At 37.4% G+C, this 107983-nt stretch overlaps 1 protein-coding gene and 1 long non-coding RNA gene across 2 annotated transcripts; both read right to left on the reverse strand.

Moving 5' to 3' along the window:
• Positions 1-2174: 2174 nt before the first annotated feature.
• FANCC (FA complementation group C) lies at positions 2175-77181 on the reverse strand. The gene is given in 16 exon segments (XM_084503875.1): positions 2175-3673; positions 3675-3797; positions 5659-5859; positions 8681-8849; positions 12983-13064; positions 13980-14055; positions 18639-18738; positions 20871-20923; positions 25815-25971; positions 29385-29549; positions 32282-32346; positions 33120-33239; positions 65845-65939; positions 71785-71869; positions 73457-73630; positions 77117-77181. Coding segments are annotated over 15 exon segments (1677 nt in total). The 5' UTR covers positions 73622-73630; positions 77117-77181; the 3' UTR covers positions 2175-3652.
• A 20952-nt stretch (positions 77182-98133) lies between these two features.
• LOC311427637 lies at positions 98134-106180 on the reverse strand. Its single transcript, XR_014687457.1, has 3 exons — positions 105589-106180; positions 99885-99997; positions 98134-99082 (listed from the first exon to the last, which is right to left on the reverse strand). It is a non-coding gene; the product is annotated as an uncharacterized lncRNA (long non-coding RNA).
• Positions 106181-107983: the final 1803 nt, after the last annotated feature.

Below are 107983 nucleotides of genomic sequence, written 5' to 3' on the forward strand. Positions count from 1 at the left end.
AGAAGAACTTGCCAGAGAGGTAGGTGGACTTAAACAGCCCCACATGTGAATACTGCTGTGAATTAAGTGCTAGAGGGGCACCTCTCACACCAGATAATTTAGCTACAGTGGTATAAATATTTTTGTCTGCCTCACAAAACATGCATTGACTATAGGAAAGACTACAGGAAAAGACTTTGAAGACTATAGGAAAATTAAAAAAAAAAAAAAAAAAAGATTAAAAACACAGTATTGTGGTGAAGTTCCCCTTGTATAACTTCGTAGGTTTTGACTTCTCAAACTTGGGTCTAGGAGCTGCAGTTCGGTGTCAATTTCCCACCTTTCTTCACTCATCTTACATCACAATAAAAATTACGTTTTAATTAGCACAACATTATTCACTCTCACACAACATTGGCATCTTATTCTGCCACTGGATAATACAGGAAATACATGTGTTAAATTTTGGTAGTGGTGGTGGTGTTTTGTTTTTTGTTTTTTAGTGTTTGGTTTAATAGGCTAGTTATTTTTGCTAGACTTTTCATAATAAACTTGCACAATACTTCAGGTTTTTTTTTTGGATTATATTCCCCAAAACCAGAATAAGCCAAACACACAATATCACGTCATGGACTCTAACTTACCAAAACTACATGTAATATTCACTCACTTGCATCTTCAATCTGACCTTCTGCAACACCTCTTTGCACTTAAAATGTCACAGGTACAGAAACCAGATTACAAATCCCAGTAATAACAGACAAACATGTTACTGTTGGTCAGCTAAATTGCAACACCTGGTATGCTTGTTCCTAGCATACGTCACAAAATAAAATGTATTGTGCTTTGTACATGGACTGTGCTAAGATCCTGGTTGAAGAGAACCACAGCAACATCTTTTTTTTTGAAGAAAATACACAGAAACCCACCAGTCCCATGCTGGGTGGACAGCTTGCAGTATACCAAAGGCTGTAAGTTATCAGTCTTAGACTGGAAATAAAGATCATCAACAAAAATGTCAAATTTACTGACTGTATTCTTATTCAATGCAGAAACATCTTGAAAAGCTCTCTGTTCAGTGTAATATCAAGGATTAGGGTGTGTGGTGACATGGAGATTGGAAGGAAGGGAACAAGCTACTTCAGGCCCTGATTTCAGGGCTTCCTGGCTGGTTCTGCATAAAAGTACAGCCCCGGAGGCTCCAAAGAACTTTTCCAGAAAGCAGGGATTACAGAGGAGAAGATGCATATTAGGCAGATGGAGCCACCATACAAGAAATCTTTCATTACTCAGACCTACCAAATACATACTTTTTTGACTTCCACTGGCAAACTAACAGAAGTGGCTTCGACATCCCACAAAATCATGGCTTATATCAATGTTAGATCATAATTCAAGCACTGTGAAAGTGCAAGGAAAAAGAAACACCGAAGTTTTATAACAGCTATGCTAAATTAAGCAAAAAGAACACCAGTACAGATGTCTCTTTTTAAAGTCACAGATAGCATCAAATGGCTGTTTTTCTATAAAGTCTCCTGAAACCAGCAAATCCTCCTTGTAATATTTAAATCATGCAGTACTTCTTCCTAAGTGAAACACTGTAAAACAAGAATATACCTTTTCAGTGCTCATTTTGTTCTTTCTGCACATTTCCTTCCTGCTTGAATTGACTTCTCACTATTTAACAGGATATTGATTTTGTTTAAGAAAGTTAACAAGAATTGCCATATATTTTGCTAGTAGTAAAATAATAATAAAAAAATAATACTGCACTGTGAAAAGATGGTAAAAAATTCGTATCCAGCAAATGAAATCACCAGGTAACTATGATACCCATAGTATTACGCTTCACAAATCTTCAAGAATCACGCATTGCAACTCTCTGCTAATTCTTCTTTTAAGTAGGTTAAATTGCATGTAGTTTTAATATGGATAGAATTTAAGAAAAAACAAAGAATCTCACATCTGAGAATGTGGTTCTTCCCTTGGAAACCAATTTTAGAGTATTTGTAATCCTACAAAGAGTACTGCATACATCCATTTCCACTGGATAGATACTTCGGTTTCTGGTCAACAAACAAACAGTTTAGTTTAATTATATCTCTTAGTTATGCAGTTCAAGGAATAGAAAACTCAGTTGCTTGATTTTGCTTTTGTAGATATGTGTACCAACAACCAAAAAACTGCAACACACCTCTTTTTTATTTTTTTTATTCAGAAATATTTGTAATCCAAAAAGAGAAAGAGCAGTGTTCTTCACAGACATGTATTAAATATTTATTATTTCTTCATATGCTGGAGTCAAATATTACAACCATATTAATAAATTCACCCAGAAGACACGTCACTTCTGTAATTTAGTCTGATATGACTCACTGGGAACAAAATTGTAAGAACAGTTACAGAATATTCTTCCACTTCTTGCAGCCAAGGGATACTAAGAACTTTGTTTTTCTTCTCCCTTGCTCAAAACAAATGCTACACCCATAACGCTGTAGTAATTTAAGATATGTAGCTCCAATTTTATATGCAAGAATAATTTTCCAATGCGTATCTTTGAACACAGCATAAGTGTTGACATTAAAGCTAGATAGGTAATATATGAGAAGAAATGACTGAAATGTTTTAAGGTGCTCTACCATTACTTCTCCATTCTTACTTGTCTAGATAAGCTAGAAACATGTTCATTACACTTCTTGGGATAAGTACTTTCCTAAGTGTAAAACGCTAAAGCATTGTTCCCTGTCGACATTCTCCTCATCGGACAAATGACACAAAGATAGAAGTAAGCAAACTAACTGTACCTCTGGACACAAAAAAGGAAGGAGATGAGGTGTGACCATATGCTTTCTTTAGGAAATTTGGCCTTCAAACTATAAAGTTTCCTTACACTTATGTTGTGCTTGCCCTATTTTGTCTCTATGAAAAAAATATATATATATATATTTCTTAAATAAACAATAGCACAATAGCATCAGTCTCCACACACTGAAAATAGGCTTTACTGAGCAAAACTTTCTATCTGCAGCATTTGTTGACAGAGACCAGCTCTTGGTATAGCACATTGGAGAGAACACTGTCCTGTGAAAGCTGCAGTACTGTTAATTAATCACTTACCAGATCTGAGAGGAGTTTTATTTTGGAAATGTTTTCAAAAAGAATTAAAGAGTTCAGGAAACACTGTTGATTTCCTGAGAACATGGAGTGCATTCACCATGAATCATTAACTCTCACTTGAGATCATCACTAGTCTTATAAAAGCAGAATTGTAGAACAAAACGTTTTAGGAACAACTTACCAACCAAACAATTGGATACAATTTGCTTATAAAACCATGAGTAATTTGGGAGAAAAATTGATCCACAGCCAGATAAACAACAAGATGAGTAAGCTGCTTTAAATGACATTGGGCTCTTGTAAAACAAGGAGAGATGAGAACAAAGTTTTCAACCATCTTTCACACTTCCTCTTATGTTCTAATAGGCTACATTTCAAAACAAATACATTTTCAAATATATGAGGGAAGAAGAAGTTATGGGCTATCCTTAAGTCAGAATGCTAAGACTGATTTTTCTTCTAACCTTGCTAACTAGCAATGCAGGATGTTCATGGAAGCCTGACACCTGATTAAAAACCTGATTTGTTGGCTTGATAAGGAGATGACATTAAAAACCTAAACTTTAAATGTTAAGTTTTTGAAGAAGTTCATTCACCAGCTTCACAGTCTTTTGGTTTTCTTCTCCATTTTGGTTAATTCTGTATGCAGTACGGATAAGAAGGCTACGAACTTCCTTGCTTCTATCAGTTGTCTCAGTAATCTGAAGGAAAATAGGGAAGATGGGAAATAATGCAATTAAGTTATTAGGTGCAAGCTATTCTCTATTAGATATTAGCAACATAACCACAGATCTGTCCCTCTGATACCTGAACGTGTGAGATGCTCTGATAATAAACGCTGAATTCAAAGAAACTTCCCTTCTGCTTAACCAGCCTGTTTTCACACACCTTGGGTGAACTGATCATCTTTGAGATTTCTACTGTTCTCTCAAATTTAAGTGAAAAAAATAGAGGCCAAAAAGTTTTTAAAGGAAACGCAAAAAGACAGAAAGTACAACAATTTGGAAGTTATCTTCTTAGAAACTAATTGAAACTATATTAATGGACTTGGGGAGGCAATTCAATTCTTTAATGTTTCAAAACATAAAAAGAAATCCCTTCCCCAAAGACTAAGTGCCAGGAAAAGACTCTAAGGAGGAATTTCAGCAGACCAGGACAGACTTTCTGCCACCTATCTGTTGTGCTAATCCCAAAATTTACTATGCTAGCCAAAACAACTGCCATGCATCCCAGTTTGGTTCTGTACCATTTTGCCTTCCATATATTGTTTCAGACCTTTTCAAATCACTTGGAAAGCCTAGTTATAAATCAATGATTACACAGATGCAATCAAAACAAATCAGACCGACATGCTCTGGCGTATAACAGCTCATGACCTCCCTGCACTGGAAATTGAATACTCGGAGTTTTAAAAGTCGTTTTATGTTACTTTCTATGAAGAAATAAGAAGTCCCTTTCAGTCAGTTTCACAGCAGCATGTTGGCCTACTACAGCACCACTGCTCAACAGTCCTCAAAAGAGAAAAGCTGAAGGCAGCAGATTGTAAATCTACAAACAATCCCCTTTGTTTTCCATGTATAATATTACGGTCCTATGCTGGGCAGTTGTTCATTTCTGAACCTATATCTAAAATGTTAGAAATATCTCAGCTCTCCTTAAACAGATAAATGTTATGTCTCTTTAGCCATTCAAAAGGAATAACCGCCAAAATAGTTTTCCAGTTCCTCCTGTCACAGAATCACAGTGATCATATAAAACATATAACCTATACAGAATGGAAGGGCACACTGCAGCTGGAAGGAAAAATTTTCAAAGTGCTAAAACCACACAATACCTGCTTGTACAGGAAGCTTGTACTTTTTAAGAAAAATCTTGAGAGACACAAACACATTTTACAGTTCACACCACTATCACTGAAAGCTCTCAACAAAATTAGCAAGATATTGTAGCAAACATGCAACATTTCACTCCATTTTTTTCCATCTTTTTTTCACACGCTAAGTGGCACTCTCTTGGGACTTCATTCTTTTTTTTTTTCTCTCTCAGTTCTTAAACCATTTTCTTTCTCTGGATTTGTTAAAGTACCAAGCATCTGCCTTATCAATGCTGACACTTAGTACTTGTTTCACTTACAGGAAAACAAAGAGAAGACAATTCCAGCACCTCTGCAGCAGCTGGATAATTAAAGTAGTGATTTGCAGCTGGGGAAAGCAAACAGCAAAATTTACAGCAACATGTTTACACAATATGCCGGCTGTAAATTAACTGTAGGTATCCCTTAGTTGCAAGCTACTACTTGGAGTGCTTCTGCAGTCAATACAGCAATTTTTTCAGTGGGATTTTATCAAGATGTATCAAGAAGGAGAATACTTTGACTTCAGTTTAAATAGATAAATAGCAGGTTAGCTATAGTTGTTGTAGTCACAATCTCCTTTAATTCTCTGTTACATAGCTTCTTTCTTAAGTGGATCTAACGTAAATCCAAATAGTAAGAAAAATATATTTTGCTTAAACTGGAAAAAAAAAAGGGGGGGTGTGGTACAAAAACAAAACAAAACTTACATGGGAAATAAATTCCTGGGCAATCATATGTCCACCAGAAGAAAATAGTAAAAAGTTGGTAAGAAGGTGTGTTGTAAGATGCTGGGTATAACATTGCTCTGTATCTGTTATACTGTTTACAGTTGCCTGCAGATCTCTGACAGAAAGTGTAGTAGCGTTGAAGAGCATTATTAGACGGTTGTAGACTGCTCGAGCTTCTGCCTGTAAGGAACAATTCCAAAGGATGCAGGATCAAAGGAGAGTAAAGGTCACCTATGGTATTTTTCCTATGGATTTATTCACTAACAGGACACGGAATACTTGGCAGAAACTACCCAAACATGAAAAAAGTCAGCATTTAGGCAGGGAGAACAGGAAAGGAAGGGCAGTACACATTTCTTTTATACTGATTCACGCACACAAAGGAGAGCAGAAAGGATTTGTTAACTTTCTTTAATCTTGCAAACTAAGCGGGCAGGGCATCAAGCCAGGATTTGACCTTTTTAATAATAAAAGGAAATAGAGAAAGTCCCTCAGTAGAACATGGTCAGGTTATTGCATTGTGGGAAAAAGAATAGAGACTCCTCAAGGGCTTATTTCAGTATTGCTGGTACAAATCAGTCAAATCCCCATGCAACCTGACCTCAACTGATAAAATGTTCTGGTAAGAATGCAGTTCTTTCCTTCTTCCTGTGTTGTTTGCAATTTATGTTTTTACCTTTAGAGTTAGCCAATAAAAACTCATTTTTTACTGGGTGTAGAAAACAGAAGACTTTGGCTCCTACACAATTGAAAACGAACTACAAGCAACTATTGCAAAAAATAAAAATCATAACTAATTCTGTCCACCCTATTAAAAACAAACCAAACAAATGTGTGTTTAAAAAATAATAAAGGAAAAGAAAAGAAAAAAACTCCACAACAGCAAACAAGTGCAGGGACAATGGAAAAATGTAACAACTGCAAATCCAATGGAAAAGGACATCCATTTCTCAACCATGTTCATTAGGATAATTTATGTCAATCATTTACCTGACCTCATTTTTCTCATCCCTCCCCCATAAAACAGCTTCTATGTTTGAAAACGATTATGTTCACAATTACTTGTAATGCAACAAATGAAACCAGAGTTTAAGGAAAGGGAACTGGAATTCTCCCACATCCTTTCTGCATCCCATTCATGGTGTGCCTCCATCCCATGTGCCAGAGCAGGGAGACTGATAGTTAACGGGACCTGCTCCATGAGCTCGTGCACCCTAGGACATCTAGGAAAACCTCCAAATTTTGTTCCTTCAATGTTTCACAGTGTAAAGGTAAGAAAGAGGAGATGAATAAATAAGTGAAGAACAGAATATTCTGTCCTGCATGTACAAGTGAACTCTAGTGAACAGTAAAAGCACTGCTGCCTTCTTTAAATCATTTTAACAGTATGAATTCCACTCTTTCTGATATCTAAGCTGCCACCTAAATTCAGTTGCAGGAATACAATCTTAAGTCATGAGTGTGCACCTTTCCGTACAAAAATATACTGAATTAAAAGGTCCCTAGCTTGCAAACCTGGCAAGGAACTACTACTACTACTACTACTACTACTACTACTACTACTACTACTACTAAAATAAATCAAACATCTAAATAAAGGCAGAAGCTTAGCATGAACTGTGGGAATACCTTTCAAGTAGCCTAACCTGTGCAAAAAGTCTTTTTCACTCTAAGTAACTGAAGAAAAGAATCATACTGAAATATGAGACCTCTGGGAACAGATGAGTAACTGTGTGGGCTCTAAATGGAAAACATTTTTTTCATTGAAGTTTATCATACACTGACTGAGAATAACAAACTGATAGCACAAGGGACACATGGGAAGGCGACTTTATATGTGTGACAATACGACTTCATTCTGTGGTGCTGGAGGTGGACAATGCTCCATATACATAGACATCAGCACCTACAGTCATTTGGTTTCATTCACTCGTGTTTGTTGTTTGGGTATTGCCTTCTTTCCCAAAACTGCACTCTAAAACCCTTGTTTCTTTGTCCCACTGTAGCTCTAACCTAACTCTACTTGATCAATATTCCACTCCAGCTCCTGGAGTATAAGAAATTTAACAGAAAGAAAGTAAAAAGTGATTGGCATGTGAGTTTGCATATGTAGTAGTGGGATGGGAAGGAAAGGAAACAAAATATTGCAAAACATACTGGAGATGTGAAAAACACACTGGAGATGCAAAATGAAAACATGATGTTAGTGTGGTGTATTGAGCTGCATCTTTTTCTTTTTTCTTTTTTTTTTTTTTAATTAAGAAAAATTAGATACTGCAGCCGGATTTTGAATCTGGGCTTTGTGGAGCAGATAGCTTGGGCTAGTCCAAACTTGTGAATAGATCTAAATGTATTTAGTAGACTTTCACGCATTTGATAGACTTTCATGCACTTGCAGGCACACAAAGACATGCACCAGACCACTCGGTTACAGAGAGCAAAGTTAGAACACTGCTTCATTCTGTTAGAAATTTAGCATGTGAGAATATAACATACTTTTTACAGCCTCATACATGTCAAGAATTAATACAGAGATTTGAGATGAATCAGAATAGATGGGTGAGGTTGGGATTCAGTGCTGTGTGTGATGAATGTCTTTACTGCTTCGACTGCTGTTGTGATTTCTCTTGTGTTTCATTCTCAGAAGATGCTATAACACAGGACTGCTGAATTCTGCCACACAGAGATTTCAAAAATACCATTCCCAGCATAGTTTTATGTCTAATGAAAAACACATGAGTTATTTCAAGAAAGCTAAAATGATGCTAATATATATAGCTGTCTTTAAAAGGGAAAAAAAATTCTAATTGTCAACAGGAAAATTCACAAAAATTAGCTTCCAACTTCACTGCAACATGGTTCCCAGGAGACCTTGTAAAACCAATACCTTCTCCAGTGCAGACCTTTCATTTTTTCTGGTGCACACAATTTGTTTTATAGCAATAAAATATAAGCAGACTATTAACTGCTTATCGCTGATTACTACTGTTACATCACTCACCATTGTTTGAATCCTTTGTAGGTTTTTAGTCTGAGGACAGTAATAAAATGCCAACAGCCACAGCAAAGCATCTGGTTCTACAGCTGCCTTCAGCAATTGTTCTGCAGCAATATCCAGCCACTCTCCAAAACAAGCAACCAAAAACCAGACTTCTAAAAGGTCAGAGGAACTGGAATATGACAAAGATGCAATTAAGTATTTCTTCTTATTAAACACTTATAAATTTCTTACATTAACTGCAAAGGGTGTTAGCATGAAAATAAAGACCACTAAGCTGTTCTTCAACAGATAATGTCTTACCTGTTAAGCAGAGCCACGTACTCTGTTATCTGCAATAAGGTCAATAGGGGCACTGCCCAGTGCTATTAACAGATTAATCTTATCAGCAAAACAGAATATCCATGACACCAGTTTCCAATAAATAGCAGTGACAAAATATTATGTATTAAAATATACATCATAAAAGTATTCACAGTTTATGGTCTTCAGTCTAAGGATTTTCAAAACGTTAAGTTGTATATTATGTACTGTATTCTAAAATGCTGTTGCCTTATATTGGTTTTCTATTTCTCTGTTTTGCTTTTCTCAGTTATTTTCTGTTAAAAGCACATGTTTTTGGTAATTAATGAGGAAGTACATTTAGGTGGGATAAATATAAAGTTTTTAAGGGTATTTATCTCCTGACTTGTAAAATTTGGATCCTCTTTAATGAATATTTGGAAGATACTACAATCTGGGCTACTGCATTAAGGAAAAGAAGGATCAGAATGGACCACAGGTCATCTCTACACTCTCACATTAGTTCGCATGGGGAGATGCAAACTAATGATGGGTTTCCCATAAGTATAAAGACAAACAGAGTGAGGAAGGAAGAAAGGACATCTGGAAGGAAAGCAAGAAGCAGGAACTCATATTACTATTAAGTGTGGCAATGGGTTTGAAGAATCAGAGGTTTTCCTTAAGTTTTATTCATGGGGATTCCAAGAGCTGCTGTACCACCCCTTCCAGGAAACTCCAAAATATTTCATAAATTTCAAAGGTTAATGCAGTTGTTTGATTATTGCAGTTGTATTATCAAGGCAGAAGAGGTGAAAAGCCAAGGGCTAGGTAACAAAAGCAGAAAGACATGCTTCTGTTATTGTAACACATTAAGATGGATGTTATTTTTTTGTTCAAAGCCTGAGTTATTTTTCTTTAAGAAATCATGGTCAGCTACTGGTCCCACATCACCTGGAGAATATCTCGAGATGAGAGTTGGAATAAACTGCTTTATCCTTAAGACTTCCTGAAGGAGGGATGTTCTGTTTTATGATGGAAAATGTAATACACACAGATAATATTCTATGTCTAGAGTATACTGTTGACTCACATTGTCTATGAGTACCTCAGAAACGGCTGACCCTGTAAATCATACTTTCATACCACAGAATCCCAGGATCTCAAAATTCTATTTATGTCCTATTCCTAGGACATAAATCCACCAAACAAGCTTATCCTTATTTTTGGATAAGCTTGGTCACTGACATCAGACATAAGAGGTTGATATAGGATGGGCTGGAAAATAGTGTGCTGAGGAAACTGCTACAGAAGTCACTGCTGTTGATATTCCACAGCTTTTGGAGAGGTAACAGCATGTCTCTGACTGCAGAGAACTAGAGATGTATGACAAAATGTGAGACAAAGTTTCCTTAGATAAAGGAACAGGATCAGCACAATCTGAAGTTATTAGAATCCAGAAATGCAACATTTAAAACCTTAAAAAAAAAACACACAACAACAACAACAACAAAAGCAAACAAAAAACAAACAAACAAACAAACAAACAACAACAACAACAACAACAACAAAAAAAAAAAAAAAAAAAAAAAAAAAAACAGAAAACAGCAACAACAAACAAATGTGACAGTGATCTGGAACAACAGCCTTCCCTTCAGCAAAATAACCTACTTATCTGACCATAATTCGATGTTGTGACAATGTAAGTGGATAGGCTAGCTCTGAAACACAGTGATTTACAATCAAACAAAGAAACAAAACAAAAAAAAACCACACTAATTAAAACTTAATTACAGAGAACAGATAACTAAGGGTAACACTGACAATATTTATGACTGGAAGCATTCATAGCTCAAAGGGTAAATACATGTCCTTAAACTTGAGCATTAAACTGATTTTAACAAGTATTAAGTAGAATAGAGTCCAACTCTTGCCTCGGCAGTTGAGGCACCAGTGAAATTACAACTCACCACGACTTTCCATCAAACTGCCTGGTTTGGAATCACATAACCTCCACTTGTTACCCCATTAAAGTTTATGCCCACTCTGTACTGACAGCTACACTACTGCCATTGCCAAAAGTAGCCTTTCACTTCTTCTGGGAATTTTTTTTCTCCTAAACTTATGTGAGTTGATTTAAAATGTCACATGATAGTTACCATTTACTGAGATGACTGCATGTCAATAAGTAATCAGAATCAGGAATAACACAATGAAAAAGCAAATTAAATACAGTTACTCATTGATATTAGTACTGAAGAAGACAAGTCAGATCCTTTTTCTTCACAACTGAGAGGGATTTGGTGGAAAAAATAATTGTTGTGTGAGTCCCAAAGAAAGTAAGAAGATATTCTGACAAGTACAGTGCTATTCAAACTAGTGTATTATCAAGGCAGAAGAGGTGAAAAGCCAAGGGCTAGGTAACAAAAGCAGAAAGACATGCTTCTATTATTGTAACACATTAAGATGGATGGTTTTTGTTTGTTCAAAGCCTGAGTTATTTTTCTTTAAGAAATCATGGTCAGCTACTGGTCCCACTTTAAGGGCAAAAACGTTTGAAATCACAGCAGACCAGGCACTGACAGACATTGCACTGAACTGCAGCTCATACAGAAAATAAGAAACAAGCTGCAGACAGCCAGGTCTCAGGAGGAACAGCAAAAAGCGTTTTTATGCTACGCAACAACAAAAATAAAAGCTTTCATGTGTTAACTGAAACCAAGTGCGGATTTAAGGATCTGCCTTCCAGGATGCTGTGAACAGGGGGACTGTTGGGTATCTTACTTTGCAAATCTATCTGGCCTAGGCATTCTATATTTCTATTTAAATATTTCAGTTTTAAAAGCAAAAATAACTTGGTTCCTTGGAATTTAAAAGCAGTTCAATATTCTTTGGAAAGCTCATTCTTGGAGCAGATCTATGCAGACTAATATCAAAACTCTAGCCAAGTCAAGTCTCATCAGAGACCCAAGACCCGAAAGGAAAGAATTACAGTGCAACAACAGATAGGGATGTATTTTTTGTCCCTATAGTCCTGGAACATATACTTCCAAAGCAGAATTCATATAGATGAACATTATCTTTCATTACAGTAGCTATTTTGGAAAACAAAGCAAAACAAACAAAAATCACAAACAAAACACTTAGGGCAACAGGTCAGAAGCACTGTGTGTCAGCTCAAGGAGCAATATAGCAAACAATGCAATAGTCTAGCAGACATATCTTTATGAAAACAAGAACAACAACAAAACAAAATAAAAAAATACGTGAAGTTTGAAGTTTGAATGTTCATACAAGCCTGCAGAAACCCAATACGATCTCGTACATGAAAGAGAAAAACTCACAACAGACTCTTTCCAATACAAGCTGTTTTGTTTTGGTTGAAAGAGTTCTCCTGTTACAATAATAAAATGGAGAAATGTCAGATCAACTTTCCAATAAGTATCCTCAGCTCCCCCTCCTCCAGCTCATAGCCTGGGCTCTGTTTTTCCCCTGACAATCCTTCCCATGTATTTTCTCACACTGCTCTTCAGGACTTTACTCCTGATGAAAGGAGCCAAAAGGGCTCCTTTTAAGCGTGCACCGTGACTCTGCATCCTACAGGCAATGGCAATGCCCAAGGACAACTTGTAGGCAAGTTGCATTGGACCCTCTCTGGATATCACATTATTGCCCCAAGAACTTTTGAAAGTTCTGGCTAAACAGAATTAGAAATTCAATCCAGAATCAGTTTTAAAAGTTTAATGGGACAAATGGCAAAGTAGGAAAGTGAGTATTTCTGTTGCAGTTAGCTCTTTGCTGAAACAAAAGCAAGAAGAGAAGACTTTGTTTACACAGGAGCTTATTGGACAGGTCTGTAAGTGCTACAAAGTTCTGGTTCAGTAAGTAGTCTAAGTCTTTAAACCAAAGCTATAATTAGAGAAGAAAATTAGACTTAATGAAATGTAGCCACTAAAGAGTTCGAATGGCATGACTTTTCACGAAGTAACACATTCAAAGGACAAAAAGTTAAGAAATACTGCTTACCTAATGTTTGTGTCTTCTACTAAGGCTTTGACCATATTGGAAATGTGTGTCAAGTGTTGAGACCAGCATGTAGCTGGCGATTCTGAGGAGGAAGGATGAAATCAAATTCTTAAAATATGATTTTTCAAATTCAAAAGATGACTTTTTTTTTTTTTTCAAATTAAAACTTTCTGTCCAAATGGAACAGAACAATGAAATTAACCACATTAAGCGAGCATTAAAACTTGTTCAGGATTCAGTTATTACAAAGCATGTAGAATTTCCCAATTTTCAACAATAACTGCCCCTATGCTTCTTAGAACAATTCATTGACAGAGACATGTAAGGAATTACAGCTAGGAATATTATTCAAATTAGGCCTTGTGTAAATTCTGCCTCAATGTTAGCATCTAATCACTGGAGTAACATTCTCAAAGGCTCTTGTATTGAGCAGAGCAGAAATTACTGCTCATGAAAACCTGTATGGTATTGAGCAGTAATTTCTTGATCTATGTAAATGGGAAATCTTAAAAAAAAAAAAAAAAAAAAAAAAAAAGTTCCTACAGAACCTAAAAGAACAGCAGAATTCAAGCTTCAGAGACAAACAACAAAGCAACACAGTATTTCTTGTCAAATACATGAATTTTCATAATGACATAATGACAATTACTGGTGTAAGAAAAGTGTTTGTGTGTGTGTATATATGCATAAACATATATATATACACAGACCTCAGCAACCTGTTTTAATTCCTAATATCACAGTTTTCATAAAAATATAATGCACTCTTTGTTATTTGTCTTTTAGTTTTTCTTGAAGTTAATATGTGTTACAGTTACATAATAATTAGATGTTCCTACAAAAAATACACTAAAAGAAAATTATTAAAACTGCTAAATCAAAACATCCAATCCAGAAAATGGCAAAATTTAGTCTTAGTCCCTTTTAAAGTTATTTTAAAACATACGAAGACAATGCAAGTTGGCTAATGCTGCAAATATGTCATTTAGAAACTTACCAAAAGGACGTCTCAGTAAAGCTACTACAAGGGGCTGGTAATGGTGAGGGAAGTAGGCCTTCAGTGGAAATTTATGCTAAAATAATTTTTAAAAAAAAGTTATTTTAAGAGCTTTCTGGTCAGTTTTCAAAACAAACCCACAGCAAACAATCTCATCTAACATACTAACTAGCAACACAGTCTGAAGCAAAAGAACACAAAAATAACTCTAAACTTAATTTTAAGATTTAGTACACAGAAGGGAGATAGTTGTGAAAAAAAAAAAATCATTATAAGTAATTATTTATGGATTTTTAAAAAAATACCTGCATTAAAAAAGATTCAGAGTATAAAAAAAAATACATCTTAATATTCTTAGTCTTTTTTTCCTGTAATCAAAAGAGTCTTGACTCTTAATTCATAAAGGCTAACAAATACTAATTAGTTTAATTTCATTTTCCACTGTAAACAGGCTCACGGATCATAACAAAACAAGAAATAATAATATCCACAAAATCTGAGGGCATGATGTGGATTATTGCATTATGTTCAATTAACAGAAAACTAAAATTCTTTGGATCTGATTCAGCACAACGTAAGGTTTTCATAGATAACAAACCTGTCGTCTATTTATCTGGGTGTGTGAAATTTGCATGATGTGAACATCGCTGCTTGTGTAAATGTGAGACTAACAGCATAACATCCTTTAATCTTGTTGCTCTGCAAGCATCTACAACAGGAATGTCCAACGTATACTATGAACTCCATCTGAAGTGAATTGAAAACAGGCTGACACCCAGGCCCAGAGGGTGCTGATGAGTGGCACAATGCCAAGCTGGAGGCCATAATCAGCAGAGTACCCATGGGGTCACTACTGGGCTCAGTCCAGTTTAATAGCTTTATTAACGATCTGGATGATGGGGCAGTGTGCACCCTCCGCAAGTTTACTGATGACACAAAACTGGGAGGAGTGGTGAATATATCAGAAGGTTGTGCTGCCATCCGGAGGCACCTCGTCAGGCTGGAGAAATGGTCTGATGGGAGCCTCGTGAAGTTCAGCAAGAAGTGCAAAGTCCTGCAACTGGGGAGGAACAATCCCAGGCAGCAGTGCATGCTGGGGGCCACTCAGCTACTCAAGCAGCTTTGCAAAAAAAGGCCCTGGGGTTCTGGTGGACACCGAGTTGGCCATGAGCTGTCTACGTATCATTGCCACTAAGGAGGCTAACAGTATTCTTGGCTGCATTAGGCAAAGTGCTGGTCAAGAGATGTAGTCCTTCAACTCTGCTCAGCACTGGTGAGGTGGCATCCGGAGTTGTGTGTGCAGTTCTGGGCTCCCCAGTAAAAGAGAGACCTGGACATACTGGAAAGAGTCCAATGTAGGGCCACCAAGGTGATGAAGGGACTGAAGCACCTCTCTTACGAGGAAAGGCTGAGAAAACTGGGACTGTTCAGGCTGGAGAAGAGAAGGTTTGGAGGGATCTCATTTATAAACACCTGAATGGAGGGTGCAAGGATGACAGAGCCAGGCTCTTTAAAGTGGTGCCCAGTGATGGGATAAGAGGCAACAGGCATAAACTGAAACACCAGAGGGTCCCCCTGAACATCAGGAAACACTTTTTTACCATGCAGGTGACTGATCAGGCTGGGCTGACACAGTTTGCCCAGACAGGTGGTGGAGTTTCTGTCCTTGGAGATACTCAAAAGCTGTCTGGACATGGTGCTGTGCAAACCTGCTTTAAATGACCCTGCCTGAAAAGAAGGTTTAGACCAGATGATCAACAGAAGTCCATTCCAGCCTCAGCCATTCTGTGATTCAAGTCTCCATACCAACAACCTTAGAAGTCTTCTGGCTTCTTCCTTTAGGAATAAGAGTCAGCAAATAGATCACCTCTTGAAATGCAGACCAGGAATACAGACTATAGAATGTGACAAATCTCTAAACCCAATGAAGACCACATTCAGTCTAAGAAAAAACTTACTTAATTTGTGAAATTCATCTATGCACCTTATAAATAAATGGGGTGACACATTCTCTCTCTATTTTTGTTGTTATTGTTCTGTAAACAACAGTTAATTTTAATTACAGCACAGTAATATGTGCGGTATTCTTAGGCAGTCAATGTATCACTGGTATGGTAAGACTCTAAGAGCGTACTTGTCAAATGGAATTAGGCTAATTAAAAATTAATAATCCCTGTACTAAAGTATGTGTGTAGCCAATTAGCTTGCATCAAGAATCCCCAGGAAAAAGCAGCTCTTGACACAGTCAGTAGAGGCCAAGACAAACCACAGCGTGAGTTACGTATCAAAACGGTATTGTAAAGCATGTAAAAACCAGTTTTCAGCATATGGTTTAAGTAAAGTAAAAAAAAATAAATAAGTAAAAATCGTCTTGTACCATACACACAGTATTTTAAGCAGTTCTTTCCTGACATAGACCATCACGAACAGCAAAACAAGGTACCAAGAGATAGAACTACTTTGGATGTAGCTGATTATAATAATTACCATGATATCAAATGGGAAATAAAAGTTGATGACTGGCTTAAAATATTTATGCAGCTATTTAAAACAACATTCCCAGGTGAAAAACACTGACAGTCCTAAGGGAAAACAATCCTGGAGAAAATTATAATTTCCATCAAATAAAAACAAGAGCTTTCAGTTCATGAATTCACAACTAACTTTTCACAACTAACTTGACCTTATCCTCAAGTCAGCTCTCACTGCTATCACAAACTGGAATGAAATTTGCTTCTACACAAGACAGAGAAGGTCATCCCAACATCTCAACCCAGTACAGCCTACAAAGTTATCAGAAAAAACAGCACACACTGCAATAGGGAATCATTCTCCTCCTACCTACCTTGCAAACCTGTGCAGCTGCCAGACATGACCTGGTTCTTCAAAACATGTTTGGGACACATCTGTTTGCATAGTCTTTTTTCAGTCAACTGTACTCTAAATTCCTATGGCCTCAGATGATCCAGCCATAACCTTCTTCAGCTTCTATCATTACTGGTAAAACCATTAATTTGCTCCAGTAACATTTCTTATGGTAAACATTAATGGTAAAACCAAGAAATGTTATTGGAGCAAATTAAATCCCCTATCAAGGACATCCAGATACTACAAAAATGGTTGCCCTATGAATATATGTAATACTGGTAGACCACAAAAAAAAAAAAAAAAAATCACAGTGATTTAAACAATATTTAGGAAGTAGTCTGTGCCTGCATATTTTTATGTCAACTGTTAGTTAATATTACAGTTGATTCATAAACTGTGAAACAAGGGATTTTAAATTCTAAGAATGAAGATAGTATCTAAATTAAAAACCCATGAATTAAACTGTATAAAAGTCAAATACAGGAAACTTAACATTTAAAACCACTTTCAAAGAATTGGGCAATAGTCCATGTTGCGATGTCAGCAGATGAAGAACTTTCACCATGAATCAAACATCACCTGCACAACAGGATTAGCCCTTAGGTGTCTGATGGGTGTGGGATCTTTACTTGTGTTCTCCACCCAGTCACCCACACCTGGGGCTACACAACATGCTGCTGCCATGAAACCAGGGTGGCATAAAATTAACACGCAAGGCACCTAAATATTAAGCAACACAGCTGCAGTTTCATCCTTAAATCATATTGCCTGAAGCTAGAAGACAGATTCAATCACAATGCTAATTAAAGGTCAGTACAGCACAAGTTCCCAGATGAAGTCCCCACATTTTCTTAACTACCATTTCCCCAAATGGATGCAAAAATCAAACGAATGAAAAATGTATTTGAGTCTAAACCAAAAACTATTAAATGATAGGATAATTTCCAAACTTACATCATATGCATTGGAGTTAAAAACAAGCAAAACTGTCAGGATGTGAAGTGACAGTGATCCTGTAATCTAAAAAATGTTTGTAACCTATAAACAAAACTTATTCATATCTCCCATTGTAAAAATGTAAAGTAAGAAGCTGATCTTGCTGATGGTTAAAGTAGTACATACAAAAGTAAATCTACTTAATTCAGTTCAGTAAGAACAGTGTAAACTTCTGTGCAGAAGAAGAGATGTTAAGCTGGGAAATTTGAAGCTTTAAACTGAGGAAAAACTCCCGAGGCATTAATGACCAGAAACTGAAACTGTTTTGCATGCTGCGTGTTCTACCTTTTGGTATTTGGTATCCTACTTACTGTTATTTGTGGAGGGATTGAGTGTGGGGGACACAGACAGGGAATGGGAACGAGGCTGGGGTTATGACCTCTGTTTCATGTATTATAAAGAACCCTACAACTGCAAAAGAAAAACTAATCTGAAGTTCTTCATCCTGTCTGTCAAAGGTGCATGACGATAATGATGCTCATTGTACAGACAGAAACTTCAGCACCATGACAACTGCCCTCGACAAAAACAACAGCTTGTATGTTCTCAACAGGTTGTAGGATTATTTCAGGATAAACTCAGGTAAATTGCTCTGGTATATTGGTTTCACGCTGCATTTTTATTGACGGTTGAAAATGTCTGAACTAAACTTTGGCGTGCATGTACAGCCATAGAGTTGCTACCGTTTCACTCATTATATTCAGTCACCATTCCTATCAGCAGAATTGTTATTTTCTTGCAAAATTATGTATGTTCTCATTGAAAGGAAACATTAAGAAGTAGGTCTTGACCAACCTGCTTGTTTTCATTCTGGAGAACCTGAACGAAGAGCTGTGTAAACACCTGTATTATGGTCATAACTTCTGGAGTTCCATCAGTTTCCAGCAGTGCATTCCTAAGCATAAATATTGAAGTTAGATTATGACAGATTAGATAATTATTCCCCCAAACACACCACTGTTATTGAAAGGAAGGAAAAAAAGGTACATTCCTCCTAGGCTGTAGCTTCAAGCTGTGTTTGAGCTCATCACACTAATTATGCCAGTGTGGAAACTGATAGAATACCAATTTCACGTTTTTGTTTCCTTTTGTTTTTAAGAAAACATATACAACCCCTACAGATACTTTGGATTTATGTGCATAGAGTATACACACAGAAATGTAGAATTTTCCTTACCAATACGGGAAAACTGATAAAAATAAAAATCGGACTATCAGACTATCAGACTTTACTAGGCAAATTTGGTTTTAGAACAGTCTCATTGGGTTCAAGGCAAGTATTCCTATGCCTACAGTTAGGCATATTTCATTGCTTTGTTGGAAGGCATCCATGGGCCATCTCAAATTAGAAAGAAATTACAATCTCCTGGGGCATGGTACCTGGAGGAAAAATATGAGAGAGAAAGAGGGACTTTAGGAGAGACTTAAATTGTTAAGTACTGCACTCCTAGTGTAGTCAGAAGAAATGAAAAAAAAAAAAAAAAAGTTGTCAATCAAATTTAAAAGTTCCATCTATAGCAAACTAGACAAGAAGACCAAACTTAAATATTAAATAATACAGCTGCAGTTCAATCACTGTCTCTCCTTACTGATCATCAAGCAGCACAAACAGAAATTAGTATACACCAAATGCATACTTTGGATCAGTAATTACTGCAGATTTAATTAGAGACTGATTCCAAAGTCCTTTCATTGGTGAAATCATAAAATCCATTCTGGAGGTTCAGGAATGTGAACCCTTTAACTGACTTTCCATAGGGCATAATGAAAACTTGAGCAAATGGAGCACAAAAGTACGTGGACAGCCAAGAGTAATTTTCATTCCCATCCTTAAAAGATGTGTAATGGTCAGGAGAAAATTGTTCAAAGTAAGCTGACACTGGGATTTAATATACTTTTTTTATTAGAGACTTATTTTTTTTCCATAACAATCAAGAAGACGAGAACAACGAACACATTACTGTAATTCAGAAATTTCATAAAGCTGCAGGCAAATATAATCTCTAGTTTAAACACAAGAAATAGTACACAAACTCAGGCCAGGCTTATGGACTTTATAGCTGCACAGAGCAACAAAGTAAGCTTCTACTTTGTAGAAAAAAAAATCATTAATATCTTGTATCTGCATCTCCCTGTGAAGAAACAATTTAGCACATTAAAGCTCAATAACAATCATGCAAATAGTAGGAAAAGTTATTCCTGAAAGAGACAAAGTTTAGATGTGTGCTTCTAAGAGTGTACTGCCTCTGCCCTGCACTACAGTTTCTGCAGTAGAGGCTCCTCTGTCAGTACCTGAACATATGCACCTGGAAGGCTTTTTTTTTTTTTTTTTTATTTTTCCCTTCTTATAAAGGAAAACACTTGATGAACAAAGATCATCAGCTTCTTCTTAGCATTACTGTTGTATCAAATCTGATTACCACAGCAATAGACCATCTCAAAAAGAATGATAAAATAAGAAGAAAGACAAGCAAAGAGAAAAAAACATTGAAACTACAAAGGACTGGAAGCCCCCATGTGGTGAACAATATACATAGCTTCAAAATAATGCATTCGAACAGAAACTCATTAATAACAGGCAGATCAATAGCTTAGTGCAAATAAGAGCATATCTGATGTTAATCCTGAAGATAATTAACATAATGTCAAAGATGCCACATTGGTAAATGCAAATATTATAGCTACATTCCACCTTCATGCTGGCATGGGCCAAGCCATTACAGAGTATTTACAGTTTTCACATCAAAATAATATTTCAACAACAAATCTCTACTATAGAATAAAATAAATTTCAATTTCTAAAGGCTAAAATACAATGTAGTCAATTATAATCGACAGTTATAACGTAACTTTCAATAAAGTACTCGGGATTTTTAACATTTGCTATTATTTGCAGTATATTACACAAAGGGGTATACTGAGGCATTCTGCTAAGAGTATATTCTATTAAAACATATCTCATGAAGGAAAATCTCAGTGTTTAGACTGGTAATTTCACACACTTTCCACTATAATTTCAAAACTTACTTGAAGATTTCATTAACAATTCTGAAAATGGCAGGATGGCTTGCTGCTTGTGGCTGTTTGTAAAGAAATGAAAGGAAATTAGTCATTAAGAAGCAACTCAAACAACTGTATAATCTATGGCTTAATTAATGGATACTATTATGCTGCAATTATTAAACTGTAAATCTTACCTCAACTCTTACTAAACACTCAGATTTTCTCAGGGTTATATTCTCCAAAATAACTACATTAAAATCATGAAGGGACAGCCACAGCAATACCAAGCAGGCTAACAGCTGATAAATGCAAACACCTGGGATACCAAACTGTTTATGACAACAATCACTAAAAATACTAAAACTGGCAGATAAAACAGGTTGTTGCATGCAATTGCTGGAGGCGAAAGACATGGAGAAGATTTTAAAAAGCTTTTTTCTTGCCTTTAAAGATGATTCTTTTTGGATGTGCTTAGAGATTCTTGATACATCTTCAAAATGAAATTCCAGAAATTATATTTACTTCCTTTGTCTTTAGTACTACCACATGCATTTTGGTCCAAGACATATTTTCACAGTATTATGTTCTGTTAATTTCAGGGTTGCTAATATGAGCTAAATATCTCAGTGCATCAACTATTTTATTTTTTTTTTAATTAGTGAAGCTTTTTATATTTTTGATTCTACCACATAAAAGACTATTTTAAGAAAATTATATTAAACATGCATGGGTAAACACACTACTTGCTAATCCCATGTTCTTAAATTCTAAGATTTATGTAGGCTTTTATAAAGCAGTAATATTATACTCCTATTTACATGTTCTCCAAAGTGCATTAGCTTAAGTAAAAGTAAAACAAACATAAAGCAAACTCGTGTTTTTTTGTTGTTGTTGTTGTTTGTTTGTTTTTGTTGGTGGTGTTGTTTTGTCCTGAAATTAGCACCTGAAGATTTGATGAGAATATAATTACTCAGGAATCTGGAACGATGCATGTCTGGTTAATTGCATATTACATACTTCAAGATGCATGGAAGGAGTACACATGGCATTTATTGTAACAGCTCTAAGTGTCTGAAGCACCATTCCAAAGAAAACTTTTTTGCATTTGTTTCAAGCTAAAAAGTATCTAGTAAATGCGATTTTTCTTTTTGCTTTTTAATTACACACAGGCAGAAGGAGGACTTTACCCTATATGACAACCTCAGAAAACAAAAAGACAACCTTTAAGACAAACTGCCTAGAAAAGCTCTTAAAAGGACAGTTTTTGTTTTGTTTTGCTTTGTTTTGTTTTGTTTTCCCTCACAGTTATCTTTGCATATTGGAAATACTAGGTAGAACCTTATTTTTATGTTTCACCACACTGTCACATGGCTGTAGCTAGGTTTGTCCTATTGAACGTATGCCATCTAGCGTTCATGAATATTTACAGTTGGTTGCTTTGATGTATGAAAAACAGCATTCAGGTTGTTGCAGGGCTGGTCTCCAAAATTCCACAGTTAGAGGGAGGAAAAAGAAAAAAGAAAAAACAAACAAACAAACAAACAAACAAACAAAAAAAAAAAAAAAAAAAAAAAAAAAAAAACAACCAACTGGCTGGATGTGACAAACAAGCAAACAAGACTTATTTTTTCTTTTAAAGAAAACCTGGACTAGACAACCTCCAGACATCCTTTCCAATCTCAGCCACTGTATGGAAACAGTGGAGAGTTAAAGCTATGTTTACCAGTCCTGTGGGTTAAATGGTTGAATTCAGCAATTTCTCTGATGCCTTCAGATACTCTACCCACCTTTAACATACAAACCCCCTTTTGCCTAAGATATGTTGGGTGCAAACTAACAGGGTCCACCAGTACGTTCCCCCACATATAAAGATCAAACCATGGCTCTTTTGCAAAAGACCAAAATAAATTTTCAATTCTGAAAGTCTACTCATTAAGGAAAAAAAAAAAAAAAGTTACCTAATTTCACAAGATTTTGATAATAGACTGTATCCATTAATTTGAAAATACTCAAAATAAGAATAGTATCCATAGCACCAAAGTTTTCAAGGCTATCTGAAGATGGATAATGTGCCTTTGGTGTAGCATGGCATACTAGAGCAATTCTGGAGCTTGGGAGGGATTCTCAAGTTTGGGAGGGTTTCTCACAGGGTTTCTGGGTTTTAACATTATTCTCTTTTTTTCTTTTTTCTTCCCTCCACCCCCAAATGAGAGATTTTTGTATTTGAATAATCTTGTCTGCAATTACATGATATTTTTTAGAGAAAGCTCAGAAAATCTAACATCTTGTCTACCGGCAGCTTGTTCAATCACTTTTCAAACATGCACATTCCATATAGCACAACACGTGCTAAGCTGAAAAGATCCAAATGCAGGGAAATGTAATTGCATGTGTAATATCATGATTACATATTTTCAAGAGTGTGAGATGTGGAGCTTCAAAAACAAAACAAAACAAAACAAAAATCAAACAAAAACAGAGCCATTTGCCATTTTTAAAAGGAGCAAAATAGGAAAAATACTTTTTCCCTTTTTTCATTCACCAGTGACTTTGCCTGACTGCCATGCCTTTTCAAATATGAGGGAGAGTGGTTTGGCAAGCACATCAGAAGATGACAAATATTAAGCCTTCTCAACCTATTGCAATATAGTAGGGTTTTCTTATATCTTTGAATGAAATAAAACTTCTTTGGAAAGCTATCTAAGAACAGAATACAAATCATAATCGACATTGATTTGTTTGCATACTTCTTTACAAAAATGGGCTTAAAATTAGTGTATATATATGCATATATCTCTAGTAAAGTATAACATTCTGATGTGTTTTTACTTAAATTTTAGTTGTTTATTCACACACAAAATATTCAACATTACTTCAGCAAGGAAGACATCTATCCACCCACCAAATTCTGAAGAAGCCAAAAAACAATTTGTGATGGTCACTTCACTTGTTTTTGTTACTTTTCAATAACCATAGAATTTCCAATATTAATTCCAGTTTAGACCAAAAACCCACAAACCTAATAGCATACCACATAAGACTACAAGTTAGTGGACCATCACACTATAATTACACTTGGAATTCAAATATGAGTATTTCATATCAAATTGCTATTACAATAGAAGTATAGTATTTTATAACCACAGGGGTACTGTAGGTCACTATGAGGCTTATGTACAGTTTGGTTGCTGTTTCAAAATATTTTGTTTAGATAAATGGCCTTGATAATGCAATTACAAAATAGCTTAATGATTTTTCTTTCTTATCATATACTATAATCAAAACACCAACATATACCTGCCTATTTGTACTCTGTAGGTCTTCTTTCAAATAGAAGAAATGTCTAAACCTATCAATTGGCGACTCACATTTCCACTTTTTTATTACTATACCCATAAAGCAAAGAGGTCACATCCAATAAATGCCTTCATCCAACTGTCAAAACATGCATACCCATACTCCCAAATAAATATTCAAATGTCTTTCAGGCAGGCTGTTGGATTCAAGGTGCTGACAGATCTAACACCACACAACTATCCTTACAGTACCAGGTACAAGCTGTATATCATTAGATATTGTAGACCACAGTTTCTAGATCCAATCTTTTCCCTCTATAATTCTGAAGATTGTAATCCCATTGTTTTTAATTCCTAAACCATCTCCCTTTTATACATCCTCTCTCTTCTGTCAACTGCTACCAATAAACTACATGCATCTTCCAAATGCTCTCATCTTTATGCCTGCCTTCATTCCACTCCTTGTCCACAGGATGTCCTCTCTAAACCAGCATTCAAAGCTGCTGCTCTGGTCCTTCCCCTTCGTGAATGTCTTTTTTTGAACGTATCAAGTCTTTGGAGCTGAGACAAAGAAGAATAATTTAAGTGTGCTAGCACAGTAAGGTTCCGTTATTTTGAGATATCAGGATGTGATAAAACAATGTAGGCATGAAAGTCATTAACAAACACCTATAAACCAATAATTAAAACAAACATTTTACTTCCTGCTACATCCTAACTTAGACTTTTCTTCTCAGCCATGTGTGGTACCATGTACTGCATTCAATGCATAGTGTATCTGATACATAAAACTATGTACAGGCCTTGTGTATAAGCTTTGCTTTCTGGGATACTAGAATCCCAGATGATGCACAATATGCTGTTGATGCCAAGCATTTATGAGATTTGCAAGTACTATAAAGACCCCCTAAAATAGAAATTTGCAGATTCAATTAAAACAGAAGAATTTTTAAAACTTTAGACTTCCTATCTAAAATACTTAATCTTTCATAGGTGGAAAATAAGACGTGATGTACCATTTTTGAGTGCTATCTATCTTAAGAAATACGTAATTTAAGTGTGTAGTACTTATGTTTTCTCACACTCTAAGTAACCAGTTTGCATATAGCATTGCTAACTAGCTCATTATTTTGTAAGAGGTACAGCGTCACTATGTTTTCTAACAGGAAAGAGTTTTGGTGCATTTTAAAATAGATCATAATCACAGTTTAAGAAATGTTATGTATTAAGAATTTTATTCAAGTTTTCAAACAAAACCAAGTAACTAAGCAGTCCATAATAATAGTAAACTACAAGGCATTTCAACTTCAGCAGTCTAAACTGCTAAACTTCAATGGGCACAGAGACTGAGGTAAAAACAGATTCAAATCCTCCCTGGCAAAAGGGGATAATTTTTAAAGACAGAGGCAGGTATGCAGTACTCCTACCAACAGGATTCTCAATTTCTTCATCTGTTTTTCATCACAGGATGAAACTTCTTTTTTGCCTTCAGTCAATTAATTATAAAAAAATAAAAAATTAGTGAAATTTATGACTTGAGATTTGCTTTCAGCAATGCCAAAGTTATTGCCACATGACAGCCCCGTTCCCTCAAAGATGCTGACATATTTGAAAACCATCACTTCCTAAGCCTGAAAGAGCAGTATCAAATGTACTACAACATTGTACATACCAGAAATGAGTCTTTTATGACAGAAGCCACTTCTTCCAGTGAATTCATCTGAATGGAAACCAGCTGGTCTAAAACATGTAACGTAGCATTTTCAAGGCTTGGTAAGTGACGAAGCCAGAGACTGAGGACAGCTGATTCTGAAAGGGAGATTTTCTTCCTGGGTTAGAGGAAAAAAATAGTGTTTTTTCCTTGAAAAAATGGAAGACATGCAAAAATGTAACTTTTACTTTTTCTTTTTTGCTGCAGGTTGATCTCCTGCAGCAAAAGAGAAAATCTTGTTTGCAGTACTCTATTCAGTATAAAAAAAAATAGTGGTAAAGAGTAATAAGGAATCGTCATCACCTAAAAATGATACTTTCCTACACATCTTTAAAATCTAAAAACCTGGTTATATCAGACCCCAGCAAATGTAACTAGAGGGTTTGAGACTGGTATTTGCTTAACCCCAGAGAAAGGTTAGACTCTATACCCACTCATTTTCATGCCCAGACAGTTTCCTGTAGATCTGTCTGCTCAGAGAGTATCAGCAGCTGGCAGGTAAGCACGAAGGTCCTATACAATTTTACTACTGGCTGCGTCAAAGCATTACCTGTCTTCGCACAGTAATAAGGAAAAAATCAAAAAGAACTAGGCAGAGGTAGATAATTCTTGACCCTACCAACACTAACAGGAGCCAATGCTCCTGTCAGATAAATGCTTCAGAAGAGAAATCTCTCTTCACCTAAAGCTTTCAGCTATAGCTCAGCTGAAGTATAGTGTTATATCACTAGGAAACAGAAGGCATAGTTTATTTTGAGACAGCACCACAATGTGCTGGCACACATCAAAACCTTTTACAGTAACCACCCAAGAAGAACAGGTACTGCAGTACAAAACATCCCGGAACATTTTTGCAGCAATTATTATTATTTCAGATCAAAAACTTAAAAACAAAACAAAACCTAAATAACAAGAAATACATGTCTTGCAGTTAAGATTAAAAATAATTAGACAGAAGAGTACACGCAGACTGAAGCTACTGATAAAAAATAAAAGAATACTAGCAGGAAGATTTAACGCCATTTTAGGTTCTGATTTTTTAATGTTTTTTATCATGCCCTTGCTTAAGTATCAGCCTTCAAAATTTTTATTTCTATTGAAAAGCTGTTTTTTCATTCAAGTCTATTAAATAGCTTACTTTAAAATTGTACTTCTGTAGACAGGAAGAAACATATCCTTAGAATTTCAAATTTTTTAAGTATTGCCCAGTTTTGGGATGCTGTATAATTAATATGGTATCACTATTAAAGCACATATGCACATCAGAATAAATTATGAATGATGAGAGATATTTTTCCACAATCCTCTTATTTTCTTTATTTTTGCAGTAGCACGGTAGGTATTGTGAACATTATGCCAAGAAAAGAAATCTAAGAAGGTGTTCTTAGATGTATTCGAGCTCCAAGAGTTAAAAACCATATATGAAGAAAACTGTAGTCATTATCTTTCTGTGACTGAAATTTCAGTCTCAGTGGGACACCACTAAGTTCTGGGAGCACCATGAGCCACAGTTTTCTTCCTAGTATTTACTGACCCTGTTTCTTGGAGCAGGCTTCACCCGTGTTCAGAAAGAAAACTGTGACCAGAATGCAATGACAGAGTTAGGGAACAGAATTAAATTATTAAAGTGGAAAAAAATACAAGTACATTCATCTTAAGATAACAAGATCTTCAGTAGCAAGCCAAGAGTGTACCATGCAAATGACTTGTGAGCCTACATCTTCTCTCAGTGAAACCAAATATTTTTTGTCAAGGGGCCTGTATGAGTCACTTTGTCAAAAAGACACATGAACTGAATTATTTTTGCTCACTGTGATAAACAAGTAGCTCAAAGATTAAGCAATGTTTATTTTAATCAGAAGGACCTCTTACAACCATCTAAAGGGTTTAGACTCACTTTATGAAGTGGCAAAAGCATGTCACGATCGACTGCCTATTGGCTCACTGTCATTAGTATAAATTATCCATGCTGAAACTGCATACTTGCTCTGCATTACTGCTTGTAGACCACATTCATTCTGAAGCCATGCAAAAAGGATGACTAAAAGGCAGCTCACCCTTCTTTGAGACTCACCTTTCACTACAGACTTTGCACCTTTCACTACAGACCTTCACATTCCTTTTCTTCCTGTTTTCCTCGACTTTCAGGAGCACGTGCACAAACTAGTACCTGCGCTTTTTCTATGGATTACTGATTTTTGCTGGAATGCTCAGAGGAGCAATGATGTATATAATGCTAAAAAATCTCAGAAATAATGCTCTTGGCTAAGGGGAAGCAATTAAAACTTTGATTAAAAAAGAAGAGAAATGGGTAATTGTAGTAAAGGATTCACAAAGGATCCTTTCTAGTATCCAAAAAAAAAAAAAAAAAAATCTGTAATACATAATTGCAACTTGATTACTGTTTTTTGTTGTTGTTGTTTGTGTTTTACATTTTTATTTACCTTTTTATTTTTAAAGCTTTGATTTATATTTGTCTAGCATTAGGTGATCTTTTATTTGTCCCACACTAAGATCACCAAATCCTCTGAAAATAATGACAGTCCTAGAGTAAGTCAAGAGAAATGAGCAGTGCACAGATCTGATATTCTTGCAACTGCATCCTATGTTATCTCATAAATATGTTGTAACATCCTGCTACTTCAAGTCTGGCAGCTTCAGAAGGAGTTCAGAGAAAGTCATGTCACATGCGATTCAAACACGAGATGCCAGAGACTCCTAAATCAAAGATAAGCTGTCATCTGTCAGGATTGAGTGGAATTTCCTAGCTGGCCAAAGGTGACCGAAATTGTCTGGTGACACAGGTACACAACAACTTTGTCACAAAACAGAATTAGGAACCATCTTTCTCAGTTACAACTTGAATAAATCAAACTGTCTTTTCTTCCCTGGCACAGCCAATCTTGCTGATGTTCAGATTCTCTCAGCTGGCTTTCATCCATAGATTGATTTTATCAAAACAGTGGCTTTAGTGGCAGCAAAACAAGCAAAACTGTATTTCACAAATTGCTTCTATAAGCCTCATTAAAAATAATCTGCTGAAAATCAGCAGAACTGAAAATCTTGAGAATCATTTTCACAGAAAAAAAAAAAAGAGAGAAATATGGAACCACTTAAACAAGAATTTATCTCATGCATTGAAAAGTAAAGATGGCTCTGAAAATGTCAAGTTACGCATGCTGATACACCTAGATGAAAAGTAGATAACATTTCTATTAAAAGCAATCATATCGTTCACCAGCTTCCTAAAATCCTAAAACTTTTACCTTTGTTTTAGAGAAAAGGTGGGATAAAGGCATAGTATTTAAAGCTGTTATGCCACAAATTGTAAATCAGCACTTTAAAATTCTGCTTTGGCTGACAACCTGAGCTCTGCCATTCAAGTGCAAAGAAAGTATCTTATTATAATACAGAAGATGTAGAGTGCATTCAGCATACAAGTTTAAAGAAAAGACATTTAATTGAATTAATCTTTATCACAGAAAGCAGAAAGATCATATGGACCTTACTTTAAATCATACAGCTACTTACTTTAGAAAGGCATCATTCACAGCCTCCAGGAACTGTGAGCTCAGGATTTCTTTTGATGAGCCTCCATGGTAAAGAAGAAGAGTTTCCAGCAGTGGAGTTATATCAGGCAAAGTAATAAGAGGGAGACAGAAAAGGGACACAGCATTCACACGACTGGCTGGAACACTGAGGAAAAATAATACAGAAAAGAAAAGTCAAAATTTAAATTTCTAAACCAACAAGGTAAGAAAAACAAAATTAATTCCAGAAGATTAAACACAAGAGATGAATAACTGACTGCAGAAAAATATATATATTTATTGGAATAACTGTTGACTTACCATTCTGCATTGCCTATTGCATATTGTCTGACAGAAGTGTGATATTTTAGTGCAGAAAGAATACCACATGAGGGATATCAAACCAATTCTGAAGTGCAGCTAGTTATGTTCACTCAGTAATTACTGCCTTCCTAGCAGGAAATACTTTGCCCTTCCCGGAAAACAGCAAAGGACAGGTAAAGAAGCCTACAGTTTCACAGCTCCCATGTACATTTGTTAGATTCTCACAAGAGACAACCTATCTGCTTTTAACACCTCCTGTTTCCTTGACCTCTCTCCTCTCAACAGAGAGAACTGCTATGAACCAAACACTACAAATCCTGCTGACTTCAAGCATTCGAGCAAAAACTGTTTGTCTTGCAGTTAAAGAAATATGTAATGAATTTCAATCTTTATGTACGAACCACTCACTTGACCTGCTTGCTAAAACTGCACTCTTGGAAATGACTAAAGATAGTGATTTAGCTTGCCACAAGACTAAGAATAAAAATGTCACACATAAATATATTTTGAAACATGGAAGCTGATCCCAAAATATGTTGCCTAAAAAAGGTCACTGGCATATGTTGTGACAAAATGCTATGATTTGTAGACACAGAACCATAGTGATATCCACAGTGAGAGAAATAAAACATGACACCTTTTCAAAGACTCAGATTTCTGATTAAGTACCCAATCAAACATATACTTAAGGTTTTTCACTGAAATACTTTGAGATACAGTTTTGCTATGAGAAGTGATTATGTAGGAATGATAATTATTAGGCTAATATTTATTCTGCAGTAGTATTTTCCAGGCTACACATGCTAAGTTCGCAGGCCTTAGACTCTTTTTTTGAATCAGTTTCCTTTAAAAAAAAAAATCTAATTCCTCATCCAGGATTAGCAAATGCTAGCTGCTTACTTTACTGTTACTTTTAACTCTGGAAGAAAAACCCTGCAAAGGCATTTTTTTTCTTCTTTTACATAATCTTTAAAATATGTTCTTGGAGAACACGGTGCAGTGCGTGCATTTCACTGTGTGCAATGAATTTCCACAGATATTGTCCATGTTGCTGTGAGCATCACTGAACACAGCAATGAAAATAATGTACACCTCCAACTGCAAGCCCTATCTGGGGGGTTGGAATTAGATGATCTTTAAGGTCCTTTCCAAGCCAAACCATTCTATGGTTTTATGATTTGTCTCTGTAAATTAAATAAACAGCCATATCATCATTTCTATACTCCAAATCCACTTGAAGTTCAAACTTTTCCTTTTTTCCTGGTAGAAACTAGATATTCCTCTTCTCAACAGTCTCAATAGCTTTTCAGCTCAGTCTGCTTCACCCTATAGTATAAAATGTGGGTGTTTGTTTTCTACATTCAACAAAGCTTTGTGGTGCTCCTTACTAATCTGTCTACATGATCATTTATACTTTTTTACACATACATACACATCTAGGTACAAGAGGGAAAACAGCCAAACTATGCAAAAGAAACAGAAGGCATCACAACGCTGTGAGGATCTTTCAATCAATCTCCTCTTCCCTGTGAATTTACCGGCTATGTGGCATTATGTATGTAATAAAAATCATTTCATCAGTGTCAGCAGCTTTGACTCTGAAGAACAGGATATACACAGATCACACATTTTATGCAAAGATCACACATTTAAAGGAACAGACACATTCTAAGTATATAGTTTATATTTAGAATACCTATTCTTACTTTTTTTTCTAGCTGAAATACATTTAATTTGCATATAATCAAAAAGGTCTACCAAAACACTTTGAGAATTATAACTTTTAGAGTATTTACAAAAGATCATGATTGATGGTTCAAGGCCAGTAGAAAGGCACAATCATTTTGAAAATAGTTATAACAGGCAAATGTATTTTTTTGCCTTTTTTTTTTTTTTAACGTAGTGTGGATGAAGAAGGTGATTATTCACACCGACTACATCCAGACATGTACAAACACACTACACGACATTGCAAAATGAGTATTAGCATCTCCTGATAATCTAGATTGGAGATCTGCCTACAGCACATCACAATTTCCCACACACCCACTTTTCCAGACTTTCTTCCTTAGAAAATCAGGGCATGGAAGCAGTTAAAGGGTGGAGATACTATGTGCTTGGGTACATTTAAGATATTTGTTTGTGAAACACAGTATTGCCACAGCACTATTTGGTACCAGATCAAGGAACTATTATTAGAAGAAAAATGAGGGAGCTTATTTAAATGAGCATGGAAAAATTTCTCATTAATAGCAAGTGCATAGTAACACTTCCATATAAAACCATTACACAAGGAAAAAAAAAATCCTTTGGAAAAAAAGTGTTGTTTTGTTTTGTTTTGTTTCAGTAACTGCCAGTTAAGTTTGGCTGTAAGAAGGTATACAGCAGTAAACACAGTGATTATCAGTAACATGAAGCACAGCATAGCAAGCTAGTCCATACATGAAACATGCATAACCAAAACTTATCAACCGAAGCCTAAGTACTTGCATTTCCAAGACTGCAAAAAGGTCCTCACTGCACTGTACTGATCAATACTAAAACATATCAAAATAATGTCTAGGTAACACCTACCTCCCTTGAACAGTAAGTCCATTAAATTGATTTCCTCTGAGTTCTGTTACTAATGAGGAGACAATCTGTAAAATAAAATAAAATAAAATAAAGTAAAATAAAGTAAAGCAAAGTAAAGTAAAGTAAAATAAAATAAAATACATATACTGCAAAGAAGCAGTCGCATGGTTCTCTGTATGGCTGATGTTCTATGAAATTAGTAACTTCCCCTGTTAACTCAGTTCTATTTTTTAACGTGTTGGGGCCAAATTAAAGTTGTCCAGATCACTGAGTAAACTGTTCAAAATGTTTTTGATCATGTTATTTACCTTATGCATTTGAAAACTAACAAGCTATTTTAGCTCTGCCAAGAATCGAGGTAAAACTTTCAGAAAAATAATCATTCTAGATGTTTTGTCTGATTTAAGTCAACGTATTATGAAATATTACTCCTATTTTTTAATATATTGAACATAAATACACCTTCCTTAGTATTCAAGGCATATCTACCATTTTAAATTCAAATAAACATTTAAAAAGTCATGTTCTTGCACACGAAATAATATATAAAACTTAATCTTCACAGGGAAAATTGAATGATAGGACAGGCATTTTTGTTACAAAGACACACAAAAAATTGTCAACCTCTATTACAACTTCTATGTTTTAATCAAAATATTCTCTTCTGTCCAAAGATCTCCCACCTCATTTTCTCCCTTAAAAGGCTGTAAAAGTAACTGAGGTAAGAAAAGATAAACAAAGTTCAGTTCATGTTCCTTATAACAATGACAACTCCATGTATGTGCTTATAAACTGGTGATTTATTATAAACAAAATCTCAATTGCACAAAACACTTACATTTTCAACTAAGTGACAGTAATAATCTGCTGATGTGTAGCCAAGAGCTGATATGAATGTACTGGTTTCAGCTTCATTACTTTCCCACTTAGAAGAAGAAAGGAGATGGCACAGCAAACTCTGCAGAAAATTAACAGAAGGAAAAGAAAAAAAAACATGACTTGTTAGTCTACAACATGACTTGTGAAAAGAACTGACTGCTATTGACCTGTATCTGGGGAAGATCTCTTGACAGGTTGTGGTCATTTTATGCCGTATGATCAAGACAGAGGAGCACGCAACTCCTACAAAGCATTAGGAAAATGCCTCAGCTACACCACAGTCAAACACGGGTCCACACGCCACTCGATTTCTGCAATTCTAGAATGGCAAAAGAGGCCATGTCAAAGCAGTCTGAGCTTAGGTAGCTTTCAGTTCTCTAGGAGACATTTCAGTCATTTCAGTGAGATATGGCCCAAACAGCAGTATTCATGTTGTCACACAGGAAAAACAAACAAACAAACAAAAAACTATGCATATAGCAGTACCCTGATCAAGAAGAAAAAGCATGAAGTTAAGGTTTACTTTTCCATATCACTCCTACAAGAGGCCCCGGTATGTTTGTGCAGTCATACCTAACACCTTGTGACATAGGGCTAGGATTAGCAAACACGGCAAAAGACCTACATTTAAAAAATATGTTACCACAAGAGAAGTTCAGATGAAAGCTCTGTGACTCCTATGGCCTTGGGGGCATTACTCTATGTGTACTTTTTAGAAGGGTGATCTGATTAAAGACTCTAGAATAAAAATAAAACCCACTTATCTAATTTTCTGCTTTCAGAAACCCAAAAATATTTAGAATCATAGAATCATAGAATATCCTGAGTTGGAAGGGACCCTTAAGGATCATCAAGTCCAACTCTTGACACCGCACAGGTCTACCCAAAAGTTCAGACCATGTGACTAAGTGCACAGTCCAATCTCTTCTTAAATTCAGACAGGCTCGGTGCAGTGACCACTTCCCTGGGGAGCCTGTTCCAGTGTGCAACCACCCTCTCTGTGAAGAACCCCCTCCTGACGTCCAGCCTAAATTTCCCCTGCCTCAGCTTAACCCCGTTCCCGCGGGTGCTGTCACTAGTGTTAATGGAGAAAAGGTCTCCTGCCTCTCGACACCCCCTTACGAGGAAGTTGTAGACTGTGATGAGGTCTCCCCTCAGCCTCCTCTTCTCCAGGCTGAACAGGCCCAGTGACCTCAGCCGTTCCTCGTACGTCTTCCCCTCCAGGCCTTTCACCATCTTCGTAGCCCTCCTCTGGACACTCTCCAACAGTTTCATGTCCTTTTTATACTGTGGTGCCCAGAACTGCACACAGTACTCGAGGTGAGGCCGCACCAGCGCAGAGTAGAGCGGGACAATCACCTCCCTTGACCTACTAGCGATGCCGTTCTTGATGCACCCCAGGATACGATTGGCCCTCCTGGCTGCCAGGGCACACTGCTGGCTCATATTCAACTTGCTGTCTACCACGACCCCCAGATCCCTCTCTTCTAGGCTGCTCTCCAGCGTCTCATCGCCCAGTCTGTACGTGCAGCCAGGGTTTCCCTGTCCCAGGTGCAGGACCCGGCACTTGCTCTTATTGAACTTCATGCGGTTGGTGATCGCCCAGCTCTCCAACCTATCTAGATCCCTCTGCAAGGCCTTTCCACCCTCATTCGAGTCCACAACTCCTCCAAGTTTGGTGTCATCAGCAAACTTGCTCAAACTACCTTCTATTCCTACATCCAGATCGTTTATAAAAATATTGAAAAGTACCGGCCCTAAAATGGAGCCTTGAGGGACCCCACTGGTGACCGCCCGCCAGCCTGACGCAGCCCCATTTACCATAACCCTTTGGGCCCTGCCCGTTAGCCAATTGCTCACCCTTCGTATGATGTTTTTGTTTAGCTGTATGGTGGACATTTTGTCCAGTAGGATCCTATGGGAAACCATGTCAAAAGCCTTGCTGAAGTCCAAAAAAATCACATCAGCTGGTTTCCCTTGGTCCACCATACGGGTGATCTTATCATAAAAGGAAATCAGGTTAGTTAGGCAGGACCTACCCTTCACAAACCCATGCTGGCTGGGACCACTGACTGCTTTGTCCCCCAGGTGTGCCTCAGTAAGTTCGAGAACCATCTTCTCCATGATTTTACCAGGCACTGACGTGAGACTGACAGGCCTGTAATTGCTAGGGTCTTCTTTCTGACCTTTCTTGAAAATCGGCACAACATTTGCCAGCTTCCAGTCTACCGGGACCTCTCCAAATTCCCAGGATCGTTGAAAAATAATTGAGAGAGGTTCTGCGATGACGTCCGCCAGCTCTTTCAGCACCCGGGGATGAATCCCATCCGGACCCATGGACTTGTAGGGATCCAGGTGGAGTAGCAAATCCCGCACACGTTCAGGGTCAGTTGGGAGTTTGTCATCCCCACCGTCCCGGTCCTCCAGCTCAGGGCACCCTGGGTCCCGAAGCCCATCATCGGCATTGAAGACAGAGGCAAAGAAGGCGTTAAGCGTCTCTGCTTTGCCTATGTCATTGTCTGTGAGGAGACCTTCCCTATCAAGGAGCGGCCCTATGTATTCTTTAGTTCTCCTTTTTCCATTCACATATCTAAAAAAACCCTTTTTATTTTCTCTCACAGACACAGCCAGCTTCAACTCTAGGTGTGCTTTGGCCACACGAACTTTCTCCCTACAAACACGAACAGCATCCCTGTATTCTTTCCATGACACCTGGCCCTCCTTCCAGTAGCGAAACACTCTCTGTTTCCGCCTAATCTCCATTAGAATGTTCCTGGTCAGCCACGCCGGCCTCCTGCCCCGCCTGCCTGACTTGCGATATTTAGGAATTGCCTGATCTTGTGCTTCTAGGAGGCATCGCTTAAAGAATGACCAGCACTGGTGGACATCGAGGCCTTCAAGAGCAGTTTCCCAGGGGACCTTGCTGACTAGTTCCCTGAGCAGCCTGAAGTCCGCTTTCCCCATATCTAGGGATGAGGTTTTGGTGGCACTTTTCCTTCTGTCACCGTAAATTTCTACATGTTTTTTTTTGAATATCCCTAGACAACTGCTTCAGAAGCCCTGGAATTAGGTATATGCCTTTTTTGATATATTAATGTAGAAAAGAAGATTAAAAAGGAGAAGCACACCATAAATCTAAGAAAATTATTACTACAAGGTAAACAACAAGAATTTGGGGCACATTATTTATAGTACTTTTGTTTAGGGTTACTTTGTTGCAGACTGAAATGCCTAAATACCATTTTCTTTCATTGTAAACTTTTTTCCTGAATAGCCGTCACCAGGAGAAATTGCTGCTCTCCCGCCATCTAGTGGCGTTTCTGAGACTAAAGAAGGAAAATGCTAAGGCAACACAGTTTCAAAAGAAATAACTTTAAAGCAACTTCTGCATTCCTAAGGGGGGAGAGGAGGTGATTTTCAAAATGTGTAAGTGATTAAAAAGACTAAAATCTGTTAAACTATACAACCTCATAACATGCTTTGAATAATTTATTAATATGGAACCTTTAATTATATTTTTTTCCATTTCAACTATTACTCGTTAGCCTTTTTTTTCAGAACACTATCAAGGGTTCAGACAAGTAGTTTCTACGTAGCAGGAGGGTATGGAAAGTAGGATCAGGTATCCAGCTGAAAACAAAATAAAGCAGGAGGTAGATGAGATGCTGAGATGACATTTTGCTAGAGGTAAGATGGAGCTTAAAACACACAAAGTCAGTTGGATTGTTCAGTGAAAGACTTCAGTAATGGGAAGAACAAACTATTTTTCCTAAGGATGAAACAAATCAAATGCTCTTTATGTGAAGAGTAATGCCCTTGTGTAACAGTCACTGTTAACCTTTTAATGAAGGAAAATACAAGACAAAATTACTAAACATCACCAATCTGCTTATGGCCTCCAACACTTACCCAAGGATCTTTTGCTTGTTTGTTTTGAAGGGCTTTGGTTTGTTCCCCCACCCCTCTTCCATACATTTTACTACAACCCTGCTGGGATTTTGCAAATCACTTCAGCTATTTTTATGGAATACACAAAATCTCTGAACAGCCAGAAGGGGGCAAGGGAAACAGGGTCAAGGAAATGCTGTAGTCAGTATGAACAACGTATTAGGTATGTATAAGGAAAGGTAGGTACTAAAAAGTGAAAAACATTAAGAATTCAGCTTCATGTCTTATGTACTTCATTTTGCAGACCCTACTGCCATTGCAAAGCATGAGACATACTTACATTCAACATAGATAAGAAATTTGGTATCAATAATACAAAGCATTTATTTTTCTTTAAATATGTTTAAATGCTTTCTTTGGTGAAAAAGATGCCCAGAAAGTTCTCATCCTCTCTAGAAAATTTAGCTTATTTAGTGTACTTAACTCTGGTTGCAAGTAGTGATTCTATACTACTATACATTGCATTAGGAGATAGCTGTCTGAAAAAAAAAAAAAAAAGTAAACATACAATCCACTTCTATTTTTGTATATGGCACATTATTTCTTAAAAACAAGATGCTTTAAGTTATTCTATCACATCATCTTATAACAGCATACTTTGTTTAAGTACATAAATGGACTGGAAGGGGTAGATAATGGCCGAAAATAAAGCAATAAAGCTTATAGCTAATAACCTTCAAAGAGAAACTGAGCAAACTATTCCAAGGAGCTACCAAGTCAGGTAAAGCCAGAGCACTACCGCCCATTCCTACTCTTTTGAGTGTGGTTGAGTGCAGCTGCAACAAGGAGACACAAAAACATCATAAGGGATTTATATCCCTTGGAAAGATGTTGCAGGGATCAGGAGCACATACATGTAAATCTCTAACCTGCCAGATGGAGAACAGAACCCAAGAAGAAGAAGACAAGCAGACTGGGTGAACAGTGGGGTGTACGGCTGGTGCCACACTCAGGTTTGGGCTTCTACAGTCTCAGATGCACTTTTGAGACACCAGATGGGATGCACCCGACAGGGGGCAAAAGTGTTCTGGGCAGCAAGCTCTTATTATAGCAAGACTTAAAAATAGATACAGCAGGGGAAGAGGATGTGCCTTGAACTGACAGAAAAGAACCAGGGAACACTGACATGTTAGGAAGCAACAGGTAAATACACCTGTGAGTTGTCGCAAAGCAATTATGAAGGGCTTCTCTAAACAGGTGATGCAGCTGAAAGCCCAGCTGAAGCACCTCCACACCAATGCATGCAGCATGGGAAGTGAGAAGGAGTTTGAAGCTACTGCGTGATTAGAAAACTATTACCATATTTAGAAAATTATAATTGCTATCATGGAAACATGGAAGGATGCATCACACAATTGGAACACTGGAATAGAGGGCTACAAGGTTTTCAGAAGAGATGGTCATGAAAGGAGGGGCAAGGGTGCTTTCCTCTTTGTTAAGAAATTGACAGATTGTGTAGAGCTGCCTCTAAGAAACAGCCATGGACAGGTTGAGAGCTTGTGGGTAGATGTTAAGGACTGGACCCATCAAGTACACTTGAGTCTATGGCAGAAATTATGCATTCAGAAAGGAAAATAACAAGGTGCCATGGTTCTGGAAAATGAACAGCAGCAAGGCACACTGCAATATTAGAAAATATTTCTCTCTGTTCTAGTTTGATTTTCCCCACCATTGATTCAGCAGGAGGCAGAAAGAAAACCATCTTAATTATGGCTTGCAAGAGAACACATCCATCCCCACAGCCTTGGATTAAAGTTCTGTGACAGGAGCCCTTTCAGCTTGAAATTGAATTAATCAATTTTCATAAAGCTTTCATAGTGAACAACTTCCTTAAACTACCTTGCCCGTGTCTTTATTTTACTGATGCATTTACATGTATACTGAGCAATACTCAGGTAAAACCCAACCAGCATACACAACTCCACACAGGAGGAGAAAGTGTTTTGGTCTTTTGATAGTGTTATTACTAAGCAGGGATTCAAACAGGTCTAAAGGCTTTCCCCCCTTCCTTTTGTAATTGCAAATATCCCCTCCTGCACTGGGGGGGAAGCCGGATTTAAAGGCATGATTACTTTTGAAATTAAGCATCAACACAGAAATAGTGGGGGCTTTGTTTTGTATTTTTCAAATTTACAGGACCGTGCGACAAGTTTCATTCTGGAATCTGCATTTGTGTAGCAACTGTGCTGGAACTGCTGACACCAAGGCCTTCCAGAGAACCAAATAAACCAATTTGTTTCTGGAAACTTCTCAACGCAGTCTCTCTAATGTATTAACGATTCTGAACGTCCTTGAAAGCAGATGTTAAAATCGACAGCGGCAATGTGTTTTGGAGAGAAAAGATGGATGGTTTCACTGGGATGAGCCTACTGAATCTGATACTAATTAGGACTTTCCAGTGACACTGTTGTGCTTTTTTGCCAACTTGGATGAGTCAGTCACAGTGACAGGTAAAGCAGGAGGGAACAGAAGGAGCTATCATTATCCTACAGGATATTTCTTGTATATTATCTTTCTAAGTAAAGTGCCATTATTTTTGAGAAAAGATTATTACTGACATCTTACTGAAAATTACAATGTATGTGAATTTGTTGGAATTCATACAACATGGATACCCAAGGGTAAATTTCTTAAATCTGATCACATAACTGGTTTATTTCTGACCTTTCCATCTGCTTAGACATGAACCAGATTTTCTCTGCTGTGCAAAGGAAAAGCAGGTATCATGCAAAAAGCTAAATCTTATCCAGAGGAAACAATAGAAGTAAATGCTATTTCCTCTTTACATTTTATCAGGTTTGGGAATGAATATTTCTTGTATGGCAATGACTTCAAAAGTCTGCAGATCAGTTTTGCTCTGAAGTGCTCCCTGTACTGTCAGATGGGTCCATTGCTTTCAACACAGGTCTAGAAGAGAAGAGATCTCACTCTGTTTCCAACCTGGCCTTAAAAATGCTTCATGACTATGTAATAAGTTGCAACATTAGTGATGATTTTGATTCAACATCATTTCCAATCTTTCATTCAAAATTTATTTCTTTAAAGAGGCAGTGTTCCATCTTTTCAAATTAAATCTTAAACCATTTGACCAGAGTCCTCAGGAAGCAAGGTAAACACATTGCTCTGATGTGCTTAAATTATTCCCTGGTTGCTTTTTGCTTGTTTGTTTGTTTATTAGCTTTCAGCAGCTCAGTCCAACTCAAATGTCTGCAGATAATTTTTAGTCAGTTTTTCTTTATAATCCTGCCTGAAGGCTTAAGAGTTTTAATGTAGATGGTATGGGACACGATAAATGATTGTCAATAAAACACAAACTCGTCTGGTATTTTTAGAACCTTTTTACTATGAAATAAACAGACAGTTATGGAGAATCATAGCAGCTAAGTCTGTAAACGTCAAGGAAGCCTGCTCATTCAGAGACCAACCATTTACAAAAGCAATTCTGTCAGCAGGATGCTAACATATCACAATTTGTATTATTTCCAAACACTTATCCAATCATAACAAAGTCTGTGACTTTTAATTTTGCTTACAGGACCTCTTGCTCACTTGCTCCTTAGTTCCAGGAAAAGACAGAAAATTCGTTTTCCACAAACCAAAACCAACAAGAAAATAAGGTAGTACAACATCATACATATTTAAACATAATGTAGCTTTTAGAGCACTAGTTTACTCTAAACAAAATTGTTTTCTAAACTTTTTATACAAATCTTAGCATTTAAGCTAGGGGGAATTACATGGCATATGTTGTTAACAACTTAATTATTACCAAAATGTAAGAGTGTATTTTACAGTCTAGTAAAAAAAAATCTTTAACTATTTACTTATCAATGATAACCTAATGAAAATCTCAAATTTCTGCCTTAAAATTCAAACATTTTTAAAACATACTTCAAATACACAAGTTGCTATACGACATACACTAAACACAGTAAATGCTATACACACATATTTAAATGATTAGCTAGTCAACACAACCTCCCACTTTACCCAATTGAGTCTATTCCAGTAACCACTCAACTGCTTTGCACAAACAAATCACTTAAGTTTCAACATAACTTTAAGCTTAAAATATTCCTCAGTAACTTACTGGATCATGGCCAAAATGCCTAAGTATAGGGTGGGGAGGGGTTTCTTCCTACATTTCTTTCTGACATTTACTGTCAGGAAGTTTTTTTGTTTCAGCCCAGTTTATGGATACACATTCTTTACATTTATGGGATGGTTTTCATCAGCTAAATTTCCATACCAGCACATTAAATAAAATTGTTGGCCACAAGTACATGGTTAGTATTTATTGGAGCTTCTAATTTTTCTTCTTATTCACTTGGAATGACAATCCAAAATCTGCCCACATCTAAATCTCCATTGATAACCATGAAAGACTAGCCAATAGTAAACAAATTACTCTGCTAAACTCTCCTACAGATACAAGGGCCTTGGCATTCAAGAATCTGATCAAGTTAAAGAAAATCTATAGACAAATGACTATACTGAGTTAATATTACTTCAGAGTATAAAAAATAATAATAATAATCCAGGAACAATATTATTCTTTCACCAAATTGATGTTGCCAGATGTGCAGAATTCATTGATTTTCACATATTACTGGGCAGGAAAGCATAGATATCAAGTTCTCCACGCTTCACCTGATGCAAGAGAGCCCTTCATCCCATTTTGCCTTCCAAGCAGGCTTCCCTTTAGTCTGTGTTTGCAGCAGAACTGCTCAGATGTTCTTACATTAGACCAATTTCCTTAATTTTGCATCAACAATTGTAATTGCAATTATTTTTTTTTTTAATAAAACAATAATTGCTAAAATACACAAACAGACTATTAAGGACTAGAAAAGCTTAATGGCAAAAAAATATATATAAAAAAATCATTCAAACTGATTTTGTTTTTTTGTTAGAAACTGATACATGCTACTAATTGCATTCATCTTGCTAATACATCTAAATTCAATAAAAGAGTAGGCTTACGTTTTTCTCCTTCTTAAAATGGAAGAAAAGTGTTACATTCTTCCATACAATTCAAAATTAACCTGATCCTGATTTCCAAGTGGTATGCAGCAAAGAAAACTATGGGAAAGGGGGAGGGAAGCTGCATTGTTGTTCTCTCAGCAATTTAAGCTCTGTTAACTTCTGTGAGACTAGGATAGGAAAAACATGTTGCACTACTACTGTGGCTAAGACCACACAACTTTGTAATGGATGAGTTCCAAAACCTAAGTTCCATCTGCAAATCACTAACAAAACCCTTGGAAATCATAAGAAAAAGCTTAGGAATTGTGGGGCTGGCAAGCTTTGAGGCTACGCTTGGCCTCAAACAGGAAAAGCAGTTTCAAATCTCCTCTTTTCTTTCTCCTCTCTCTTTTAAAAACACCCACCTAGAAAGCACTATTACTCTTTGTATTAAAAAGGAGAGACTTTTGCTGCTGAAATAAAACACACATTTACACTAACTTACAAAAGGAAATTCAATAGCTTTACCAGAGTCAACCGTAAATCTCTTTTTTTTGGTCCTCTGTTTTAAGTAGCCAGAGATTTAGAATTAATTTCCCTCTTCCTTCCACAATTTTCAAAAGCCAAAACACAAGCCTTCCACAGAAGAACTCTTTAAATAAAAGGCAAAACAAAACAAACAAAAAGCATCACAAGATGAAGACATTTAAGTTTATGAAGACTGAGTGCATCATAAAATTATTTTACTTTTCAGTTTAAATCTTTAAGTCTAATACTTTCTAGAGAAGATAATTTATCAATAAATGTATGTCCTCCATATCATTTTTTTTTTTATGTTTCCACTTGGTATGTGTTGCAAATACCCAAAGGTCATCCAACCTAGGATGATGTTCAGGGGAAATTATTTTTAGTCCGTTGTTTTTGGACTTCATAAATATCAGGTTGTTAAAAGTTTAAAGGGATAAAAATGTTCTTAAGCTTTTTAGTTTAAAAAAAAAAAATACACCTATAATGGTGATGCAATAACTGCTAGTCACTAATTATAGTAGGCTGAGCAAAAACAGCTAATGCCAGCAGAATTTCTTCAAATAGAGACCACTTTCTTGTTTGTCAGTAACAAATCATTATTCTTTACTAGAGCCACCTGGCACTACTAAAGTGCTTTGAGAAATGTCAGCTGGCTAGCAAATTGTGACACTTGCTGTTAAACCTCAAGCAGCCTTGCAGGAAAGCAGAATCCTTGGTTTCCCATTTTGTTCTTTGAGATACTTAGCTGTTGTTTATTGTGACCCAGAAGCCAAGAAATTATTTATATTCATGTTAGCTTGGCATTGTTAACTGTCTATTTGAAAAAAGAAGAACTGAGATCTGCTTTTCCACAGCTTTTTGTTATTATCACAGTATTCTTAACCAGAAGAATTTGGTAAGAAAGCCAAGTACATTCACATCCCACCAAGCAATTATCTATAGGTAGATAGAGAAAGTCCAAATCAACTTGTAAAGTTGATTCACAAAAGGGTTAGTGAGAAGGCTAACGATGTAAATGCATAATCTTCAATAGTTTAGAAATGACTAAGAACTCCTTCAGGTTGACTTCCAAAAACTGAAAGAACAACATCAAAAAAAAGCTGTCAGTGAACTAAGTTAAAATTTGGGACAATAATAATCAAAAATTGATTATGCACTGTGTGTAAAAATCTGTCTCCATTCCTAAATGTTCTCTCTATATTAAAATGAGCCAGCCCCGATTTCTTCTTGTATGAATCTCTCTTAACACCCTTAATCACTCTTTGATCCTTCATTAACAACACTGATTTATTACATAATCGATTAGGATTCTTGAATATATACTATCACTGTATTACCTGTTTACTAAGCTTTTATTCACAGGTCAATTGGCTAGACTGACACACTCTAAACAATCCTAAGAATCTAGATTTTTAGCCTACTAGAGGCAGAATTGTGTATTAGCAAGTAGAAGAGGCAGATATGTCAAATCTTAAGCGAGTATTATTAACTAATTCTAAACAAAACGTAGTTTTTAGAATACTCGAATACTTTTTTACTACAGAAACATTTTAAATTCTGAGCAAAAAGTATGGATGCACAGACTGTACAAAAAGAAAAATGCATGACAAGGGGAAAATTAAACTGCAGCCAGAAAAGCCCTTATATTACCACAACCAAGTAATACCAGACATTTAAAGTCATTTTTATTAGCATATGCTTGCACCAATCAAATATAGGGAGAATAATCTATGGTCTTCCTTTATTTCATGAGCATTACATTTCTCTAAAAGAAAAATAAGAAAGTAATAAAGAAGAAAGTTTCATTTGCCCAGACCAGGCACAGAACGGATCACACCGCTAGCCTGACTTTACCCAGCTGTATAATGACAAATATATGCATTGTCAGAACATGTTACAGAAATTGCCAACATGTTACAAAAGCCATCAAAGAGCTTACCATAAATAACAACTTGAATTTACTAATAACTTGCAACTAAAACATGATTTAGCAATCCATGAAAAGTAAAAACAATTTATGTTTCACTGATCCTAGACCAAATTAGAACCTCCTCCTGGTGTTCCTGAGAGAAGCGGATCTTACTAAGTGTGTACCCACTGTAATCACACATGCTTAAACAGCTGGTGCAGCTGAACAAACAAACACATTAAACACCGGTTCCAAAATTACCCCGTCTCTGGCCCATGTATTTTGTGTATGCACGTGACATATACACCAGGGGACAGGAACAAAGAGGGCCAGCAGCTTGGAAGAGCCTGTTATCCTTTCCAAGTTGATAAACGGGACACAAACAAATTGCAGAAATGAGTAAGAAAAGTGCCTTTATTGCTCATTACTCCCTTGGGGCATGCTGCAACACAAGCAGACTTGGTTTTCAAACTGAGGTTTAACCAGTAACTTGAAAGCTCCCATATCGCATTAGGAATTCATTAAGTCTTAGGACTATAATCAATAATGTCAGATCTTAAAAGAGCACATATATCTCATTTAACAGTCGTTTGCTTTCTGTTTTGATTCAAAAGAAAGTTAACTTTCAACTGTGAGTTATCCAGTGAAAGAGTTAAGACATTCTTTCAAGCTCATTTACATACTTGAGTTCTTTCCACATATGCTTCAATACCATGTAAAAACTCATCTGTCAAAACCTATCTTTTCATGCCTGTACTCTTCTATAATAGAATTACAGTATTTGTCCTCAACTGCAACTGATTTACATACTCCAAAAAGGCCTATAAATACTGTGTAAGTATTTGCATGACACCCACCTTAGCCATTTAAATCTATTTCATGAAATTCAAGACTCCAGGTCAGTATATGTCAAACATTAAGGGGGTGAAATCAGTTTCCAAAGCAGTAAATGAGCTGCCAGGTGCAAAAAAAAAAAAAAAAAAAAAAATTCCTGGTCATTTTGTTTGGAGGAGAAGTACTGTGCTAAGGGCTAAACTAACAGTAAAACCTTTTAGGGAAACAGTAAAACAACACTGAGCATCAAAGAACAACAAATAGGGAGAGGGAAAGCAAGAAAGATAAAAGGGTTTTTAAAAAGGATTAAACATTATGCAGCATTTAACATAAGTGCAGAGCTTACTTCTTATTGTCAAAAAACAACAAAACATGCAGTTTTTAAAGTAACATGTATTTTTAAGAAAAAAAAAACTTTCTGGAGAATTTATACATATATTATATTATATTATATACTATTAACTTCAAACAGAATTGATTTGGTAGGAAGCATAACCTGTGTGGTTACAGCTGACAGAAGCAAACAGACCAAAGGAAGGGCCAAAGAGAAGCTATACTTTCTCAAAATTAAAAGACCCTGAAAGTCTGTGGAATGCTGTTTACTTCAGTTCTGTTTTACAACCACTGTTGCACGGAGAATGGATTGACTGAAATGTCTGTAGACTGTGACCACCCACACTATGGGAAGCACTATGATTAAAGAGAGTTCTACGTTCTAGTATCTGCCAGCAAAGTCTGCTCCATGCTGTAATTATTTTACTTGCAGTCTTCTTATAATCTATTGCATGTGTTGCGGCAAGTCCCCCTACATTGTCCAACAAGAAAACCATTGAACACGAATAGCAAGTTATTTTTAATGTGCACAAATGGCCTGAAAACTGGATACTTTAAATACTTGTATTTTAAGTTTATGAAAACATTTTGCCTTACAGTATAGCCAGTGCCAAAGCAAAAGCAGATCTACGACCAAAACTTTAACTTTCTTATCAGAAGATATACTGACACATCATCCTTTCACCCAACATTTTACAATAAGCTAAGTTGTAACTTTGCATCTTTAAAGCACAAAAACTATGTGACTTGTGGACAAGACATATACCTAGAGAGTGCTGAAGTATTACAATTCCATCTGTTACTTCGTTAAGTGATTACACACACTGAACATTTCCGAAGATCCTAAGACTTAAACGCATTACAACTTCTCCCTCTCCCTTTCAGAATGCTCATTGTAACAACTACTTGTTGTAAGGGAAAAGAAGAAAAAAAAAGAAAAAAGAAAAAAAAAAAAGCCTAAAACATCAAAATAAGCTGCAGTTCTCTTAGAAAATTTTATTTCAAATTTTGATTTCTGCTTTTAGTAGTAAAGAAATTTGAATATTTTATTCAGTTCATTCTCCTGATATTGTATGGTGCTCTATCACACAAAACTAGGCAGTATGATGCTGTTGCCGGAAACACAACACATAGCTGTTTCTGCATTCTTCCCTACCAAATTTATGAGGCAGCCTGTACCGTTTCCACAATTTTGCCTGGAGTTGGCTGCACAGATGCTCTGGTGAAAAGCATGGATTGTCTACTGACTATAAATATGAAGTGTTACACTGAACAGCGTAACATTGCCGAGCAATGAAGGGAAGAAGGATGTACCAGAAGCAAGGCTGAACAAAAAAATTCAATGACTGGTTAAAAGCCCATTCATCTCCACCCACTCCAGACCACTTCCTGTGGAAATGTCTTCAGACTCTCTTTGATACAAGCCTTTGATTACAGGCAAGGTTAAGTTCCACATACAGTGAGTGAGGAAAAGTGCCACAAAGACTGCTGAAGGATGAGGGGAAAAACACAGCTAGAGTGAATAGGAAAAGTATAAACAAGATACATACTATAATTACCATCAGATGTCTTTCATCTGGACGAATACACTACAGCCTTTGCAGCGATCAAAGTTCCTGATGATTATTTGCACAGGTTAGAAGAGGAATGACAACTCCTCTTTTCCAAACATACCAAAAAAGCCGTAAGATCCCTAAAACCACAAAAGTGAGTCTCAGAAAGTGATTAAGTAACTTTGAACTACTTTGGCCTCCAGGAGACTTAACATTTTCCATTTCTCTCTTGGAAGCATGCCCCCTGGAACACAGACCTCCCTCTTCCCACAACTGCTAGGAAAAAACAGATCCCCCAGTCCACTCCTCCCCTACTCTCCTAAACTGGCATTCCCTTCTAATTATCTTTGTTTTACCTATGGTTAAATATTACAGTAATACTGTTACAAACATAAGAAGCAGTCTATTTATTTATTTTAATCTGAACATTACTAATTTAGAAGGAAGAAAAACAAAAATAAAGTTTCAAACAATGTATTTGTAATAAAACCATTCTAAACCTTATGTTTTATGAAGCATTATTTTTCCTTTAGCTTTCTCAATAATAACAAAGGAAGTATGTTCATAATTTTAACTCAGATATTTCAGTTTAGCTTTTAATCTCCCACTTTCCACTCATCTTCTTCATGTTACCTTAGAATTACAGAATCACAGAATTTCTAGGTTGGAAGAGACCTCAAGATCATCGAGTCCAACCTCTGACCTAACACTAACAGTCCCCACTAAACCATATCCCTAAGCTAAATTACTTTTAAAAGGTAAGAGAATACTAAACAAAAAAAAAAATAATAAAAAAATAAATAAATATTATATCTGGATTATACTTAATGTATCATGTTCTTTCTTAATAACATTTTGTGAAACATTCCTGCAAAGAATTAGTCACATAGATCTCCTGCTAAGGTCCACAGCTATTCTTTCTCCATAGAAAATGTAGATTTGGCCCTAGATTAACTGTCTAACAAAGTGTGAACATAAATAAAACTAGTATATAGACAGTCTTATTAAAAAACAGGTATGTTGACCACAAAATCAAATGAATGTTCTTCACCTTACAAAAGGTTCTCCTAATTCCTGTGTACAATATATATCTTCATGTATAACTTAATGTCTTTATTAATATGTTACAGAAAAAATGATCAGAAAGAATACTATCTTCCAAAATCATGATTTAATTTGTATTAAACCCAAATTACAAGCAACAACACTAAAAACCGGACAAAAGAGCTTTTATAACAAAGCTCATTTTCCAGTAATGTCATTGCCTTTCTTCCAAAAACTACAAAATACAGTGCACTTGCAGTTCCTTTGAGATGTGCTGGCACACATTCCATGAAATGACAATCAAAGAAAAGGAACTGTTTTGCAAAAAGAGCTTATCACACCCTGCCTTACCTTGTTGTGGGTGTATGCCCTCAGAAGGGGAGTATACACCCCATTAAATTCAATACCTACAAGAAAGAGGTCACTAAGGAAATTGAGTAAATGTGTAACAAACTACAGATCTTCATGGTGTAAAGAGAAAATCTTCTCTCACGTTTGAGGACTTACCAGTGCTCAAAGTCACATTGTGAGAGACTTTGGTCTTAGCACAAAATATTCTGCCAAGGACAGTATTGTTTCAGTAAGCCTCCATGAAGATCTGTTGTTTGGTTAGGGTACGAACAGAGCTTCAAGCAATTATCCCACACATACTGGATTGAGGCCTAACTTCTGGTGGAGTGTGCCTCAATCTCTTGACTACATTAGCACTCCTACAGGAAATACTAAGCGAATGTGCCACCCTTATGGACATTTTCTGCATATAAGTGTGTCTCAGAGAAGAAAACAGCCAGGTGATCTACTGATCCATAAACAGAAAGGATATGCAGTTGAGTCCAAAGAAACTGCATGATAACCAAACACTGAAAACAAAAAAAATGTTGATCCTGGGGAAAAAGAGGTGTGGGACAGAAGGTGTATCAGTCTCTGACCAACAGATGGGGACAAGTTCCAGGCAAAATCACAGAATCATAGGATGTTTTGGGTTGGAAGGGACCTTAAACATCATCCAGTTCCAACACCCCTGCCATGGGCAGGGACACCTCCCACCAGACCAGGCTGCCCAAAGCCCCATCCAGCCTGGCTTTGGACACCTCCAGGGATGGGGCATCCACAGCTTCTCTGGGCAGCCTGTGCCAGGGCCTCACCACCCTCTGAGTGAAAAATTTGTTCCTTATATCTAATCTGAATTTATCCTCTTTCAGTTTAAAGCTATTACTTTTTGTCCTACTTTTTGTCCACCCCCTGATGAAGAGTCCCTCCCCAGCTTTCCTGTTAGGCCCCCTTTAGGTAAGGAAGGACTGCAATGAGGTCTCCCCAGAGCATTCTCTTCTCCAAGCTGAACAACCCCAACTCCCTCAGCCTGTCTTCACAGGAGAGGTGCTCCAGCCCCTTGATCATCTTTGTGGCCTTCCTCTGGACTCGTTCTAATATGTCCATGTTCTTCTTGTGCTGGGGGTCCCAGAGCTGAACACAGTGCTCCAGATAGGTCTCACAAGAGCAAAGTAGAGGGGAGAATCACCTCGTTCACCCTGCTGGCCACGCTGTTTTTGATGTGGCCCATGATGCTGACTCATGTTGAGCTTCTCACACACCAATACCCCCAGGTCCTTCTCATCTCCTCCTCATTCTCTGCTCAGCCTGTATTTGTGCTTGGGATTGACCCAGCCCTGATGCAGGATCTTGCACTTGGCTTTGTTGAACCTCATGAGGTTCACACAGGCCCACCTCTCAAGCCTGTCAAAGTCCCTCTGAATGGCATCCCATTCCTCCAGCTTGCTGACAGCTTGGTGTCATCAGCAAAATGATCTCTTGGTAATCGCTGAGGCAAAATAGTGCATCTCAGAAAACCTTCAGTCATGGAAAATAACCCAGAAGACATCATTCTTGTTTTCAAGCTCATAATCTTATAAAGATAACTTGATAGAATCAAGGAGAAATGACAGACAAATGGGTTTGATGATTCACAGTATGCACTATTGCCTAGTTCAGATAACATTATGTTTGATTATTGCTTTTGTTTAAGTAAAATAATTATTACCCACTATCAGCTGGACAGGATGATCTGTCCATTGTTTTGAAACAATGAAAAACAATTTGAAACAATGAAAAAACATTTCATTGTTTGCCTAAATAACTATGATGCTCCATATGTATAACACGTATGTGAATGTGAGCTGCTGGATGCACTTTCTCACAGCTATTTCTCTTGATGATAGAGAGTAAATCTCCTGAGATACTCACTGATACGAAGACTTTCATAAAGCCACTGGTGCTAAGGAAAACTAATTGTCTGATCATAGGCATGAGCTGTTATGAAGTGCTGATACTTACAGCAAGAGTGTGTTCGTAAAGGGAATTTGAGATTGGAATTTGAAACTCTATGTGGCAGAAAAACAGCTGCATTACTATATATATTAGTACACCTCTCTTTTATTTATTTGTTGTAGCAGTCCATAATGTCTGCAGATTAGCCAATGTAACAGATGGAATTAAGTTATCCAGAGTGCCTGTGTAGACCTCTTACTTAAGAATTAGACCAAGGACAGAATGCTTGGACAGAGAATGCCCTAAAGAATGGATTTCACCTTCACTGTGACACACTCTCTACAACATAAGATGCTGCTTTCATCTGCCAGAATAATTTCTGTTTCAAAGCTTTATAGTAGCATGGTGCAATAAGGCAGCTCATCATGCTGGATGAGAAGGAAAAAGAAAGTGTTCAGATTTCAAAGCTCAAATGGAAAGGAAAGAATGTGCAGTTTTCTGCTTTGAATGTTTCTATTTTCATTTGACTTTCAGGGTAGTGCTGAGGTTTTTTTGCTGGTTAAAAGCCGGATAAATGATTTCTGTTTTATCACCAAGACTAGTGAATCATCTCACCCTGTGTCAGAAAGACGAATGACACTGCCTGGTGGGGTAACAAAATATGTTACAATAACGTATTCCTACCCAAAGCAGAAGATAAGGAGTTGGACAAGGAGATAGATGGTCCTTGTTCCTCAAAAAAAAAAAAAAAGAAAAAAAAAAAAAAAGAAGCCAACTGATTAGTTAAGACAAAAAAGAAAAGCTTTATAAAACCAAAGATAAACACTGGCATTAAATTCTGGAGGCTAGGAAGTCTTATGACTTACGATCTTCTTGGAGTCCTAAGAGAAACTTGGGGCAACAGCATCTCACATCAAAGGTTTAGCAGAACATGCTGAGACAAGGAAAAACAAACATCCAGTCTGGTACCAAAGTTTACAGGCTAGTTAGAATGGAGCAGTTAAAAGAGACAGTGAAGAAACCTTGTACATCTTTTACATCTCATACTTCATTTTTTCTACATCTCATATGAAATACAGCATTTACTTGGAAAGTGGTTCTTTCCCAAAGTATACAGAGTACTCATGGCAGAAAAATAATCATCTCAAGACAAAATTTGAAACCATTCTATGAAATCAGTAAAATCAGTATGATATGAAAAAAGAAACAGGAGAGGAAAAGGGAATCTGGAATATGGAAACAGAAGGAAACTGGTGAGAAAACAGTGCAATAAGGATCGAGTAACTAGGTATCCTTCCTCTTAGCCTCAGAGTGCTGGAGCAGCAGACATTGTGACCTTTGGTCAGAAAAAAATCATACATAATAATCCGTTCCGCTTCCTCACTGTAAATCCTTTTTACTGACCCTTGTAGAGCTCCTTCTCTCAGTGTGCTACTGTCCGGTTGTGTCTCAATACAAGCAGCTACTGAAACATATAGGAAAATTAACTGCCCACACCCTTGTAAGATTTTTCAAGCAAAGTTTTGGAAACTGTACTCTTAGATCTTCTAATTTACACTGTAGAAACCTCATTATGTATGACACAAAAATCATGTGATGCAACAGTGAGACCTGAAGGAAATCTCAGTCAAAAAATAATAGCAAAAAAATATCAGTAGTGCAGCAAACTCAAGAACTTATGTGTGGCCTACTAATATGTTGCACAGAAGCAATTTAAATGCCATATATATACTGAATATGCTATGACTACTACAAAGAAGTGGTCAGGGAAAAAAAAAAGAAAAAAAAAAAAGAACTTATTAAATACAGTATCTTATATGGAGGCTATCTATAAGAAACAGACCAATAATCAAAGATTATTTTTTCTGAAGAGTACTTATTTCTATGCCTACACAGCTTTAGGGGATTCTCTCTTGACTTGCCCTGCATTTTCAGCGTCTGAAGTAGGCCTTAACAGATTTCTCAGTATCATGTCATATCCATTTCAGAACAGTCTAAAACATCTCTACCATAACTAAGAATTCCATAATCTGAAAATAAGATTTATTTATCTCTTTTAATATATTTTTCTCCAATGCCTTCAAAGAACCACCATGACAACCATTACACAATCCAGCAGACTACTGCAATAGCCTCCCTTTGTCCTTTCAAACAGTAGTTAGAGCTATGTTGTTGTGACCTTCTGAACTAATATTCTTTTATCACATTCTTGCTCTCTTAAATTACATTCTCTAATGCTACCTTTAACAATTACTACATATGGTATGTTTGAAACAAGACAACTTGAATTACACAGGAGCATTAATTACCAAACAAATAACTATCTACCCAGTATCTCGTCTCTGATAGCAGGTAAAGGCAGAAACCTTAGGAAAACTTGCATGAAAAGAATAGGCATCTAATTGTATTGTCCTATGTCCTACAGACAGTTTTAACATCTTGCAGCTGAGGATTTTCTTAAACTGGAAGCAGTATCTTTCTACTTTGTAACCCTTAGTGAATTTGTCTTCAGTGAACTAAAACCAACACAATTTTGTGTATCCCATCTCATCCACAGTTTGACTGTATCTTACACAGAGAAATACTAATTCTAGTTTTCAACCTATTACTTCTCATCTAATTATCCTTATATTGGAGCCCACTGAAGAATTAACTCATTTGCTGTTGACCCTCTCTAAAACTTCTGGGATTTTACATACCTCTGATATATTATTCTATGTATGGGATTTTTTTCAAGGTGAACAATCTGTAACCATAAATGTAGTCTAAGAATTATCATTAATATATAGAGTCATCACAGTGCCCACATATGCCACGTAAAACAACAAAAAAACCTTCCTACACTTAATAACATCATATTCCTATACATAATAACATCACCAGAACACCAACAAAGGTGTACAAGTTACATACACAGTAAAACTCCAACCTCTGTCCCTTTACCAGCACATGACAACAGAGATGTCCTTTTAGTCATTCCTCAGACAGAGGCTATCCAATGCCTTTAACTGTATTTACAGCTCGTCCCTTCACTTCTACCTCTAGTGCTCTTTTCAGAATGGTGACAAAGAAACTGCACCAATTACTCATGACACAGACTACCACTGTCATCATTTTCTTAAGGAGCACAAAGTATTTTCTCTTTTGTTTCCCATTCCTGTCATGATACTCTCTTGAATAGCATCTACTGATAGGTGGCATTTTCACAGAAATATCCATTCTTATTCCAAGACATTATTCTTATTACAAGATCATTATTCCTGAGTAATAACAATCACCTAAGGGTCTGACTGTCCGTTCTGCAGCCACCTTGCCCTCCCCTTCCTAGGGGCCTGGCCACCTGTGCTCCAGGCCAGCTCTGACACAGCGCTGTGTGAGCAAGACTTGTACTAAGCTGGCTCCTCCTGACCTTGCTAGAAACCACATTTAAGCACTGGCTTTGGTCCTTGCTTGAGGTATGCTGCAGGTATACTTGTGGTTGATCATGTAGCAGAGCCTGGCCCATGGCCTTGACTTGATGGCTTGACCTCGAACCTACCTCATCACCATGATCTTGCCCTGGTGATCACTCTCCCCATGGCTGATCCTGGTTACTGTCACTGGAGCTGCCCTGCTCTTCTAATCTACATACCATGCAAACTTCTGTATAAAGTACCATTTCTGCAAAACACCACAGCCACATCTGCCATGTTGTTACCCTTGGATCCTGGCTCACCTTGCCCTGTGGAGCAGTCTAGCCTTGGTGCTCCCTCACACCCATATGTGTAGCATTTTCCATTTATCTATGATAAGCTTCATCTGTCACATTATGGACTCAATACTCAACCTCACAAGGTGCAACCAACATGTATTTTCAATTAGCCTTTAATACTCTTAGGTACAACACTAAAATAGTTGAGCTACCTCCAAGTTTTGCCTCACCGATGTTTTTCCAAATGCTTATTGGATTTTCCAGTAAACACCAATTTTCTCCAACGTCCAAATTTAGGTTTGTAAATGCAATACTTAGAGATGAAAAGTGTTTGATTATTATATTTATCCTCAGACTTTTTTTTTCTCCAAAATGCCCATAATTGGATTATTATCATTTCAGCTGAAGTTTGACTCCCACAAAGAAAAAAGATGAATGTTCTACTGCATGAAGTAAAGCCTGTGAAAGAGTAGGAGTTCTTACTCACTTTTGTTAGGCCCATGATACAAATAGTAGTAGTTGCCCATTTTAATTGCAAGGCTGCAACATGACTGCAGCGATACCATCTCTTCTTTTGCAGAGATGATCACAAGCTTAGAGGATTCTTCTCTTAAATGTATCTTCTTTTTCTCAAACTCTTAACAAGTGCATATTTGTTAGACAGCTTCTCACATCATTACATATACATTGAAGATTCAGACAACTTAAATATGTAAGATCCCTTCAGAAGACTTTACACTGTCCATGCACACATGATAGCCCTCCTCTTAGTAGAGCCTGTCTTGCTATATGCTTCTCCACAGGTATGTTGTGTTTATGCAAAGGTATTTTTGGTTGTTTCACTTAACTCAAAAGTTCTGTTTCTTTCAAAAATGCTTTGGAGTTTCTGATCCTGCTCTTCTGTCATTGAGTTTTGTATTTTTTTTTTGCTTCCAGTATCATAGAACTTCTGTATTTTCAAACACGTTACTGCAGTGGAGAAACAAACTGACTGTTGTATTCAACCCAAAAGACAGACAAAGAAACAGAAGCAGTTTTCCCTGTGGAGAGGGCTGAACTTGAAAACATTTGCTTTGTTTCCCTGAGAACAACTATTAAACCCTGATGTTACAGCAAGTTTAATATCAGGCATCAGTCACTCCTTCAGATGCATTTCTCTTTGTGTGTCATTATCAGATATACTCTTTTAAAATATTTAACTTGTGGTTTTAGCTTAGGTTATTTTTGTACATGGATAACAAATGTACTAGTCAAGTGTTCTTCAGAATAGCCAGCCTTCAGAAAAGAATCATAGAAGCATAAGCACTTTGAATATTACTCTTCTGTCCTGGAGATCTATTTCTTTTTTCTATTTTCGCCCACTGCCCAAGCTCCTGACAAAAGTTATGAGGCACTGCCAAGAGTTTTGAGATATTCGTGCCCTTTCAAATCACCATTTTGTTTTTCCCCTGTCAGATTTGATTTGCAAGGGGACCCTGACAAAATGAGCGCTCCATCTCCCCATGCTTTGGCTTTAACTGACACAAGCTTGTTTGGTTAGTTTTGACAAAACCTTAAGTGTCAAACTGCTGTTTAATGAATAAGTTAACCTAACATCAGAAGTTAGGTTTATATCTGCTGAAGTGTGGCTCACCATTTATCCCATATCCTAATCACATTGTGATCTCTTACTAGTGATTCCACCCTCAAGTCCGTAAGACTGATTTTCTTTCCGCTTTGTATTATTTAGAAACTTTTAAATAACTTAATAATTGCACTTTCCCTATGCATTCCCCACCTAAAATATCTATTTTTTATGTTTCATTTTACACAATATGTGTATAGCTTTTGTATATATGTCTGTAATGAGAATTCACCTAACTTTCTCCAGTTGAATCAACTGAAAATTGTTCTAAAACATCAATTAATTTACTTGCAATAATTATGAAGAGGAGGACTATCTTCTCCCTTTTCTGGGTTTTGATACAGATCAAAAAATCTGAGTCTTTTATATATTCTTTCAGCTCTCTTAGGGTGGGGCGTAAAGCTGTTCTTCAGTCAAAATAGCTTTTTAATTCATGCTATTATAAATAATTGGAAAAAAAATAATAAGCAATAGAACAAAGTGTTCTTCAGATACCCATTTCGGTTTCCTCCTGTAATCTAGTCCATCAGTGTGCATATGCACTACGTGTCAAGAGAACATATGTTGTCATGACTACATATTTAATTTTCCTCATATAGCAAGATGGGCTGACCTAGGAACTAGGGGGAATAAACACTTCTGATTCTTTTTTTTACTGAAGTAAACAATGGGAAAAACATCAGTTCAACTGTTGTGATAACTGTATTCACTCAGGTATGTTTGCTATTCTTTAGTCAACTTCCTAATTAAACACATCAACTTAACAAACACAAAAACAAACTAAACAAAAAAAACCCTGCACATTTAGTTTCACACACACACACAAAACTGCCATCAGAATTTTGGACAGAATTGAGTAGCGGTATATTTTATGTTTTCCCTTTAAATTTAAAGAGCATTTTTAAATAATCTTTTCCTATTTAGGAACATACTTTCTCATCATTCCTTGACTTTCAAGTCAAACACAACATTCAGGTTTCTTGGACACTGCTTCAATGGCTTGTCAACTTACAAACGCCATCAAAATCTGCATTTCCCATCCTGTCCACAGGATATGAGCCGATGTGGGATTTAAAATTGGATTAAATTTTATGAATAATGAGCACATTAATAATTGCATTGCATAACAAAAACATTTCTAAAATTACATTAAGTTCAAAGTGTTTCAGTTTTCTGGTGAATCATGAGTTAGAAGAATGCCTGGTTTCAGCTGGGATGGAGTTAATTTTCACCTTGCCCTTCTCCAAGATAGTTACAATAGCCCTTAAGAATTCTGAATATCCTTGGGATGTTCAAACCAGTATATTCCTATTGCTATGTTTCCTGAACATGTTTCTGGTTTTGTTTAAGGTTAAACAACTGTTTAAGAATACCACCCAGAGATCTGCCCTGAGGCAGGTTGGTTATAGGTGGCAAGCAGCGTGGGAGGATGTGTGCAGGTATCTATCACAGCTGTCACCTCCAATGGTTTGGGAATTCATCCCAGAACAGGTGTGGAGCTCTAAAGAACTGACAGAATGTTTGGAAGAAGTATGCCTTGACCCTGGCACACTTCCACAGAACTACAGCATGCTGCGCTTTGCTGGGGCCTGGCCTGTGCCTATCAAGTAATAACGAACACTATTCAGCACCCTCAAGGGGAAGGGCAAGGAGGCTGTTGTTAATCCATAGCAACATTTAAAATAATTACTATTTAAAAACAGTGAGTGAGAATGCATGTTCATTTATATACGCACACTCGTGCGAATGTACATACTGGTAATCACTTAATAAAGAGAGTGCCATCTACTGGTGTTCAGTGGTGTAATTCTCCTTATGTTTTGGGAGAGGCTGGAGTAATGCACTGCAAAAGGCTTACTCTTAACAAGGTGTCAGAAACAAAAGAATGGATGCTTTGTTGTATCCAATATTGTGGTGACAGTCTGATGCCAACAATAAATAAACCTTTGAAAACGACCCCAGTAGAACAGGGAACTGAATAAATTAAACCATGGGAGCAGCAAAACGAGTAACATGATGACATACAAACAAACAAACAAAATTCTGATATATATAGAGGCTTTGTCCTTAAAAGTACAGTGCATGGCCATACATAAATGGGCCACGGTCGTAAAACTGGAAATGGTAAGGTTTGAGTAGGGAAAACAGAGAATGGGAGCTACAAAAAACCTGCACAGTTCAGTATATTACTCGTAACTTTATAACAGTGATGGATGGAGGAGGCTGGAGGAAAGAAATCGTTTATTTTGATTCTTTCTTTTAAACCTATTTGCATGATAGGTTCATTGTAACCACTTCAGAACCAAAAATGTATTCTAAACTGTTTGTTTACAGTGTTTAACAAAACAGTTTCTCAAAGTCCCAAATTCATAAATAAATAATTAAATTAAATAAAAGAATTAGCCACTATCATCATAGCAAGTAAAAACACGGGTAGAACTGTTCCTCATTTCTGGAACAATTATGGGCAAGAAAAGACAAAAAACAGTTCACTGCATGCATTACATATACAGGAAATTAGGAAAAGCATGAAAATAATTTTCCTATTAGTGAGTATCCTGAATTTGTTGCTAACAATTTCAAGAAATCTTAAAACAGAGTTCTCAGTTGTGCCAGTATCAGACAGCTAAGACACACAAACTGGACAACAGTGAAGTTGTATTCTAATCTAGAGAAACGCTATAAAAAGAAAATGTTGATGTTCTCTTTGAAGAATACATACCAGAAGGCCGTGAAATGGAAAACCGTGTACTTATTAATGTAAACTTATGCATACCTGTATATAATATGAAGAATGCCATCTGCTGGTATGTAAGAATATACACTACTGGTTGTAAGGTAGAAGCAATCAAAATAAGCAAGAAAGTTGTCATTATTATTTACTGTGAACAATTATGTCCTGTTCTAAACAATCTCTTTCTACATATGCTGCATACTGCATTTTAACAAATACATATGAGGTATATATCCCTCAAATTAAACTTTGTTCCACAAAGCAGACACATGAAGAAGACTGAGAATTACATGAGAATTACAGAGTCAATCCCCCTTTTTCTTCTTCCATTTCCCAAAACAGCTTTCAGATACATTTATAAAAATATATTGAGAAACTCTGTATTTCTCATAGATAATCTAGTCCTTTTCAGTTCCTTCATGTTCTCATGTGATGCCTTTTTGTCCTCTTTATTCTGGAAACACAGAAAACACTAAATGAAATGATTTTTCAGAGGCAAATAATTTCAGATAGAAGCCAAAATACATGAAAGTACACATGCTTTCACAGTCTCCAACCTTTCCTTAATTTCCTTAATTTTCCTTTTTTTTTTTTTTCCTCAGATATTCTTTGTAACTTGCCAGTAACTCCATCCATATCTACTATCACTCTTTTTTCTTGTAGTACTTTCTATTTCAATTTCTGAAGTAAGTAAATAATCTCACAGACTCACAATAAATCAAAGATGAGCAACTCTTCCCTAGCAGACAAAACAGTAAGTCTACTTGAATCCTAAAATTTTAAGAAGTTTCACTTTGCAGAACTCCTGTGTTTTTTTGTTTGTTTGTTTTGTTTTATAACAATTTTATTTTTCTGCTATTTCTAAATATCCAAATGTATCATATTCAAAATATGTCACTAAATTAAACTATTAAGAATGACAAATCTGATAGTACTTATTAGCTGCATGATGCAAAATACAAGTCAAGAAGCACTTCACAGCCAAGGAAGAAAGGGAAACCACACAGAAGTCCAAGTTTATAGTGAGAGGTAACAACATATTTCAATGCAGGTGCAACTGCTCCAAGACGTAAATCACAGATGTTTCCATTTTCAGCCATCACTGAGAGACCATCCTTCCAATGATGGGTTAATTCATTTTGATATTACACATACATAGCAAGATTAGAATGACATTCATTAAGTGAATGCTCTTGTATAAAAACAAAATACTGCTGCACAGAAAGCAAAGACCTTAAAAGAACATTTTGCTGAAAATACTGGCACAGATTCACAACGAGGGGTGAAAGGTCAGTGCTTCATTAACTGAACCAACTCAATTAAAATTGTAGCTTAATGAAAAAGTCAAGATGATCATAAAAAAAAAAACAGGTCATCCGGAGAACATCACTAAAAATCTCAAACATCCTGTGCTTAATTGGCAGTAAATTTCTTGTTCTGGCTTATTTGAGGAGTGGCAACCCACTGAAAATCAATTCAATAGAATTCAAAGATACAATAGACAGACCTCTATCAAATTTAGAATGAACAAATACAACATTAGGGTACATAAATGTTGGCATGTGAAAGACGAGGATATGCCCTTCCATTCTTCTGGAAAATGAGACTTCCACTCAAGATGCTTTAAAATGTCCTCCACAGGTGGCAAATATATCAATGCTAAAGGAGAAGATACTAACCAGAAGGTTCTCCTTGGCATTATGTTTTCATATTAATGAAACAACAACAACAACAACAAACAAAAAAACACCACCACAAGAAAAAAAAAATACAAAAAGCCCTTTTTACCAGAAACATTTAAGCATTGTGTATAAGCAGTTTTGCCAAACACTTACTGTACTAATTGAATGGATTTCAAATTGTTTAAGTGTTTGCTATTCAAAAATAATTTAAGAAGATGATTTCGCTAAATCTCAGGGGAAAGTCCAGAAAGCAAATATTGCAGTTCTCCTGTAAATACTGCATTTGGCCAAAATGGAAATGCTGTATCTGAAAAGGCAACATTTGCATTCTCAAAGAGGTAATTGGGTGCTTATCATTGTTTACTGAGTGCTGACAGTGTTCAAAGGAAAGAATAATATGGTTTCTGCTTACTGGTAGAATATATTTGGAAATAAGTGGTCTGACACCTTTCCATCAACTCTGTTTAGCTCAGCAGAATACCATGAAGATAAACTCAATGACAACAGGGAGAGGCAAGGACTGCAGACCATAATTCAAAACTTTGATTTTACAGCAGAAATACCTCAGCAACTTAATGAACGAATAATAGGTAAGTCTGAGATTAAGAGTTTTGTTTTTGTTGTTATTATTTTAAAATCAGTTTTAGTATTTTAATAAAAACATTTCTTTTACACAATTCTGCTGAGGAACTTTTGTTGCTCACTGATGCAACAAAAGCAAAGGTTTCTGAAGGAAAATTTTTATATTAATTTTGCATCATACCATCCACTATTTAAAAAATAACCAATAAAAAACAGTGGTAAAAGATAAATATGTACGAAATCTTATGAAGATAAGCCACAGAAGTTTAATTATGTATTTTTACAAAAAAAATAACTGGAACTTTATAATTACAGTGCCATTAAAAATTATTCTTATAAAGGACATCTAATACTTTTGTGGCTATTAATAAAGTGTGGCCTTGCTCAGCATACAGATAACCAAAAGAACCACACAAAATTTGGCCAGGCCCCAAAACTATGGTCAAAAATACATGCAGAGGCTTATAGGCCTCCACCCCTATGTTTAAGGTATTGCACATACAGTACCTTATTTCTTTGCTCTCCTTTGAGGGAGAGTAAACTATTAAAAAAAAAACTTTAAAAACAAACAAACAAACACAAATGATCAACAAAGATATATTAACAGTTCTTGTTTTTACCAAACCCTAAAGGAAAGAGGCTACAGCACTCTCACAAATATGTATGGCCTTCCAAAACAATACATCAAAAGCAGTGATAGTGTAATAAAGTAACAAATTTCAAAGCAGTAAACAATCCATAAACACAGTTTATAAGTTTAAAGGAGAGGAGGAGATGTGATCAAGTTAATAGAATGGAAAACTACTTCAGAAAAGTAGGTTTCAATCTCTAGTTGATGCAATGCCACTGCAAGAGCAACCTGCATTGCGAATGAAATGAAGCATTCTAGCCCCACCAGACAGAAGCCTGTGTTAGAATACCACACGTACAGCTCCAAAAGCCTCTGTTCAGAGAAGGCCAGATGGAGAAACTAAAGCATTTTCTGATAAACTGGTTTTACCAGGTCACAACTGATTCATTCAGTGACAAATCTGTGGCAGGGTGTATCTTGGCTTTCTGCACTGCGCCAGGCTGGTACATCAACAAGGAATCTAGCTTTCAACATTCTAATTCAGAATGTAAAAAAAAAAAAAAAGAAAATCGTCTCATTCTTTTAAATAGCATATCATTTTAAGAACACTGCAGTTTATGCTGCATGTGTTAATTAAATATCAGGTCTTTCCTCTGCACATTTGATTCTTTCAATGGACTTACAGACATGCATCATCTTGATTTCTGAAGTTGACTAATAATATAGATCAAGTGCAACTACCTTACTTTCCATATTTAACTTCCTTCTTCTCAAACAACTCAGCTTTACTATTACAATGGCAAGAAATCTAAAGAGAAAGCAAGCAGCAAATACATTTTTTGCTACTTGATTGAAAATCTAATTCAGTAGCTGAAAGGACTTCAGATCAGCTTTTCTATCAATGACCTTCATCAAAGAACCACTGACAGTCCACAAAGTATTCTTTGGAAACTGGTACTTGCCATGACAAAAAACGAAGGCCCAATTTAATAGTCAATGGATATTGATGTGGAAACAAAGGAAAGAAGAATATTCACCACTGTGCTGGCTGAATAGCATCATTTTGCAGTCACGTATAACCTTGCATTTTGGGAGAAGAATTTTAATCTAATACAAATTTAGAACCCATAAAACTGGGAAGCAATCTTCAAAGGTCAATCTTCAATATTTTTCCTTGTTAAAATTTACCTGTTAGTAGTGAAGAGGTAAAGTTGCCTGTTCAACCACTAACCATTAACCACTCCTTGCTTTTTGTTTGGATGTATTTGTTTGTTTTATGGTTTGGTTTTGCTTCTTCTTTTTGTTACACTAGCATTGACTAAAGGTGCACCTAGAGGTCTTCATTTATCTGATGCATGCTGGCTGACATAGTGAACTACTTCACCTCTTTAAAATATAAGTATTCCTCTTCACTGCATGCTGAGGCATGAACCTGGGGAGATAATAACAACTCTGAGCTGCAGGGCAAAAAGGACAAGGCTGCTGTTAAGGTCAGTTATGCAGAAGCTGAAAAGCAGTAAACCAGTATCTCTTCCATAACTCCTGTATCAGTGTATACAGAACTAACACAGAAGTCCATTCAGTGCACTGTCGTGGAAGCTTACCATGCATACCTCCTAGATTGAGCTTAACTAGTTTAGAGGATCATTATTTCAGTCCAAGAATAGGCAAATTTTCCATAATACTAAAAATATTTTAAGTAAAATCTGAATTTCAGAGGTTTATTTAGAAGTCATTTCTGGATTTTAATTTCCTTACATCACATTGTTACAAAATTATCTTCCTCTCCATCCCCAAGAATTCATTTCAGCTATATATTTTAACCTTTGGGCCATTTTTTCCACAGTGAACAACTGTATTTGGCATCTTCTCCACAAGACAGTCAATATCCCCACTGTAAAGAGCTCCCACCGTATAATGAACAAGGCTGAGGTCAGACCAAGGCACTGCACAGGTTGGTCATCAAGCCACTAGGAAAACAGCCAACACAAACTTCAAAATTATAGTTGTTATAGCAAAAGTATCTTGATCCCCAATTGTGACAATATTTTGTGACAAATAATGTGGAAAATAAAACAGATCAGGAGGAAATAACTGTCAGTATACATTAGATGGGTCAGCAGACTTACTGTATGTTTCTTTTGCTATCTGATATTGATTTCTATTTTCATAAAAAAGAAACTATTCAAGAGTAACAAAATACTTCACTTACATTCTTCTGTACAAACAAGCACAATAGTCCTTATCACATTTGCTGGTAAATAGAACTACAACACTGATTTGAATAAGGAGATAGAACCACTTTCTCTAATAAGTGGTTGCACTATGATGCACTCCAGACTGTGAGGAAGTGAGAAGAAATTCTAACTACTGTAGAAAGCAATAATATCTATCCTTTCTTTTAATCTCAATTTGTGTATCCTTATACCGTGCGTTTTACTATCTCCATTATTTAACCTATTTTTTAAATTAAAATTTTCTAACAGTTATTTCTTTCTCTCAAATCAAAATATGAACTTGTTGCATTTCAGTCCATATTATGCTATGCACACTTTAATCAACTAGGGAAGTGCCGAATGACAGAAATAGATTGCTTTGAGTTCCTCCATGCCCTTTTCCCTGTCACTTTTACGTTAACTCTTGACCCATCGAGTCATAATTATTATTTAAGGTTGATTCAAACTCACAGACTAGGTAGAAAAATTCCTGCAGTGTGTCTTATATCAAATGCTTGTGTGTCTGTCCCAACTTTGGACAGCTTAAACTGGCAGTGCTGCCAGGAGCAGCGGTCCCTCCCCCATCCATCCCTAAATGTTTGTTCATGTTTACTTGATGCTTTTTCTCGTGTCACCAAAGCCACCAGTCCAGTTACATCAAACATAGGTTAAAATGGCATGTTTTCCCATCACCACAAATGTATCAATCAGTAGATCACAATCATTGCCTGGGTTTAACTCCTACTCACCATGGCAGATGTGTATGCTGCTGTTAATAACGCACACTATGACAAATTATTCTCTGTGGAATACGTAAGTGGATCCTACTGTCAATCTGCTATGTCCATGTGAAGAATATGTCTAACCAATACGAATGCATAAGAGAAGACAGATTTGTTTTTGCATCGCTTTGCTTTGGTGTTCAAGCAGACTTAAAAAAAATCCTTTACTTTGCTGCACGGTCAATCACAAGTATACTAACCTCTTGAAATGCCTCTTGAGAAACGTTCAAAACAGAAAGAAAATAAGAGTAATTTTAGTTATTATAAAATTAATGATAATTTCATGGTATAGTGTACAAACCACAAAATACACATGTATAAGAACCCAGGGGCACCAGAATGTGAGAATGTACTGCTGGGAATTATTGCACCAATATCAAGACTACTACTTAGTTATGTACAGCTAGTTTCCAACATAAACATAGCAAAACCCTTACCTATTTTATACTAATCTGTATTACATTCATACCCAGATAAACTGAAATGCATAAAGTCAACTACTAATTAAGAAATGAACTACTCAGAGATGAAAATTTCTGATAAGCTGATTTTTTTACAAAAATGATAATGAGATTGGTGCTGCAGTCCCACTAGTTGTGAGGACGATAAGCTATAAAAAATATACTGACAATTCAATTAATTTTTTAACCATATGATGATAAAAATCCACAGAGAATGCAAAGACGTAAAAACCAACAACACTGCACCCAAAAATTGCTATTCAGCAATGTATAGTATTACGCATCAATGTGCTGCAAATTATTTACATGCTCGTGTACTTTGCTGGTTCACTGTGGAAATACACAAAATATGAACAGATGTGCCTATGAAAACCCCCTAAATTTGGGATTAAAGTTAAGGATTCGTTACTCCTTAAATCGCTAAATATAAATCCACACACAAGCACTACCCCTCCCCTCTATGACTGCCTTTGAAGAAAGTTTGGATACAATTAGCTTCTTCATAGGCAGGAGACTAAACAAAAGCAAAAAAGAATGAAACTAAAGAGGAAATACAAGCTGTTTTCAAAACAAACTACAGTATTTCGGCAGATTATTTATTTTATCCTAATTGAAAGGTTCTTCTTCTTTCTTTTTTTTTTTTTTTTTTTTTTGATAACACTTGCTTCCCTTCTGAGTTGTGGTCTTTGCTCACTATTCACAGTTACTAGATTTAGAGACTCTGTATTAGGCTATAAGTCATCAGAACTACCCACTTTAAAATGCCACATCTTTTTAATATTTGAAATGACAGGCTAGCACAGATTGTGTTATAATTAGAGCAGTACACACTTCAATGCAATATGTATGGAAGTTGTGTTTGAAACGGTTTCTTAAATGACAGTGTCTCTATGCTGTAGATGTAGCACCTTTAAATAATCAATTTAATTCAAAGCAGTCCTGGGAAGGATTCATTCACTTACCCGTATCCAGCTGTTGGCTTTCAATTCCACAGGGTTCTGTGGTTCACTGCTGTACAGACAACATAAGCACCACATCAGAGTCTTCTGGCTTTCATCTAGAGAAAAAAAGTAAATAAGGATACATTTGGGGTGGGGGGGAAAGTAAAATCAAAACATAGACAGAATTACACACAACAATTCCTATCCATCCACAAAAATAAAGCCCCGAATATCAGTCTCAACTCATAATGCTTCAATCTACCAGATTTGCACAACACATTTAATACTATTCATATGTAGTAGTTCTTCTGTAGTCATTTCCTTAATAGCATTTTAAAAGGAGTCAGATTAAAATCTACAGAGTATTTAGATGTTCTTAAGAAACATGTATGACTTAATGAATTGTTTACATAAAAAATACTTGAAGCTATCATCAAGAAACATTAATTTAAATATCTGATTAATATAATTAATCAACAATAATCAGCTGTAAAAAAATAGTTATTACATTGGTGTCCAAACTGCACAACTGAAGGTGCTCATTCTGAAAAATTTGAATTTGTTAAGTATGAAATCAATCACAAGAAGAACGTAGAACGTAGTTTTCTGCAAAAATATATTAGAATTCCCCATGCTTCAGGAAAATGACAGTTCTGCAGACAGCACAACACCTAAATGCTGATGGAAAAAATCCTATTTTCTCTGCAACGTGAGATCAGATTTTACTTAATCATAACGTACTGCTGGAAACAAGTTGCCTTCTCTGAAAACCTTCTATACTCATCAATATTATCACCACTTAGATGCACAGGTATTATCATAGAAGAGCTGATTATTTGGAGTAAGCAGATAAAAAGCCATGTAACTCACCATTTTTCCACTACTTTGCTTTCAATAGGCTTTTTTTTTAATGTTCTTTAGCAGATACAAGGAGTCTCTAAGCTGAATTTTATCCCAGAATAAAACTGCATAACTGTATCCCAAACCATGAAAACTAGATGCATCATTGTAGCTTTGATATTGACTTAATAAGTGCTATTATTCTTAATATAAAGATAGAAACAGACAATGTCACATAACTTTCAGAAGTTACATTAGGAGATAATCTAAATATTATCATGTTCAACAAATGACTTCTTCTGTTTTCTGTGTATTTGCTACTCAGGATGTAATAAAGAGTATTATTTAGAAGAGCTTTGTTGGAAAAGCCTGAAGAAAAAATAAAAGCTCCATTAAGTAATGCCTGTGTTTTCACCAGGTGATCAGAGATGTTAATTTTGATTTAAACCAGTATTCCTCAATAAATGTCCAACAAGCCTGTAGGCCATCACTGGCCTCCCACTGACTAGCATCTCTGCTCTGAAATGGCTTCTTATACACATTTAACTGACTACAGTTTAAGGTACTCTGACATTGTGTGTTTGGAATTTTTTTTTTTAATATGTGTTTTTACAAGGCTAATGATTTCCTACATTGTTTAAGATCAGAGCAAGAGACAACCTGCATACTCCTCAGCAGAAATTTAAAGTATCCTTAGACTTTGATTGCAACTATATTGAACTGACAGTCAGACATCAACACGAACATGCAACTCTATCTTCTTCAAAAAAACATTTTACCCAATACAACTCTAATCTGCAAATTTTGGGAGGCAAAAAAAATACACGTCTTACTTGTCCAAACAACTACATGATAACCTTTTGCTTCTTGGAAACACAGAAGTTTCCAACCGTTACAAATAGCCGTTATTTTAGTACAAGTAATTGGTAAATTTCAGACTTTACTAACAGAAAAAGTAAAAGAAAAATAAACTTACAAAGTCAAAACATACTGAAAAATAGACAGGGAAAAAAAATTGAGTTCAAATCACCTATCCTGAACAATGTACATGTAGTTCAGGTGTCCCTTCTTCTGCCTCATCCTAGTTACACTGTAGATCTATAGTATGTCATTGTATGTCATATGGTATGTCCTTTTATTTAAGTGACAGTCTTGCAGGGCAGGGAAGGGCAGGGAAAAAACATAACTACTGAATTAGACTTCTGGTTGAGAAGAACTTTTGCTACATACAAAGACTCGCTGCATACTATAGCAGTGAATTATATATACTATTGCCTGTCAGAAATGCAAATCAGTATGACAAAAGCTAAAATGATAAAAGCAAAGCTTCGGTGAGCAAAGTACACTTTCTCAGGATAATGAGATTACATGGATATAGCTACCTTCAAACCTCAACCTGTGTTTGAAAGCAGGATATGTTTGTATCAAAGCCATGCCAATTGTTCCCCCCAGATAAGGGACTTTTACACATTCACAGTTTCCCCAGTCAAAACTACTTTTTGGCTACAAGAGAAGTAGCTTCCCACAGATCTGTGAAAATAAGGAAAAGGGGTCACTCTTGCTGAAATACCAGTGATAATCTGAAGGCCACTCCCAGGTTCACTCTTTCCTTTTCACAACTGCTTTAGAATTGGGGAAGAAATATAGGATGCTTAAGAATAAGATGGGATAGACCTTTTTAATATAATTGTGGCAGCTGTGAAAGACAAATGCATCAAAAGACCAGAGAGAACCACAGAAAACTTTCTGCATTTTTTTCCTTCCATTTTGCTAATAACTGTGATCACCATGAAAAATATACCATTGTTGCACGCACTGAAAACCATTTTCAGGATATGAACCAAGATATCTGATATTAGAATAGCACAAAAGAATGCTCACTACCCAAGTAAGCCATCCAAAGCAACAAAATTAGTTACTCCAAGGTGGAAATTATATGAAAAAAAATAATGTTTCCAACTTTCTGCTGGACTCCTTAAACACATTAATGTTGAACAGGCTGCCCAGGGAAGTGGTGGAGTCACCATCCCTGGAAGTCTTTAAAAGACGTTTAGATGTAGAGCTTAGGGATATGGTTTAGTGGGGACTGTTAGTGTTAGGTCAGAGGTTGGACTCGATGATCTTGAGGTCTCTTCCAACCTAGAAATTCTGTGATTCTGTGTGATTCTGTGAAACTGCAACTAAATGAATGACAATTTTAGGAGGAAATTTAAGACAGCTTGGAAGCTGTGTTAAGAAAACAAAAAAGCTTTAGTATTAATCACATTTTACTCCTTCCCCATCACTCCTTCTCATGAAAAAAAAAAAAAAAAAAAAGATAAAGAAGAAAAAAGGCAATGCGTTTTTTTCTCATAATTCAGTGTGGTCTCAATCATCCTAGGATGCAGTCCATTTATCCATAACCCATCATGAGCTGGGCCAGATGCATGGAACTAATGAGAAAACACTTATCTTAGAACCAGAAATATTCTTTTTAGATCCTGTTGTAAAATTTTACTGAAAAATGCATAGAGATATTACATATATACACATATATAACACAAAATGTAGATTAGCTAAAACTGAATTTTCAGGGGAAATGAATATATACATAAGCATGCACGCTCACACACATATGTTGACATAGAGAACCACCAAGAAATTCCCCAGCATTTATAGTATTAGTTTGGGATTCAAGATATTTGGGCTCAAAACTTAAACCAGGAGGGGCCTACTGAGAACATAATCCCCCAGCCCACAGAAAAAACACTGGAATTCCCTACCAAGATTGAATTCCTCATGTGTCCCTCATGGTTCAGGACCACAAGTAGAGCCATGAGATTTTCTTTGGTCGTGCTTCCCTCACATAAGCATTCTATATATGGCTAACTTGGCCCCCTCCTGCTCAAGAGTGTTTATGAGGAGGTTATTTTCCCTTGGAGACCATGCTTCCTGCACTGAGTGGTCAGCCATGTCAACATCCAGCACCAGCAGACATACATCTAAGGTGATAGGTATTGTGGTTTGGACAAGATGCAGATATATAATTATTTTTTTTTCTCTCTTCCATTTATTAGTATGAAAGACTGTTCTGAACAGAATCAGTTTCTTCTACTGCAAGGGTGGCCTGGTCTCAGACATGTCTGAATGAGCTATTTATCCAAATGAGAAATTATATGAAACCCACTTGAGAGTCAGCATCTACCAGCACTATCTTAAAGAATATCTTCAAAACTAGTGCCAAACAAAATGAGAATTATCTGAATCTAAAGTGCCAGCAGCCCAAAGAGAGATCAGGTGGCTCTAAAAGGAGGAAGTGGTGGGAATGGATAAGCAGACATCTTCAGGTCTACCAGTGCTGGGAAATCTCCTTCTCCCATCTCCAAGCACTGAAGTGAAGAGAAGGATTCCATTTAAAGCAAGTGAAGTTCTCTGAATTGTATTGTTTGCAACCTTGATACCAAAAGAAACAAACAAAAATGAAGTAAAACTCATTGTCTTGCAGTATTCAGAGGTAATGATCAACTTGAAGAAAAAGTGCTTTTTCTGCTTTAGAAAATACAGAGGGATAAAAAAGAAGGGAGAAGTAGAGGAAACTAAGAATGTATAGCTGGGGTTGTTGTGGAAATGTTTCAAAAGGAAAAACAGATGAAAAAAATAGATGATGCTCCATTCTCTAATATAATATATTTTTGGCTCAGAGACAGTGGTGGTCTAAAGACTGGTGGTCTGAAGACTTGTTATTCCAAACTAAAAAAGAGAAGAAAAGCACGTGTGTATCTGTAAACACCAACAGTTACCAACATTCCCAGGAACTGAAACTATGATTAAAAATGGAACCTGACAAAAATAAGTCCAAGAAGTAGAAGACGTCTGTTCTCAAAAGATGTCACAAAAGCGCAGATTTGTTTCTCTGCCATACTGACCTACATTTAAACGTACGGTTCCTTCCCAAGTCTTCCTTTTAGATGGGAAGTACTGACATAAGGCACACCTACCATGTCTTTCGTGGACAAATTCATTCTGCCTGTGCTTGGAGCTAACTGGAAGAAGACAAATCCAAGCCAGAAGACATATGATCACTCTAGCGCAGTGGTCTTCTTGACCTAATAAACTGCTCCAAGAGACCAAAAAAAATTGCGCTTTCCTGTATGTCTCTGAAAAAGCATGAACCAGAAGAGACAAAATGCAACACTTTTTCTTTTTGGAGGGAGATGTTGCTGTAGCAAACTGATGTAGGACATCAGCAAAATACTGTTTCAGGGGCTGACAAAGAAAGTCAGAATTAGCTTTCTCTTTCAGAGTAGATGTTAAGCCATTTATCAACATCTCAATGCATGGTAAGTATACTGGAACTACAGGTAGTGTGCCACCTGCATAGTTCTACAGGTAGTATACAGGTAGTATGCCTACCTGTATAGTACTACAGGTAGTATAAAGCACAGTAGTGTCTGGTCCATCCTAACAGTTTTCCTGTCTGCAGTTTCTCTCCTTTTGTTTTATCTCACCTGCACCCCAACAGTAAGACATTTTTTATTTTTCTCACCTTTTCTTTCTAAGTCACCATTTTACTGCTTTGCTTTTTAATCTACGTATTTTCCTCTAGTTTACAAGTTAGAAAAACATTCAGAATAAAATCTGTAAAAACAAGCAAAATCGTAACACAGTACAGCTTATCATTAATAAAAAAAAGAACACATCAGAAAAATTAATTCTATGTTAAATTATCTGATAGAATATTCTGACATATAACTGGAAAAAACCTCAGTTGAAAGTAATTTAAAACTTTTTTGTTCATTCTGGGAGACTAGCATAATTAACAGAACACGAAAATTTGAAACACAACAGAAATAATGATGCACATAAACACTCACTGGGTTTAAAATCTACTGTTTCCAAGTCAAGATTCTGTAAATAATCCATGAAATTAATTATCTCCAAAAGTAAAAATAAATTTAAGATTTCTCAGTGACACATGTTTTAAATAACTTGGATAGCATTTTTATTTCAAAATTTTACCTAAGTAAGAAAGAATGCTGCATTTTTATGGAAAAATTGAAGTATATACCAAGTTGTATTTTTTTTAATTCCTGAGGAATAAAATTTATGGACTGTTACAGAAATATCATTACAGGTTCTTACCATATCCTATAACAAAAGGATTCCAACAAAGCCTTCCTAGTAGCTGGCCAATTAAAGGGAACTGCTGAATTGCTACAATTGAATTCTGTTAAGACATAAAAGCAAACAAAAAGACAATAAACATACCATACATCAAAAGCAAATTAGAAGAATTGCTAATGATACAGATTATTGTAAATTACAGTCCCAATGATTTTGCTGTGAATTGCTCTGGAAACAAAACACTTGCAAGTAGGTAATAAAAGCAGAGCTTAGTCAAATCAGCTATAATATCATAACTCACATAAGTTAAAGCTTAAGTAATTTCCTCAGCTAATGTTTAATTGTGGTAGAAAATTTACTAATTCCTCTCACATATAGTAATAAGAAAACAGTGTTCGTAACCGTGATTTAGTAATAAATAAAAGCACAATTACTTTTACAACAAATACTTTTGTTGGTCCTCATTACTTTAATATACTGTCTCACAGAGTTTCTGAAAAAAATAATACTCACTATGGCACAAAACTAAGTATTTTTCTGTTACTTCTGCTTGCTTTCTTTAAATTAGCTTATTTAATGACTAGTCAGCAACAAACTGCCATTTAACTTTTAACCAAATAGAAAGCAGCTTCACTAAAAAAGTAGTAGGCAATGTAGTTTATACACAATCCTGTGTAATCGGTCTTATTTTTCCATTTTTGTAGCTTTACTATCTAATAAATGAAGGCTTTTAAAAAGGGTGCTGTGCTGAGATAACATGCAAGTAGCAGGAATGATAACCATCTCCTGCTGCTGCAATAAATTCCTTACATTTGTCTCACATTTGGGGCTAGCCCCAGACTTTCTGGGGCCATATTCACAAGGTCCATTTCAGGCCAAGCCTCAGATTACTTGAAGTAGCAACATTAAAAATTGTTTGTTTGTTTTCTTCTTCTAAGAAAAAGACAGATATACAGAGGAAGAAATATCACTCCTTGAAAATCTTGTATTTAAAAATTAAATTCAGATTTTTTAAAAACTGCAGTTTTTAGAGAAGAAGAATATTTAACAAGAACTGCTTCCATAAGAAGTCAGCCTCATACCATAACACAACACTTCTAAAGCTAATTAAAATTAATACATATACTGAAAAAGCCATGCTCAGGAAAACGTATACATAACTAAGCATAAAACCAACTAAACTTACTTGGAAAAAAAAAAAGTACTCTAGTGAGTGCAGACAATAATCAAATTAGAAAACAGAACAGTCAGCAGCATGTGCCAATGGAATTCACTACATATGCCACAGCACTGGGGTTAGCGTGTCAACAGACTCTCTGAGATTTACAGGATCAGTTACAATTTTGCATGTTAAGGCCTTTAAACAATCCAATGTATGGCTTGACAACCAGAATCAAATTCTTGTTTATTTTAAAGTTTTTTTTAAAGAGATTAGAGCATCGGCCGGGAAATCTCACGTGACAACGACCATCCAAGTAGAAAAAGCTCCTTTCCTGATAAACCAGGGGAACCGGAAGGACATTCCTGTTTACGTTACCTGTGACTGCTTCCACAGTTTGCTTCTCTGATCCAGTAATACATTGGGTCAGTAACCCAAGCCTCTTTGCTTCTGGTTTTGTCAAAACATGCTGCAGATTGTTTCTGAGGGTGTCTTCAAAAGAGGCCACTTCTTCCTTTTAAAGTCACTTACCATATGTTTCAAAGTCTCATAAGTCTGCTGTAGAAACTCCTGCAGCTGGGGCAAGTGAAGGCAGACATCTTTCTGGGTTTCCAAAGTGGTGGCTTGACCCCACTCAACAGCTTTATCCAACCAGTATTTGAAGTCCAGTGTTGGCACAGTAGTATCCTGGGCCATTCCACAACCCTGGGAAACGAAACAAAACAAAAAAGATTACAACTCAAAAAAAAGGCATAACCAAACACTGGGGCTTGAAACCTTGAATGAGAACAAGAAGAAGGATTTCTACTACCCTTTTCTGTGTTCAAATGGGAAGGTGGGGGGGAACTGCAACTCATAAAGGTGCCAATTTTCTTTCTAGTAGTAATAGGGTAATAAAGGAATAACCCAATTGTGACAAGGTAACAAAGGTGGCACAGTAATCAATAAATTACCTTAGAATGTGCCACCCAGTTGTTTCTCAGGCATTTATGATCTGAACTTGTCATCACCAATATTTAACTCAGAGAATACTACAATAATACGAGAGCACACTAATTTACAATGCTTTGCATGAGGAAAAACTGAAAATGCCCATTTCAAGACAAATGAAAACACTAAAAAAAAAATGGTTCAATCAAAACAAAAGGGGCTGTGGAGCATGCGCTGGGGCTTTGCTTGTTTTAAGATCTGCATTTGTAATTGATCATTATATTTAAGTGCAAAAGGAGGATTCTCTTTAAAGGAAGCCAATAAATTCAGCATTTTTGCTCTGATTTTCTTTCTATGTTCTTTTTATTATCACACAAAGGAGGAAGAAAAATGACCACATTCAACTTTACATATAAAAGCTTTTGAACAAAAGCTGTACAATTGGTTGTATAATCTACAACCAATTACATACTTCAATGTAAAAACTAGATCTTTAAGAGGATTATTGTCAAGTACAAATGTTAAAAACTAACCAAATTTCCCCAGTAGAAGACACAAAACATTTCTTTTTTTCCTCCTTTGCTGTATTTTTCCTTGGCAGAAGGAGACAGAATAGAGCAGCAGGTGCTACACCAACCTTTAAATCTCTTTGAAAGAAATACCCCACAGGCTGAAAGAGTAAAGGAGCTCTTGCAGCCATTCAATCATTGTCTTTTATGTCAGATGGTAAAGACAACTGTCAATTAACACACACAGTGGCAGTTTTCAGAAATTAACTGTTGTCCGCTTGGAGACAAATTCAGACACTCATTGAAGCAACAGAAAACAGTGAAATTTTCTTTTGTAAGCTACAGACATGAAGCTACAGACCAAAAAATAAACCTGAACCTGAGCAGCAGCGCTGCAAATCAAGACTGCTTTATACATCTAACTCTTTATAATCACTTCACTTAAATAGCATGCTATTCCAAGCATGACAAAAACCTAAAGGTTATTAATAAATTTGTTTAGTTTCTAATGCTAATAAATAAATACCTCATAATGAATGTCAACTATTATTTGAGTTCAATTTCTGTCCAGAAAAAAAAAAAAAAAAAAAAAAGGTAAATATGTTGGTTTGTCAGAGTTCAAAGTATGTTTGTCCTAGTTGTTTTCAACACAATGTAGGCAAAGCCCATGCTTTTCCATTCTTTATTATGCTCCTGCTTCTAACTGTTGCTCTAACCTGTAACTCTTAGCCAGCATATGCAGGGCCAAAATTTCACTGATCTTCTAAATACCCTAAACCTTACTAGTTAGTAAGCATCTAAAATAGGGTATGAGACTTCACCACAGTAGCTCTCAGAAGTAGAGAATAGGTCAAACATCCAGCTGCAATTAGCCATCAAACCTTCTATCATCACTAGAGCATAATAAAGGCTTCAAGAATAAATTACACCTGGAAGCTGGATTTACAGATTTGAGTAAAGAAAGTAGCTTATTTGATGTTCTGAGGTCTGATTAATTGTCTTGAATAACTGAAAAGTAAGTCCCTTAACACAATGGCTCCTGAAGGTTTAAAAGGAAAAAAAAGGGGGGCGGGGGGGGGAAGGAGAGGGGGGGGAAGGGGAGGGTGGGGGAGGGGATAGGGGAAGAAAAGAAAAAAGAAAAAAGAAAAAAGAAAAAAAAAGAAGTATCACAAACACTCCAGCATTTTGGGGCCAGCCATAAGAGATGACTGAGTATTAACAAAACATCCCAGGTAAGCAAATCAAATGGGCTTTTCTCTTACACCAGTTACATGCAATTACTATTCCAGGATGCAAAGTGGGGAAGCTATGACAGAGTAAGAATATTCTTATTCCAGAAGTCTGAAATCCCAGCTCATTTTGCCGCATCACATTGCTTATGTCAGACTAAAAGGAATCCAGAAAAAAATCTCGCAAGCTCCCTTTCTATTCACAACAGCATGATTTTTAATCTGTACTCGTGTGTTTGCTTTCTTTAGAAGCCTCCAATGAAACAGCAATTTTCTTGATTGCTTATAGCATCTAGTCCTGAAAAGAACTATTTTGTTAATATCACTTACTATTGTCTTCACCTCAACACTACGGGAAAGCATACAGTAAAATGACTGATTGTATAAATAACATAATTAAAAAGAAAATACAACACAGTTTTATCTCAAAAATTGTCAGAGAATAAATAGTTTATTGCTGAGAGAAATATAAATCTGCTGGTTAATTAAATTTAATTACAAGTTAACCATTTATGCCCCTTTATAAAACATATTAAAATGCCTACTGAAATTATAAAAAAATCAATTGACCTGTCAAACCTGACTTGACTTGTCATACTGTCAAAGGTATTCCCAAGGTCTTTTCAGCCTCTTTTCCACTTGGGACTCCTTTTATTTCAGCTGCCAAAAATCTAAAACTGCTTCTTATTTTGGACTATTTACTCAAGAATATGAGAAATTCAGAAGCTGGATTTACTGTCAATCACCTCCTAAAATACCCTAAGAAAAAGCCCTAGTCTCCTCTATCAGAATCTCTCCAAGAATCAAACACTCCTGGTCTTGTACTTTCAACACCAGGAACCCAGTGGAACTTACCCAGGAGGGTACTCATTTATCTTTCAGAAGCTGAAGGCTACATTTCTAACAGGGTATGGATTAGCTTTATTTTGCCAAGAGAGCTGTCTGGATTAGTGTCTAAAATATAACATTTTAGTCAGTAACTTTTGTTATGAGATCTGGAGGCAAAGCTCTACAGTATGACGTTCCAGGTAAAAACTGAGCTAATGTTCTGTCCTCCTGAACGCATACATACAAGTACCACATTGTCACAGCCTTCCACAACAGATGCTAGTTCTTCATCAATGCTAGATGAAGAACTATTTGGAAAAGCAGATGACACGCCAACAGGTTTCAGAGAACTTGTCCGCAACTATCTCCTTATCTAGAGTCTGAAAATGAAATCATATTTGCACATCTAGCATATAAGGTAGCAAAACAGGGAAGATTTCTTCTCTGGAACTATAGAAATACAATTCTTTAGAACACAACCACAGATCACAAAAATCATGTAAAAGCAAAGTAACTTTGTCACTGTTCCAAATCCTGAAACTCAGGACTCAGCTATAATAAATAAAACATTAACGGCATCTGTAGTTGCTAAAACAGCTCCTCAGAAATAATTCCTGACAATCTTAGAAAATTTCTGAAAAAAACTTTGATAGCTTTCCAAGTCCACAAATTTTGCTTGCATTGAATCATAGTACCTGAGTTGGAAGGGACCTACAAGGATCATGGAGTGCAACTCCTGTGTCCCCAGGGGACCCTCCAAAAACAAACAAACAAACAAACAAAATCAGACCATGTGCCTGAGACCATTGTCCAAATGCTCCTTGAACTCTAGCAGCTCAATGCTGTGACCACTGCCCTGGGGAGCCTGTCCCAGTGCCCAACCCCCCTCTGGGTGCAGAATGTTTCCCCAACCCCCATCCTGACCCTCCCCTGTCCCAGCTCCATGCCGTCCCCTCGGGTCCTGTCGCTGTCCCCAGAGAGCAGAGCTCAGCGCCTGCCCCTCCGCTCCCCTCGTGAGGGAGCTGCAGGCCGCCATGAGGCCTCCCCTCAGCCTGCTCTGCTCGGGGCTGAACAAACCAAGGGACCTCAGCCACTCCTCATTTGTCTTCCCTTCCAGACTCTTCACCAACTTTGTAGCCCTCCTCTGGACACTCTCTAACAGTGTTATATCTGTCTTATACTGTGGTGCCCAAAACTGCACAGACTACTCAAGTTGAGGCTGCACCAGCCTGCCAAGAAGTGCCACTAGATTTTATTACCTAGTTTGTTTTCATACTTGTACATTCAGCTATTATTTTAAATAAATAAAAATATTTCAAGTAGAAGGATCTTTGAGATAACATTAAGGTATAATATTGTCCTATGTATTGTCCTATGTCAAAGCATCAAGGTTTCCAAGTATCTCTAAAGAAAATTTCTATTCAATGTATAAAGCTCTCATTTGCGTACCTTTCCTTGAACTGGTGATAAGTAGTTCCACACCCCAAAAGAACACTTCACCTTCCACTACTCCATCTCCTCTCTGAAATCATACACAGCAGCAACCCCAGCTTGTGAAGAAAACAAACAAAAAGACAAATAAATGGATAGATAACAGCAAGTTTGCCTATCCCTCCTTGTGCCCACATCCAGTTATTTTACAGAAAGAACAAACCACTGTTACAGAAAACAACTTGTCTTTATATAGACTTTATAAATTTAAACAAATTGCATTCAAATATATCTCCCTCTGGGAACAAAACCAACAATGAGTTTTGCCAAAAGGAAGGAACCAACATTGACTAAGTAAAATGCAAAATCTGGTAAACTGAATAGTTGTCAAGCAGATGTAAAGTGTGTTATAACCACTCATCTTTTAGACTGGTAATTCTCTTAGAGAAAGTAATTAGTATTCCATATCTCTGGGTTTGTTTTCTCTACTTACCCTGATATTTAGTATCGGTATTTTAACAGTTGTCTGCCTTCTGAGTTCATTGTCAGGTCTCATTGGAAATAGAGCCCAGTTTTCATCTTTAAGGGACTGTGGCTACTAACAGGTTTACTTCCATGGACTGCATATGTACACAACCTCCTATTCTGATTATTTTTATTGATTAAATTAAGAACATTAAGCAAAATGGTATTTCCAGTTGTGTTATGTTGCTCTGCTGGACTGGAAAAGATCTGACATCATGGGGAAGCACGTAATGCATTGATGGGATTCATAAATGATTTCCTTTTCTACAGCACTCTGAAAACATTGCACCTCCCCCTCTTCCTGCCCTGCATAAGAGCTATAATAAATAATAAAATAATCAATAATAAATAAAATGTATAATAAAGGCTTCTCCTCCATGTTCATCAGACTATAAGCTTCATAACCAATAAATATCATGTATGAGCCTTTCTTGTTAACAGCAACCACTTCACACAAAAAATAATTTTAAAACTTTCTGGTCCTAACGGCAGGCTTCTCTTGCAGCAGTAGTCCCTCCTTCTGATTTTCCCCATCTGAAGAGCTTAAGAATAAAACATTCTCTAACGCAAAAGGCAGAAATAATATGCCAGCACATCCATCTCACTCTTATCTTTTGCCCAGGGGAACAGTAAAAGACGTGAAAGGCGTTTTGGAGTGATATCACTGAATTTTACAGATGTTATTCGTTACCTTTCCATAATGAATCTTAACAGGAAAACAAGGCAATTAATTATTATTTCCATATACAAGAGATGCAATTACCAGCCCAAAAAACAGATTACTATGTCTTTAGGCACAAAATGAATAGAAAATCTGATCACAAGACAATGGAAGCCTCTCCTGCACAAAACCAGCCAACTATGTTATTAAGAGTCCAACACAACAAGTATTTGAAATAAAAAGTTAAATTTAACAGGAGAAAACAGACAATGAGGTAAAGCACTTTTATATCTCTGACAGAAAGGTCTTAAGCAATCCAGCAAAGTCCTGAACAATACGAGGTGCTAATATAAAAGAATTCCAGCATCAGGACTAGCCAGATCAAAATCTAGCAAGGCCCACATAAAGCTGTGCATACCGGGGAATCGGCTGCGTGTACAAAATGGAAATTTGTTTCAAGGCAATAAAGCAAATCCCAGATTTGACTGGTGCATACTGATGTTAAGCAGATCAGCGTGGCCCTCCAAAACAGAAGCCAGACTTGAAAGAAACAGGGGACTTCTATCTCACCATGTAACTACTTGCTTGTTCTTCCATATCTGAATTGTTAATCTCTCATCTGTCCACAGTGATCTACCACAGAAAGGCAACAATATGTGACAAAGCATGGCACAGGCTAGAAATGACATGCTGGGCATGGTGGACAGAAGCACAAACAAGTACACACCTTGATGACATTCTAGAAACAGTGGTGAACTCGGTAGGTGTGGACTGGATCATTGTCTTTCAAGGTATTTCCCCTGCAAGGCAAAAAGTTACATATCTTGTCTTGCACAATATAAACAGCAAGCCTCCTGAGATTATTTCACTAACACTGGTTGGTAACATTTCAACATGACAATCTTGCCTAATGCTGAAGGGATAAACAGTTTGGGGGGATAGGTCTGATAAAGTTGACTGTTAAAATATTCTCAGATTTATTTTGCTGGACAGAGCCTTTTCATTCAGCCCACTTCTTTCTCAGCTGATTTATTTGGCAACAGCTACAATTAAGGCCACACAAAGAAAACCATGGCTCAGAAGATAATGCAAACAAAGAATAAATGCAGTTCTGGAAAGAGGTAGAAGGTCTGGTTCTGCCTGTGAGCTGCAGGAGGTAGGACTGGTCCTGAAGAATATCTGTGAACGTAGAAGTAATCTGTTTTCATACCACTTTGCAAAAAGTCCAGTCATTGCTAACACTAGTTTATCTTCACTACAGCTAGTAATACCACAAATCAATTGTACATGGGCCTCTGATACCAGTATTCTAAACACTACATAAATTGTACCTTCTTTGGCAGGCTACATGATAAGAAATTTTGATCCTGTTTACGTCAGCATCCAGATTTATACTAGTCTCAATGGGGCCTAAATTTGGTACATTCATAACACTGACAGGATTACCCACATAATAAGGGCTCTCACTGTGTTGGCAACATCAGCTATGTTGAACCACTATTGGCAATAATGGCAAGTTCTTGGAAGATGAAATTTAACGCTTCTATCACTTCTAAACCCAATCTGCCAGCTAATGCACCAATCATGGGATATCTGTTATGAACTTTGTCTGAAGTTTTCATTACCCTCTTCTGGCAAACAGCATACTCTCACGTGGCATTATGTCAATGAAAAGGTGTGAATGAACTATGACTATCTAGATACAGTGCCATTTTTGTGCCAAATAAAAATTGTACTCTGTCAGCTAAACTTTTACACCTGGTTACCACTGTCTCCTGCAGCTTAAATTCACAGTAACACATTTGTAGTGTAAATTCAGATGCCTAAAAGGCTTTTGTCACCCTCTTCACTATAGGACATGTTCAGAAAAAAACAATCTGATGATAAACAGACAAATCATAAACAAAACCGATCATCCAAACTTCCCCATCATTGAACCTTCTCTGCAATTAACTTTTATTTGTATATTGCTTGACTGGAATACAGAGAAATTATTTCCTCCGTATAGTAGTTCCTTTGCATAAACCTTTAAGTAGAGATAAATTCAAAGTTTCATCCTGAAATATGCATGCAGCATTTGTCTCTTTCCAGAGATACTATAGCAGCGTGGGGACAGGCACATATACAGCAATAACAAAAAATACACTTTGGTTGGTTGCTTGCTTGCTTGCTTGCTTTTTTGTTGTTTGTTTGTTTGTTGCTTTTTATAACTTTCACTCAAGTTTTGCCATCACCAAAAATGCATTAATTCCCTACTTTCAAAGCATAAGTAGAAGAGAACATAAACTAAATTGCATGCCGCAAGATAGAATATTAGTCCCCTCTTCTGTGATTCTGAAGAGTTACGTGTGATCCACAAGGTAACAGAAAAAAGTATATTCCTTCACACTAGTATATCAAGGAACAGCATCCATTTCTACCTGTGCATACAATTACTAGGGAAATAAAGCCTAAAAAACTTCCTGCCAGAAAGAAATCTGCCTGCAATTGGACTACACAGAAGATCTTGCAAACTGGAAGCATGCTCTCAAAATATTCATGTTTGTTTCATCATTAAAAAAAAAAAAAAAAAAAGAAGGGGGGAGTACAATCTATCTAGATATCATGAAGAATTACTAGTCTTTTTTAAATTAAATTTTAAGTTAACACTAAGGGCTTCCTATCCCCAACAATTATGCTTCTTTATTGGCCATGCATCTTTGCTGAATTCCAAGTTTTAACCCTGAGTTACACAACTATAAGAAGAGAAGATACGAGGGTCCATACTTTTCAGCACAAGTATCTAAAAATCAGTTGCAATACTGCTTATGGTACAGACATACAGCGTTATTCATAGAGAGTACAGAATTGTCTTGGTTATGCTAAATGAATTCTTTTTCTTCACATTTCTAGAACCTTTTTTTTTTTTTTTTTTTTTTAAAGAAAAAGCACCTCTAATATTTACCCTAGCAATGAAGCATGTACTTTTCATTGTAATTCTCCAGCTTTATAGAACTGAAGTACTTTGAGATAAACATCCTAAATGTGAAGAAACAAAGGCACAAACAGAAAACAATGGTGAAGGGCAACACTCCACCAAAAAGCAAATCACCACACAACAAACACGTATTTTCGTTCCAGGCTTTACTATATGTACTTAATTTTGTATGCACTCTAATCACAGTGCAGCAAGTGTAAGTAAAAGTGATACAAATTTATTCTAGCATCAGTTGAAAATACTGACATTCTGTGAAAATCATTCACATAGTCCATACAGAGTATGACTAAATCTGCAAATGAAAGAATGTGTTTCCCTATGGCACAAGAAAAACTCACCAAAAATTCTGACACTTCTCTCCCCTCTCCCTGGCTACCCACACCCAGAAATAGCCACAGAATAAAACCTGAAGAAAGATGTCTTTATGGCACTAAGTATACCTGACAGAAAAAGAAAAATGTATTCTTCAGCAGAATAAAAAAAATAACTTCATGACACCCACATCAACATTTACACCTTTTTGTTGTACATTATTTTAACACACTCCCACAGACATTTGTCCCTTGAGTCCATTGACAAGGTTTCATGCTATTCACAGGCATTAAATCAGCCCATTCATTCTTTGCAAATAAGAAGAGATAAGTTTCCTCAGAAACATCTAGAGCAAAGGCTTTCCGTGACTCAGTTGAGCTTGTACCACAGCAACAACTGACTATGTGAGCAGTTAGACAGGAGACACAGCACTGACATTTGAGGCACTGATTTGGGGGATTCTCGGTCAATTATTCCTGCATATTCTGTGTCTGTGTTTTTTAATGTGCTAATAGTGGGTCCCCTGTGACTTGCCAGTAAGATTTTTGTCCCATCTGTTCATGAAAAACTCACGATCTAACAATGCCACCCTTGGCGTGAAATTAAAGCTATGTAGATCTGGTATTATATGGGAAGGGAGTTCCTTATCAATTTGTGTCAGCTGATGAGAATTTTTGATGTAGAACATAGGAAAAAAGTATTAGGTAGTGGTACGCCTCTTGACCTATTTTGCTTGGACACTCATGTATACCAATTTAGTTGTATGTTCCAATACTTTTATTACAGTAACTGCTTGGAATATTTCAATACTGCCACATAGTTAATCTAGATTTATAAAATAAACATGTCTCATGAATCTGCTAGTAGGGAGGGAGGAAGGACAACTCTGCAGTTTGGCTCCAGGATTCGGTTGCCTAGAAGTCTGATTCCCATTTCTGACACATTTCACATGTGACACTTAAGAAGTAATTTCATTTCCCAAGGCTTGTTCTACTTCAGGAACCTGATTAGTCTTGACCTGAGACTTAACTATTACTTTCTTACTTTTTCTTTTTTTTTTTTTTTTTAATCAAACTATAATTACACATCTGAGAGCATCCATTTTGATCTATTTGTGAGTTAAGAGAACTTACTGCTCTCAAAGATTCACAAAATTCCTCATGCTGCTGTAGCCTGGTAGACTTTATTTCTCTAGATAACTGATGCTGTATGAGTTACATTTCAGCAAGTCAAATGTCTTTAGATTGTGCCCAATAATATCTGTACAATTAAGTGACTAACAAGTTTATGCAAATATAACTCAAGGCATTTCTTACCTGCAGAATATCTGCTCTAATATGCAAGGCCAACATTTCAAAAAGCCAACAGAAACTTCTTGCCAGTAAGAGGTAAAGTCTGACATTAGTCCATCCCTTACCATTACAGGTAGAGTAATGGTAACAACTCTTCAAAGATGTTAAAGACGCTGTAACTCAGAAATTCCTGAGTTCAAAAGATTTAAACTGTAAGTGTTAAATTAATATAGATTCCTCCATTTATGATTAATATAACACTGTGTAGTTTTGTATAAGGGACAGAAATCATGACCATCATATACTGTTTTGTCATAGCCATCTAAAATCATATAGTAAAATGCTTAAGTAAAAGTCCCAACAATGAACAACTAGTCTTACTGATTTTTAAATACTTTTGCAATACCCACAAAGTTATTGGCCCTCACTAAAGAGAAAATATTTAACATATTCTACATTCCTATAATGTAGAATTCCTATAAAGTGGATTCAGTATTTGGTCCTAAAATGCTCTCAGCAATTGCTGGGATGTGCCACCAAATTTCAATACAGAAGGGTTTTGTTGTTGTTGTTGTTGTTGTTGTTTTGTTTTGTTTTTTAATTTGAAAGTTACATAAAAGAAAATAAGAAAAAGAAAATATTTTTAATGAATGTTACCACTGTATTCAATTTAGCAACATTAATGGCAGCAATTTATAACATTTACCAGAAAAACAGGGATGGGAATAACCAATTTGGTGAAAGTTATATTGTTTAACTAGAGATTTTACATGAGTTATAACAGGTGCTGTACCGTTTATACGCATAGTAAGATTTTTATGGCCTAGCATACTTCTACCCATTTTCCAGATCAGGTTGGTATGAAACATATTGTACTCATACCAAAAAAGTCCGATAAAATGAAAGCTGAATATTTTTATTTGGGATTAGTCTCACACAATATATGAATTTTCCTGCAGACGTCCAAATCAGCTCTATGTTTTAGAGGACACGTATCGAGTCCCTATCAAAGGCCTGTAACATTTTCTGACCGATTTTTTTTTTTTTTTCAGGAAACATTCGTTTCGCCCATCAGAAAATCCTCCACCCATCTTTTGCGAGGTATCTTTGTCAAAAGACGTCTTTTTGCACCTTTGCAACTCCAGGTCAGTATGTGGAAGCACGTGTATTAGAGGAACAGAAACAAAAGGGATTTAAGAGGTGGTGTTAGAGTCTGCAGCGCACAAAGCCGCCCCATTAACGGGAGGGTGACCGTGCCCGGCGCTTTCTATCGGGGCATCTCTCCCTGCCGGCAGGCGCTGCGAGGCTGTCCTGCAGCCAGCCCAGGGGTGGCGGCAGCGAACAAACGCGGGCACGGGGCGCGGGGCCCTGAGGGGCGACGGCGGCGCGTGGCTTGGTGCCGGCAGCCTGAGGAGTTTCACTTTTAACAGAAGAAAAATGGGTTTTGAGCTTAAAAAGGGCTTCGCATCCTTATTGTAACCGCGTTCTAGAATTAACCCCCTGCAGGCCGGCGCAGCGCCTGCACACGGCGGTGCCGAACGCCGCCCCACGCGGACGGGACCAAGGGCAGCGCCCCGCGACATGTCGTGACGTGTCATGACACGACATGACGTAACACGCCACGACATGACGTGACCCAGTCCCCCAGCCCACCTCCCCCTTCTGCCCCCTCTGCCCCTGCCCCCCCTGCGATCGCGCATGCGCGCCCCCCCCCGACCCCCGCCGCCGCCGCCGCCGCCGCCCCCTCCCCACCCTCGCGCCCGCCGCGGCCCCGCCCCCGCCCCCTTCCCGCGCCTTACCGCGCGGCCTGGCTCGCGCCGCCGGTTTGGAATTTTCGCGCGCTCCGCCGGCGGTGGCCCCGCCCCCTCCCTGCCCCTCGCGCGTGCGCGGGAGCCGTTGGGCGGCCGTTAACGGCTAATGGCGGGCGTCCCCGGAGCCGATACGTGAACGGGCACCTGGCCCGCCGGGGAGGGGCTGTGGTGGGGGGCTCGGCTCCGTGACGGGAAACACGTGTGTCCTCACCCGTGGGGAAAAAAGCAAGTTGTGTGGGTGCAGGACAGTAGGGTGAGGAGCTTTGGGCTGAATAAAGTTGAGATTTGAAGAAAAAAAAATAAGATTCGTGTGGCTGCAATTTGTTCTGGTGGTAAAATGAGGAGTACGCACCGTGCAGCTTGCCTTCAACACGTTAAGAAGTGTCCGAGTAGTAAATATGCTACAAACACCCTAGCTTTGTCATTTAACCTCTCAGTCTGTTCGTGAAGGAAACTGCTGAAAATAACAGCACCGTACAGTTCAACTATTTAGAGGAGCTTTGTTCATCTCACCCTATCGCACACTTACTCACCTCAGCATTCTTCCCTTTTCACTCAGCAGCTCTTTCTCTATTCATCCTTCCACTTTTTCCACTCCTGACCGTTTTAACCTCCAGATTCAACAATTGAGATGAAGAGCTGGTGAGAAACAGACACAGTCTTCCAGTCTTCCCACCCACTTGTTTTTTTTTTTTTTTTTTTTTTTTTTTTTTTTTTCTCCCTACCAAGATCATTAGTCTGAATTTACAGGCTAATTTGTATTAGATATTCAAGAAGATTTGTCCCACATAAATACAGGACTGCTGCTGCTAAGGCTGAAGTTGTTTTTCTCTTTGCAGTTTTCACCCAGTTTAGCTCATGTCCTTAATCTCATTCAGCTTTCAGTCTTCTATTCGAATTTAGTGCAGTGTGTCATCTTTTCCAAGCACCAGTGCTTTCAACTTTCTGTAAAATGAGACACACACCCCTTCCGTACAAGAGCAAATTCAGCCTATACTGTGCAGTACTAATACCTCCATCAGTCCTACGCTGCTTTCTTTTCATTTGGTCTTATCGAATCACCAACACCTGATGAATTAAAAGGCTCAGCTGTGGAAGTTCCCGAGTACTTTTTTGGGAAACAGCAATTGCTTGTCAGGCAATCCACCAAGACAAACTGGCTGGGATGTTTCCCACACATCCAGCACATCTGCACAGCACAGCTCGAAGCGCTGGGTGTAACGCCCAGATTCGCACTGTGAGTCCAGTTCATAACTCATGCGAGTCCTCAATCATTCTGCTCCTTCCCTTTCTTGTCAAGTGAAAACACGGGAGAATTTATATTTGTTTTCTACCATCAATTGTGTTAACACTTCCTTAGATGTCAAGATTATTAATTATTTCATTGCTGAAACGTGTAACTGTTCCGGTGCAGTGAAATAACCTCGACTGCAAAAAGTTCGGTAACGTTATTTCTCGTGGATCTGACTGGGTATGTTCCATAGCTGTCCAAAGTCTATTTCTATAGTCACAGAGCAGCAAAAAGCTGCCTTAGTTAATCAGCTTGATATTTGTACCACCAACAGAGCCGATTTTCTCCTTCCTGTGCAAGAATCCTCATACCCGTTCTCATGCACACCCAAACATATGGCCAAAAATCATTGTAATATACCAGAAGCTGCTAAAAATAAATCCATGATTTAGAAAAAGAAAAAAAAAAAAAAAAAAAAAAAGCGCTAAGAAGTCACAGGCAGCGGTAAAACGTATGTATAAAAATAGGAGTAAATATCATAGCAAAGATTAAAGAAAATGACTAATATGCATAAATTGCAATAGGTGGAAAGAATACCTGGGACTTACCTTCAAATGACCCTTATTTTAAACACTCAAAAAATAAATGGCACTGATTTGAATAATGAACTAGGTAGTACAAATCAAGCGAATGCCAATACAAATGTTATGTTACTTCAGACATTCTGTATGCAGCTTTCCACTATCCTAGCTTTAATACATGCAAAATATCTGAGTGTTTAAAAATATTATTAGGACCATTTTTCATAGACTTGTCCCTTAATAGCAGGCAGTACTAAGCATACAGCTAAGCCAGCCAAATAGTTTCAAAGAGGGAATTATTGGTAGTAAATCTTCGAAGCTTCTAAAAATTATCTGAACTGTTAAAAGTCATCAGAAATAGTACTGCTAGAGATAAGAATGCCATGACATCAAGATCTGAACAGGAAGGGAAGGATATTCCAGACACGGGAGAACTGATGGCTGCTCCTATAGAGCCGTGGCAATCTTGTCTTTCCTCGGGTACGTTGCAAAAGCCCCTCATTAAGCTGTGCACTTTGATGAGATAGAGCAGGTACCACACTTTGGTTAAGGGCAAAATGTCACCATTTGTCTTTTGGCCGGTATTAATTTGGTAGGAAAGAATCCCCTGTTGGGAGACAAGAAAGAAATACATCTTTGACAGGTTTTGGAAAACAAAACAAAACAAAACAAAACGCCCCACAGCTGTTTGAAGCTGCTCAGAGGCTTGGAATGTTAGAATAAATACTTGGGGAGATAGATTAATGGGACACGCTGCAGGTGAGACACTCAAAGGTGCGTGGCCCTTATCAGTGTGCATGGCCACTACATATGCAATATGTTTCGTACACATTATGGTCATGAGCTAAGGAACATGTGCTGCTATAAGGACTGGAAGAGCTTCTGCCTGTGGAAAGTCACAGCACCAAGCAAAATGCCCTCAGGCACCTTAAATGAAGTAAACATGCTGAGTATCTTCAGGTAAGACCACGTTTAGTTCAAAATGGTTGTTTTGAACAAGACAACAAGCAGTTAACATATCCACTGAACATATATTGTTGTGCATTATGGACTGACCTGGATCTGCCTCGCAAGCATAGTGTCAAAAACAGTCAAAAGGTGTCCTTTCCTTCCAGAGAAGATCACAGTGTGTAACACACATATACATACATGTTTTAAATGCCTATCTATGTTTAGAATCATAAAATATCCTGAGTTGCAAGGCACCCAAAAGGATCATCAAATCCAGCTCCTGGCTCCACACAGGACCCTCCAAAAATCAGACTTTATCTCTGAGACCATTGTCCAAATGCTTCCTGAACTCTGGCAGGCTTGGTACTGTGACCACTGCCCTGGGCAGCCTGTCCCAGCGCCCAACCCCCGTCTGGGTGCAGAACCTTTCCCTAACTCCCAGCCTGTCCCAGCTCCACACCATTACGTATATACATATAGCACAAACACTATCAACTCCTCACCTGGGGAGCCTCTGAAAGGTTCTGAAAAATACGCCAATGGTATTTTATGCTCATTAAACTGGACCTTAGGAGTTCTCTTAGTATCTATTCAAGCTATGCCCTTGCTGTTTCCCACCCTTGTGTAAAATATATGTTCAAAAGAACAAAATTTGGAAATTATACCATCTATTGATCAATTAGCTAATCTTGACACCGTCAAGACTGCCATAATTTGTCTCATTGCATATCTTTTCAGTATGTGCTTTTTCAATATGCACATTGCTTCACCAAACCGAAGTATTTAGCTTGGTGATTGATTGTATTTCTCTCTTTATAAACTTCCTCATGGATTCATATCCTGAGTATAATTCCTGTCCCTGTACCTATCTGCACTCTCAGCAGGTGCTGTAGAGAAAAACATGAGTGAAGTCAGCCATTCCCAAGAGAAAGTAGCCAGACATAAAAATCTTCCATGACATCCCGCTGTTGTTGTGGAAAGGGCGAACACTTGATGAATACTGAGCCATTTCCGAAGTTTGGTCCCAGGGAACTAAGTGCGGCGCATAGAAGCTGAGAGCTTACTCATTTCTGTGATATTCCCTGTTGATACGCTGAAATATTTCAGGGACGTATTCGGAAGGAGCATGAAATACTTGCTGCAGAATGGAAAGTTAATGACTTAGCCTTGACCTGTTGTCTCAGTGACAGCTGTTACCAATATGAAATACTTCAGTGAGAACTTCAGTTTCATGTATGTGACTATATTCCTTCTTGCTGTACATAAAATATACAGGCAAGGTGTTTACACGTCCTAGAACCTGAAAAGTTCTAGCAAAATTTAAGATAGTAAAAAGGGAAACACCAATTTTATCGCCACCAAGCAGGAGTCAAAATAACAAATCAACAAAATGTGATAAAGATCATGCTTGAACCAATTTGCAGAGATTTGGAGGTGTGGGAAACTGCCTGTTCAGAATCAAAATGCAGCTACAAAACTTTATATTCTCTCGTGACTTACATCATTATTCAAACTCGTGTCAAGTTATGAAGCATTAAATCTTAAAAAATGAAGTTACCAGCCTAATTAAAAGTACGTCAGTGAACTCTAAAACTTCACCCACTGAAAATCTTTAGTATATTTTTCTTTTGCAAACTTGATTATTAAAGGTGAGATTATCATATTAAGAAATTAAATTTCAATGAATTATTGGTTTCTTTGCAGTTTAAATGCATGCACAAGAAAGTCGGGCTCTGCCTGAAAATAAAATTTCAAACAAGCCCATAGAACTGTAAAGCGTTACAAGGGAAACAGTTTGTAAATTCTTATTCCATTAAACACAAAAAGTTTGAAATAAAGCAAAAAGCAAAATTCTCTCACGCGAAAGGTACACCTCAAATTTTCATAACATGATAGGAATCACTAACTGAGATAAAAGCAAAATATTGCCCTATATTGCCCTGCTAAATTAAAAATTCAGCAAAACAAATGGCCTTTTCATCTGTAAGTCTTTCCATCAAAAATCACCAAAATCTCCATTAAAAAACAAAGAAATCCATAGTGCAAGGAATGCAAAAAATTAAAATAAAATAAAATAAAATAAAATAAAATAAAATAAAATAAAATAAAATAAAATAAAATAAAATAAAATAAAATAAAATAAAAATATGCAGGAAAAGAAGACTGGATGGAGAGACAGAAGATACATCTCTCAGGCTAAACCCATTCTCATATGGTCATCTTCAGTTAATCAGTTTAGTAAATTGTCTCTGTGGTCTGCATTTTTCAGCATTTGCTGAATGTTGTACGTGATCCTTTGCTCACAGTGAGATAGGCCAGTTCGCTAGCCTAGCCTTCACGCCTTTGGGAGTTATGTGTTTCTTCAGCATAGCAGATCCCTGCCTCACAAAAACAGTCCCCAAGTAGGGATTCTTTCAAGAACGGAAAAGTTTTCCATTTACTGAGTATTAAAGTAACTACAGAAATAGTATAACAACTCTCTAGAATCGTATTCATCACGTTGGTCAAAGCAAGGTTGAAACAATACAGGTCTGCGGCAGAAAACAAGAAGTGCAATTTGTGGATTGCTTGCTTTGCCCCCATGTTTTCTATATGTTAACTGAAACCTCATATTTCTCATTCCTTCGTTTAGTTTATTGGACACTACAATATGGTGCTTCTTTGACCTCCCAAAGGAAATATAACTCCAATATTCCAGTGCCTTCACTGCTTCTTTAAACAGTTTGTCATCCACACTCCTTTGCCTGCAATATTCATAGTTGCAAATCTCTGGAATGCACTCTTTCATAAATCTCCTCTCAGTTGTTTTAGCAATCCTTCTTCCTTTATTGGTATTAACCTTTCTTTAACCTTGTCTATCTTCAGATTTAGTCCTTTCCTTATGACATCCCAGACAAAATATCAATTTGTTTCCTATCATTCTCTCATTAAAACAGTGTTCCTTTGTTTCCTTAATTTCCTTGCCGCCTTAACTGAGTATTTACATTGGATCACTTTAAAATATTCTATAATCTAATATGGTGAATGTGATTCACAACTGATAATAATTTACATGCATATAATGCATGCAGTTAAAACGGCTTTACACAGCTTCATGCAGGCCTGTGAAGCCCACTTTAAAGTCATTGATTCAGATATCTCAACAAAGGAAAGATGGGTATACAAATACATAATGTGTAATAAAATAACAAAGGCAGAAAAAATGTATTGTGATAAAGTTGAGCAACTAAATGACAAATCAATAAATTCAACATCAGTTGTGTTGAATTATCCCAGATCTGAGTGGGAACTCAGATTAAGAACTAAGACTAAGATCACATATAAAATAAATCTAAATGTATTACAAAACACAAAGTAAGAGAGAAAAATCTTGTCAGGCTCTTCATGAAATAACCACAAGATTAAAACACAGAGTTTGTTGTTCCATACAGAATTTTATGAATTTTGGAAATAGTTGCTTGTTTCCTGTTTGTCTTGTCACCCACAATGTCACACTCTTTATTTTCTCTTGGTGGTGACCCTGGAAGCTTGCTCAAGAGCTTTAAACCAGCCTTAGGATTTAACTATGCATTTCCTTACAGTTGTGTACTTTCACTCCATAGGGCATATATGAACTCTAAGAACATCTACAGTGTTGCTAGAAGTTCTTTTGTATTTAACCTTATAAAATATTTTTTGTCATGAAATAACATGATATCAGGTAAGAAGACCAAGCTGAATCTCCTCACCACGAGGATATGCAACATGGGGCTCATAGGGACCTGAAAGTAGGTGTAAGCAACCACAACTCTTTCCCACAAAGCTCTTATCAGAAATCCACTTGTCTGGGCAGAGCATTCAATACAGATATTATGGACGAAGTCCGATGTATTAAGCTGTGACATGTCCATACTTCATGTGCTCCTCTGTTCTCTGGTGTTGGGTTGCCCATCTGTGAAGGCAGGGGTGTGCAAGGGAGCCTTTCAGCTACCAGCACCTGAGCTAGCATAAACCACAGGGTCAGCAGTGACCAATAATGCTAGCATAAACAATTCTGCATCCATGAATAACAGCTCAGAGCTGCTTATCTCTCCTTAGTAGCTTATGACTACTACTGCAGACAGATAACCTAGATTGCTAGGTGGCCAGATACATGATGCTAATTTATTTTCTCCTCAGCTATAGTTTGTACAGATGAGAATGGAAAAATAATTAGTATTACCAATCCTAAAATGTAAGCATTTAGAAATACTATCTATTCTCTATTTCCCAAATATCAAAAGCTCTCTTACTTGCTCATTAACAAGGCTCTTACTTCAGATATTCAGATTGTAGAAATTGAAGAGACAACTAGATTTGGAATAACTCCAGAAATAGGTGGTATTTGACTGTACGAGAACAGAGGTGGTAACCTTTTCACCCATGATCTCCACCTATGCCTGAAAGAAAAATGTATCCAGACTGACCTCACCGAAACACTGATAACCTAAGCATCCATTTCTGACCCATCTAGAAAAGTTACCCTCTCTCATTGAAGCCACAGTGCTTTGCATACCATAGGCAGTAAAACTATATTCAAAATAAATCTATTAGGCAAGGAGTTTTGTGAAGAGTGCACTGGAAGAACAACAAGTCTTCTGGCTGGCTAAAGACATTTACTTTCTCCCTCCAAGTGGCAATTCTTCCCCATCTGTTACATGAGAATAGTGATACTGGCATTTTAAAATGATCTAGGAACAAGGGCTAAGGAACACGATGTGAAAAATCATTCCAATCATTACTGTACAGACAAAAAGATAGCTGAAAGATAGCCAGGAAGCCTGGTTCCTCTGTCATCGCTAACTGGATTTATGATTTCTAGGAAGACATTAACCTTTGGCTTTCTCATGTGCTAACTAAATGCCACAAGGCCATAGTTAAAAGTAAAAAATTCAGTGTCAGTAGGAACTCACAGGAGGAGGCATCCGGGATGCAAAAAAGGCTGCTGGGTGGTTTCCAGTGAGTATAGTTACTGGAAGCATACAGGATACATGCTTTAAGCGTGGTAGTATGTAGCTGTACATTATAGCATAGGAAAGGCTGCAAACAAGTAACTAATTAAGTTAAGGGGACATCATCTGTTGTTAGTGGTTCCAAATCCCACACTATTCAAAACCAATGTAGGGGATGCAGCGATACTTGTCACCTCCCAGAAATCTACTCCAGGCTACAGGGGTGCAAGCCAAGCTGCTGATGGGAACAGATGGCTAAAAGGACCAAGGGCTTGGCCCCCATCTGGATTTTTTCTCTGGCTGCAACAGAGGGGAGCAAAAACTCGGTGAGATGTGGCACCTCTGTTGTCAGAGGTGCCCTTGAGCTGATGCTGTCATCTGGGTGATTCGCACTTCAGGCACACTTTTCAGAGGGGGCTGCTCTGTACCCATGACAGAAATTACAAATGGAGCATGATCAAGTCATGCTCTGGGTCGTGCTGATGCACTAACATGCATGGGAAAGACATGAGACGACTGGTCTGTAACTGGGCAATGGTGTGATATGCATTCAGCATGTAATAAATTAATTCTAAGTAAGAAACAGCAGGGAGAAAATACAAGAAGCATGTTCTTTTAAGAAAGTCTGTGAACACTGAGGAAAAGGTTTTAAAATGCCATTTTGCTAGATTTAACAGCACACAAAATTATAGAAGAATTTACTAGTTCATATTCAGAAAACTTGTAACTAGTTAAGATCTAGAATAGTCATTCTAGGCCAGTTACAAACAATGATATAATTGAAAAAAGATCACAACTGTGCTACATTGTCCATAATAACAACACTATTTTTTCTGTATTTGAAGTTATGTACAACTGGTATCTCATGCAGCTCATCATCAGCTTTTCTTCATATCCACATGATAAAATTGCTGAGCCTGCATGTGCCAAAACTCATTTCTCATATTAAGTTTAGGACTTTTACAGTATTGCAATTTAAAAAGAGGCTGGTCTAATGGTGGCTTGTTAGGAGCTTCCTTCAGGCTCCAGAAACTCTGTACTTCTGTACAGCACAGCTGCATGCCCAGCAAAACCTTGTGTACAGCCTTTGCTGGTAGCCTGGCAGAGCAGCCGGTCCTCTGCTTCACGCCAGGCAGACCACTCCAGCAAGTGACAGCTTGCGCAGCTGATGTGCACGACACCCAGTGCAAGCCTACCTGGCTTTCCAGCATCAGGGCGAAATTTCTCAGCAGCTCACTAAAGCTTGTGGTTGAGTGGGAAATGATGGCCTGAGTCTTTGACCACATTGCCGGCATAGAGCAAGCCAGAAAATCTGGCTTTCGGCCCCCTGATTCCTCTGCTTTATCAGTCACCGGGTCTGTCTCTTCATCCTTCTGGTTATTAATGTCTTTGCATTAATGTTCCTGATGACAGGGAAGAAATTAGACTTACGTGGTCCAGCTCAGACCATTCAGGAATGAGATGTTTCCTCCTGAATCCCCTGAAGCACACAGACACTGCAGGTAAGGCTATGCTTCTTTAGATGTTGTATCCATATTACGAGGCTTAACTGCTTACTAGTTACATGAGCATATTTTTTTTTCTCCACGTAGAAGCTCTAGTGGGAGATGTTTGAAGACTTTTGACATATTTCCCCAGTGGATAGGTAAATGTCCATTAAATTCAGATCCTCTTGACCAAAAGCCAAGGGTAGAAGAAGGTAATGCTTTTCTAGCCTATAGCTGGCAGTCAGACAACCCTCAGGATGTCTAACTTCTCAGAGACTTACTGCGAAAATAAATCTTCTTAGTCCTGTCTATTACAAAATAAGCTATTTTCCCAGCAAAAATCACCTTGGCTTTTTTTTTTTTTTTTTTTTTTTTTTTTTTTTTTTTTTTCCAGAACCCTTCAGAAGCTTGTAAATACTTTGGAGTATTTTGTGAAGGAAGGTACTATGTGCATTTAACAATAATTAGATTTTCTCTGGTAACAGCTATTTAGAGTCCAGGTTGTCTTGCAGTTAAGCAGTAACAATCAAGGAACAGAGCATTTCCTAAGAATTAATGACTGACTGGGCAGCGTTTAAAGCCTGAGGTACAGCCAAAGGCTATTAACTCCAGCTGGTCATTAAAAATCCTTCGGAAATACCTTGCTCTAAGGTCAGTATTACTGTTAAAACAAATGTAGGCAGATGGATTTATTTCATGGGTTGCATTTTCAGTTGGTATGCAGAGGGCTTTTCTGGAGAATTTACACCTTCGTAACATTAACCAGCCAATTACTTGAGTCACCTCTCAGCATTCCAGTCTTCATACACTTTTAATTACACTTATTATGAAAAATGGAAGCAGAGCACTCTGACTTTTCAGATCAGTTTATACGATTATCATTTCAGATCTCTTAGCAGACATGGGATGTTTCTTGCCTCCCAAGCAAACAAACAAAACATTGCAATGTACGTACATTTGCCAAGAAGTAAGGACTCCATCTTCTTCTCCTCATTATCTAGCGTGTTTGCAAAAAGACATGATCATTCAGAATACCAGCTGGCCAACAGGCCAAAATGAAACTTTAACAGAGGCTGGATTTTATAGGCTTTAACAAGGGCCTATAAATAATAAATAATTCCATTTAAAACATCTTCTAGGGAGACAATGTAGTAGCAGAAAAGAATTCAAGAAAATACATTTGGAATTGATTTGCTGGAACAGAAAAGGAGCATTCAGTGGAAGTATTCCTGCTCATAAGTGGAGATGGGAACTGCACAGTTTTGAATAAAAGAGGAATTGATTTAAGCACTACAAACTACTGAATAATTCTTGGGTCTTATGTTCCTGACAAATCAGTTATCTTTCAGGATAGCCATCCACACATAGCTTTTTACTTTTGTAATGTTCTGATTCAAAGGGAAAAAAGAAACAACATTAAAAACATAAAAACATTGCTGAAATATTGCTACTGCTGGGAGACAGGAGGAGGAGAAGAAATTCTGGAAGTTTAGTAGGAAAAAATAAAACAAAACAAAATCTGTTTTATGTATTTGTACTGTGATGCCACAAAGAAGTCCTGATACAGATAAGGCTAAATCTTCCATATTGCCAATTGTATAACATTTGCATCTGTAATCTCACTGATGATTTTCAGACTAAAAGTTAGACTACTTATGTGGAGCTTCCAAGTTTGGCCAGTGCATAAAGTTAATTCTGTTTTTGTCTTATAAAAGCCTGTTATTTCACCAAAATTTCACTCCCTGAATGATTACCTTTTGAGAGCTTTGGCCTTCGACTTCAGCGCTTAATGGTAGGATAAAAGTGAGTATCAACACATCCCTGGTAGCTGTTGTTGGAATTGCTGTCAGTAAATAGGGTAGTTCTTAAAGCTAGTCCTCCTGCTGGGCACACAGTGTTTCAAGTGTGAAAATAATTATTTTCTTACAGCGCTCAGAGCTGCAGAGCAAAAGATAATTCCAGTTCTGTCAATGTCCTGTTCTACTAAAAATCTCATGTCGTTTCTAGTGAAAGTAGTTTCTTACAACTGTTTGGTTTCTCTCCATACACATATACACCCCAATACCCTTTCCATCCTATTTTGATATTACTTCCACTAACATAAAGGTTTCCTCTATGTCCAGCTCAAAAACTTTTCACCATCCCAGCGATGTGCATGCATGTTATCTGAAGGCTTCTGAATATCTCAAACCCAGCCTCTATTGAGCTTGGTAGGATTCAGAGCGAGTCCTAAGGCACAAATCCTGTAAACAGTTACACATCTGCTTAATTTTACAGACTTGAGAGTCCTCTGGGAGTTAAGCACTTAATAAACATTTGCAGAATTGAAGCTTAAGTATTTTTTATTGTAATACATTATTATGCATATAGGAGTATGATCATATCCTGTGATGGTATTGTCTGTTCACAATGTAAATTTTCCTTCTCTGCCACCAGCATCTGATGGCGGTAGCCAAATGCAATCCATGAAGTCAGCCTCCCAGACTGAATTCAGGGCAGTCTAAGAAATTCGAGTTTCTGCAACAGGAAAAAAAAAAGGCACTTTCCTAGTTAAGGCTAAAATAGTTGCAAATGCTGCTTGTGCCTGGGCATGAATTATGGACTTTTATAGACTGTTTGGAAATCTGTGCTTTTAGAGTAAGAGACAGTGTGTATAAAACCAAATTTTGTCCTTCTAAATGTGCTTTCGAGATGAAACATCCACCCCTCCGACATTAACTGGATAAGTTGCAGCAGTTAGAGTGAAAGGATGCCAAGACTAAACTATTTACTTAAAGGATTCCAATTTGTCCAAGCACCAAATGGTTTAAGTCTCTCAACCAGACAATTAATAATAAAACCACCATTCCAAAACACAATTTAGCACCCCAGATATATACCCGAGTTTAGCACTATCTGATTCTCCAACATGTTGCACATTGCTCTGAACAAAAATTTCTCACCAAATGGATAGCTTCAAGCCTGAAATCCGTACCAGACATTCAGAAGGGATACTGGCAAAAGATATAAATGCCTCTAGGTTTTAAACTACAGTTTATCTTTCTGTGGACAAACAGGAAAAAAAAATCTTTGAAAATATATGTATTTTTTCTTTGTTGGGGTATCCCAAGAACTAACACTTTTCTATACTAATCAGGTTTTAGGCAGAAGCCTTTCCTTGTGAGCATAGCTACATGTCCCTCGACTGGATATAAAGTGTTGGTTTTTTTTTTTGTTGGTTGGTTGGTTTTTCCTAAGCTGAATATGGTGCATCAAAATAAAAAGAAGCCTTCTCATAGCACTATATCTTAGCATTTGTTATTTGTACATTACCTGACACCAATTTAGGTGGCTTGGCTCAATAAGTGTCACAATTTTTAATGTGGATGAAAGATGGAAATAGGGGCAAACCCAAGGGAAAATCCAAGGGAAAATCCAAGTGAAAAACAAGTGAAAATATATGACCAATATGGAAGTCCAAAATGAAATGCTGAAAACAAGAAGTGAACACAAATTTCTATATTTTGACAAAATAAATACAACCACTGCAGAAACCTTCAGAAGTTATGGGCCTTACCAAGCAGCATCCACTAAATTCAGTTTATAATTTTAGACGAAAACAAATTGGAACAGTTAATGCTCACACAACAATGTGGCTGGGTTTCATGAAGGGTTAAACTAATCCATGAGCAGAGATCCTGGGCTTAACTGCAGCAACAGAACCACTCATGATCATACCCAAAATAACAGGTCAGGCATATGCCTAGTAGGAGGAGGAGTTCTGTGCACATCTTGGAGTCCCTGCAGCATTTCATGGGGAAGGTAGAGCATCCTCGCTAACAGGATCCCAAGTACACTTTTCTTTATTTCCAGGGACTTCCTCAGATCTATCTTTATGCAACCTCACACACCTTAAAAATGTTAGAGAGAACCTAACAGAGGCACTTTCACATTAGACTCCTAGAATGAGTATAAATCATTATATATAGCAGCATAGAAAGGCATACATTTTATAGAGACAGAGTCTTCTTTCAACAGCTTGCAAACAACATGCAGTTTCAAATTCCATACTCTCTGGAGTGCTGTACACCATTGTCCCCTGGCTATGATAATAAACAGCTCAAATAAATGGGCATGCACCTAGGCAGACCAGGCTTATCAGAAGGCTTGGGAAAGAGGACCAGTATTCTGGCTATGTTTCTGCTGCCCCAGCGAATGCTTTTTCAGCAACAAGTTTTGTAACACATATGAAGCTGTAGAAGTAAATATCTGCTTGGGCTACTTGATCTAAAGCCTTCGCACATAGCACAAATCCTGCTGTCAGATTTGCATGTTCACTTCAGCTCATCTCTTCTTAACTAGTTGCAAAAAAGTCCTTTCTTGGTTCCTCCTTCCACGCTGCTAAACATGGAACTGATTTCAGGGAAAATTTCAGCACAGCAGAATTAAAATCCTAATAAAGATATAGGAGGCAGTTTAAATCAAGTGCAATTGTATGAAGCTGAGAGTCACACATTTTTTTTTACTAGTCTAAAAGATCATGCTGCCAGTCCTTTCATCGATTTTCTAATTACAGGATCACTCAAAATCCATTCACCCTAAACAAGCAATAAGGCATTCAGAAAACCTCAGTTATAATGAGTTAATCTCTGAAGCTATCAAGGTAAATAATCCAATAAACATAGTAAAAATTGTTTTTAATATCTTATAAGGGGCGGATCAGAGATCTGTGTTTTCCATTAGAGTGGCAGAATGGATCTTAATAAGAGGGCCTTATTATGAAATATGCTTCAGCTCAAAACTCTTCAGAGAAAATGCCCTGACCCTATGCATTGTTTTAGGAGATCATATTGGATCAAAGGTGCACTGGGATGTGGAAAGTCTGTGATGGATGAAAGGCTTAGATTTTATCAGTTATTACAAGATATAATCATAAAGAATGGGGAAGGATTCATGGCACACAATAAATGAGATGTGCAGGCATTTTTAATTTTAAAAAGAGATTAAAGGACTCTCCAATAGCAGTGTGCCGTGTAAATTACTTCAAACCATTTTGATTTTCATGTATTTTTGAAAGACAATACAGCTACCTCTGTTCTCCTGTGAATGCGGCACTCCTGAGAACACAGAGCAGCGGCTGAACAGATGAACAGATTGAATTTAAGCTGTGATTTACAGCAGTGAATGTTTCCAGAGCCCACTTCCTTTGGAACAAAGCGTAGCAGAAAAGAAAAGCTTTGATAACTCTTTCCTACCTCTGTAGGGTGGAACAAAGGGGCCATCATCCAACACAGAAACCACAGCTGAGCTCTCAGTGCTCCTGAAATTTTGGTGACCTGTTCTGGTGCCTAAATAAAATTCTATGGACCTGGAGAGACACATAGGAAAAACCAAAGCCAGATGAGCCTTTTAGGAAGGCAGAAATCCCCATCCACTTGCTGCAGTTCACTGCGTCACAGTGTATTTCTCTTTCCTGGTTGCTTTGAAGAGGTGTTTTGTTCTCGAACCTTTAGAGAAACAAATGTTCAGGACGTTAACTCAGTGAGAAGTGCTCTTTGTCACAGACGGTAGATGTGCATTGATGAATCTGAAAGCAGAATTTCTGAAGTTAAATAATATGCTTAGTTGTATGGTGTTCTTAGCAAGGTTACACTCTTACTGACTGCCTGTCGTGACATCCCGACACTCCACTTGCCTATTAATTCCTTCTTTATAAATAATATGACAATTACAAATTTGATCTTGCAAAAAAGAAACCGCTTTTAACTGAAACAGGAAAAAAAGGTATTAAATTCATTCTTTACCACTAGTGATTTTCATATAGCAGAGTTTTGTAAGAAAAGGCTCTGGGACAGCACTGTCCCCTCCTTTTTTTTTTTTTTTTTTTTCTCCTTTTTTTTTTTTAGTGTCATTCCAAGCTATGAAGAAACTGACAGCAAAATGGGCAAAGTGTCAAGTAAAGCACATTTATGAGAGAACACAGCCTCTGGGACGCCAACACTTGCCTGCTGTTAGGTCTGTGAACTGTAAGTGCATTAGCTTACTCCTGTGATGGCAGTCTATTTCCTCTCCAATACTGTCTTAATATTTCATAGTATTTATCATTATTATAATGTAGGGCTTGGAAATACAATATTTAGACCGAACAGATAACTATTACATTTTATTTCAATTGCCAATGCATCGATTTCCAGTTTGTGCATTCCATTTTGCTGGTCTGTTACAAAGTTCTACGAGTAGTTTAAGTTTCTGAATACTTTTAAGTAGGGAAGGTGGATTTGATGGCTTTAAACTAAAGCTTCACTCAGAGGGTGGTGAGGCAGTGGCACAGTTTGCCCAGAGAAGCTGTGGATGCCCCATCCCTGGAGGTGCTCAAGGCCAGGCTGGGGCTTTGGGCGGCCTGGTCTGGTGGGAGATGTCCCTGCCCATGGCAGGGGGGTGGAACTGGGTGGGCTTTAAGGTCCCTTCCAACCCAAAACAGTCTGTGATCCTATGTTCTATGGTTGTATGATACTATTATTTGTTCTTATGCTGTTTTTCATTCACTTTTCTGTACATTTACATGGAAGCAGTCCCAATTCCTCATAGCTGATCCCAGCATCTCACTCCTCCCAAAGCCATGCTCCTATATCAGAAATCCCCTGCTCCTTCTAACCCATCCCCTCCTGGCTCAAGCCCCTTTCACCTGTCCCCAGCCAAATCCCTGATGCTTCTCAAACCTTCCTTGCCACTGCCTGAACACAAAGTTGGGCCCCGTGAGCATTCAAGGGAATGCTGCTGCTGTTACCCATAATTTGGACGCAGACAATGCTCTTTCTGGCATTTTTCTCCCCATCTGCCACCCTTTTATTGGCTTTCATGGCTAGCCAAGTCCATTCATTCTTTCAGCTCTTTTTGACCAGATGTTCAGGGATTAAAAACCACACACCAAGCCACATGTACCACAAATCCCCAGAGAAAAGCCAGGAAAAGCCATTGTGGCACCCCAACCCCCAGGTGTCCACTAAGTGATGGCTTCCTACACACCCCCTTCTGCAGTGCTCTGTCATGAGGTCTTCCAGAGCCTCTGCTTTTTGACATACTTAGCCTGTTAGGTGGCACGTGAGGAACAGGATGATGGTTATTAAGGGGATGTGTACTGCTTGCAATAGGAAAAAGGCTTCTGCTGGGACACAAACAGCTGGCACAAAAGATTTCTGGCACAAAATTTCAATGGGAAACAATTAAGCATTTGTCTCATTATCTGTGCAAAGACAGCCTTGAAGGGAAAGGTATTTTCTCTGAGGCCAGAGAAAATAATTTTAAACAACACAGTGGAGGGTCATCAATTCAAAGCCTTTTTCTTTATGTATATGTATAATGTGTAATAAGGAAACTAACATGTATAATAAGGAAGCCAGAAAGACCATTTCCAGTAAGTCAGTGTCCTTCCATTCTTCTTAGTCTTACCTGTACCCTGGAGAAAGGAATACAACAGGAGTATGGAAAGGAGGTCTAGAGACTCCCAAAATCTATAGGACAGTGCAGAAGAAAATCTTCAGGAAGAGTCAGTGAAGCCTGCCCCCAGAATGAGACAGCCTCCTGAAGCCTCTTCATCTATGCTTCCCTTCAGGATTTTGCCAATCAACAAAAATTAAAGCAGAAGCAGAGTATTAAGAGATGTCCAACAGGGTTGTCGACCCCAAGAAAATTCTGAAACCCCAGGTGCAACTTCCTGCATTTCGGAAAACTTTTAAAACATTTCAGGACAAAAAAGCACATGCAAAAATATGAGCCTACCTGGTATTTATCTTGGACTCCACGCTAGAATAACTTGCCAGTAGCAAATTCCACACACTGAAACCACAGTTCTTTTTACATGCTCGTGTGTTTCCCATCATACACACACACACATAGACACACACACGTTGCATAGAAAAACATTGAAAAAGCCAGCATCAACATTATAAAAAATATCCCCCAAAGCAAGTTATCACCTCCCCTATGAGTAGGAACACTGGACTCTTATGCTCAGCATCTAGGCAGAGCTAAGCCTCCCTTGTCCAGCAGAACGGCACCCCTCGTCATTTTACAGACTTCAAATGCACCTTTTAAAGAAGCTTTTGTGAGTCCTCCCACATGCTCTCAGGTATAGTTCTCTCTTGTTTTGCTTTTTTCTGCTGTTTCCCTTCACTTTCTGCTGTATGGCTCACTGGCTCTTGGTTCTCTTTCTCTGCATCTGTTGTCACTGCATCTATGAGGGCATGCAAACAAGTGTGTTTGCTGTCTGTGCTGAGCCTTGCTGAATGGATATCTGCATGGGGATACTGGGGGGAAGCAAGGAAGGGGACAGGAATAGAGAGGAAGAATAGTGTCACAGATATGATTAAAGTCCTATTAAGATGGAAAAAAAAAAAAAAGACAAAAAAAAAAAAAGAGCTATTTTCCTGCAGAAATCCACTGCCACAGAGATAAAAGGCACAATCTGGGTCATTGCACTTAGGTTATGGTAATTCTCTTGACTTAACAGGTTTTCTAAGATTTAAACAAAGGGAGTATAAAAAAAAGTGATAATTTAATACAGAATGGTCAAAATAAAATGCAATTTAAAAATATCAAAATAGTGACAATAAGTCACTATTTTGATATTTTAAGTCACTATGTAATGGCAGTGACCTGGAGGCCTACAATTAAGGTTCTGAAGCATATTTAGGCATAGCTCCTCTGCATGTCAAGATGGCAGAGCGAGAGCTCACTTTCACAAACAAGACCCTCTGCTTGCTGTCTTTCCTTGCGCAACTTTGTGTTTTCCATTGCAGCTCAAAATGACTCCTAAGTGTAAATCTGTTCAAGTCCCAGAGTATCATAAAGAAAAGTACAGTTTGCAGTCTGAGGAAGTGAAAAAACACCGTGACTTGGTTCTCATCCATAATTTTGGTAATCTAGATCAAGTATGAGTTAGAGCCTCTACAGTCCATATACCTTCTGCAGTCAATGAGAACAGATGGAGGGATGACCTGCTGTGCCCAAGTCACATATTTTGGATTAAAGGAAGGGTGTTAGTAGCATCACCAAGACCACACTTTTCGCTATAAACTCTGCAGGACAAACCATGATAGACTGATACTGATGCAGATTTACCAGCGAGTAATCCTGCTGAAGACAATTAAAAAGCAGTAGTTGCTTAAGGCTCTTAAATGCCCTTGCTGACTCACAGTCTATTCCCCCTTGATTTGGCAGGAATTTCCATGATGCTCCATGTACTTTCATTTCAACAACAAAATGTTAAAAAGTCTTTAATAGCTCCTAAGGAACCATAACCAGCTAATGTGTAAATCCTCATTAATTCATGGGCTACTGATTCAGTGGACTGTAACAATTACTTGGGAGCATTACAGCCTGTTGCATTAGAGCACATCCACTGAAATTGGTTTAAATCCATGTGTTATTGAATTAATTGGGAAAACTACTTATGAATGAGGTTAGATCTTTCACAGAGAATATGTTTACAAACACTTTCTGCCTCTATACGTACACTTTTCCTCAAAATTATGCTGAAATGCCTGACAACTGCATGAAGATGCAGAATGAAAAATTTAACTAAATCAAGAAATGTTAAGTAACTTAAATAGTCAGACACCACAGCTTATGTATTTATTGGTACTTTTACCAAATATATGCTTAATAATTAGCTGCATTCATACTCGTATATTTAAAGGGCTAAAAATAACTCATCTTATTTACAGTTCCCTTTCCTCATTTGATTCAATGTCGGCCTATCTGAATGAAACAGCAACTGCATGGTGCTCACAGAGCTCATACCATGCATACTTTTATTCCATTCATTCAGTTACAGAAGAACTTTGTTATCAGTTTGGTTTGCAAATCATGAGGAGATAAAACTGAATAAAAAGAGGTCCTCCCTGCCCTTTTGCCAGATAGAAAGCTCTGCTCTACTAACTCCAAAATGCTGCTTTTTTCCAGCTGTTAGACGTCATCTGACAATTTGCATAGGTCTGTGGTACCATACAATAACACTCTCCCTTAGCATTTATAACTGTTTAAAGTTGAATGTGTTTGTCTTCTGAGGTCTTGCAAAGTGGTACAGAACCTTATTAAATTGGCTGCTAAAGTAAATATTCTAAAGTTAAATACATAGCCTGCTTAATATGATTGCCTAATTGGGAAGCAATAAAGTGAAGGAGGGTTTAAGCAAACTATCTAATGGCAAATGGTAGCTATTTAGGGTGAAAGTTGTGAGCTTCCTATTTACACCATTCTACTGAAAAGGTACTCAGATCCTTTATCTTTATTAGCGTTAACAACTAATAAAACACCTGCTCTCTTGTTTAATGAGAAGAAACAACCCATTTGGCTCATAATAGGGATAAACTGTAATTACAGAAGTGTTATATGTTTAGTAACGAGATAAGGATAAATTGGTATTTTAGTCTCAAGATTACTAGTGTAAATCCAGCCCATCTCAAAGGTCGTTTGTCACTTAGACTCACAGAACCACAGGATACCCCAAGCTGGAAGGGACCCACACGGCCCATCGAGCCCCACTCCTGGCACACACAGGTCTACCCCAAAAATCTGACCATGTGACTATGGGCACAGCCCAAACGCCTCTTAAACTTCTGCTTGGTGGCTTCGGGAGCCAGGCGTACTGCCGACAGTGCAACACCTGAGCAGCAGCACCTCTCTGTGGGGCAGCTCTCCTGAAGGAGAGGGAGAGAGGAAAGGTTTCCACTAGTCAAAGTAACATAAGGTGGAAAAGGGAATGATAATAATGTCCGTCCTGTGAGCTCTTTCTAGTTACCAATCGATTCTTGCTTAATTCCTTTCTCTTCCCCTCCATCTCTCAAAGGGCTGGCCAGACATTTCTCCCTACAGGCCTACTCCCCAGCCTGACGTTCAGAACAAAAGGTCTGCTAAAATGGACAGGACCTGGAACAGAAAAAAAATAGTCAGTCTTACCCAGCCTCTACAACGCCTTGGCAAGGCCCTTCGGGGTCTCTGAAATCAGATGGTGGAGCTCTCTCTCTTTCAGAGCACTCAGGGTCTCTCCCTTTCAGCATAAATCACTTTGCAAACACCTCAGCAGATGGGGAAACCCAACTAATTCACTCACCCGTGAATGAGGCCTGACCCGTGCCTCCCAGCCCTCCATTATTCAACCAAGACAGAGCCCTCCCGCGCCTAGGAAGCAGTTTCCAGCCTCCAGCTTCCAGCACTCCTCCTCTTCCTGGTCTGCCCTGGTTTACAGCCTTGCTTCCCGGCAGGTTTTGTAAGGCTCTGGTGTCTGCAGGCAGCCGGGGCCCTGCACCGGCAGCCCCACTGCAAAGGCCTGAGCACAAGGGGCTGAGAGACCGGGCAGAAAAGCCGGGGGGTTGTGCCCTGTTGTGCAAAACTGCCTCCACCGTGTGTGAACGTGAGGTCCTTACTGAAATCTGCTGGCTCAGAGGGCCTGCAGCTCCTAACTGGCAGGGTGAGCTAAGCCTGGGGAGCAATGCCTGCGAGGAGGCATGGATTTGCAAGACAAATTAAAACGTATGCTGGCTTGCATGTGCTGCTTCTTTAGGCAAGCTGCTGCAGCCTCTAACTAACCAAAGTTAAAACTAACTAACAGCCTAAAGTTAGTTAGGATACAGATTTCTCAGTGCAGCCTTACCCTCAGTCAGTGCTGAGCAGGTATAGCTACCAGGGCAGCACAGACATTAGCAACCTGTCTGTGCAGTTACAGCTGTCAGAGGAAGGGTGGAAGCATCCCTAGGAAAAACTACTGTAGGGCAGGAAGAAGCTCAGATGCCGCTCTAGATGATGCCACTGAATGCAGCCAAAAATCTGAGGTAAAGATTTCATTTGCTTGCACAGTACCTCCAGAGTCAGAACGGTTTCTGCAGTACCAGCTATGCCAGTATGGATGTTTAACTATTTTGTCAAAGCAGCAGTACTGCTTCAGTTTTGTATGCAATCGCCTGCAATCAACCATGCAAAGCTAAAGCAGGCAAGCATTTTTTTCAAGCCACTCAGGCTGGGTAATGCAGTTTCCTGGCATGCATCCTGTTCTAGCAGTGAGGTTCAACATGTCTGCAACAAAAAGGACAAGAATGATTAAATGGAATAGGGAAGTAGTAATTGTTCTCATTACTTGCAACAGCCGTTAAAAGTAATTACAATTTGGCAAAGATGGTTTTCAGATATAAAGAGTCGGTGTCTCAGATGCTCATTGGGAGTGAAAGTTAACAAAAATGAAACACCTGTTCATACATTGGTGCTGCTGCAGTTTAGCAGCATGCAGCATTCCTGAAGCTGTTAAATACATGCATTATGCCAACAAAAATTTGGCCACATGTTTACTTAAGGCCTGAATAAATATGGCCGATCTCTGACAAAAATCTGATTAAAGTCTTACCTGGGGTTAATAAGACTGACAGCAAGAAGTGTCATTTCTACACATGACAAATAGTGTAAGGTAAATAGCTTTCCTTGATGTGAAATGGAATTTGAAAGAAAAATCCTGTGCTCTGACTGGAAGAACGTATTGATTTATTCCCATCATCGCTGGTCTAGCGAGTGGAGCTGCTCCCGTGCGTGGCTGGGACACAAAGGGCGAAGTCGGTGATTTTAGCTAATGCAGGATCTCAGTGGACGCTGTTCTCATGGTGTGTAACCCACTAAGGCCAAATATGTAATCTGACTTAGTCTGGCCAGTTCCAAGCATCTGATGGAGAGTAGCGAAAGTATGTGTAGGAGTTTGGCAGTTCAAGTCCTTTAGCTGTATTTTATTTTTTTTTTATTTTCTGGCTAAACTTTCAGAAAACATAAAGAGTTGTGTTTGTATTTCATCTGGCTGTGAAAAGTACAGGCAGAATTCTAAGTTATGCCAAGACTTGCTTGAGCCTTTTAAGAAATTTAGAAGACTTGTGATAAACGCATATAAGGGCTGTAGGATGGAGCAGAGCATTGCTGCCTCTGTGGTACTCATGCTTGCACATGGCAAACCACACAGGGGTTTATGGTGCAAGTGGCTTCTGACAGAAATGCAGTGGTCTCCTCCTTCCCAAGCAATGCTTGCATGGGCACAGGGAACTGCACTCTGGCTGGCAGTAGTTGCCTGCATGCTTCTTACACCTCCCTTCTCAAGGAGCACCGTAGTTTTTAGAACCCCAAGTTTATTTATATAGTTATTGTTCCATGAGCTGGAGAAAGCTGGCTATTTCTCTAATCCAATTTAGAGAATGAACCAGAAGCCAAAAAACTTTCCCTTACCTCTAAACCCAAATAATCTGTGCATAAGATGCTTTTTGTTCAATGTTTATATAAAATGGCTTTCTCAGAATGAAATGTGTGATCCCACCCAACCCTCACA

The sequence above is a fragment of the Aythya ferina genome (genome assembly GCF_964211825.1).
Source record: "Aythya ferina genome assembly, chromosome: Z".
Lineage (NCBI taxonomy): Eukaryota > Metazoa > Chordata > Aves > Anseriformes > Anatidae > Aythya > Aythya ferina.